Below are 110,000 nucleotides of genomic sequence, written 5' to 3'. Positions count from 1 at the left end.
CGAGTGGTTCTAAATGTCGGCGGTGTCAAACACGAGGTGATGTGGAGAACTCTGGATCGGATGCCACACACTCGTCTGGGAAAACTGCAATCATGCAACACACACGAAAGCTTGATGGAAATCTGTGATGACTATACGCTGGATTGTAATGAATATTTCTTTGACCGACATCCTAGGTCTTTTTCTTCCATTTTAAACTTCTATCGTACGGGTAAATTGCACTTGGTAGAGGAAATGTGCGTACTGTCTTTCAGTGATGATTTGGAGTACTGGGGTGTCGACGAATTGTACTTAGAATCTTGTTGTCAGCATAAATACCACCAGAAAAAAGAACATGTGTACGAGGAAATACGAAAAGAAGCCGAGAGTCTGAGACAACGGGAGTCCGACGAGGATTTTGGTAACGGCATGTGTGCGAAATGGAGGAAGAAAGTCTGGGATCTGTTGGAGAAACCACAATCATCTATGGCTGCGAGGGTAGGTATAGAGTAAATCTGTTTGTACATATCTACATGCTTATCTTATTTTCCTTGCATTTCAACGTGTTTATTATTCAGGGACTGTAATTAACTGTACTTCTCACAATATGTTTGCCGGTGATATACAAGGAAGAACAGATGCTGAGATAGAACGCCGCTACATGACACCTCAACACGGCTTAATCTGTTAACGGGTGATAATAATTCTTTGCGGGGAACATGTCTGTCTTTAATACAATGTGAAGTAAAGCTTTATGTGTTTTCTTCTTAACTGTACCTACAAGATTCTTTCCTCTTTTTAAAAGAATAGAAATCAATAATTGGTTAATTTCTTCAACAGATGTTCAGCTGCGGTGTGAACAATTTAAAAAAAAAAAAATAGATCTAAAAATATTTTAGAAATAGCGCGATGAATGTAACACGCTGCGAGCGTAGGAGGCATGGCCTATAAGAATCTTATTAATTGAGATGGGAGATGTGTAATTTCAATGTAAAATGATGGAAAATAGCGCGAGCAGACTCTCTCTGGGGTCAGACGTTGAAGTGGGAAGCTTAGAAAATTGTCATTCCTTGGTGGCGCCTCGTCGGAAAAATCCAGTTGCAAATTAACTAATTTGCTGTTTATTGGAAACAAATTTTCGACTGGAATTTACTTTTGGGATGATCTAGAGCCCAGAATATTGAAGGTTTATTTCCCTAGCCAAAAGAATATCCACAGTAAAATTGGACAGCTTTTGGAGAGATGATCTAGAATATCAATTATTATAAAAGGGATGCTCAGTTCTAGTTGTAGTTCATGATTTATTATTCAATGTTATTAATCTCCCATTGAAAGTATGTTCCACGTAATTAAAATCAATAAACCATGGTTGGGTTTTTTCTATTTCGTCTTTGAATATTTTCCTTAGCCATTTATTAAAAAGCTTCAACATTGTATATATGAGAACAATATCAAAGGCTCTTGAAATTTTTTCTTCAGTGAAGACCCCATGTCTTCTCTATTACTTGATAAAAGCATCATTTCTTTCTTTTGGCATGCCTTCTGAAGAAAACGGTCATCGTCTAAGAAATTTCAAGGGTGAAGTGAAATCACTTCGTTATAATGAGTTATCCTGCACGTGTTTGTGATTTGTTTTGCCCGAATTACCTCGAGTGTTACTTTAGTGTAACTCCCCCACTTGTTTATATTATCGTTTCACGGTTAAACAGTGGTGGCAAAAAACAGCCGGAGGCAGATGGTAGTTATTTGCATCTCTTCTCTTTCTGCTTGGAATACAGTAATAATGCTCTTCCTTTATTTTGGGATCGATTTTTTTGGTCTGTCTTATCTCTTCTTCACTTCTTCTTCTTCAGAGAGAAATGAAATGGAGAGAGAGAGAGAGAGAGAGAGAGAGAGAGAGAGAGAGAGAGAGAGTGTCACGGTATTTGTCTAATACTCAAACATAACTATATCCATTTTATTTTGTCTAAAGATGTCTTCAGTTGTTCATACACACATGGAGTCTTTAGCAAACGTTTAGTATTGTTGAAACCCGTTGTCTTCATGTAGCATCGGAATGCCAGGAAAATACTGGCAGCCTTAGAAGACTTATAATCACGTTCAGGTAAATGAGGTTGAGGAATGTAAAATTCTAAATGGCTTAATATTGATATTCTTTTAATATTTTAGGCCTAGATCCTTGACAAGTCTGTAAGTCTGCAAATCAAAGTTTTGACAAGATTTCGCACTTGGCATTTATTACAGTAGTATATACAACAACTTTTTTCTTTTTTATATTTTCTCATACTCAAGGTCAAATATCCGTATAAGTTCAACAGTGAACTGTTTTGCAAAACAATTTGTTGTCGGAAAAAAGTATCAAAAGTTTCGTAAATCATGAATGGTTCAGACCGTCAAGAAAACTATTAGGCAAATTTTTAGATACATTGTATATTTGAATATCGGTATTTCTCTGAAAGTGTTTATCTCTATTACATAATTTTGTATGTTGACAAGAGGTAATTTTTAACGCAAACAATAGCTGTACCAGAATGTTTATATGTCATTGTGAATGTATATTACTTACTTCTTGCGCATATTATGTTTACGATATACAAGTATCTGATTTAATGAGATAGTGAGATTGATAACTGACAAACTGCATGGAGACATTTACCCCATATTGTTCCACTGGCTGTATAAAAAGTGCAAGTATTATTGTCACAAATCATGTTGGGTATATATTTATTTTAGTCATTAGAAAGAATATGGATTAAGGTCTGCTGTGAATAAGTTTCTCGGATCTTGGACTTGGATCACGAAGAGCGAGCATGGCTTTAGGCAGACTTTCATTAACGGCGTTCGTTTCGTTTGTTGAGCGTACGACCAAATATGGTATAATGTCAGTGAATCTATTAGAATCAGGCCCGGACCGACTGACATCAATTTCACAAATTTAGGAGTGTGTTCATCTGTAAAATTAATGTCATTAACTTGTTTTACGGCCAATTTATGAAAAAAATGTATCACTCTATGAAATGGTTCAGACGAGCGTAAATCTTTGATAAGGTCACATCCCGAAAGCGACTGAATCTCTTCGTACATTCACATACAGTATTTTATTTGGTCGATTCATCCGGATAGCCATTGTAGATATGAATTCCATTGTTCTTTAAACTTTATCATTACCTATTGACCTCGCGCAGCAGCCGAGCTGTAAATTACAAAGTAAACTGATTAAATACTGTTTCGACTTGCTTTAAAACATCATAAAAGGTTGAAAATCCACTGTAAATGTATTTTTCTTTCATATCAAGAGAAGGATGTTAGACACTGCATTAAAACTTAACTCAACAGGATATAGTCCCTGAAAAGATACGCCACTGACAAGGTTCGATTGTCATCATTCTTCTTTTCTTTTATTTATTACAGTTTCGTTTCATTAACTAGAAAAAGGCTTTCAAATACATATAAAAATAACTGAAATCAATATATCGCGTCGAAAAACAGAGTTCCCAATTAACGTTTGTCTATTTCTTTTGTCATCAGATATTGCACAGAGAAATGTGAGTAATTTAAGTGCTTTCCCTACGACATTTCTAAAATAGGCTGTCTTTTGAAAAGTAGTTTTTAAATTTAAAAATTGTGTTAAAGAAGCACACGGAAATAAGTCCTTTTTATTTATGTTTTATTTATTTACTTTTTATATTTCGTTCGAGAGATACATATGAAATTTCTTTCCAATTTCGTTACGCTTTATTTAAATATATTTTTTAAAAGGTGCAGGATCAGACACTAAAGCTAGACATTAATTTTTCAATAATGCTTAAACTATCGACCAGCCACGTGGAATCGGGAAGGGTTCTCACCCTTACACCAATATTTTTTTCCTTATCAATATGTTTAGCCCTCGGATTCATTTCAGGTCTGTCAAAAATGCATTACAATGTACCTTGTATATCTTATGTGCATACTATCATATTTTGTTTTCTTTTTTTCTTTTAAAACTCATTGGTATTTCATTACCCATTTTGGCAGATGTTCGATAGTTTTATATACAACTATTGAAGAAGTAAGGATAATAATTTTAAAGTTCCAAGTTCCCAAGCAAGCTTTGGCTTCTTTTAGATATGGAAACGTCTTGGCCCTTTTAAATCAAGCACTTCTCGATGTAAAGTACACTGTTGCATAAACAAGAACAATTGAAATTGAATCGAAATTTATTTATTTTACAACGATTGATAAGCAAGTTCTACAAGTTATTTTAATATTTCTCGTTGGCACGGATGTTAGTGCGAGGGGGTCATTGGTGTGGGAAGAAGCCGGAGTACCCGGAGAGAACCCACGTGTCAAAGCGGGCGACCGCCATACCCTATCACATACAACCACTGTCGATTACTGAACAATAATGAAAAATATCGAGATATATCCCCAATTCGTAATTAATCATATCGTCTTATTACGTTAAAGTGGCCAATTCTAGGATATTACATACTTTGTTAACTAGTACTAGAATTGTTGGACAAGTTCTCTATATAACAGGTAAAGTGTCTATATTGCCTGCAATGTATTATTGTAAGCTCTGTACTAAAGCTTACTTCTATAGCTGATCTAGGGCGTTATGAAAATGACAATCAAAGTACAAAATAAAGCCCTCTGTACCTTTAAACGCATATTGATCAAGAATACCAACAGAACACACTGCAATGGTTATATGTGAAGAAAATTACAATATTGGGATTTCCTATTTCATTTCAGACGCCATTTGAAAAATTCTGGGCCTACCTGGGCCAGGTACAGTACACAAAGCCTGTGTGTGTTGCCCACCCACCCCCGAAAGCTCCGTATATGAAACCAAACATATCGTACACAGATACGACAATGCCAAAACTTTCATTCATTCATTGTATGCAAATTGCTTTTGCGCGAGATCAATTTTGCTTTTGCATCTCCATTTTCGGAGAGTTCTACATTGTACTTCCGTAAGCTCCAGGAATTGGGTCGTCGTATCTGTGTCCGTTCTAGTAGCCGCTCACCCAAACTTTCACTATAATCAAATCAGGCGTGGTTTTTATCCACTGTGAGATAAATAAATAGTTAATCTTAATCTGTATCTTATTTTTCTTCTAACACGTTGACTTGTGACACGCTCAGATTGGTTTACTCTGCATAGAATGGCAAAAAGCGTAGGTTCACGTTTCTTTTTTGTTATATCAGTATATTTCATATATATATACATACATATATATTCTATAGATAATGCATGCAGTTTAGTTTACTTTTTAAGATGTATACAAATCGTAGTTTTAAGGCTTTTAGAGGAAGTATTATAAAAGAGTTAGAAAACGTGGAAGCTGCATTAAGCTTTGATAAGGTAGTGTAAAGTTTCTTCCCCACCTATTGTTACTTGTGATTGCTGATAGCATGTGAACATCAATGTCATCTGTTGTAGGATCATAAACTATTTCATTTAGATTAGGATCTAGAATGACTTGCATTGCTATATCTGAAATGCGAATGATCTTATTGGGTTACTTGTTAAAAAAAAGATTTCAAGCGTTTAGACATGAAAAGTGTGTGCTTTAATCTCTTTTATTCAAAGTTTGAAATCTGTTCATTTAAAAAAAAATTGTAAAAGTAACGTAAAATTATGATAAAACACGATTGTTGTTCGTGTTCCAACGTCTTGTCTTGCATACATGTGTAAATACACTATTCATCTATGTCATATTTGTTATAAGCTACTAGCATTTAAAATAAAAAAAATATTTTGAAAAAATACACACAAAAAAACACTGCTTATGATTAATCCTACAAGGATAAAATTAAATTGCTTGTGATTCAAAGTATTTCGTATCAAAGATAAAGTTATAAACAGAGCACTTCATTTACTTCATGTACTTACTTATGATCGAGAATCGGGGCACCTGTTGCAATTAACCACGTGGTTGCTTTCCTCTCTTTGCAGGTGCTGGCCATTGTGTCCGTGCTCTTCATCGTCCTGTCTACCGTGGCGCTCACCTTGAACACCATTCCCAGCCTTACGGACGATAACGGCGTGTCCGAGGACCTGGAGATCATCGAGGCCGTGTGTATATGCTGGTTCACGCTAGAGTACCTGGGCCGATTCTGGGCCTCTCCAAACAAGTGGAAATTCTTCAAAGGACCTTTGAATATCATTGACTTGTTAGCCATTTTACCGTATTTTATTAGCTTGGGATTATCAGAAACCAACAAACACACGACAGAGCAGTTCCAGAATGTTCGAAGAGTTATACAAATTTTTAGAATTATGCGAATTTTACGTATTTTAAAACTTGCGCGTCATTCGACCGGGTTGCAGTCGTTGGGCTACACCCTTCAGAGAAGTTACAAGGAGTTAGGGCTTTTATTAATGTTTTTAGCTATTACAATATTACTCTTTTCAAGTTTGGCTTATTTTGCCGAAAAGGACGTAGACAAAACGAAATTCAAAAGTATTCCAGAAACATTTTGGTGGGCCGCCATCACCATGACCACCGTGGGATACGGTGATATCTACCCTATGACTACGCCGGGTAGATTAGTAGGCGCTGTGTGTTGTATTTGTGGTGTGTTAGTTATTGCGCTCCCGATTCCTATCATCGTTAATAATTTCGCTGAATTTTACAAGGACCAAATGCGGCGGGAGAAAGCCCTAAAGCGGCGAGATGCTCTTGAGCGAGCTAAGCGTACAGGAAGCATAGTGTCAGTGCATTCTTTCAATATAAGGGATGTTTATGCAAGAAGTGTGGACCTGTTGGACGTTAACGTGGACTCAGCTGGAGGCAGAGGGTCATGTGACAACGGACACAATTGTGATGGTGGAGTCGGCACTGCCAACAATGAAAACAAGTGCACAGGCGCGCCGCAATTTGTGACGAACACATCCGACATGGCTATTAAATCATCGAATGATCACTGTGATTTGAACAGTCTTCCTGACTATAAATGTGCAACTAATCTTATAGAGACGGAGGAAGAGGAGTCGGGGATGATGGCTACCTCTCAACCAGCTTTACATTCTGAGCAACAGGTAACAGCATTCCTCATCGAACACGCTCTTTTCTTGTAAAAGCATATAAACATGTATATCTTTAGTTTTGAATTATATGTTGCAAAGGAATTACGACGCCAACATAAAGATTGTGTGTTTTTTAATGTTTTATTTAATGCTTGCTTGAGTCAGTTTTAAGTTTCTTTCCTCTAACAGTTTGATAGTTAACACAAAATGATATATATAATCAAACCTGCTGAGTATATTTTGTAGGTTATAACGTGTAATGCAACCAATTGCTGGCATAACATTAACCCGATTTCTAACTTGTTTAGCTACATAGTGATATTTATACATTTCATGCCAACAATTGGCGGGCTGTTCTATACAAAGCCAATTTCCTGCATTTGTTGTAAGTTTCAAGAACTTAATCAACGGTAGTGGGCGGGAGGCAATAGCAAGAAACATATGTTAGTTGGCAAATCTTCCTCTTTAGGCCCTATACAAAGTTTGGGAAACGCGACCAAATTAATTACACAGAACAGCTAAATTACATCTCCAGTGGACGTCTGCTCCTTCGTGTAAATTAGCTGAGACTCGGTTTATGAAGCATAGTCAATCACAAAATCAATTTGTTTTTTGGAGCCTATCTTTTTTAAGATTTTATGGCTACAATTACGAGTTAAAATCAATACTGGTATACTAAACAAATTTCATTTTCTGGTTCATTCGTCAGTTATTTGTTGGTTAATGAAATATAGATAAAAATTCAGCATGATTTGGAATGTTTTTTCAACGAAAAAAACCCGGAGAAGATACAAGAGATCAGCATTTACAAATCATACTTAGCTTATCTTTTATAGACTTCTATGTCGACATTTAATCTGCACGGCACGAATCTTAATTTCAGAATCCATTTGTAGTTCTTTGGTTGGGGATTAAGCATTCTATACATTTTTATAGCCTGAAACACGTGTTTGCATTTGCTTGACTGAATTTTTAAAACATTAGCTAAATTAATATTTAATCAACAATGCATGTAGAGTCCCGAAATTTCAAAACACCTTTGAAAATGCTTTATCTTAATTACTTCAGGGAAAGCTTGAATACCCACCAACTGCTGAAAATACCATGCATGCGCGTTGTACCATTGAACTTAAACCGTTGGCCCGCCAAAGCAGTAACACAAGTACTGATACATTTAATAGCTGTTTGACCCACCCATCAAGCCCCGGATGTTCAGGGACACAAAGTCATCTACAAAATAATTGCAATCGACATAATTTATATATAAATCCTTTGGACAGCTCCAGACTGTGCTCAGCTTTTAATATGACTGACAATAACATCAAACATACTGACCTGACTTCAGATTCTAAATGTTCTGATAACCTGTTTGCAACTGACAATGACTCTGTACAAATTGTTCAGAAACTGGAGGATGGATATGTTACGAAATGGAATCGCAATATACTTTCACACAATCAGTCAAGCCTCCCGCCTAGACTTATCCACCAGAGGAGTTCCGAAGAATCACCTAAGTCTATCGAAAAGTCGCTTCTAAAACGTCACAAATCGGAGACCTGCGATCGGCACAGCAAAGTCTCTGGCATTAAGGAGCGGTCCTATTCTTCCTCGGACAACATTTATGACGAAAGCTCAAGCAAATCAAAGACTGCTAAGTTTCGGAAAGCAGTATCTTTGGCCAGTAGGCTTCATTCGAGTCCTTCCACTGGTCGAAAATTAGCTAATTATCATTTAATTGCCAATCCACAATCAGGTATATTGTCTGAAAAAGACGTCGTTGTCTAAGAGTACAAGTATGCATATTTGAAGAAGGGCTTGCAGTCATGAAATGTTTTCAAAAGGTTGCTGGATGAAATTGTAAATAAAAATGTTAAAAGTCGATGACACTGCCGTTATTTCAGACATGTCTTTTAAAAATATTTTCTACAGCAAGTGCCCTTTGTCTGAAACTTTCAAGATAGTGCATGGACAACGTGCATGTTTTTCATTGCTATACCATTTCAGCTTTGGCAGACGTAATTTCTTTGCATTAATCTTCTTCTGACTAACAGCATCTTCACAATAATATGCATATTTCATTTTCTGCTGAATGTAATGACATTTCGTCTCGTCGAAATCTGTAAATGTATGTATCATTCACATGTGTGTCGATATGATCTCAGAATAACTCGTAAACATAAAGTAACACGGCAGACCAATTTGAATTTTGTTTTCAGACGAAAAATTCCTTCTGTACTGACAAGCAGACGACAGAAGAAAAGAGAGAGTGATGGGTTTCAGGTGTAGTACAGCGTTGGTGTGACCTCTGAACCAGGTGTACTCTAATGCCGTGGCTTATCCTTCTGCTTCTCACATGCTATGTCTGCACTGTGTACCCTGCAAACTCTTAGTCCTAAGTGAAGCCTACATAATCTTTGTCAGTCAATTCAAAAGTACTGTTAACTGTATTGAACATTATACACGTACTATTATACTAGTAATAGTAAATTCTATTATGGGTCAGTAGAGCTGCTTCTGTCCATTATAAACCAATTGCTTCGGTAGGTCTTGCTCTTGGCATGGCTGGTTGCGGTCAGACAGTACTACTATGTTGTAACTCCCGGCTTTTAGTCTTGGTCACACCAGTGTTATGTGCTTTCCTGAAACTCTATATTTCCATTTTGAAATCATTTTTGCAATTTATCTTCAAGAGATGATATGATAGATTCCAAAATTTCTTAGAAATCTAAAATTTATAAAGAAGATGGGGGAATAAGATGGCGCAAATGCCCATTCGGTTCAGTAGTGAAATACAATTTTGGATTTATTTTTTCCAATTAAATCTATTCAAATATATTATAATACGAGTTTGCAAAAGCACAATTTCTAACTATATTCAGTTTTTAATATATTTAACAAAAGATCAGAAAAAATAATGTTTCCAGAAATTTTTGCGGTATCGAACCCATAACATAAAACCCCCAGATATATAAGGTTAGATTATGTCAGGTACTCTAACCACTGAGCCATTTCAGACACAACAAATTAGGCTGTTTAAATATTATGTGTGCTTTTGACCACGAATTTACGGACTTGTTTTATTTTTTGAAAACGTTCAGTTGTTAGGATACAAAATGATATTTTTAATGTATAGTGGGTCATCTCTCCACGTTTTTGTTGATTGAAATCGGCTTGTTTCCCATTAGACCTTATTAAGACTATGAGACAAATGTGGAGCACAGACCCACTCTATTAAAGAAAATGCCATGAAGTTCTAAAAAATGACAGTATTTGCCGGTTTTGATACGTATACGCCAGTTTGAGCCAACATATTCCAAGTATCGAATATGTTTTAGGTTAAAAATAAATGATATGTAAAATGTATATTGTTTTAAATGATTTAAAAAAAAAATATCAGATTTATTATTTGATATTTCAATTTTTCAGTAGCTTGTCCCACCGTGTATGGGCATTTTACACGCCTTATCCACCCATCTTCTTTATTTTATCATCGCCTAATATTTTTTATAAATAAATCATATCATCAAAACATGTTTACATACAGGTTGACATAGTAACGAGTCCGCTAAATTCGACCCATACTTTGGTCCACTGCAAGGGGACCTTGTACTCGATAGAAAGTTCGAGGCTATGCGTAGAGGATTAGGCTTTTACGGCAGTTTGTTCTTGTAGTCGTGATATTTATCTACATATAACATATAACCCTGCTTTGTCAGTAGTCCTGCTTCTGTGGATCTGTCTCAACCAGCGTCTCTGTATCAAATATAATCTCTGTACTGTTCGTTGATGATATCAATTTATACCATGTCCATACCTAGTATGTGTATGTGTGTGTGCTTACATCATATTCATTATTCCTGATTTTCAAAAATATGAAATGTATATACTAGTATTCATATATTTTATACTATGTCCTTGTCATCATGCTTCAAGAAATAAAAAAAGTTTCATTTTCTTGTATTTAAGGTAAATCCAGTGATTCCGGAAAATTGCAAAATGGAATAACTTTTGACCGTGAAGGTTCCACCCAATTTGAATACTCTCCAACAATGATGAAATCTATTCTTAAAAAGGATTACAATGTCACTCCAGGAGAAGACACAGAAACGTTATTACAGAATACATCCAACGATTGCGAATCGTTTCAATGGGGAAAATCTGAAAAATCTCCCACAAACAATACACAGTCTTCGGATGTGCCGGAAAGCAATCTTCCTGCAATATACGACAACGGAAATCAAGAAGAATCACTTCCGGTGAGGCTACACAGTGATGCAAACACACTTCCGCTTTCTTCCCCTTTAAATTCTGCTTGTGGAACCCCTCTTACAGATAGATTGGACGATTATAGTATATTTGACTCTTCCGAAAACCGAGGTGAAGAAGACCTTGAATTTAGCGATAGTGTGGCTAGCCCCTTAAAAGGGAACTGCTGGGGCAGGGACCGAGATAGTGGGAATTCATGGCAAAATAATGACACAAGTCCTTCCGACAATTTTGATGTCGAGGAGAGTATGGTTGGATCTATTTCTATTGAGCGGTCCCCTTCAGATGACAATAGTCTTTCATCTCATAATTTAATGCATTTATCTCCTGTTGAGAATAATTCAAATTCAGATCCCAAGTTAGCACAGACTAGCTTTGAGTTCTATACTGAAGGTGATATAAATGGTCAACGAAAGGATTATCAAGTAGACACACTATTAAATAATATAGGACGGATGTCCTCGGATGATAGCGCCGAGATTTACTCCCAGGAAGCCAGTGGATAATAACTGTAAGTCGTGCTGGCCATGTCATTACATGTACATGTAATCTGTATTGATATCTTTTACATAAGAATGACTCACATGCTTTTAAAACTTTCTTTTAAATTGTTCTTTGTTTCAGATTTGGAAGATCGTCTTCATACGTTTCTAAAGAGAAAGATTTTTTGTCTTATATCTTATAAGAAACTTTGTCAGTATTGTTAAAACTTTCTTACTTTTTTTATTGCACATTCATTGTTACAATTACATAAACTTTATTGCATTACAAAGTAAATTACTTTGCACATGTAATTGTTACCATACTTAGTACTACATGTTATTTGCATTACCCTGCAATGTTTGATAGTTTATTAATCTTTGTTGTATTAATTGGTACAACGCCATCTTGTTCTTTTTAGAATTCAAAGCGTGAAGAATGAAATAAACTTGTTCAATTTGTGCGACGTAATGACTTTTTCAAATACCATTCGCAAGCAGCCGTCCTCCCGCTGTTTTTGGTGACATCATTATACAGAGAATATTTTCTACACCGACTTGACTTGAACAATATCTTTTTGTAAGAAAGTGCAACCGACGCCTCCCTGGATGAAACTATCCTTTTCTTCCTTTAGTTCGATCTCATTAACTGATATATCGACTATTTCCTACTATAGAGACCACGCGAGTGAAAGTATACACCGAGTTTGTTCAATACTTAATATAAAATGATGACCGCCGGTTGATGTTACTGAAATGCCACAGAGCAGTTGCCCGGATGGTTAAGTGGAAAAATGGAAGTCGAATTTCAGATTCTAATGTCACGTGATCATCGATTTAAGTATCTTTTACAAAGTTAAAAAAAAGGATGTATGGTCATGACAACTTTGACAACTTTTGTACTAAATTAATATATTGTCAAAACTATCATCATAATCATAAATATTTTGGTAAACTTTTAATTTTCATGGATGATATTGAAATCCACTATTTACATTATTTAAATTATTTTATAACTTCCTTAACTGATTAATTCATTTATTATTTATTTTATAATTTCTTTAACGTTATTCTATAACTTCTAACTCTAAGCATAAATAATTTTAAACAAATTTTAAAAATCTAACCTACTTTGGTGTTAATAACGTAAACCAATAAACATACAAACAGAGAAATGAGGAATTTTAAATTTTGCGATTTACTAAACTTTAAATGGAATTCGTCAGATAGAAATGCATATATTTCAGCAAAGGCAAAAATGCAAGTGGTATGCATGCACTTCCTAAATCTATATCGCTAGACATAGCCAAGTTCATATGCATGAAGAACAATAAACATACGATACAAATTGTTTCACAAATGATTGTGTTTGTGTAATTTTTACTTTCGTTTGTTGAATCTGAAGTATGAAAGCTTTTAAGGCTCAAAGAATGCTCCCTTTTAAGTCATGCATATGGTCTGTTCCCAATCCCTCAAAGATTACTTAACCACATATCAGTTTCACAAATTACTATTCGTTTTCTCGTTGTTTTGCGCATATTTAGCAGTGCTTTTCATGTACAACTAAGAATGTCAAAGACACTATCACTCTTATTTTTAGGTCAATATACTTGTCTATCTTGGTATAAGTCGAACTCTCCTTTAAATGGGGCTTAAAGTGAGTAGCTACGCTACTGGAATGTTGAACACGCACTTGCTAGGAAGAAAAACAAAAACAAAACAGTGAGCCCCGGCTAGTAAGACAGTTGACACACATTCCTTCACATAAAGAACGACGGAAGACATGCCTCTGAATCTACACAAAAGTAAGGCGTAAAACAATATTGAAAACACAGCTGAAGCTCATTACAGAGAGAGAGAGAGAGAGATAGAGAGAGAGAGAGAGAGAGAGAGAGAGAGAGAGAGTTCTTTGTTGCAAGTTGCAAACGTTAGAGTCTCAAATGTGGTAGATATAGTTCGCAAAAGTTTTGGCATTATAAATAACAGTGTGCTTTGTAGCCGAAGACGGTACCTAGAAAACAGCAAAAACAACACCGCCCTCCCCACCGCGACAACTGTTGAATTCTTCAATTTTAGAACATATTGTCTGCATTGGTCTTAGAACCGTTTTAACAAGAGCTTGGACTTTCAGTGGGATGTTTTTATCTAGTTTGCTCATCAAAACAAGCTGTCAAACATTGACCTCCTTTCTTCTAACTCGCTAAGAGAACCTCACCAACATTTCTAGACTGTCAAAACCGCTGCTCTGCTGTGTGAAACTGACGCTGTTTCAGTGAAATATACATCCCTGGATGAAGTCGGACGAGTGTCATTGCGTTCAATGTATACATATCTATTAGCCAATGGCAGGACAGTTAACCTTTAGTAGACTCCGCCTTCATCAAAGCGGAGTTTATCACGTTCTGCCCAAAGTCCAAGCTCTTGTTAAAATGGTTCTATAATGAATGAAATATTCTACGTTACAACAACAGTATACTTTTAAATTGTCAATGTGTTTTCCATTTGTTATCAGACATCGGGTGTAGTAAGGACTATATTTGAAATTAATTCAAAATAAAGAGGCTTCTATTAGACAGACAAATAGCTGCTTTATGGAAGTCATACGTCCTATATACTATAAATATGAGTTCAACATTCCGTCTTTATCGCTAATAATCCAACATTTTCCATTACCTTCCCGATTATCATTCAAGCCCATCTACATGCCATCAATAGCTGGGTTCCTGGAGAAATAAAGTTCCTACTCAGTCCAATATACTGGTAAACATCTGTCGGCGAGAAAGGTATCTAGAGGACGGTAATGTTCGATTAAAGATTCCATGACCTTACAATAATGGTATAAAATCTCGTTTTATTGCGGAATTTCGAGAAATTCCAGCGGAAGCACTCAAAGAGTGTCCTCTTTATTTTTATTTATTTTTCAATTCCAGTCTAAAATTTGCTCTGTCAGGAATCAGGTTTTTTTGTTAAACGACATCTAGTAAGTTTTGTTGATTCATCGAGAAGTTGGGCATTCTCTTACAAGTCTAGATATTGTTGAAAATGTATTCTAGAGGCTCAATAGTCCTATATTATTTTAAAGGGGCATGGCCATGATTTTGGTCAAATTTTATTTTATTGTTTGTTTTTTTGTTTTTACTATTTACTGTGCTTTAGGAGTGCATTTATAATGATCACATGAAATTTAAGACGCAGTCGTAGAGTTATAAGCAAGATACAGCGTTCACAATTTTTTGTGAAGTAAACAAGGCTCGTGCCCTGTTTTTTTGTTTACATAGGTTCAATATACCAGAAGAAATCTTTCTCAAGCTGATTTGTCTATTTTCTCAATTATTCTAGGCATAAAAAACCAGTTCCTAACATTTAACACAATCATATTAGGGCTAAACTTGAATTCTTACTTCAACATTCAATTTGTAAACAAAAGCTTTGTTTACATAGCACAGAATTGTTAGCTCTGTCACATGCTTATAAATTAACGAATAACTCTCAAATTTTGATTGCCTATTGAAAATGCTTTACAGAAGCATTGTTAACATTGAACTCGGAAAAAGAATTTTTGACCAAAATCGTGACCATGTCCCTTTAAAATGGACGTACGAAAAGAAAAATGACAATTAAAAAGCTTCATCAATGCGCGTTATTAAGACTTCGAAGTGGGCATATTTTGTAGAAAAGTATCATTTCTGTCTTAAATCAGATTTCATGCTGCAAAATTTTGGTCAGTCTGTCCAATAAAATTACATGTAGTCGTCAAACAGTTTTCCAGAAACGGCCAGATCATAGTTTGAAATATGATTTGTGGAATCCAGTAGATTTAGGATAAATATGCCCCCGCAGTGACCTTGAATCATGTTTCTAGGTCTATGGTTAAGGTCAGAGGAGAATTTTATATAAAATCCTTGTCCGAGGCCTATCTTATCTCCTTTTTGTCTAATCTGGCTTATACTTCACTCACGAAGTGTCCATGGTCAAAGGGTGTGCACTGACCTTGAATAAAATTTGTAGGTCAAGGGTGAAAGGTCATATCGGACCACAAAAATTCTTTTTTTTTCAGAGCATATGTACTTTCTACTTATCCCTATTTAGCTCCTACATCACATAAACAAAGCTTTTTAGTAAAGGGTGTACAGTGACCTTGAACCAATTTTCAACGTCAAATGTGAAGGTCATAGCAGAATTATAAAAATAGCCTTGTCCGAAGCATATCTTCTCTCCTTTTGCTCCAATTTGGATCATACATCACTTACATGGTGCCTTTGATCAAATGGTATGCAGTTACCTTGAATGATGTTTTTAAGTCAAGTATCAAGGTCATATGACACAAAAATCCATTTTGATAGCTTATATATACTCTCCACTTAGCCATATTCGGCTAATACTTTACTTAAACAGAGTTTTTGGATGGATGGCGTGCAGTGACCTTAAACCAAGTCAATGTAAAGTTCATAGCGGATTTCTTAATAATCAGTTTTAGACCATCAATAGGAGTTAGCTGCAAAATTACCCCTCATTTATGTTCTAAAATAAAATTACCTTAGATAATCAAAGCAACAAAAAATAACAGAGACAATGCTTATATTTCAACTAAATAAGAGGAAGAAATGTATTATTTAGCAATTTCCCCAACAGAAAGCTGGCTATGTATAGGAATCATTTCCCCGTTTAAAGCCATATTTCTAGTACGCCCAATAAAAACCTACTATATCAAATGGAGTAGATTTTTTCTCTCTTCTTTTTCCCATTCCCGTCATGTTTATGGTTGACCAATTGTTGCAATGGTTTGCAATATTGATTATCTCATAAGAAAGAATATATATTTGTTCCATTCTGTAATCAATCCATATCTGGTTCTCATCATGCAACCGCGAGATAGCCCGACAGATCTATGTTATCCTATAACAAGAGGCCCATGGGCCACATTGCTCACCTGAGCAATAATAGACATTATCAAATCGGCTTTAATGGAGTAACATACCAAAAAAAAATATGGACAATGTAGTATAACAGATCCTGTATATCAAAAATTAATTTTTTCCTCAGGATATTCTGTTTATCATTGATCCCTTTTTGTCGCAGTCATTTCACATATTGAGCATTACAGTTCTCAAAAACATCTAAATCAAATGGGATATAAACCTACATCAAAGTTGTGTCAGCCCAAGAATTGTCCAGAAGCCAAAGTCTAAACAATTTTAAAGAATGAAAAATATGTCAAAATGCTTGCATATAAGATAAACCATATATTATAACATCTGAATTTTGGTGAATTTAAACTGCTGGACCCCCCACCCCATGTGGCTCCATTCTACTCCTGAAAAATATGATTTTGACAAATTTGAATCTACACCATCTAAGGTTGCTTTTACTAATGTTGCACCTTTTCTAAGAAAAAATGTTTTTTTTAAGAAAAAGATTATTCTCAATATATTCCTTTGTAAAGATTTAACCGGTTCCCATTGTGCCCCTACCCTACCCCCAGGGATCATTATTTGACCAAACTAGAATCTACCCTACCTGATGATACTTCACACAAGTACAGCTTTTCTGGCCAGTCGTGTTCTGAGTAGAAGATTTAAAAATAAAATTTCTTTTTATATTCCCATGTAAAAGTTTGACACCCTATTGTGGCCCAACCTTACCCCCAGGGACCATGATTTAAACAAACTTAAATCTACACTATCTGGGGATGCTTTCACACAAGTAGCAGCTTTTTTGGCTAAATGGTTTATGAAAAGAAGATTTTTTAAGATCAACTCTATTTACTCCTATGTAAAACTTCGACCCCCCATTGTGGCCCCACTTTACCCCTGGGGACCATGATTCAAACAAACTTGAATCTACACTGTCTGAGGATGCTTCCGCACAAGTTGAAACTTTTCTGGCCAAATGGTTTATGAGAAGAAGATTTTTGAAAAATATCACCAAATTTTCAATAAATCCTAATTATTTCCCCTTAAAATAGGGCGTGTCCCTCTATTTTACCAAACTTGAAATCCCTTTACCCAATGATGCTTTGTGCCAAGTTTGGTTGAAATTGACCAAGTGGTTCAGGAAAAAAAGTCGAAAATGTAAAAAGTTTACAGACAGACAGACAGACGGACGGACGCCGGACAAAAAGTGATCAGAAAAGCTCACTTGAGCTTTCAGCTCAGGTGAGCTAAAAACGATCGAAAGTAAATGAAATTAGCATTTATGTTGGAGGACAAACTTTTCAAATTAAGAGTTTGTATATTTTATAGATATCTTACACATATACTACATGTAGTATCACTCCTTGGTTTTCATCACAGCCAAACCCATTAACCAACCCATCCTCGCTAGCCAAGGGTGCGGTTCGTTTATTCTCATGGGGGGGGGGGGGGGGCACTATACATGTATTTCTTCATCTTGATGAAATATACAATGTACGTTATTTTGAAGACCCTTTATTTTTGGCCTGCTAATTTGGACTCCCACGGACCTTTTTTCTTAGCTATGTTTGTACACCCCCTCCCGAACTGAACGTTGAAGATTCAACTCAACGCACCCACCATTTAGTGTAGGAAATCAAGGCTAATCTTCATTCCTCCCTTTCCCTTTTAATTTTTTGGGTCAGTATTTTTTGGTGGAGGTCCGTTATGAAAATTTAACGATAGTCGATGCCAGACTTTATCGCTAAATTCATATTACACTTTAGAAGCTAGTTGTTAAGTGTTCAGCAATGGCGTGTGCTAAATGTCTCTATCCCTGAATTCTATCTTCTAATCATCTTCGACCCATTTCATGTAAAACACATTTTGGCGCGCGTTCACATATTACAAGGACAAACAGTATCAATCAGACAATCACATTGTAGTTCACACAAACAGCAGACTTTTAAGGACTGCGTTGTATAACGTGTGTGTGTGTGGGGGGGGGGGGGGGGGGGCAAAATATCATCACGTACTGAGAGACTTTGGAACACCGATTCAAGTAAAATGGAGCATCACAAAATTATAGGATATTGTTGCAGGTTTAGGTCAAAACATCTCTTGTACCGCTCAACATCCTTCAAACAAGAGGCCCAGGGGCCACATCGCTCACCTGCGCAACAATTGCCTTAACTATTACAGTATCAAAATCAAAATATCTTGGCAACTAAGTACAGTATATCTTGCTAAAAAAATTAAAATCTGCCAATTTTTGTCCACATATTTTTTGGGGTTAATATCAAGCCCCTTTTGTTGTTGAACCTGTAAGAAGATTTTTCTCTATTCCTTTATAACCCCCCCCCCCCCAATTTAGCGGCCCCACTTTTCTCTAGGGAATCATGGTTTAATCTGCACAACATGTGCTTTCACACAAGTTACTGCTTTTTAGACTGAAAACTTTCACAGAATCTTTAAGATTTTCTCTATATACTAGTATTCCTATGTAAAAATTCATCCTGCCATTGCGGCCCTGTCCTACCCCAAGGGACTATGGTTAAGCAAACTTGAATTTTACACTACCTGAGAATGCCTCCACACAAGTTTAAGCTTTTCTGGCCAAACTGTTTTTAAAAAGAAGATTTTTAAAGATTTTTTCTGTATATTCCTATGTAAAAATTCATTCCCCACTGTGGCCTCACCCTACCCCCTGGGGACTATGATTTAAACAAACTTGAATCTAAACTATCTAAGGATGTTTCCACTCAAATTTGGGCTTTCCTGGCTGACAGTTTTTGAGAAGAAGATTTTTAAAGATTTTCTCTATAAATTCCTGTGTAAAAATTCATCCCCCACTGTGGCCTCACCCTACCCCCAGGGACTATGATTTGAACAATCTTGAATCTAAACTATCTGAGAATGCTTCCACTCAAATTTGGGCTTTCCTGGCCCAATAGTTTTTGAGAAGAAGATTTTCTCTACACAAATGTATATTCCTTTGTAAAAATCTATCCCCCTATTGTGGCCCTGCCCTACCCCCAGGGACAATGATTTGAACAAACTTGAATCTACACTTTCTGAAGATGCTTCCACTTAAATTTGAGATTTTCTTGTCTAATAGTTTTTGAGAAGAAAGTTTTTAAAGATTTTCTTTAAATATTCCTATGTAAAAATCCATCCCCCCATTGTGGCCCTGCCCTACCCTCAGGGACTATGATTTGAACAAACTTGAATCTACACTACCTGAGGATGCCTCCAAACAAATGTAAGCTTTTCTGGCCAAATAGTTTTTGAGAAGAAGATTTTAAAGATTTTCTTTTTACATTCTTATGTAAAATCCATTCCCTCATTGTGGCCCCACCCTACCCCCGGGGACCATGATTTGAAAAAAATTTAATCTACATTACCTGAGGATGCTTCCATACAAGTTACAGCTTTTCTGGCCTAATAGTTTTTGAGAAGAAGATTTTTTTTAAAAATACCAACAAAGAACTATGAGTTAAATTTGGCCCCCATAATTCGCCATTTTTTAAGTGTTTCGGGTACAATAAAATGTTAACTAATTTTTTAGAAGAGTTGATATAAAATATATTTTTCATCTATTTATTTGATTTATTTGCACTCACTAGCAGTATATGATGTCAGAAGTGACCCCATTTCTATAATTCAATCAAAATCAGACAGAAATTTACATTTTTCTTATCTATTTACGAATGGGAAATATAGAGCGCATGCTTGAACAAGGACAATTTTTTTGTCACTTATTAGTCTTGGCTAGATACAACTTTGATTAAAATATTTTATTTGTTCAAGAATGTGCTCTATGTTTTCGGAAGGAAAAACTGCTTGAAAACAAGCTGTTTTACGCTAAACATGCAAAAATGGCGGGAAAAGGTTGTCTTTACAATGTCATATTTCTAAATTGTGGGCACTTGAACCAAAATGAATATTATGTAAACACATAACATACATATCTGTACTAAGAAAGCAAAAAATGATAGTAAAATGATGATGTTCATTTTAGGGAGCCATTTTAGGCCCTTATCATATATAGTCCTTTTCAATAATTCTAAATATCTCCCCTTTAAAAAGAACGTGGCCCTTCATTTGAACAAACTTGAATCCCCTTTACCCATTGATGCTTTGTGCCAAGTTTGGTTAAAATCTGCCCAGTGGTTCTGGAGAAGAAGATGAAAATGTGAAAAGTTTACAACAATGACAACGCCAACACGTTTGACTGGAATACTCATTGTATTAAAAGCCTGTCTCTCAGACAACAGCTTTCAACAGCTGTCCAATTAAACACATATTTTCTTATTTGAAATGTTTATTTCAAAAATAATTATACTGGTACATTTTGTATATGTCTAAACAACAGATGTTTTTATATAATATAATCCTTCACATCTTCAATATATTACATATTAATATGTAATGTAATCAGTTTTATACAGGTTTATATTTTGTTGCACATGTGTATTGTACTAGAACTTTGCATTACTCATGATGCAAATTGACTCCTAAATTCATCAAACAGGTACCCCGGTACATGGGCCTCCACCACCTAAAAATAGATTGATTCCGAATAGGTCTATGGATTTATCATTATAAACACTTTAGTTGAACCTTATTCTATATTTCCTACATCCAGTTAATTACTCAGAGAATACTTTTCAAGGTATGCAGATAATCAGAAAAAGTAATTTTGTTTGCTTTTCACATTCCTCAATAAAAAGGAATATCAAATTCTTAAGAATGATTCTATTTTCTTAACATAATTCCTTGTATATTTTAATATTGATATTTGTATCTACAATGTCTCAACTGACCTTTCTTGACAGCCCACTGTAATAGATAAAGTCCTCCAAGAATATCATTACATTCAAGACATCCTGGGCACCATCCTGTGTCTTTGACCTGGGGAATAAACAAAGCATATATACAGGCAAACTTCTTTATCTTGAACTAGATTAGACTGTTAAGAAACTTTTAGATACTGTAAACCAACTTTTATTTGCGACGACTTTATTTCGTGATTTACTCATGCAAAAGTGGTTTGCGATGACTTATGTTCGCGATCAAGCCATATCCAGATCCGTTTTGTTATAACAACCAGACGACATCGGGGCGAGAAATATTCGCGACGACGAGGCCCTCGCTAAAATTTCTCGCATGCAAATAAAATTGGTTTACAGTATTCGATCATTCGAGGTATTCAGGGTAAAATACTTAAAAAATAAGTTAGTGGGACTCACAAATCACTTTGACATATCCATTGTATTCGAGAAACCATTGTTCGAGATATCAAAGTTCAACTGTACATACGGCTGTACATGAAATCTGACAGAACCATCGTGTTCTTTACATCAACATAAGCTCACCCTGGGAGAGAATCCACCAAGGACCGCACATATTGTCCCAAGAAGGCAAGAAATATGTCTGTATTCTCCGCATGGTACTGCTTTAACAGGGTCAAACAGCCTGTCACAAAGGGCGGGGCATCCAAGGGGTCAGCTGCTTTCTTACTGACCAGTCCACCTACATAAGAAGAAAAAAGCCCCGCTTTTTATAACACAGTGTCTGATGCTCATTTTCTTTTAAGATACATTTTTGCAAGAGATTCCCTCAAAGTTATAGCTTAAAACGCTTGGTAAAGAATTTAAAGTGAACTAGCACTTACTAATGGTTTTGCTGTATGTCAGTTTTGGGAGATGAGAAATCACCAACAAGAAATTAAAGAAAGAGAAAAATGGCAACCGCTTTGTGGTAACATAGATCTGGAAAAAAAGAAAACACACAAAAATTAGATCTACATGTGTTAATTAGCATTTAAGGCAAATGGGCATGAAAAAAGGATTTTTACAACAGAATATCAAGTAGAACAAATAAATAAATGTTCCTTCTGTGTATATGCATGGTTTAATGATATCTGTCAGATTTTGCAATTATCCAATTAAAAGGGCTTAGTTACCACTGTATATCTAATAACATAAAATTGCAAAGGTCATAAATAAAGATAATTCTCAATTTTATTTTCTGTGTAACCATTGAAGGGAAAACAAAGATAACATGCCTTTTTTAAAGGATCATGGTATCCAGCAGACTCTAAATAAGACGTTAATTCAAACATCAGTGGGTTTTCTTCCTTGGGATAGGGTAAAGTGGGATCCTGATAATGCCTCTCAATGTCTGCTATCAGAGCACTGAAAGGATGGACATTAAAATGGTCAGCAATATTGATCAAAAAATGTAATAACAATGCTCTATTTATATCATATAGCATGGAAACAAGATACCCTGATGATCATAATTACTTTATCTACAGAGTTCCTGACACAAAGTTCAAAACAGAATTATCATCTTCACTCTTATTGATCCACACCCACAATTTTCAAAAACAACTATTGAGTGAAGATCTTACTCGTTCATGGCTTGAAGTGCACTTGAAAAAGTCTTAGAGTCAAATTTACAGGAAGTGTTCAACTCATGTCCTATTTGTCTTCTCAAAAGTTGCATCTGGCCAACCTAATAAAAAAGGGTATGGAGAAAATGTTAATGCCTGCATAACAAAAATAATGGTTGTACATGAAAAATTTATATTTTTTCGAGACAATTAATTAAATCTATCTATGTATACCCAGTACCAATTTTTCTCTTGTTAGTCCAATGGAATAACTCACTTTAAGACATCAAATGAATATTTCTGTTAAATCTTAATTCTTTTACCCTCATCCCCACTCACATACAAAAAAAGATGAAAGAATGAAGAATGGGTAGAATTTCTTCTCCATATCTCTTACGTATAATAAGATAGTATTTATGTAACAGATAAAACTCCCCCCTCTATATACATTTATATATCTCTTTCTCGTTGTAAATATCTGCAGAGGAGGTGGATAATTTGTGACTGTAGTCTGTTAAGAAAAATCAATTACTGCCTCTGACTCCCCTGATACAGACAGTCGAGAAACTGAACAGATTAACTGACAGACAGACAATCTAATTACAGGGCTTCCCTAAAAACCATGTCGCACGAGGCATCATCAACCTTACTATAATTTACCTTCAGGATGATGTCCAAGAAGGATGGCCATACTCTTGTCATTTTTGACATCATGGCCGGATAAAGCTTGCCTGGCTGGCCTGTATAATGAGGAAGAACGGTCATTTAACTTGTTATGCATGTAAATAAACGGCAATCATTCATAAGATTTGGAAAAAATAAAGCTGATTTACAATAAACTGACCGACAACAGCTTTGACATTTCCCAGACTCTTGGAGAAGGAATCCAGAAGGTCATGATACTGCCTGTCCTTAGCATTGTTCAGAAGTCTTGTACACATTCCTTGAAAAGTCTGCAGTTCTTTCACTATCATAAAACACAGCAGACGGTCCAGTCCTGCCAAACCAAAACTACCCACTGATTTCTGAAAAATACAAACAGGTGTATTGATAATAGAATATTGTATTACTGTATTTGATATGATAAATATTTGGACAAATGTATGAAAAACAGAAGGTTATACCTTCTTAAAGATCATTAAAATGGATTTTGCTTAAGATACATATGACATAACAAAATTCATATGCAAGTTACCTTTGAACTGTTTATAATTTAAAACATGAACAAATCTTCCAGTTGGCAATCTGCATGTACTTGCATTATCCATAGATTACACAACTCTTACATACTTCATACTTATATGAAGGGGAGAGCTTCTAAGATAGAGACTGCCATCTTTTGCTTATCTTAAATAGTGAACCTTGGCCTTCTGATAAATTGATGACAAGTTTTGCCTAACTTTCATACACAGTTTGATAACCATATCTCTAGAAAGACTTTTAAGATATTAGCTTTGAAGTATTGAGTTGACCATTGAGTGGTAATGTACAAGTAGATATACAGATATTCACACACAAAAAATTAATAATGTCAACTAGCAATCTTACCTGTAATTTTTGGAAAAGGGTTCTGTTTACTTGTTCAGCTTTAGTCTTGACATCATACCATGCCTTCATTTGATCAATGTATGCTGTTATTCTGTGAAGAGAAAGATCAACATGCCTTACTTCCATTTTTTTTTGGTGGTGGAGGAGGGGGGGGGGCAAATTTAATATGTTTTATTCCGATTACCAGGGTAGTTTACAAATGCTACATTAAACCATATGAGTGATAAAATTCAGAGTTTTATAACAATGAAATACCTTGGATCAGTGATTCTAATGATTTCTCGTGCCAATCTTCCAATGAAATTGACACTTTCATCCACAGGTGAGAATCGTGGGATAGGAATGGCTGTAGACTGGTACATACTCTGCCAGTCCAAAATCTGTCAACAAAATATCCAGGCAAAACTTGTAAACATATATTCATAAAACTCAGAATAGGAAAAAGGTCTGTGGCCTGAATGTACACATAAGTTTCAAGTACAGGTACAGAGTAAAACTAATGGCTACATCTTTCTATTGACTTTCATTTGACCTTGACTGACCTTTGTTCTGAGGAAGCTGTTACACTCCTGCTCCACATTGTAGTTGATGATTCTGGACACTTCCTCCTGCCAAATCTTCAGGCCGTAGATATTGACATAGTCCTGAATGTACTCAAAGGACCGCCTAAACCCGTCCATAGTCTCTCCCAGACTCTCCAGGCGGGGCATCAGCTCACTCATCTTATAACAAAATGCTTTGAAATTAATGTCAAGGATTTATTTTGGTTACCTTGATAACTATCACTGAACAGATAAGAAAACTGTCGTAAGGCAAAAACTATTTATGGGAGATAACTTCATGCAACATATTTTAAATTTGCAATTTTTTCCCTATTATATAATATCCTAAAATGATTCATATCAGACAACTAGATTATTATTAAAGACAGGAATTAGTTACAACCTACCATTTTAAAAAAAGTTACAGAATTCTCATAAAATCAGATGAAGACACATACTTTTGCTTTGGGGTTAAACATCAGTCCTCTGTGCAACGCCAAGGCCACCTGCTGCACCAACTCTTTACGGATTCCATCCTCTAACAGCTGCTTCGGATCTATCTGAAAGTTTTCAAAGTAAAATTGGCATTAAAATAGTCAATATACTACTTATGTAGTGGATTACACCTTCCTTTCCAATCAAATCACTATGATTTTATAGTATCCATAATCCATATAAATAGCTCAGATAATTTGAAAACTAGAACTTGTCTAAAAGGTGATGGCAGAAGTATCTGGATAAATAACAGCAAGAGTATTAAAGCCCAATGCATATATTCTGAAAATCCATTAATTATTTAGGTGTATTAAACTGAGAAACTTACTTTTATGATACCAACAAGTGTTGTTTTCATCATAAGAATCCCTTCTGTAAAGACTGATATGGCATGTGTAAGTTTTGCCACCTTTAAAAGATAACAAAAACTCCTTTGGAACATGTTTGCATGGACAACACAGTTTATCTTAACAATGCATATACATGTACATGCATTTAGATAATGGTTGTCATTAGATTCATTTACCTTTTTATTCACAAAAAATTCAGACATTTGCAGCCAGAAGCAGGTAAAACAATGTGACTTTTCTCATTCTCAAGAAAGTGAGGTACATGTAACTACAATATTCCAGTATTTCTATCCCTAACCTCGTATCTTTCGTCCAGCTGAGCGAACTCCTTCATCTTGTCCTTCTCCAGCCTGGTGGGAACCTCCTTGATACTGGTCGTCTGTAGATTGATGATTTTGGCCAGGAGTCCAAACATGGTCTGGGGAATGATCTAATTAAACAAAGAAAGAATGATTTAAACTAATGAGTTGTCAATCTCATATACATACATGTATACAGGCACACTCTGCCTTACAATACAAAATATAATCACATTTTCCTCATCTGTACCTGTACCAATTTACAGGTAATTACAACCCATGAGTGTTATGATAAAAGTCCATCAACATGCAGGTGCTTGGTTACCTGTAGAACCTTTCTGACGTAAGCTACCAGTTCCCCGGAGTAGTACTGGGACACACTGAGGAGATCTGGACTATTAGCCTGGTTAATTCTGAGCAGGGGTAAATCCAGGGCTGAAGCCATCTGTCAAACAACACAATTACATCGCTGTAAAATGTCTATTTTAATTAAATGATTACTAGAAGGAACATTTTACAGTAGTTTTAATTACATGTAAGTGTTTAAACAATATATTCTTATCAATTAAATACACTGTATTTATATCTTTGCGAAACTGTATTTCTAATGGTTTAATGTTAGTCAAGTATTCTTTGATCTGAAACATAATGAACTGAAAACTGTACAGTCCTGAAAATTGACCTGCTGAGATAGTTCATCTTGAGTAAAAAATAAATTTGTGTAATATATGTTCATATCAGTATTAAAATCTTTGAATGGGAAAATGGAAAATTAGAAGAGCAGTGAAAATGCAGAAGGTGTATGCAAATGCGCTATCCTCCATTTTCTTGCAAATTATACTCGTAAACCTCTTGAAATTTTTTTGTATGCAAATAAAAGTAGATAACAGTGTATGTACATAAAAAAGTTTACCTTTAGAAACGTTGCCCTGAGTTTAATAACAAGTGAAGGGTCTTTTTTGATGCCTTGTTGCATGTACATAGTATAGCTACAAAGAAAATTGATATAAAACAAACAGATTGTAATTTCAACATCTGGCTTTTATGAAATATTTGGTCAATTTCATTAACTTTGTAGCATTCAGTTTTTGTAAAGTTGATCCTCTTTTATTGTCTACATGTACCATATTTCTTTGTCACACATATTTCTATCCAACTATCTGTAACTTATCCCAGGCATAAGACAGGTCCCCCATTATCTGTAACTCACCTGTCCATGATGTCCCAGGCATAAGACAGGTCCCCCACTATTTGTACCGTGATGAGCACTTCCTCTTTGATGTTGATGGTTCGGATCATCTGGTGTAGGTACTTCCTGGTGTCGGCCAGGAACTGCTTCACCTGCAGGTTACTTTCCAGCTGGTGGAACTCTTGGACCTAGGAAGAGGTGTAAAAGCAAGAGGTCATTATTGGTCAGCAAAAAGGCACAGAAGCAAATCATAAAATATTATCTCTATAAGATTTGGTGCAAAGAATAATCAAGAGTTAAAGTTAAATTCATAATACATTATTCAGTAATTATCTCTGTGTTTTTAAAATTTTACTGTCATGACATTTTGACAAGACTATACTTTGACAACAAAACTGACCTCTTCCAAAGCCTGGATAAGCTGGACAATTTTACGCCCAGCAGTGGTAGAGTCCTCATAGTTCAGAGAAGTAATCTGCTTTGCCATTTCTGTGAACCATGCTTGTAGATTATCTAGTAAATGATACACCAAAATATAGATTTTGAGTTCTTGCTTGTAAAATTTCTGGTAAAATTCAGAACATTCATCTTTATTATAGCTAAAAGACTGTGTTATAAAAGTTCCTTTTTTATAAAAAAAACCAAAAAAAAACCCACATCATGAAACCCAGACAACTGACCATTTTTCTCCACTCTGGTGAGAGGTTTGGTCCCTGAGAAGACCTCACCCAGTTCAGCCATTCGCTCACTCCCCTCCTTTTTGTGCTCCTCCCACTTTTGCTGTTTTTCCACTAACATCTGTTTAAACATCTACAACACACAACAAAAAAAGCCTGTACATGTAGTCCATAATTTTACATTGTATAAATCTGCTATGATTTCTTACCTCCTAATATCAAAATGAAATTAAATGTGTCACATTAGTATCAAAGTGAAATGAAGATGTACTCCTAGTTTACATGAGCTATACAATTTATATTTAATGTAACTGTATGTCCAAGGATAACAGTAGCACTAACCTCCTTCAGAGTAAATTCAAACTGCCCTACATTAAGAAGAAGCTGGAAGACGGCCAGAGGGTTGTACTTGGCATCAGTCAGAACTTGTTCCCTCAGGGCCTTACATCTCCTGTTCTGTTCAGCACCTGAAAGTATCACAACGCCAAGAAATTGCATTTTTTCACCTCTTTAAAACATTACAATTACATCAAAATTTTCATATTCATAATTACCAAAACAACCACAAACAATAAATTATTTATGAAATTTATAAGTAGCTATGTTTATCAAGTACCCATAAATATTTTTTGATCTGTATTTGATGTAAATATGCCTGGTAATGATATTAAGAGTTTTTTCTGAAAATTTGATTTTAGTCTGAATCATGAGGAGATAACTCACTGGGCGAGAGTCCTGAACTGTGCAGCATCAGCCATCGCAGAGCTACATTACTGTCCCTCAGCACATTCATCATCTTGGGAATGTTGTCCAAAACAAACTCCTCCGTCAGCACACCTTCCTTTAGGTATTTCTCCAGTGGAGCCATCAACCTCTGCATCTTTGTGGCATACTTCACAGACTTAAGAAACAGAAATATTTTTGTAGACAACAAATAATATTATTCTATGATAACTCTAAGGGCATATTACTTTTAAAATATATAGTTTACATGAGAATGGAGATTACAAGTACCTGCTCTCTGACGTTGGAGACCTCCAGCGTGTTGTTGAGTGCTGTGGATGCTGCTTTGTATGGAGCCCAGGCATCCAGTAAATTGACAGTCATACCCATGTAAACACCGATCACCTAAAAATATTAGACAAAATATGAATGGTCATTGCATGTACTGGTAATGTACTATAAACCAACATTTATTTGCGTGCGAGAAATTTTCACGAGGGCCTCGTCGTGGTGAATATTTCTCGCTGTGATTTCGTCTGGTTGTTATAACAAAACAGGTCTGGATATGGCTTAATCGCGAACATAAGTCGTCGCAAACCACTTTTGCATGAATAAATTGCGAAATAAAGTCGTCGCGAATAAATTAAAGTTGGTTTACAGTATCACATCATTCTTGTGGCCACTATCCTACATCTACATGTAGCATTGATGATCAATTATATATTTGAGTAGATGTATTATCTGGAATGAAATTACATGTACCTGGAATATATATATTTTTGAGAATTTCTTAAACATGAAGACATGAAATATTACACTACAGTAAAAACAGGTTCATGAACAACCAAATATAATCATATTCATACTAGAGTCATAAAGGTATTTCATAAACACTATACATGAATGTATGATTAACATAAATTTATGTATTTACCCAGTTATCTGGGAAATGTTTGTCCACAATCTCTCTCATTTTGGCCTGTTGGTTGTGAAGGATTTCAGGATCAAAGTACAGGATGACATAGAGCATGCAGGCCTGTGTAGCTAGGGCAGTGGAGCGGTGCTCGGGGAGGGGGTAGGCCGAGATCTGGTTGTAGATGTCGTCGGATCGTAAACGACCAATCACCATGTTCACAAATTCTGGGTTGATTGGAACACGGCTGAAATATTTGGTAAACAAATCAATCTAAGCATGGTCTGGTGGGTATTTAATTTATCAGTAAATATCATGTTCATGAAAAAAAAATGCTTGTAATGTTTTAATGTGATGTAAACACTGATGCATCCACTTATATTTATAATGTGCATATTCGACATGATCCAGACAAGTATGCAATGCGATGTGTACAAGCTAGGTTTTGTACACAATACTTGCATATTTAGTTGTTAAAGGGTTGCTCTGAATCTGGAAAACTTCTAAATATAGAGAGTTACTGTTTAATAATAGAAATAGAATTAGAGCAACTGATACCTACTTTATTAATGTGTTAAACAGTTACATGTACATGTATTCTCAAAAATTGAAGAAAAAACCAAGTACTTGAAATAGGATTCTGGGTAGTTTGGTGGTCTCTTTGCCGTGGCTGTGTTCTGGAATCCAGTGCCACACAACAGTTTACAGACATCGTCTATGTTGGAGTCTCCTGCTGCTGCCTTCTGAGCACTGGAGGAAAAATGAAATGTTAAAACTATCAAATCAAATCCTTTTAGCAGGGCTTTATTAATTTTGAAGAAAAGAAGTGAACTACATATTTATTTGAAGAGGTTTTTTAAAGAATTATTTCCAATAGTTTATCAGTTAAAAATACTTTTTTTCCTCCCCTTATTGAAAGCCCTGAGTATCAGGTAGAATCTATTATTTCCTATATGTATCATATTTATCTGGTTATCTCGTTATCATGTCTACCAATGTTTCATGCTACTTTTGACAAAATTCTTGTGTTGCAAAAGATTATTTTATTTTACCTATATCTGTAGTAGGAAACAAGGATCCTCTCCCGGACTGTTCCTTCAATCTTGCTATCAATGATGATGAGCATGATACCATAGAGAAATATGGACTCACACTAACAAGAAGGAAAATCAGAATGATTAGAATACACTCAAGTACATGCAGTATTACTTATATGTCCAGGTAGTAAAAGAAATTTCATATCTAATTTCTATGCCTGTCTTTTAAACGATGGATAGTATGCCAAACTTCAGTTTTTCATACCATAAGCTGTTTCCCATCATCATTGAGTAAAACACTCTCTAGAGTTTGCTGTATGTAAACACCTTCATCTAAATCTTCTAAAAATCTGTAGAGTATAGAAATTTTGTTCTCATATACATGTATGCTAAAACAAAGTACTGAATAAGACTAAGAAAATTCAATCCATTTCTTGACAAAACCCAAAATCAAGTTCTACATGCATTCAAAGACATTGAATTTTACCTATTTAAGTCCACAACATATTTGTGAACACTTGCAAAGGCTTGATAAAATCTAGTTAAAATTTCAATATGGTTTTCACGAAATTCTTCATCCAAATCTTGAAGTTCCTACAAAAGTACATAAACATTGTTACAATTAAGTATTGAGTATCAATATTTTCATTTCTATAAAGAAGTAAAATATCACCATTAAACAATCTGGATGGGTAGTGATGGTCTGAGCTGTAAATGCACAATTGCCCTTAATTCTGACAATAATTCAGACTGTTTTCCATACTTCTATCAAGAAAATATTCATCTCAACCACAGATTTTAAACATCTTTTCACATAAAACTTTCAAGTGATGCAATAACATATGAACACAAAAAGTATCCCTCTAACATGAATATATAGTGTAAAAGATATAGTAGAATTCCTTATAACATTAATAGAGATGAAATTCTATAATACAGAGAAAAACTTACAGGTTTGCTATCAATCTTGTTGTCATAGTATTCCTGACTTTTAAAATAAGCAAAATCAAATATGATATCAGCGTATCTTATTCGATCTTGTTGCGTTTCTAGTTTGAACACAGGGGGAATAAATTCAGCCAAACGACGCAGTTCTGCAATGATCGCATTTCCTCTTGAAACTAATCGCAATACATTTTGGCCACAAGGATTATTTTCTGCTAGAAAATCTGCCATTGCTAGCTAGCTTGATATCTACTTTCACTTTGTCAGGGGGGCGTATCACTTTTGAATCAACTTAGCTTATGTTATTGACATCCAAAATGAATATGGTGTTTAGGCATCATCAGAATCAGCATATGTTTATATGTATCACTTCCACATTTGATTGTTAACCCTGAAAAGCTCTATCCGTTTGAAAATCAGCTGGTGTGTGCTTTTCACATCATGCACCAATGTCATGTGACGGAAGGTTGCGCCATCTAACAATAACACCCGAGAAGGTAAACCACAAATATTCCCCTGATCTTCTTGTAGAAAGTTCCTTGGATATCAAATAAATTAATTTTGTTTTTATATATTAAAGAGTCATGACATAAACAAGATAGAAGCCTTAGATCTCTCCTATAATATTCTTCGCTGTCGTCCCATCAATAATTTAAAGTGAAAGTCAGTCAACTCATTCGATGATTTCTAAAAATGCTAACTCGTACATAGTTTATTCGTCCGCTTAGAAATCCATCTCATGTTTACATTGATAAGGTGGCGTTGTTATAAGATATAAAAAAATTTTTTAAACATGTAATGAACAGCTAATGCTGCTTAAATATGTTATTCAGTTATAATATCCATTATGCCATCATATCAAGTTCCTCAGTCTTCCAATGGTCCTTATTTAATAATAAATTATTGATAAAATATAAATCTTATTATGTTCTTTCACACTTTTCATTACACAACTACATCACAAGTTTTCAATATTTAATATTATTTATACTTCATTCATACATAATTGCTATTATATCACAGAATTTAAATCCATTTCATTTAATACGGATCTGAAAGAAACTGCATCAAATGAATATTATCACAGCATAAAGTTAATATGAAAAACAATCAACATCAACAAAATCTAAAGTTAAAATCATCATCATTTTTCAAGCAAACAAATGATAGATATACACAATTGTTAGTATGTAAGGAAATAAATGTTTGGTGTCCCACTTTAAACAAAATTTTTATTATTCCTCTCCAAATATATATCTGTATCATAGAATAAAAATCATAGGTAGTATTACAACATTGTTTTTATTGAAAAACTACAATTTTCACATTATTACAACCTGTTTAGCACCATATACGATCATCATTGCATGTATTTATGGTTCCCCAATATAAATTGGTTACCATCTCTCTAGAGTAATTATATAATTAAGTCTCTTGGATTTACATGTACAGTACTACATGTACTTGTATTTACACATGCACACTCCCGACACAATGTCTGCCATTCATTCTTGTTGAAACAGCCCTTCCTTAAACATCCTCTGCCACTCTGCTCCTTCAGGATAAACAAAGTCGGCTAAGGCCTGCTCCTTAATGCCTACCAGATAGCCTGCAGCCTAGCAAAATAATAAGTATGATTACAAGTAATATACTTCTAGGAAGTTTTATAGGGTACATGCAATACAATTTTTATTGTCACAGAATGAAGCTGACAGGTGAGCAAGGATTACCTGTGGTGCCATGTACCGTCCACCTTTGATGACAACTGGGGACGACATGTGTTCATGAAGATGATCTGCAAACTCTATCATTCTGTTGAAAAGGGAGATAACTCTGAGTTTAATAAACATCTGTTTTTTTATATATAGTTGTAATATTTGAAATTTGAAAAATCATAATTCTAAAAAGATAAGTGAATTCTATGGAGTCAACTACAAGAGTTCTACTGTTTTAGGATATCAAAAACATAAAAATTATAATTAAATTTTTAAGAAAAATATAGTTTGAGATTTCTCACATTATAGGAATAATTCAGAAAAGAATAGCCAATACACAAACCTATTTTCCATTGTTCCAGACACACAAACAAAGTCAAACATAGAAAGATGTTGAACTAATTCGCATAATGCCACACCCCCTGCATGGGGACAGACAGGAACTGAAAAAGGCAGATAGGTACTCTCTTATAAAATGTAAAGTTACAACATTTAGAATTCTATCTTGGTGAACAACAAACGTTGCTGAAATTTCACTACCAGGTATTTGAATTTGATTACAATTAACAGGAAGGGACAAAAGCCATGATTCATTGTATAAAAGAGTATGAATTAAGTGTCCATGACAAACCATTGAATTTGGCAGCCAAAAGAATGACAGCCAGCACTTCATTGACCCCGCCCAGTCGACAGGCATCAATCTGACAGTACTGCATGGCATTGGCCTTCAGGAACTGTTTAAACATCACTCGGTTCTGACACATTTCTCCAGTGGCAACTCCAATACCCAGTGGCACAAGTGCCTGCAAAAGAAGCAATAAATTATTTTCTCTTATCATTTCTACTGGTAGTACTTTCTGGCAACTTTTTTCTACTTTGGGTTTATAATACTATAGATCAATATTTCTGACAAAATCATGTGAAAAAAAAAGTGGTAGTAAATTCATGCAGATTTAATTTGTGTGCTAAGGAAGGTATTTTTGAGTTGGAATGGAACAGAGTGTTGTAAGAAGATCAGTTTAGAAATCCGAGACATGGAATGGATGGAAAAATAAATTACACAGGAGTAGGTTCAAGCAAATTTCTCTCAAGGTTGCACAAAAAGGTATTATGGGTCTTCTCTGCTGCACAAATTGCCATCTGATAGCCATGTCTGAAAATCCTTGAAATACTAGATAAAGTAATGTAAATACAGAGTACAACCTTGCAATCATGCCTTACGTAATCAAGGAATTCATGCACTTTATGCTTACTAATATACTTTTATATTATTCAGAATAGCATATTTGACCCTGACCTCTGCTATTGCAGCGTGACCCATGACATCATCAGGGTTTGTGGGTTCCTCGATCCACAGAATCTTGTAATCCTTCATTTGTTTCATCCAATCAATGGCTTCCTGCACCTCCCATTTCTGATTAGCATCCACCATCTAATAAAAATATCCAATTTTCACCATGAAAGATACAATTATTTTATAATGATATACAATAAATGTAAGAGCAGTTAATACATGTACCGTAAGCAATATTGGACTGAAAATAAAAATTTCTATTGCATCGAAACTGCATAAACTTTTTTACTTACCAGCAGCATATCTTCTGCCAAGGTTTCTCTGAAGATTTTGGCCCGCCTGATATCATCTTGTACATCTGCTCCTACTTTCATTTTGAACCTGCACATGGACAATTATAAATAGGAAGGACACGTACAACAATTAATCCAGTTGTCTTTTTCTAAAATGTTTGAAAACAAAAGTGTGAAATATTTGAATTAAAATCTGCATTTTGAAAAACAATCATTGGGTTGTCAAATAAAACATAAAACTTTGGGGGTTAAATAATGGCAAACCTTGTCCATCCTGCAGCCATAGCTTCTGTTGCAAGCTTTATCAAAAATAAAAATGATTTATTTAACTGATACAGGTGATACATAGAAATTGCTGTCTTTATTTACATTAATCTTTGTGTTACTATCTGTCCTAATATGCTGTATGTATTTGACTTTTTAGCTGTTAATTACATGTATAACAGAGCTCAACATACAAAGTGTCATCACCTTTTTAATTTTTTCATCTGAGTATCCGAGCCAGCCACAGGAAGTTGTGTATGCAGGAAAACCATTAGCCAAAAGTTCTTCCTCTATAACAAGCCAGATACCATAATATGAGAGAGAGAGAGAGAGAGAGAGAGAGAGAGAGAGAGAGAGAGAGAGAGAGAGAGAGAGACTCTTACTAGCATAAAGATTAAAGATATGCAGCTCTATTGATCCAAAAAACTAATTAAGTTATTGGATGTAAAATGCATAGTACATGTACCCTGTACTGCAAACGCCCTTTCGCATATTCAAACTCTATGCAGCATCTTTGACATATATACCTCTTGCTTTCTTCCCATCTTGCTTTTTCTTTAATATGTCTGAAAAAGAAAATTTAAGAAATAAAACTGGTGTTAAAGTTTTCACCTTCTTGTTGTTTTAACTCAAGATATTAAATTCAATGAAATACCACTAGTCATTTTGTGAAGAAAGATGTTTACCTATAGCTTCTTCTTTAGTCAATGTATCAGCCCTGTATACAAAGTACACAAATATCACATTAATATTCTTCAAGCAATATGAGCTGCTAATTGTTCGGTAGAAAAGTTTTATTGCAGACGTTTTTCATTACTTTCTAGACAGAGAGAAGTATAGTTTATCAATTTTTGTTATTTACATGAAAAAATTTATATAGAGTCTGTGATTCAAACATTATTACATTATTGGCTTTTACAAAAATTATTTCAGAGATTCTTATATATAAACTTACATGTATCTAAAATCAATGGTGGATACAAGTTTTTCTGGTTCCTGAATGTACAATACAAAAGTGTACATGGTGATATTGTAAAAGTTATTAGAATAATGTTAAATATGAAATGCAGTGTTAGTTTTTCAAACATGCAGATACTACATGTAGCTTTGTATAATCCTTGTACAAATATATACATATTCTATGATTTAATTGTTTGATAAAGATGTTGATATCAAATTATAATAATGTATAGAGTTTTTAAATATCTCACCATGTCTACAAGTAATTTCCATAGTGGCTGTAATAAAATATACAAAATATTATACTGGTACAAGATAAATTCTTAAGAAATATAAATATTGTATTCATCAGTTCATGTACCGGTATTCCATAATTTGGTAAAATTGTTCTTTTCCTTAAAATGTAGTGTTCTTGATCATCCAATATTGTGCAATGCAAACTGCAATTTATACCAGGGTATTTACAAATTTATGATGATGCAGTTTTACCTTGTTTTCCATCTTAGCCCATAGATCCCACAATGCATTAACAATGGCTGCAGTTGCTAAGTGAATCACACCTTTCTCTGGACCAAGCTGAATAAAATAATCATTTCTAAAACAACTCATAATTTCTGTGGTTTCTTAGGGACAGCAGCATTAGGTCAAAAGGATAATTTTATGTTTGGAATGAAATTTAATTAAAGAGTTATTCCCCCTTTCAAATTTTGTAATACATTAATGTATAATTAAAACTATATATATAATTCATCAATAAGATGTTTCAACATGCATATACCTATGTTTTCTTCATTCAGCTGGAAATACTCTATTGAAAAATTTTGATATCCATTTCAGAATGTCTTTCACTTAGCCTAACTCTTCTGTATTATAGATTTCATAACATATGTGACCATTATATTATCTATCATGCATGCAATGCTTACCCATCTAATTTGATCCTCACTAACTAGAGACTGCCAGAAATTTCCAAAATCATCAAAAATGTCCGACAGCTGCTTGCCAACCAACATCTTCTCAAACACTTCCACGGCACAACAAACTGCATAGAAATTATGATTTACTACTTAGTCCAAGGATAAAATACATCATTGTAAACAGATAGCGTGAAACTTCAAGCATTAATGAAATGTTTATCATAATATTGACTATACTAAACAGAACACTGCTCAATGTATAAATATTAGATATATGATGATTGATCAGAAAAACTGATGTTATACTGTAATACATAAGTACTGTGATATTTGAAACAACCAGGTATTAAAAATTAAGCATAGTGTGTTAAAAAAGTAAGTTAACTGTCCATTATGTAAATGCATACAATTTTTATATAACAGAAATGCATGTAATATTCAAACATTTTCTTTCACTTGTATTATACCAGTCTTTCTGTTGTGGGTTTTTAGGGGAATTGCAGGACATGTACTAACACTGATCGAGGCCTACCAATGTGGTTTCCCCGTCCAACTGTAAAAGTGGTGCCATTTCCCTCAAGAGCGGTGTCTGTTTTTATGGTGACATATGGACATGAATAATCTGGGGCTTTGTGCTAAAAGCAGATAGCAGAGACACAAGTGAATGTTGAACATAAAATATGTCATTTCTTATTTGTTTTCTCATATGCATTATACTTTTTAAGCAACACATAAATTGGGAGGCTGTATTGCTGGGAAATAAATATTTGATACATGAATATTCCTTTTTATTATTTTTACCAATGTCTGTCCCTCTTCCATTAGCAAATGTTGTCCCATAAGCAGTTATATCTGAGTCAGTTGTAAGAGTGACAAAAGCCGCTGAATAATCAGGCGACTTGTGCTACAAATCAATTTGTGTATGAATGATAAAAACCCCATAAGTATAAAATAGTTACATTTGCCATAAATCAGTACATACAATTCAAACTGTCATGTTACTTGGCAAATAAGATGACATGTTTGACAAAGACTTAAAAACTGAAAACATGTGAAATCAAGAGTAAATAAGTTATCGCACATGACATTAACTGTATGATAATACTTCAAAGTACTAGATGTAGTTAATATATAAGCTAGTGTTAGTTCTGCCACTCCTGTTACACAAAATTATAATCATCAATAATGTACTTGTACGTTAAGCAACTGATACACCAAGTTCATATAGACTAAACTTTGCATGTCAATGTACATCAAATGCATGTCAATTTACATAAAATGCATGTCAATTTACATAAAAATGCATAATAAAATTGTACTCTTCTCATCTATTTAAAAAAGAAGTATAAAGAATATAGGTGCCACTTAAATGTCACATCAAAGACATATGTACCGTATATGTACTGTCTATATAACTGACCATTTATGTCCCAGGGTTATATGTACAATGAACTTTTGCACAATACAACATGGATCAGCTTATTCACATAATTGTTGTAAAAAGATATAATAAGTGACCAAAGTTCAAGTGACCTTATACTTTAGCATATGATGGGATTAAATCAAAGTGGGGCATGCTAAAAAAAAAAAGCACTCAATTAAGTTTTGCAAAAAGATCTTAAATATGGATAATTCATACTTTGACTATTCTTAAATGCAAAAACAAATTAAAGTTAAATGAAGTCAGTCATAACATAAATAGAAGAATAATCAAAAGGAAGACAGTATAGAGCATTAAACAGTTAAACAATACATGTACCTGTATACTCAACAACAGCATTGATTATTTGTAATCAGTATTAACATGGCAAGTCATCGTTTCTGCATATAACTCACCATGGCATCCGATCCATCCTTCTGCAGAGACGTTGGAAATCTGATGTCTTTCACTGTAACCGAGGTGATCTTGGTTGGACGTGACATATTTTGGCTTTCTTAGATCTAGTTTGAAAGGGGGCGGGGATTCAACAGCTAAATGGATTCGGGTAATCATAGTTCCTACTAAAATTATTATGAAAAACTCCATATGCTATTAAACAATATTTAGGTATGGGTGTAAATTATTAACAATTGATGTAAAAAAAAAATTTCCTTATAAATTGTATCATTATTAATCAAGAAATTGAAATTTGAATCGATTGTTTAAATCACAGTTTGGAGAATCTAGTTTTACACTATATTTTCTAGAAACTACTTCCGGTGCCGCAACATGGCGGGGATTGAAAGTTTTAGGCCACCTGATTTGAACAACATTCTTGAACAGCAAGAATTAAATCAGTTGTCTGTTGTTATTAGGGAGAAAATTCAAAATGTCTTTAATTCTAGAACAGTGCAGTTTGAGGAACTAAAGGTTAAACACGAAAGACTGTCAGTAGCGTCAGGTAAATACTTTCACCTGTAGTCCTGTATGTATTTAACAACTTGAACTGATTTTGGAAGTGAAACCTTTTAAACATTTTTTGTATGGTAGATACTTGGATCTATAGCTTTTGTTTAGATTGTATAACCCCGTTTTTTTTTTTAAATTAAATAGATTATTATAGTTTATAACATGTATACAGTCAGTCTATTCATAATGAAGATTTATATGTACATTGTTTTTGCCAATGAAATATTTGTATTTGTATGTACATGTATTATGCTAGGAAATGTTATGTATTGTGTAGGGTGTTTCCTTCATCATTCATCAACCATGGAAAGCAAGATGTATTTTATTCATGTATCATCATCGATCTGCTATCACCATTTCTCCTTTTATATAAAACCACTCTACTACTTTATATTTTGGTTTGATGAGGTAATTAGTTGAATTTATGAGGCATGGAACTGTACATGTACTAAAATAATTCAGGTCTGCCTCAGCCATTCTAAAGCTACATTTATGAAACTACAATAGCTCATATATTAATTTATTGTTACTCTATAGTAGGAGATATTATTGATAGCACATTAAAAGTGAAATCGCAAAAGTAGCACAGCAAAGAGCAGTGTTTTTTGTACATAGTAGTGTTTTTATGAACTACTGGAATAACAAATATTTGATTCAAACAGTTGCTAATGTATTTGCTAATGTTATGGATTCAGAACAAAGACAATTGGATGTTGAGAGTCAGTTGGCAGAAATTCAGAATAAAGTTGAAAGGCTTACAGAGGAAAATGCTCAATTAAAGAAGGACTCTGCAGAAACAGGTCAGGGTATTACAATATTAAGCCTCATGTTTAGAGCACACTTTTTTTGCTTGTTATTTGTGTACAGTATCATACATGTATTGAAACATATTTTATAGAGTGTTTTAAAATGTTCTTTAACTTTAGATGAGAAATTTAAGGCTGCGTCAGAAAAGCTAAAATCAATTCAGGATGGTGAAAGCTCATCTCTAACTACCCAGGTTTGTACATGCTTCAATTGTTCAATATGTATTGTGAAAATCCCAAAAGTTTTTTATGCCCCCCAAGGTCAAAAGTCAGGGCGCCCATTGTTTTTGTCTTTCTGTTATTCTATCATACACTTTATTTAACTTTTAATTAGAGTAGTAGATATATGATAAATGTTCTGTATTTATGTTTCAGCTTCGTTTGACAAGAGCAAATGAAGCTTTGGAATCAGAAAAAAGAGATCTGACAGTTTTGTTGGAAAAAAGAAGCAAAGAAATTGAGAGACTAAATGGTAAAAAAGTCAATGTAATTTTTTGCTTTTTTGTTTTTTTTTGAAGTACCAATATATAAGAATTGCTTAAATGTACACTTGAGGTTTTTAAAGTAAATATTTAGACTCTATATTCGATCGGAAACATTATGGGTTTTAAAAAATGCCTAAACAATTCTGATACAAAATCTTACACAGAACACACATTTTGTAAAATTTGAAATGCCTGCCTGTATATAATGTGTGTTATATTACTTCAGAGGAGTGGAATGGTCTGTCTGACAAACTTGCCCACGCCAACAGAGAGAAGTGTGAGGCCCAGGCTCAGGTCGCTGAGTTCCAGAGCCAGATTGTGACATCACAGGTAAGTGTGCAGGGTCAAGTCACGACAGATCAACAGAAACTTTTAGACAAGCAATCAAGTTATAAAATTCACTCTTTATTAAAAACCTTTCAATGTTATGTTGTAGTTTACACAGAAAAGATTGACAGAGGAGAAGGAAGTTTTACAGAGGCAGATTGACCTGTTGAACAAAGATCTCAGTGACAAAACACAACAGTTATTCAATGTCAGAAAAGAACAGGTACATGTAATATATTTTCTCTGTGTTTTGTCTTTTAAAAAGTGCTGTAGGACAAATGTGCTTTGGTTATAGATTTTTCTGGAAGAAATCTATGATATGGATACTTAAGAGTGGGTTTGGCAAGATGAACCATTCTGAAATAATTTTAGCTTAGTAGTGGACAGCTTTCATGCTTTTCTTTACTGAATAATGCATTATTGCTAGAAGAGTCACATTTAGGTAGATCTTGATGGTAATTTATTGATCGTCAAACCTCTAAAGAAGATATATTGAATAATATGCAGTATCATTGCTTGTTTATTTTAGTTTATTGGGGGTTTTGTTTGTAGTCTTCCAGGAATTTAGATCTTCAGAGTCGCCTAGAGGAACAAACAGATGAAAATGAACATCTACAGAACACCTTAGAAGCACTGAGGAAAACTAATTCAGAACAAGTCAAGAAGATTGATCAGTACATTGAGAAACTCCATGAGGTAAGACAACAGAGATTTATTATTGAAAAATATTTGGAATTTAAAAAATGATCATGTTCAAAGGTTACCATGTTTAAATGATTTAGGAAAGAAGCCATAAGTTTACAGATTGATTGACTGTGATTTTGATATTTTCTAGGCTCATAACAACCAGGTTCAGGCTGATGAGCAGTTTAGACAGGAACTGGAGGCCAATCAGAAACTGTCTGATCTCTACAAGGTACTTTACCAAAATGATTCATTTTGAAAATGTAATTGACTAATTGTCATGCCAAGAACTGATGCATTTTACTTTACGTACAAATTGAGAATTACATAAACATTGTAAATTCTTTATATAAATGATTACATTGACTGAAATTCTCATTTTCTTTTTTTACTCAGATAAAAGTATACTTAAAATAAATGCTGAAAGAAATTTTGAATTTAATTTCCAACAAACAAACTCCAATCTGAGCAATGCATGCAATTTATTCAGTTGGTCTTGGTAAAAGAAAAATCAGTATGTTCTAATGATAGCCAAGCCTGTCCTGTATGTGTTTCTTTCTTTCACTTTCAAGGGCCAGGCCACAGACCTGGAGGAGAAATGTAAGGAGTTGATGAGGGCAGTGGAGGAGCTGAGGGGGCTCCTCAAGGAGGCATCCTCCTCCTACACAGAACTCCGCAGCCAACACCAGTCTGATGTGGAGCGCCTCAATGTGGAACTGGTGGATAGAGGTAAAGGATTGATGATAAAGGAGTGTAGTGTGTGTGTGTGTGTGTGACTCTTTACTACATACTTACATGTAATGTATATGTGTGGTTTTTAAGGGGGGGAGTAGTCAATGTGGAGCTTGTGGACAGAGGTCAAACACCAGAGATACTGGAATTTAGTGTTGAACTGTTCATTAGAAACTTGCATGTGCTGTACTTGTACATGTATTGGGGGATGTTAATGTGAAACTGGTGAATAGAAGTAGAGGACCAGTGGAAGGGGAATGTGTGGGACAGTTTAGTAAACTCTTGCATGTGCTGTACAAGTATGAAAGGGGAGTCTTGCTAGAAATTTACATCTACTGTATACTTTAACTTAACAGTTACTGTAGTACTTGTACATGTATTTTTTCGAATCATGATCTCTTGATAATTTTTTTACTATAATTTATCAATTTGAATAGATTGAGAATTATGATTTTTTGCAGACAACCAGCTTCAGAATTTGAGAAAAGAGTTGGAGAATGCCAATGAATTAATAGAAGAAATTAAAAAGAAAGGTATGTTGCCTATGTACATGTATATCAAATGAAAAAGTGTTCCTTTGTGTGTGCCCATGTTAATATTCTACAGTGTTGTTCATGGATTATTGCTTTATTTGGCAGCCTCCACCAGTGAACATGTTGAGACTCTGTTTCCTCATGCAGCTGCCACTAGTAAACTGGTGAATTCTGGGATGTCCCTCACCCAGATTTACAATGAGTACATGCTGGCCTCAGAAAATCTTTATTTGGAGAAGGAAGAAACTAAGAGACTAAGCAATTATATTGATACAATACTTCAGGTACTGTCCCTGTCAAGTTTAGAATGGGTTTTGATATAAGTATGAGGGTTGATCCAAAAGTAATGTCACAAAGGATAAAATCGTGAAAAATCTGCGTTAAGTGACAAAAACTTGTGCTTTCAAATATCTACATTTTAGCTAATCTACGTAATTTTACCTAATTCAAAATCAGATCTGAAAATTTTAATGCAATATGATGAATATTTCTGAAGATAATATATTTTGTAGAGCATGAAGCAAGGATAATTGACGCAGATCTTTGATGTTCTGGTAGAATTTTGTAATTTATTACCCTATAAAAATTGGCCGCTATGCTCTATTTTACCTTTTTTTTGGTTTTTTTTTCCAGTAAGTAAGTAATTACTCTTTTTGTAATCGATGGGGTAGTATATTGGATATTATTTAATGTGCTATCAGTTTGTCAAGGTCTCATAAAGAAGTCATGAATATAGCTTTATGATATAGCTCATGACATAAGAACTTAGTTTTAACTTTCCTTCAGAGCATACATGTATATCTTCTGTCTATTTAATTTATTTATTAAAATGCTTTTATTAGATATTGGAACCATGTTTAGGGTACCTTGTTCACTCGCTCTCAATTTTAGGTTGATATGTTAATTGTAGTACATTTTTTAGTGATTTCTATCCATCAAAGCAAAAAATGCCTGGTATCACTATTCGCATGTCCAGTCTCTTTTTATTCCTTGATCTAGAGACAAAAGGCATTGCGTAGTTATCCAAAATGGACGGTAACGTTCCCTAATTTTTTAAAACAGAAAAGAGTATATATCATGCTATAAACATCAATTTCTTGTTAAGTGGTCAATGAAATTTAATCAAAATTTTACTTCAAATTAAAATTTTGATAAAGAAAATTTTGATGTATCATTTTATACAATACAGCGCCAGCCAGTGTGAAATGCGGTGCATAGTGTGACATTACTTTTGGATCAACCCTTACAATGTATAATATGTTTATTGTTCAGTGTGTCTTAAATTTTTTATTTAAATACTATTGCAAGTTATTTTTGGAAATTCCAAAATATATGGAATTTTTTTTAAAAAAGCTTATTTGTTTATGCCACTATATGTCATTATGAGGATTATCAATTGTAGGAGATAGAGGAGAAGGCACCGCTGATCCGCAAGCAACGGGAGGATTATGAACAGTCTCTAGAGACTATAGAACAGATGAATAAACAGCTGGATGCTGCGTTACTGGAGAGTCAGAAGATGAGGATTGAGGCAGACCAGGCCAACAGAAACTACAACTACATGAAGCGAGAGAACGAGAAACTGCAGCAGGAGACGGAGGACCTCTCAAAACAGGTAAGAGGAAAAAGGGGGGATAGTATTACACATTAACTGTCCCTTTATACAGTGATGGACCAATTCACACATTGAATTGTGAATTAAGCTTACAGGTGAAAAGAGAACGTTGTTTTTCCTTTTGAAATAATAATGTGTGTGAATTAACTTGTTCGTATCAATTTACTTGTAAGAACTTAACAATGAAAGATCACTATAAAGATGTAGTCAAGTGATTCTTTATGAAGAGTTTAATCTATCTGTAGGTGCAGTATCTAGTCAAAGAGATGGAGGAAGTGAAGAGTGGGCGACTTGTACGGGAGGAGGACATCTCCTGTGATAACATCTCCAGCACGTCTGCAGAGGTCATATCAGGCCATCTTGTCACTTTCAGGTTGAGTGCTTTATTTGTAGACTAATTGTACTTTACAACAACATTTTCAATAATAAAGTAAGATTTGACTAAATTAATGTCATTCATTCAAATACTTTATGCAAAATGAAATTCAGTTGATTGATTTTGCGTTGTCTCTGAATTCATTTATTTTAACAGGGATATTCAAGACTTACAGAGGCGGAACCAGACATTATTGCAGGTGGTACGAGATCTCAGTGAGAAGAAAGAGGAGGAGGAAAGTATGGCTGCTGAGGAAAAGTAAGTGCATACAAGTTAAATGGATGAGAATATTACGCTACAAAGTTTCATTCACGTACTTTTATTAAAGCAAGTGTTGTGTAAATCTTAGCACATTTGGTATTTCCTTACATCTGAAACTTCACCTTTCTTTTTGACTATTATATGTTACAAGACCTTGAGGCTGTAAAGATCAAGCTCCAAAGTGAACAATATTTCAAGGTCATTCATCAAGAACCATAATGTTAACAATGGTTGCAAGACAAATAATTGTGTATGAAGTCATAGAGTGTAAGAAACATGCCTTATTTTTTAAGGAGCAAAGATCTGAAGGAGCAGTTGGAGCGAGCATTGAATGAGATGCAGGAACTGAGGTCTGCCAGGGACAGACAAGCTGCCATGGTTTGTTACATTATCTTATTTATAATGCACAGAATTCAGAAAACTGGAAAAATACTTCCTTTCATTAAACACAAAATATGTACATTTATATTTACAGTTGTAAAATGAAATTTTATCTTATTTATAATGCACACAATTCAGAAAACTGGCAAATACTTCCTTTCATTAAACAAAAAAATATATACATGTATATTTTTAGTTCTAAATAAAATTTTATGATTGAAAATGAGTCAACGGCTTATATGATGAAGATGATAATTAAATGGCTCTGTGCATCAGTACAAATGCAAATGTTCAGCTATTTTGGTCAATGTTGAATTCTTACCATTAGGTTGAATCCATTGTGGGACAGAGGGACTATTACCGCAGTCTACTGCAACAAAAGGAAGATGGAATGGTAAGCAGATCAAAATCACCGATCAAATGATATTTAAATTAACTAGCAATAGAAGTATTGGTTCACAACATAGGGAATTGTCAATTAAACGTGTTTGGATGAGAGTTGGTTAAGTTTGTATTATTTTACATATACTAGTATGCCTCTCTTTTAAAGCTTTGGGAAGAGATAATTTTTCCTGATGAATTTTGATTTGTTTCTTTAATTTGTTGTATGGTTTCTTCTCAGGGTCAGACACTTGAAATGATGTCAGTGGTTGGTACCCCCCTGAAGAGCCCCATGGCAAGAAGTCCACTAAAGAGTCCAGCTCCTGATAAAGCTTTGGAAGAGGTCAAGTTTGCATTCAAACAATGTCAGGAAGAGTTTGATAGATACCGAACAGAGATGAAGGAGCAAGTCAGGTAATTATTTCAAAGTATGATCGAAAAAATACTACTAAGTACACTGTATATGTGTAGATCAATGCACAATGCTCAAGCTATACGTATACATAGTCAAACACATACATGTACATGTTGTTTCATTTTTTGTATACATGTATATTTATAGAATGCTGAATGAAGACATGAGGGAGAAGGAGTCCAAAATTTCTGAAATGTTGAGACAGAACCTGAAGTTATCATCTCAGGTAAAAAAAAAACATTATTATAATCCTTGTCTTATGTACCTTATGGTATAATGTACGATTTCAAATTCTCAAAAAGAAATCTGTAACTGTCTAAAAGATTAGGTTATACTGTACGTAAACTTGTATATTCGTTGATGTTTTTCAGCTGGAATATGGAGCCGAGAAGAACAAGATTTTACAGGGGAATGCTGAGGGTTACAAGAAGGAGCTGGCTTCCCTGAGGGAGAAAGAGAAGAAGCTGTTTACATCTGTGGCCAAGCATGAGCAAACAATCAACACTCTAAGACAGGTGAGGAAATCTTGTAGCAGATTGCATAACTTTAAAGGAATGTAAAGGGTTCATCAGTTGAATTCAAGAAGCACAATTTTGTTGTTGAGGTAAAATATTAACAATGAGTTTTTCATATATAATGTGTAATGAGTTATTTTCAATATTTGTAAAAAAAAACATGTAAGCTACAAGCATGGCACACAATCTAACCAATATGGGTTTGTTTATCAGGACTTTCTGTCCACTCAAGAGAAGCTGTCTCGGGCAGAGGCCCAGTGTCATCATCTCAACACGGAGAAGGAATTACTCCGCAGCTCGGAACAGAGACTGATGCTGGATATTGACAATCTCCGCAGGGAGAAGACCTCACAGAGCATGCTGATGGCAAACCTCCAGTCCATTCAGGCAAGTCTCTCATAAATTCAATTAGGAAAGGCAATTCACAACAAACAAGGGACCTGTTTAAGAGCTGGTGCTCACAGACACTCACGTAAGTTTGTGTAGGAGGGAGAGGGAACTCTGAGGAGTGGTCACATATACCTGCTCTGCTGAACAGACTTCTGATTTCATGGCCTATTTAACTATGATGTCTGTTCAGAAACTATGAATAATCTACTTGTTTATTCAAATGAGTATTATATTTATTGTTTCAAGAAACATTGTCTTCATTTTGCTTGATGATTGATTTGATTGTTTCATTTTGCTTGATGATTGATTTGATTGTTTCGGTCTTTAGAACACCTTGGAACATTCTGAGAGGGAGGTGAAGACGAGGTACATGAACCAGATAGAGAGGCTGGAACTGGATCTTAACACGGCCAGGAGAAATCTGACCGCAGCTCAAGACGAACACAAGGCCGTCATACAGCTGTGGGAGGTAAATATCACAAAGTACACCCACAGATAGGGGACTGAGGGGAAATTGCCATAGAAAATGACTTGTTGCTATGCAAGTGCCAATGTTCTTATTTAGGTTCATGTACAATGCAAAATACATATATGTACAAAATTAAAAAAAAAATACATGAGCAGGCAATACACATAAGTCTTTTTTTAGCTATTGATTATGTTTACTTATTGTATACTTGTTGGGTTTTTTTTCTTCAGAAACAAACACAACAGCTGCGTCAGCAGCTGGAAGGGGAGATAAAAAATCATGAAAGTGTCAAGAAAGTTCTCCAAGAAACTCGTCAACAGCTGGAGGGCACAAAGGAGCAGGTAACCCTCTAAGGAAATCTCTGTGTGGATCTATGCTATAGATAAAAAATATAATATAATTTACAATTAATGTGTATCTCTTCAGAGTGCATTTTGCCTATGAAGTACATGTTGATGTAGAATTTAAATAATTTTGCAGTTGAAAACTACTGAGGTTAATCTAGCTGAAGCACAGAAAAGAGCAGGTGGTGGAATAATGCGATCAGGTAAGCTGTTGTTAGCCGTTGTTGTGTGTTCAGGTTATTGATAAGACCATTCACAATAATTCAAAATTTAATGTGATTCACAATTTGTTTTAACCAGCACCAGTTGCTTCCCCTGCTCGGGATTCAGCAGCCAATGCAGAGGAAGTGAAGACACTCAAATATCAGATTACAGAGGCCAAGAGAGAAATACCGAGTAGGTTAACCTCATCAGTCATCATGTACTGTACAACTTACACAACAGTAGATGCTGAGTTTCAGGATTTTTGTTTTTATCAGAAGTGTGTTATTTTTGGCATCTTCAAACAATTTGTATCATCATTATACAAAGCACTTGTGTGGTATTGGCATAAATCTCCCCAGAGTACATGTATCTTCAACAAGATATTGAAACAGAGATTGGTGTTACAGATCTGAAGGAACAACTTGAGAGAAGTAAACAGCATGTAACAGAGTACCAAACTATGGCTGACAACTTGCAAAAGGCCTTGTCTGAGCAATCAGAGGTACACTACCTGTGACTTATACATGATATTTTGATGGGGTAGAGTTGTCGAAATTCATTTTTTACAAACTATAGAAATGTTACTAGTCTTTGGAGTATAATTAAAGTATGGGTGGTTTGTTTAAGTAGAAATTTAAGAGTTTATTATATCTTACAGTGCACAAAACAGTTTGAGGAACAGTTGAAGAAGGAGAGAGAAGAAAAGGAGTCGGCTCTCAACAGACTGAAGTCTATAGGGGAAGAACATCAGAAACAGGTGGAAGATATGATGAAGGGGCTGGATGAGCAGCATAAACTGGTAAACACATGCTTTAGCATTGATAAATTTCTTATATCTGATACATGTACATATACTCTAGTAAATTTGTGAATGTTATGAATTTAAAACAAACCAGATACATAAACATATAAATCAGAAATAATGACAAATTCTGTGTGTATTCCTTGGGTGAGAAGTAATAGTATTGTATCCTAGAAATGTTTCATTGATGAACTGATCCTGTCACTCAGCAGTTGATTGGGTTTTGTAGAACAGTGACCTGCGTAAACAGCTGGCCCGCCTCCAGCAGGAGTTGGAGGAGGCGGTGTCTACTCGAGACTCCGCCCTGGCTCAGGCGGCAACTACACGGGAGGAGTGTAGTCAGCAGGTCCAGATGGCCAGCGAGGTACGGTCTATTGTACTTACCATAGCAATAACTGAAATATAACGGTGCAGTGCAAGCGAGTTACTCTCTAGTGCACTGTTCAGTGCTAGCAAGTTATGCTCTTGTTAACTTAATGTAGCATTGATTGATGTATAGAATTTTTGTTTGTAGATAAATGGATATCAATTGATGCTTTATGCTAAGTCCCTTTCTATGAATATTTTTATTAATTTTATTTAATGATAAATGTTTTTAGATTTTAAGTTTTAAGTATATGTAACATCATTTGTTTATTGTAAAGGCAAAAGACAAGTACCAAAGAGAGCTCATGCTTCATGCAGCTGATGTGGAGGCCTTAGGAGCCATCAAAAAACAGGTCAGTAGATGTACATGTAGATTTCTGTCCTTTTGGCTGCTAACATAATTCTATTTGTCATGTATCAATTGTACACACATCCATCTTACAGCTTGAAGAATTCCATTCTAAATTTTCAACTGAGCACGAAATTAGAATAAAAGCAGAGAAAGATTTGGAAGATGCAAAGGTGACATATTTGATATCTATGATATAATGCTTATTACTTAAAAGGTGTACATGTATCTTTCTAGTGTATGTGTGCAAATACATGTAGATGTACATGTACATAAAAATTTTACTGTTCGAATTTTGCATTAACAGCAACATGCTTGGTATGCCTATATGTATACACAATGTTTGAATGAATATGTACGTTTGATTATGAGCAGAATTCATGGGGAGAACAAGAGAAGATCCTGAAGCAGGAGTGTGAGAGGTTTGAACAGAGGTGTGAGGAGCTCACCAGTCAGAACAATATTCTCCATCAGCAAATGGAAAAGGTCTGCTTATTTAGAACTTACAAAATACTGTTTACTATTCTTAACAAAACCTTCAAGGGTCAATATTTTCTGTAAGATATTTGTCTTTCATTTTATCAAAGTAAATTAAAAGTAGTACAAGTACATGTAGTTATCATTATTGTCTTTAAAAGAAGTCGATTTCATTATTTCAAACAGTTCGCTTTTTGATGTATTTGAATTTTTTTAAAGATTTGATCAGAATTTTTTTAAAGATTTGATCAGAATTTGTTTAATTTTATCATTATTTCCCAAATAAGAAAATCTTAACTGTTTATAAATGTAAGACAACAGACTTGACATTTGTTGAAATTATATTTGAGTGGTTTTATGGTTACATATGTTTAAGTGTAAGAATACCTAATTCACTGGTTACATGTATTACACACATCATTCCACTCCTCAGATGAGCCATGACGTGATGACCATACAGCGGGCTGTGACACGGTCGGGCTCCCCCAACAAACTGGCTGATGTCTCCTTCGATGAAGACACGGCCAGGTCCTCGGAGCAGCTACAGGAAGTCATCAGGTAATGATGGAGCCTTCTTCATCATTTTATATCAGTCTCACTTTGCGTTCTTTTTGTTATCAAAGAAACACACCTACAAAGAGACTACTATAGCATTAAATTATTTATTTTTGACGTCATCGTGTCAGTAACTGCCATCAGGTGAGCAGACAAATTGAATAACGTGCGTTAGCGCGTTATGATAATTTGTCTGCTCAACTGACTGCAGTTATTGACACAACGAAGTCAAAAATGAATACATGTAATTTAATGCTTATTTTTACATTCCCTTACTGTTGAAATCAATAATTTACTTAAATTAAATTAATCGTTATAAAGTGCAGATCACGGATGGAGTAAATTAGTAACAGCAAGAACAGCTGTTTTATAAAACCAGTTTAAACTGGTTATCACAAAGATGTTGAGTTAAGATTGAAGAGCATGAAAATATAATTCATGAAAATTAACTTTTGAAAATTTGCTTTTAACTATAAAGTCAACTTTTTGTGAATAATTGTAAAATGTGGTGTTTTGACAACATTTATGAAATGTATTTTTTAACCGATAACAAATAAATCACTGTTTGAGAACTACTTACATGTATGTAAATTCATACATGATTAGTTGTTGCATTTAGAGGCATTTAAAGATCACAGAATTTAATGGAAAAACACACTATTATAATAATGTAAATATATGTATTTAACCACATGCATATTATTAATTGTGCATTACATGCACGTACAACACTGTGTTGTTTATGTTTAAATCATAGCTTACAATGTTGCTGATGATGTATTTGGTAGGTTTTTACGTAAAGAGAAGGAAATAGCCCAGTCCAAGTTGGAGATTGTTCAGACGGAGTGTAACAATGTGAAGCATCGATACGAGAGACAGCAGAAGGAGCTGGAGGAAGTGAGGCGGACCCTGACGGAGCAGCAGGTCAAGGCACAGGTAACCAGTGCTGTAAATACTGTCACTTATAGAAAGGCAGGTCAAGGCACAGGTAACCAGTGCTGTAGATACAGCAGGTCAAGGCACAGGTAACCAGTGCTGTAGATACAGCAGGTCAAGGCACGGGTAACCAGTGCTGTAGATACAGCAGGTCAAGGCACAGGTAACCAGTGCTGTAGATACAGCTGGTCAAGGCACGGGTAACCAGTGCTGTAGATACAGCTGGTCAAAGCACGGGTAACCAGTGCTGTAGATACAGCAGGTCAAGGCACAGGTAAACAGTGCTGTAGATACAGCTGGTCAAGGCACAGGGAAACAGTGCTGTAGATACAGCAGGTCAAGGCACAGGTAACCAGTGCTGTAGATACAGCAGGTCAAGGCACAGGTAACCAGTGCTGTAGATACAGCAGGTCAAGGCACAGGTAAACAGTGCTGTAGATACAGCAGGTCAAGGCACATGAAAACAGTGCTGTAGATACAGCAGGTCAAGGCACGGGTAACCAGTGCTGTAGATACAGCAGGTCAAGGCACGGGTAACCAGTGCTGTAGATACAGCAGGATGAGGCACAGGGAAACAGTGCTGTAGATACAGCAGGTCAAGGCACAAGGAAACAATGCTGTAGATACAGCAGGTCAAGGCACAGGGAAACAGTGCTGTAGATACAGCAAGTCAAGGCACGGGTAACCAGTGCTGTAGATACAGCAGGTCATCCATAGAACAGCCATCTCAGATACAGTCGTTTGGTATAGATAATAGCAATCTCGAAGGCTGCCATCGTAGATACTGTGTAAATTTACTGTTACTGTGAATGACTGTGTCTGAGGTATTAAAACAGATGTACATATGCATGCACATTTTCTGTAAATACAAGAAAAAGTAATGCAATGCTAGTACAAAGAGACTACAGTGGTACAGTGTTTTAGGTATGAATCTAAATACCTGCACATGATATGAATTCAGTAATATTCATTTTGAGAATTGTTTGTTCAACAGGCCAATGTACAGACTGCAGCTCAACATGCAGACTTGATGAGGAAAGTGGAGAACCTGAACGTCTTGACTGACAGCAACAAGCTGCTGAGAGAGGACAAGAATCGCTTAGAGCAGCTTGTCACAGAGCTAGAGGCAAAGGTACATGTATGGCAGTACTTCTAACTCAATAGTACGCATAACTTAGTGGTACACCCAACTCAGCAGTACAAATAACCCAGCAGTACACATAACTCAGCAGTACACATAACTCAGCAGTACACCTAACTCAGCCGTACACATAATTCAGCAGTTCACATAACTCAGCAGTACACATAACTCAGCCGTACACATAACTCAGCTGTAAGCATACCTCAGCAGTACAACTAACTCAGCAGTACACCTAACTCAGCAGTACAAATAACCCAGCAGTACAAATAACCCAGCAGTACACATAACTCAGCTGTAAGCATACCTCAGCAGAACAAATAACTCAGCAGTTCACATAATTCAGCAGTACACTTAACTCAGCAGTACACATAACTCAGCCGTACACATAACTTAGCCGTACGCATACACATAACTCAGCCGTACACATACCTCAGCAGTACAAACAACCCAGCAGTACACCTAACTCAGCAGTACAAATAACCAAGCAGTACACATAACTGAGCAGTACACATAACTCAGCGGTACACCTTACCCAGCAGTACACCTAACTGAGCAGTACACATAACTCAGCTGTAAGCATACATCAGCAGTACAAATAACCCAGCAGTTCACATAACTCAGCAGTACCCATAACTTAGCCGTACGCATACACATAACTCAGCCGTACACATAACTCAGCAGTACACATAACTCAGCTGTAAGCATACATCAGCAGTACAAATAACTCAGTAGTACACATAACTCAGCTGTAAGCATACATCAGCAGTACAAATAACTCAGTAGTACACATAACTCAGCTGTAAGCATACATAAGCAGTACAAATAACCCAGCAGTACACATAACTCAGCAGTACACCTAACTCAGCAGTACAAATAACCCAGCAGTACACTTAACTCAGCAGTACACATAACTCAGCTGTAAGCATACATCAGCAGTACAAATAACTCAGCAGTACACATAACTCAGCTGTAAGCATACATATGTACATCAGCAGTACAAATAACTCAGCAGTACACCTAACTGAGCTGTAAGCATACCTCAGCAGTACAAATAACCAAGCAGTACACTTAACTCAGCAGTACACATAACTCAGCCGTACACATGCAGACTTGATGAGGAAAGTGGAGAACCTGAACGTCTTGACTGACAGCAACAAGCTGCTGAGAGAGGACAAGAATCGCTTAGAGCAGCTTGTCACAGAGCTAGAGGCAAAGGAATGGCAGTACTTCTAACTCAGCAGTACGCATAACTTAGTGGTACACCCAAATCAGCAGTACAAATAACCCAGCAGTACACATAACTCAGCAGTACACATAACTCAGCAGTACACATAACTCAGAAGTACACCTTACTCAGCCGTACACATAATTCAGCAGTTCACATAACTCAGCAGTACACATAACTCAGCCATACACATAACTCAGCTGTAAGCATACCTCAGCAGTACAACTAACTCAGCAGTACACCTAACTCAGCAGTACAAATAACCCAGCAGTACAAATAACCCAGAAGTACACATAACTCAGCTGTAAGCATACCTCAGCAGAACAAATAACTCAGCAATTCACATAATTCAGCAGTACACTTAACTCAGCAGTACACCTAACTCAGCCGTACACATAACTTAGCCGTACGCATACAAATAACTCAGCCGTACACATACCTCAGCTGTAAGCATACATCAGCAGTACAAATAACTCAGTAGTACACATAACTCAGCTGTAAGCATACATAAGCAGTACAAATAACCCAGCAGTACACATAACTCAGCAGTACACCTAACTCAGCAGTACAAATAACCCAGCAGTACACTTAACTCAGCAGTACACATAACTCAGCTGTAAGCATACATCAGCAGTACAAATAACTCAGCAGTACACATAACTCAGCTGTAAGCATACATATGTACATCAGCAGTACAAATAACTCAGCAGTACACCTAACTGAGCTGTAAGCATACCTCAGCAGTACAAATAACCAAGCAGTACACTTAACTCAGCAGTACACATAACTCAGCCGTACACATGCAGACTTGATGAGGAAAGTGGAGAACCTGAACGTCTTGACTGACAGCAACAAGCTGCTGAGAGAGGACAAGAATCGCTTAGAGCAGCTTGTCACAGAGCTAGAGGCAAAGGAATGGCAGTACTTCTAACTCAGCAGTACGCATAACTTAGTGGTACACCCAAATCAGCAGTACAAATAACCCAGCAGTACACATAACTCAGCAGTACACATAACTCAGCAGTACACATAACTCAGAAGTACACCTTACTCAGCCGTACACATAATTCAGCAGTTCACATAACTCAGCAGTACACATAACTCAGCCATACACATAACTCAGCTGTAAGCATACCTCAGCAGTACAACTAACTCAGCAGTACACCTAACTCAGCAGTACAAATAACCCAGCAGTACAAATAACCCAGAAGTACACATAACTCAGCTGTAAGCATACCTCAGCAGAACAAATAACTCAGCAATTCACATAATTCAGCAGTACACTTAACTCAGCAGTACACCTAACTCAGCCGTACACATAACTTAGCCGTACGCATACAAATAACTCAGCCGTACACATACCTCAGCTGTAAGCATACCTCAGCAGTACAAACAACCCAGCAGTACACCTAACTCAGCAGTACAAATAACCCAGCAGTACACATAACTGAGCAGTACACATAACTCAGTGGTACACATAACTCAGTGGTACATATAACTCAGCAGTACACATAACTCAGCTGTAAGCATACATCAGCAGTACAAATAACTCAGCAGTACACATAACTCAGCTGTAAGCATACCTCAGCAGTACAAATAACCCAGCAGTACACTTAACTCAGCAGTACACATAACTCAGCCGTACACATAACTTCGCGGTACGCATACACATAACTCAGCGGTACACATAACTCAGCAGTACACATAACTCAGCAGTACACCTAACTGAGCAGTACACATAACTCAGCTGCAAGCATACCTCAGCTGTAAGCATACATCAGCAGTACACCTAACTCAGCCGTACACATAACTCAGCTGTACACCTAACTCCGCCATACACCTAACTCAGCCGTACACATAACTCAGCTGTACACATAACTCAGCAGTGCACATAACTCAGCAGTACACATATCTCAGCCGTACACATAACTCAGCAGTACACTTAACTCAGCAGTACACATAATTCAGCAGTACACATAACTCAGCAGTACACATAACTCAGCCGTACACATTACTCAGCAGTACACATAACTCAGCAGTACACATAACTCAGCTGTACACATAACTCAGCAGTACACATAACTCAGCCGTACACATAACTCAGCAGTACACATAACTCAGCAGTACACTTAACTCAGCAGTACACATAACTCAGCAGTACACATAACTCAGCTGTAAGCATACATCAGCAGTACAAATAACCGAGCAGTACACATAACTCAGCAGTACACCTAACTCAGCAGTACACCTAACTCAGCCGTACACATAACTCAGCAGTACACATAACCCAGCAGTACACCTAACTCAGCAGTTCACATAACTCAGCAGTACCCATAACTTAGCCGTACGCATACACATAACTCAGCCATACACATAACTCAGCAGTACACCTAACTGAGCAGTACACATAACTCGGTGGTACACATAACTTACTGGTACTCTTAACTAAGCAGGACTTCTATCTTGGCTGCTAGCTTCATCTTCTTGAATATGTAATGTTTTTATATTACATGTAAAAAGTAAAAGTGACCTGGATTTTATTTCTTTTTGTTTGTTAAGATTGTATAGAATTAACATACCCTAGTATACATGTTAGATACCAGAAGTGTTACAAATATCAAATGTTTGTCAATAGAAAAAATAAATGCTTTTCTTTCACCAATTAGGTTTCAACACTAGAGCAAAATATAAATCCCCTACAATCGTCAATAAGAGATTTAACAGCTGAAAAAGAGGCTGTAGTCATTGAGAGGGATTCCCTGAAAAATGAGGTGGACCGGTGGAAGAGTCGGGCCAATCACCTGATAGAGCAGGCCAATAGAACAGATCCCGATGAACAGAAGAAAATCATGTATGTACAAGTGCATGTTGACTCTAAGTCCATAATGGCCTGAGTATGATTTTGAAAAATAAAGAATACTGCATGATGTATCTGGAAATCTATAGAATTACTTTAATTTTTATTTAAGTCAAGAAAGAGATGCTTTGAAAGTGAGAGTGAAAATTTTATTGATTGATTCCATGAAACACAGGTAAGTGCCATTATGTTTTGACAATATTTTGTTCCTATTTTGTTGGCAGTTCATGTTTGTTTTCATTTATTTTTTAATTTAAAGAGTTTTTTCATTTTTTTCATGGTGATATTTATATTCACGTTTGGTTTTCTTTGTTCTGAGAAACAATATTTACTAATAGTGGAAATTGTTTTAAACAGTGAAGAAAAGGCAAAATTGATCAGAGATCTTAAAATAGCCAATGATGAGCAGATGCGAGGAAAGTATGTAATTTCCTGTTATTTTGTGTATCTTAAGTACAAATTTAGTTCACCTGTATTTTAAACTCAGTAAAATGTCGATGATAGAATACATCACTCTCTTCAGATCTAGCATTTCATAGACATGTACATAACTCTGGCAAGAAATGTTGGCATGCAGTTTTCAACTTTTGTATTAAAAGACTTAATATTACTCTTTTTTTGTGCAGAAAATTATTACAAGATGTGAACAATTCCAGACAAGAACTGAATGGCCAAATCAACAGTCTACAGTGAGCGTCTCTGTTTGTGAACAGGATTACATCATATCTCTACATATCATTCACTTTGAAATTTTTTAGATTTTAATAATCTACATTTATCTTCAAATAAAAAGTATTCTTACCTTTAGAAATGTATATGTACTAAATATAATGTGCTTTATGATTTGCTGTTTGATTTGCATGCATTCAATATATTTATACATTTATTTCAATTTTCAGGCAGGAACTTGGTCAAGCAAGAAACAATATTACTGTCAAAGAGTAAGTACATGTGTACTTCATTTCATGGATTCATATTAATAAATGAATAAAGACAGAAAGATAAAAACGATAACACTTATTGAAAATTCATGTTTGTTTTTAGGAAGGAAATTTTTCAGTTGAAGAATTCTTTGAGTGAGAAAGAGTAAGTAAAGACCATGTTAATAATAAGAGATGAAACAGTTTTGTTTGTTTGACATTATGTTTTGACTTTATTGTAAAATGCATATATTTTGTTTCTTACTTTCAGAAATGAATTGACTCAAGTCAAAACTAGAGTGTCTGAACTCGAGTAAGTATTACTGAAGGAGCATCTGAACTGCATGCTGACATGAGTGCAGCTGGGCATTAATATGGGAAAAATATAAAAAATGCTAGAAATGTAATTTCTTTGAATTGTTGTTTTTACAAATATACCTATATTGTTTTTAGATCTGTGACTCAGAAGTTGAAGGAAGAGGTGGATGAATTAACCAAAGGAAGTGAGGAGAAAATTAAGACAATTAACCAGGTTTATTTTTTTCCCAATGTTCATATGAAAAGAGTCCAGATTTTATGATATAATGTACCTGTATGTATAAATGCAATTACACAAGAACATGTATCTTCTCAAAGAGTTTAAAGACCTTCTGAGACCTACAATGTACTTGTATATTTGTACTCTTGTATAGTTAAAAAAGATTGGACGAAAATACAAAGAACAAGCAGAAGGCTTTAACAAGCAGTTAGAGGAGCTCAAGGCTAAAAGTGAGACAGAGGTGGCCCCTCAAGAAGGAGCCACACCTGCTCAAGTGGAGGTGGAGCAGCAAGTGGCGACCATCAAAGAGCAGATGATCCAGATAGAGCAGGAGAGGGACAACCTCAAACAAAAGTTGGATGCTCAGAGTGAGGAGTTTGGTGGGACCAAGACCCAGCTCATCCAGATACAACAGGTCAGGGTCATATCTTCTGTTGACATTGTAGGCAACAAAGAATGCCATTATTTAGATTTTGTAGTATGGGTGTTGAACATAAACATATTGGTGTCTTTTCACATAAAGTTGCTTTTTTTTCCCAAAGGAAAATACCCAATTAAAATCGGAGGTGGACCAGCTGAAAAATAAGAATATCGAGCATGAACAGAAACAGACTCAGTCCAAGAATGTTCTGCAAGCTGCGAAGAAAAAACTGAGCTCTCAGAATGAGGAGATCAACAAACTTAACACAGAGAACACAGAACTCAAACAGAAGCTGAGCTCCTCAGAGCAGCCCACTGGAGGTAGGTGAAAGGTCAAGGGCAAAGGGCTGAAAGAAATAACCTGTATTCTAGCTTAAACAAAGGTTTAAATATTTGTAAACAATTTCATTTTTTGGCAATGGTCTATAAAGATTATACACAACATTATTTAAAGGAGTAATGCTAAATGGCTAACTTGGTGCATCATTAATTGTCTCAATGTAAATATACATGTAGAAGATGGAAATGATGCAGACTGAATTACATGTCTGTGTTTTTGAATGGTTTATAATGTTCATGAACTGCTTGGGTACTAACATTCAGTGTATACCTTACAGCTTCAGAGGAGGCTGAGTCAAGAATGGCAGCCATGGAATCATCGTTTGAGAACAGAATCAGTAACTTGACAAAGGAGGTCAATGATAATGCCCAACAAGTGAAGAATTTATTAGAAGAGGTGGCTGAAAAAACCAAACTGGTGGAGCAACTGACAACAGAGAAGGCAGAGTTACAGGAGAAGGTAACTCATAGCTCACAAGACCCTGTTTACTAGACTCATGATAATCAAGGATATGTACAGTTTATTCAATCACATGTACATGTATCTCAGCGGGGCCATATATGATATAGAATGTATTTTAAACATGATACAAAAAATTATAGGATGAATTAATCAGTATACATGTAAATACAGTTTAACTTAGCAGTGCATGAGTAGAAAAGTATGTTTCATATGAAGTGTATTTTCATGATTTCATTTGATGGAGGTTGTAATTTACTCTCCACAGATAATCACCATGCAGAAACAGATAGATGCCCAGCCCAAGCCTGTGGCCCCTCAGCCCCAAACAGCCCGCCAGGCAGCCAATGTCAACGCCGAGAGAGCCCGGCCAGTTGACAGATCAAAGTAAGATCACCATCATCATAAACATAAATGCATCCCTGTTAACATCTTGTCAGTCTGTTGAACAAGATATTGACTTTAATTTATCCAATCATTTATCAAGGAACTTTGTTAATGCAAAAACAACTTCAGAATATGAAAGAAATAAAAAACAAAATGTTAATGTGCACATTTTACTGAAAACATTAAATGTTGTATTGTAAATTAAGCCTTTTACACTTTTGATTAAGATATTGGCCTGTTTATTGGAAATTCTGTCATATGCTATGAATTTCTCTTTTCTGTTAGTGCCCCTGTCACAGAGTCGCCTAAAACTGCCAACATCAGACCTATGTCAACCTCTCCAGCGGCTGTTAGACCCCAGGCCCCGCCCTCCCAGTCACAGATGGCAGGGTCAAGGGTCATCGCCAACATCCGTCCAATGGCCATAGCACCGACCAGCATATCTCCCTTGGCTGTCACCGTGCCCACTCCTACAGCCACTGTCATGCCTACAACAGTCTCTCAGCATGAGAACACTGACACCAGTAAGACTTCTCATTCTACATCACCAGCATTCAGTGTAAAGTTTTATCCCTATTACATTAATGTACATGATCGTTTATATCTACATATTCTGTTGATGTTTTGTTTATAGATGAGGTCACTCAAGCCCAGTTGTCTCCAGTGATGACATCACGACCCACCCAGCAGGTACAGAGAGTCACCCCTCAGGTGGAAGCTACAGCAGGTATGTATTGTACATACCACCGGTACAGGTACTCGGATGTCAAACTGCTCATTGTAGTTATAGGAAGTGATGACTTCAGTGGAATTTCTCTTTCAGATTCTTCTACATCCTCTGGTGGATTAATTATCCATGAAGTTCCAAGTATTCAAGGTACACTACATATGTGTAAAAGTCTAATTTTGATGTAATAAGTATGATTCTTGATAAGTTTTTAGATTGACTTTATTCATAATCATTTAAAGCTGTTCTTAGTAAAAAATATTTACAAATGTATTTTAGAACAAACAGTGACACAGTCTGAAGTAGAAGCACCTGCAGCATCTGTTGCTAGTGACAACGTTGACAGCCAATCAACATTAGCAACAGTAGCTCCGACTACTTCCTCTTCCAATGTAACAAGGGAGGTAAATCCTGTGACAACAGTCATGTCAGGAGCCAGAGAAAGCACCACTGTATCTTCAGTAAGGGAGGGACAGTCACTTGGGAAGAGAACTCGTGAAGAGGCTGAGGGGTAAGAAAATATAACCTTAATTTTAAATTAACATTTTGATATAAATTATATGACTACATCCATTTTTTAAAACATTTGTAATAAAAGTTGTAGATGATAATTTGTGTAATTCAATAAGATTATTTATGTTTTAGCCAAGGAGAAGAGGTAGAAGCCAAGAGAAGCAAAGTTTCCACAGCCCAGGTTTGTCTGAAGCAAGAAGCAGATTCCTATTAATTAAATGCTCAAATGTCTTATTGTTAACTTGAATTCTTTTAAACATGATTTCTTTCTTCTTACAGGGTTCACCTATTCCTGCAATAACAGTAACAGATGAACATGCCAACACTCTAACAGTCACAGAGGAACAAACAACCCAGGAGATGGAGAGAGAGAATACAGAGAACCAAGCTCAGATCACAGCAGAGGAGCCAGAGGTAGTCAAACAATTTTTTTATTTAATCACAGGAGTGAGATAATCTATAGTACATGTACTCCAGTTTGTAGGAGTCATATGAATGAACTTTAACCCAGTTAACAAAATTTCAGATTGCAATCAAATTACAAGGCGAAATTAGGGGGGAAAGATTTCATTTTTCAAATGAAAGAAACAAGCATATATACCTTTAAATAAACACATGACACATTCTTTTATTTGCATTGAATTAGAAACTAATTGTTAATGTTTCAGGTCTCAGTAGCCCCATCAGAGTCCACTGATTCAGTAGAAGTGGGAGAGGAATCACAAGCACTGTCTGAATCTCAGGGTCAACAGGTACAGATACATGTATGTCAGTCAGGCAGCACACACAACGTTCAATAGGAGTAAACTTAAGTTTTACAAGATTAACATGAAAATTTGACAGTTGTTGTACATATCTTCATGTGATTGAAATGATTCAGCCATAGAATTTTTAATATTTTTAGAATGTTGACGAGTTACAAGAAGGAGAAGAGGAGGAGGGAGAGGAAGAAGAAGAGGAGGAGGAGGAAGAAGAGGAGGAGGAGGAAGAGGAAGTACAAGCAGAGGAAGATGATGGAGATGATGCAATCATTATTTTGGAGAGTGATGATGAAGAGGAGGTAGCATTACATACATGTAGATATACAGTGAATGCAGAAAGTTGTGCATGCAGTTTAGTTTTAAGAAAGGATAATATCATATTATGTATTGCAGAAAGAAGAGGAAGAAGAAGATGAAGATGATGTAGATGAAGAAGAGGAAGATGAGGATGAAGAGGAAATGGCAGAAGAGGAAGATTTTGTAAGCTCATATATACTGTTTACAGGAATCTTTTCCCCCTAATTTTCGCCCTTCTACACTTGCAAACAGTTTGGTCCCATCATGAATTCACCCAGACACAGTTGTGGTTATGGATGAATACAATTAAACATTGAAATTTGCCCGTATTAAATGCGCCCATCGACTATGAGGGCAAAATGGGCGAAAATAAAATGGGGGCGATTATTTCTCTGTATACAATATTTAAATGTGTATTAGAAAAAAAGTAGAAAATTTATGACTTTGTAGCTTTAGTCAAAAGAGTGAATTTAGGTTTCGCAATCAAGCATTTGTAATTTCTTTTGATAATTTACAATTTTGAAAGAATGAAGATGAAGAAATGGAGGGAGACTACACAGAATCTCAACTGGAGGAAATCCAGGCCCAGACCCAGACAGAGGATGATGATGATGATGATGATGTCATACAATTGGATGGTGAGCTGTTGTTTGTGAAAAGTGATATGATTTTTTTACATCCATGTTGAAATTTGATATCTCAATAACCATTGATATGTCAATGTGATTTAAAACTCCAGTCTAATATTCTTTATCTAATAAGTATTATTACCTGTCTGTTATTTTAGATGACTCCAACGACCGACCAATGGAATCGCAAGTTGAGGTACCGGCGACTCAGCCCCCTCCCTCCTCCACCCCATCAGTCCTGTTTGGCCAGAGAGTCCCATTCTCTGTAGAGAGACAAACCTCTTTGAACAGACAATTGGCACCTTTTATTCTTGGTGTAAGTTTTTATTCACACTGCATACACTTTATTATCAATTTTGTTACATATCTTTGCAGGCAAGAATGAAAAAATTTACAGTGTATAATTCATGCATGTATTTCCTGTTTTTGTTAAAGTGAAATTCCCATTTTTTCATACATATTTATGCTCTCTTAATTGAACTTTAAATACAAAATTGTATCTTACAGTAAATTAATTACATGTATTACATAGTAGGACAATATAAAACTTGAACAGATAAAACCAGTGAACAAGCTATCATGACATGTATTGTTTGTGCAGGGTCAGACTGGAACGTTTGAGGAGGGTGAGGATGGCATTGTCCCCAGCACCCCTACACTGTTTGTCCCTAACCGAGGAGATGGGTACGCCGAGGTGGTCAGGTAAGGACCAAACATAGTGTCCATAGTTATTCTCAAGACTGCCTTATACATGTGTCATTATTTACAATTTGCATAGTTTTGTCAGTACAGTGAATCTGATGAAATGCATTGATGATTTACTAGTATAGATGTTTTACTCTCTAGTAGTGAAATATATATGTAATACATTGGTTTCAGCTCACCAAGAATTTCCAATCAGCGGTTTACATTTGGAGCACTCAGTGAGTCCTCATTAGCCCAGCCAGAACTTGGAGAGCTAGCTTCCCAAGGAGGTAACTGAACTGAAATAGTGTGCTGTTATGTTGACCCATTATTTATCCATATACATTTTTTGTACATTTAGTTTATTTTGAAAAAAGACACGAAAAAAAGACACTTTTCAGAATTTCATAGTTTGCTGCAATTTTAAAAGTTTTCTGGCATAACTATGTAGCATAAGTTCTGTGAATTAAATTTTTGTGGTCCAAAAATACCTAAAATATATCACAATGAAAAAAAATGGTACTTCATTCATGCATCCTGGCCTGTACATATAAGTTACAACTGAGTGTGTTTGTAGCCTTGGGTGGCATGGAGAGTACCAGTATGGACTTGTCCCAGCTAGATGAGGGAACAGGTCGCAGTGTGCCCAGCACCCCTCTCAGGACGACTGCTCCAGTCACCATCAGTGAGGCAGCCATAGCATCGGCCCTCAATCCCCAGACAACCACTGCCAGCTCTGCTGGGGACCCGATAGAACTAACCCCGGCACAGGTGGAGGCAGAGGGGGTGGAGGGTCAGGAAGAGGGGGTGATAGAGGAAGGGTAAGTCAATGAAGGTATGGGTTATGGAGGAAGGGAAGATCAATGAAGGAATGGGTTATGGAGTAAGGGAAGATCAATGAAGGAATGGGTTATGGAGGAAGGGAAGATCAATGAAGGAATGGGTTATGGAGGAAGGGAAGATCAATGAAGGAATGGGTTATGGAGGAAGGGAAGATCAATGAAGGAATGGGCTATGGAGGAAGGGAAGATCAATGAAGAAGTAGTTAATAGAGGATGAAGTCAGTAAAGGGGAGTCTAGAGGAAGGGTAAGCCAGTGAAGGTATTGATGATAAAGAAAGGGGTACGTCAATGAAGAGGGGAATGATGGAGGAAGGATACCGGTAAGTCAATGAACGAGGGTGACAAAGAAAGGGTAAGTCAGTGAAGGAGAGGATATTAGAGGAAAGGTAAGTCAATGAAAGTGGGGATGATAGTGGAAGGGTAAGTTAGTTAAGGGGGTTTAGAGGAAGGGGTAATTCAATGAAGAAGGGGGGTGATAGAGGAAAGGTAAGTCAGTGAAAGAGGTGGTTAATTGTATGGGAAGGTTAAGTCAATGAAGGAGGGGGTAATAAAGGAAGGGAATGTTAATGAAGGACGTACATAAGCAACAAGAAAGTAGCTATTTTTAAGGTTGTAAAATCACAGAGTTTTGCAGTCAAGTGAAAATGAAAACTCTAATAATGAGTTCACTAATTCTGCCTTCAGAGGTGAGGAGCAAGAAGATGCTGATTTAACAGAGTTAACTGAGACCTCAGAGCCTGAGGCAGGGTCTTCTCAGGGTAAGTCTATAGGTACATGTACATTGTTAATTTTGTCTAATGAAAATCTGGATGCAATTGATGATTTATTGCTTTCTTCTTTTTTTTATTGAAAAATTATCAGAGGAAACCGCAGAACAAGAAAAAGATAGTGCAAGTGCACCAAAGGAAGAGGAAGCTAGCACCTCCCAGGACAAGACAGAGAACACTGGTATAGTATATAAACCTGATTAGTATCAAATTCCTTTTTGTATGTGAAATATATACTGTATCAGTGAATCTTTGCTTTAATATCTGTGTGTGCTATATGTATTTTAAGCAATTTTCATTTCTTCCTCTTTACATGAACTATACACTGTACCTGCAATTAATTTTGTTGTAAAACTTTGGTCATGAAATAGATTCCATGATGTCACTGCCTATCACTTTTCAGTCAAATCATTTAGAAAGAGAGCACGTAAGATTCTCTTTCCTTTTTGCTATTGATTTTTTTTTTTATTTAAGCTTCACTAAGTGGAAGTGTTTTGCTTTCTGTTTTTACACAATCATTGAGTTTCTATTTAAGCCTCTTAATCGAAAACAATTTGTTTCACCAAAGTTTACCTTTTTACGCTTACCCAACCCTAGTTTGAATTAAGTGTTTTTTGTTGATGGGTTTTCGGTTTTCTCTTGCACATCATTACATAGATATTTATGCAAATTAAAATAAATACAATCATGTAAATGAAAAATGTTATTTGGACATGAATTTGAATATTCCTAATTCATTATTTATGCATGCACATGTTCTTCCAGGAAAATATCTTGAAATGTACTTAAAATTTAATGATTGCAGGCACTATATTCAAGCATTCATATATAATCCCTTATGATATAAGCTCACCATGTTAAGGCATCCAGCTTTGCTATGCAGTTTGCATGTAAGATTTGAATCAGTGCAGGTTTCTTTTATTTTCCTTTATGTATATTACCATAATCTTAGTATGTTTGTTTATTCTTTTATTTTTTTGCATGCAGAGAAGCCCAAGATCCAGCCCATTGTATGGGAGGGGTCCTCTCCCTCTACCACCCAACAGCCACGGCCACGCCCCATCAACACAAGGGGGACCGCACCGAGGGGCCAGCTACAGAATAGGGGCACCCGAGGGGGAACTTTCCAAAGAGCACGAGGTCAAATGCAAAGAGGCAGAGGTGCTAGTAGGGGTGCCAGAGGGGGTGCTTACAGATCCCCAAATATGTATTGATGATCAATGGGCCATATAAGTGACTTGTTCTTGGTCTTAGGAGAATTTTCCTATGATAAATGTTCTTTGATTAGTTGGACAATATAATTGTTAAAGAATTTGGAAGGTCACAAACTGAATTCTCAGTTGTTTTTGTGGATACATTAAAAATAGTGAAAGTTATGGAACTCAAATTCATTGAATCATGCCATACATTGTTAATGACTGCAGTGAAGAATACTGGAAGCTTTCATGGAAAAGAAATGTGTATGGTTTACGAGTAGAGAATTGTTGGAAGTCTGCATACATGAATGTTAGAATATATATGTGTTCAGTGCAAATGTTGGTGCCTGTATCGTATTTGATGTATACTGAATGGTGTTATTAATAAATTTTAAGTGCTGTATTCTTTAGTTATTTTTTTTTTATACATGGAATATTACTGAGGGCATATTTCATTTATTTTTTAGTTCACAGGAGCAGGTTTGAGGGGGCCTAACAGCATCTGAACCCTTGTTTTTGTCTTTAGATTTAACATGTCATTTTTGACCAACTTCAACCAAACTTGGCATTATATAATAAGTTTGTATGAACCATGAAGGCCTACATAGGAATGTAAATGGGAACATCTTCATAAGAACTACAATGCTGATTAAGAAAAGTATTACATATATATATATATTAGGGTAATACATTGTATATCAGTCAGATTGGGCAATATATTTGACAAACTTATCTTGAAACTGATATTGTAGCTACACTTTTTTGGAAATTTTAGTGCAAGTAGAACGATTTCTCTTTCATTCTTTCTTGTCATGTTATATAGAAAGTACAGCAAAAGAAAATCGCTTTATATTTTTTATTTGTACAACATTACTTATAGAAGCACTACCAAATATAAATTAACCCATTGCAACACTGTAAAAGGAGACTCTTCTGATAAATATTTCATGACAAGTTCACATGCACACTTTAATTTCCAGTCTTGCCAAGGATGAGAAGCTATAAAGCACACAGCAGTTTGGGAAGATATCAACAAATTTGAATGAGGTTAACTATTATGATGCATAAATCTTGGTAATGCAGTTGTATAACAAGTATGAAAGACGTGTCACATTAATTATACAAATAAGTGCAACCAGAAGAAAGTGAATATCAGGACAAACACAGAGGAATTGACTCGATCAACTTTATATCTTCAATTCTTTTATCCCATAATCAGTTTAAAACATAATATATTATAACACTATAAAAACTTTGATCCATTATTCCATGATCACATATGACATTTGTTTTTCAAAATACTGATATCGTAAAACGCTTGACACAGTTTGATATTGAAATGCACTCTTTTCCCTAGGTTTTGGAGAAAATTATGCCAAGATGTGTGACCTCTCCCTCTGAATTCCAGTAAGGGTTAAATTCCTCTCTAGTGCAGTCTGTGGGCGAATCTGAAGTTTTTTACGAACATCCATACATTTATTGTCCAAATTAAGAGAATTAATTTTCTGAGCAAGATCATCATTTATTCTGTGAAGGTTCTGTTCCAAACCATCAAGGGCATGCCTAAGGAAAAAAAATAATTGGTTACATATTTTTAAGATATAACCTGTGCATGTTTATAAGCAAGACAAAATAATTGAATTTTATCTTATAATACTAGTAAAAGACTGTGAACTGAATGGTTTGGAAATGAGCAGCTTGCGTAGACTGTTTACTTAATTACAAAGATGACATACTTGGCCTGTTTTAGTTTCTCCTCCAGAGCTCTCTTTGTGGCCTCCAACTGTTTGACTTCATCTGTAAGTCCATACTGAGGAGCATCCCGACAGAGTTCAACGTTTGGCCTGTAGGTGCGATTCTCCAGGCGAGTTTGAGCAAGCTTCATTGGTGCAATCTTGGCTCTGATTTTCTCCTCAATACCTCTGATGTCATTTTCTAACTCGGCAATTTCTTCCTCAGTCTGCAAGAGCAAAAATTCTTTGAAATTTTTTGTTCATCATTCAAATTTTCTTTACACCATTGAAACTGATTTTATTGAACTTGATTGCTTTCACTTACGTTTTTCTTCTGCCATTCCAGCTCGCCCTTGGCTCTCTCAAACTCATGGATTCTCTTTCTGTAGGCGTACTCGGTGGCGATTCTCTGGGCCTCTAGGTCGTTGTCACACTGCTGCAGGGTGTGGTGGATGGCCTCCCTCAAACAGGTTGAAGCTTTCATCTCGGCCTCGGCCCTCTCCTTGTTGTACCGACTGAAGTCCTCCCACTGTTGAGGGGTGGTGCTTCTGTGACAAAAATGAATGTTCATAGTCTACATTTGTCTGTAAAGTTGTCATCAGTGAACTGGAACATTTATTCAATATACATTGTACCAGGAAACTACTGTTCATAAAAAGTGAGCTTCGTATATACCTGTAGTAGAACCCTGTTACATTAATCTGGTCTCCAATAATCTGGATGCTTAACTTACTTAACTGATACTTAACTTTTCTAATCTTTGTACTGTGTTTAAATCATCATAACTTGTTGAGTGTTTCAAATTTCATTGTTATAACAAGCTACCAATTCTAAATATTCATAAATTTTGAAGAGAAATGTTATTGGTAGCTAGGACTATTGTCCCAAAATTTTCATTAACCTTGATGAATTACTATGATATAATTACTAAATACCTAAAAAAGTGATACCATAAAGAAACCACATCATCAATTTAGGAGATTTACTCCATGAATTTCGTTTCTTTAGACTTACCCCTTTGGTACCCGCAGGGAGTCTGGTTTGAAGCTGATGCCGGGTGACCTGTCGGAGAGATTGTACTGATCAACATCTATTCCCAGGGCAATGTTCTTGTCCTGGAGGTCAGCCTGGAGTTGCTGTCTGGCTTCTTGCAGAAGACACAGCTGTTCAAAGGAATCTCCAACTTTCTGCTGAAGAGCTTTTTTGATTCCCTCAATGACCTCTACTTCCTGTTAACAAAATGTTTTAAATTATTTATCAGTTTTTGTTTTAACATAAATGTTAAGTTTTAGAAGAAATGTTTTACAATGCATCTTGAATTTTAGTGTAATATCAATTAAGCTTGCCTTGTGCAGCTGATTTTCAGCCTCATCCTGTACCACATCAATGCCCTGGCGTCCCTCTCTCAGAGTCAGACACTCAATGGCTACATCCATAGGAAGATTCTTGGCCTCCAGGGCCTGTTCTGTGAGTTCCTTGGCATCAGATAAATCTGCAATCTCCTTGTCAATGTCAGCCAAGGTCTTCTCCAGGATTTCTTTCCATTGCCTGATGTTGTCTACTCTGTCTGCCAGGCGGACATTGTTAGAGTGTTGATCCCATTTTGTCTGGTTGTCAGTCTCGTTTCTGAGGAACCGACTTTCCTGACGGACTTGATGGGAAGCATCTCTTTGCCTTTCAGCATTTGTGGAGATGGTGTAGTTGTTGGTAAACCAGTCAGGGGGCTGGTATCTTGTGTTTGGACGTAAAGCAGTTGCCATTTTTTTTTCTATGGATGAATAAAGAAAAGGGATAATGAGTTACTATTAGTTTTTAGAAAAGCTAAAAGAGAAGTAATTATGAATTAAACACCATTTCATCGCAATAATATAATGCACATTGAAATATATTTAATTGATTATCTTCATCGTAAATAATTCATAGTCAACACGTTGTGTATTGATATGTCCATCGTCCAATATATTGCTTTAAATATTAAAGGTTTTATTATACAAGTGCGATACAATATATGTAATAATTATGTCATTTAGGTTTCTACGAATGTCAAAGTGTTGTTCATCTTATAATACACTTCCATGCAATTTATTGCTTATGTTACTGGTAAAAATGGCTAAGTAAACATATGATAAAACATATGACAAAAAAACTTAGAATGTATATATAATGCACTAAATTATAAAAAGAGCAACAATTTACAATCTTCCACACCGTACCAAACACTATCATTAATGATAAAGTTTTAAATTTACCTTTTTCCTCGCCTAAGTTAAGAATGTCCCTATGTTGACTAGGCCACTAAATATTTCCCTAGTCCTTCGGATGGTTGCTATCTAAACACCGACCGATACCAAACGTAAGCCCCAATGCGATTGGTCAAATGCACTTGAAGTAACCAATCGATATATCTTTAACAGTTTAACACAATGTCGTCATAACAACGTTGATGGATATCGGTCGATAGAGGGCACTGTTCCTAAAACGGGAGACAACTCAAAAATTTTGGCGGATCATAACTTTTAATTAAATTACACTAAAGCATCGAATCCCCAATATGGGAACCATTGTTTGAACAAAGCGACCCACACTTAGTCCGAAAATTTACTGATTTATCACAAACTTAACATTACATGAAAATACTGTCATATAAAATATCAGCACTTCAGATGATAGTTTCCTTTTTGATCAAAACATCCCGTTTTAATTAAGCTCACCAGAGCTGAAAGCATTTCTGATCATTCCATCTGTCTGTAAACTTTTAACAATTATTACAATTTTAAACAAAATTCAAGGAATTAAAGTTTAATAAAGGGCAACACCCTCTTTCACTGGAGATAATGAAGAATTATTTTGATACCCGGTATTTTCAAAAATCTCTTCTCAAAAACATTTGGCAAGAAAAGCTGAAACTTGAATGTAACCATCCTCAGGTAGTGTAGATTCAAATTTGTTCAAACCATGATCCCAAGGGGTAGGGTGGGGTCTAAATGGGGGAGGGTTAATTTTCACAAAGGAATATAAAGAGAAAAAACTTTTTAAAAATCTTAACCTCAAAAACCAATTGGCCAGAGATGCTGAAACTTGTATCGAAGCATTCCCAGGTAGAAAGGATTCATGTTTGTGTAAATCATGACCCCCGCGGGTAGAATGGGGCCACAATGGGGGGGGGGGGGAGATATTTACTTAGGAATTTATTATAAATTATAGAGGAAACCATTTTAAATCCTCTTCTGTAAAAACCCTAGAAAAACTATAACTTATATAAGTGAAAGCAATGTCAGGTAGTGTAAATTCAAGTTTGTTAAAATATTGATCTTTGGGGGTAGGGCAGAGCCACAATTGGGGGTCCAATTTACAGTTAAGAAGAAAGTTTTAAATTATTCTCAATAACCCTACAGTTAACGGTGTAATACATGTACATGTCTATGGTGTTAGTTATATGCAGGCATTTTGACAGTTAATTATTCTTAATTCCAGACTGGCCCCTGGATAATTCTTGGGCCCTGCAAGGGGTTTCAAAGTTTGATAAAAGTTTGTGTGTGTGTCAAAGAATTTCATATTTTATCCATGTTCATTTAAAGAAAGATGTTTAAATCCAGAAAGGGCTCGTGAAAGCGAATTAAACCACACACACACACACAACTTAAGAATATCTGGAAAATAATTGAAAATCTACTACATTGTCCAGGTACTTTCTACATATATGACCCATAAATCTTATTACATTATGGGTATTAATTGTTGTTCAGGTAAACTATGTAGCTAGTGCTAGTAGGAGCATGGCAGTACTGAGCCTGAATATACACACTATTACATATAAACAAAAAACAAACATTTCTAGGTTTTATATTTATTTAATTGTAGCATAAAAACAATCCATGAGGTATAATCAAGTACAAATCAGTCTAAAAATGTAAAAAAAAAAAAAAAATTACATTTTTTCTATGCCATGATGATATGTCAGTAAAATAAGAAAAAACATGACTACAGTAAATATTTTATAAATCATAAACATGGGACAGTAATAGAGGTACACTTAGTACCACATGAGCTTACCAACAAGTGTTTAATGTACACAAAGTCCATGTTGACTTTCAAAGTTACATGTATTGTTATAAAAATACATATTTTATCCAAAAAAAAGGTCAAATAAAATAATTGGATTTGATGAAAAATACCTGGTATTAAGATACATTTACATGCATACATGTATTCTCTATGAAATTAAATGGACCACATGATAAATAATAAATACTTTCAAATTGATGCATGAAAAGAATTAATATAGTAAAATTTAAATCAAATCCCCATTCCTGGCAAAATGAAATGCAGAGAATCACAGAGAATCAAGTGTTTAATCAAAGATATTACACGTTGTATATATGTACAAGGAAATTGAGCAATTTAACCATTCAGTATATAAACAAAATTGCACCTGAATGAAACTAAAACTTTCAAACATGTAACATGAATTGCTGCAATAAACTGAAATGATGTGAGATCTATTCAATATGTAGTGTTATGCAATTCAGCAAAACTCAAATATAAAAAATACAAATTCAACCAATTTATGGCTACTGGGAATTTTAAATGTGTCCCATCAAAGTCCTTATATAAACCTATGAAAAATTGTCAAATATAGTTTTAAGATTTTCAAACATTTGTCACTGTGACATAATTATATTTTTTGACATCTACAATGTAGTAAAAAGATTTAATGCATGTTACCTTCTTTATTTCTTTATAAGATTTGTTATCATTTTGCTATAATCAAACAAGAAATAACATTTAATTATTGCAAGTATTTTTGGTCTCTTGAAATTTATTTTAACTAAGTTTTGCTGTTCTACCTCATCATTTGTTAATACAAGTAATAGCAGCCGACTCTGTTTATCCTCAAGTACATGTGCAATTATGTGAAAGAAATTCATGAAAAGTTGTTCTGGGAAATTCTAAAGTAAATAATTTTAAAGGAAGACATTATTCTTACATAGAAAATCATTATAAAAGTATGGCACTGGTCACAGTAGAAAATTGAAATATTCTATAATGAAAGCCAGTGTTTCTCTGCATTGAAAAGCATGAAAGTAAATTTCAAAATACATGTTTGATTTAATATTTTAAATACTGCTTCATAAACAATCAAAGATAAACTATATTATAATTATTAAACAACCATCATATCTATGCAATTATAACTAATACAAGAATTATGTAAAAATAAATTTGAAGACTGGGAATGTCTGTAAAGGACTACAAAGAGTACATTTTCTAAAGTCTATATTATTCTATCTGTAGTTTTAGATGAATTAAAAACAATTGTACACACTTGTATATAATATACATGTAGGTATGTAACACTGGTACAGAATTATTCCTACTTGCTAATTTATTATGCTCAAAGTAAAAAACTCAAATGAGCACTGCACTAGTGAATCTGCCCACAATACTGTACACACATATACTGTATATATAGAAGCAATTTTTCAAAAGGCAATTATGAAATAGCACTTAATAAATATAAACAGCCTGAGAAAATTAGATTTCAAACATATGCATTATTGATTATCCTTTTAAAAATCATAGCTGCATGACTCACTTGACATATTTCGAATATGTAGAGCCCCTGGTAATAGTGACATCCATGTTTTTACAGAATGTTTCGGTGAAGGGGATGCAGTTGATATACTGCAACCAGGTGCTCTCATTAAGGGGGACTGCGTAGAACATAATAATAAGGAATATGAACAGAGCCAGTGACAGAATGCCAAAGGTCAAAACCACATGAACGCGTGTGATGCCTTTAGCCTTGATGTCAGTTTCCTTCATCACAACCAAGGAGATGAATATCCCAAAGATAAAACCAAAAATATGGGACCAGTTGTCCATCCAGGGGAAAACACCCAAGAAGAACAGAAGGAACAAGATGACGCTATAGGCTGCAAAGTTGTACCAGAGACGACGGTTTTCCTCAGATTTATCCTTACCGGAATACTTGTTGACAATGATTTCGTTGAGAATGTCTACATACATACACGCCAACAAACCAAACTGTGCCCCAGAGGGACCAACCTGCATAAAAAAAAATACCATTTTGTTTGACCATTAAAATTCATCCAACATCCTACATCTCTTTTTGTTGTTACTTATAATAAGATGAGGTCTTCACAATGTTACTAAGATAATTAAGTGTACCAGTACATTGAAAAGCAAACATCATTCTTTAATTCAACAGCTTTCATAAATCAGTCTTAAAACATGTATCCTACCTCCACTTGGTAAGGGGTGAGAACGGCACTAGCTAGTGTCCCTACGCAGCCACTGCTGATGTAGATTATCATCATCCTAATCCAACCAATCATCTGCTCTATCTTTCTCATAATCCACAACTGCATAATCAAGGTCACTGCCAGGTGGAAAATGCTGAAATGTAGAATAATGAAATTGGCAAGATATTTCTTCTGGCTAATGAAAAATTTGCCAAAGGACAAACCTTTAAATAGAAAAAAATTATCAGAGTAGGTGTTTAATCAGGATATTTCTATCATTTGAAGTTGGTAAGCATGATTTTATCTCAAAGCCAAAAGAATTCAACACTGTCCAGTTCGAAATGTTTTCCACCTTCCTTATACAGGAGCAGTCAAAATTTTCCTCTACACGACCAAAGCATAAGCACGTGTCTGTATATACATGGTTATATCTTTGCCTCATGTTTGGGTCTTTTTTTCACCCTTTTAAATTTGCAAATGGTTTTGTCTTGAATTCACCCAAACACAATTACAAATACATGCTCTTTCTAATTAACACTGTTATAATAATTCAAAATAAAATAAATTTGCCCATGCAGTCTTAAATTTGCCCACTGAAAACATGGGCAAAGGAAGGGTATACAGTACCACTTTCAACTTCCAGGTCATGCAGAGTAAATATTAATACTACAAAATGTTTTGCTGCACTTTAAAGATGAAGTTTATATATATTCTTACCCAGCATGCAGCAGATTAGCAGACAGAATTCTTGAGAACTGATCTGGCCTGTTATCATACACAAAGGGAATCATACCACAGATCTGTTCAAAGCAGTTCACCTGCATCACAAATATATAAAAAAATAATTCGCTGTGAGTCTAATTACATGTATTTCACAAAGGATTCTTTATATTAGGATCTATACAGACACATAGATAATACAGACAAACAATTAACTATAAAGAATTACACCCACCTGAGAGCACAAAAACTTGTCATCATGGTAATACCCCTGTCTAAATTCACAGTGCTCTCTTGTGGTGATCATACATTCTCCTTGGATACCAAAACAACATGGTCGACCTAATAAATCACAGTTCATGTGACATTCGGACCCTGGTTGTGAGCATCCTTTAAAGTTCTGACTCGCATTCTTTGTCTCTTTGCATATCTGGAATTAACAGACCCATAAATATTGAAAATAAAAAGGACAATGTCTTCTACGTTGGTAATAGAAATATACATGTGCACTTATCTATTTATCCGAAATATTGACATAAAGGATATTTCTCAACTTGTTTTTATGTTAAGTAAAATCCAGCACATACTGGCCAGTTTGTGAAGTCTTTCTTGTCCCATTCAAAAGGTGGAGTTGAGGAGGGACTTTTGCAATGGCTGCAAGAAAGATTTTAATACAGTTATGTTAGGACCATTTAAAAACTCTGAGATATTGAGGGTAAAATACCTAAAAAATAAGTGGTTGGGACTTACGAATCAATTCGACATATCTATTGTATTTAAGATATCAGTGTTTGAGATATTGAGGATCAACTGTTGTTGTATGATATCAATACCATTAAGGCAAGAGAGACCAATGTCATTAAAAATTTATGAGGTAGAAATCCTCTTTACTCCTTCTATTTATATTCATAGTGTGATTATTTTTCTCTTGTAGCTAGGTGTTCTTAAAAGTGCATGTACATTAATCTGCATTTATTTGATATTGTTAAATGATAAAGAAAAAATTCCCACTTATATTTTTAAAAACTCGATCATGTGTGAAAGCTCAAAAGAGATGACACTGACATCTTCAAATAATCTTCCCAGTGCATGTTACAGTAAAACTCATTTAGTACGAACACGGATATAACGAAATTTTGGATATAGCCAAGTTTTTTGAGTCCCTTTTTTTTTGGAGTAAAAATCTTCACAAATCTTTGCAAAATTTTACGGTTATAAAGAATTCGGACATAACGAATTTACGGATATAGCGAACTGATTTTGAGTCCTGTAGAGATGAATAATAACGAAATTTAACACTTTTATAACAAATTTCTTTACAGTTTAAAAATTTTGCATTACCATTTAACATAATGGTTTGAATGAATTTATTTTGATATAAATTCTTCAATTCACAATCAAATTCTTAAAGGTACATGCATCAAAAAAATGTATTTTCATTCTAATTTCTTTTAGCAGAAATTGTAGTCTGGTGAAAGAAAATATGTATATAGTGAATTTGCTATAGCTATTATTACAAATTTGTTATATGTATATAACGAATTACGGATATAACGAAGTAAATTTATGGGTCCCTAGGACCTCGCTATAACAGAGATTTACTGTACTTGTACACTATTTCAGATTTAATTAAAAAAGAAAAAATCATGCTTAGTTGTTTTTAAGCAAGACAAATACATGTACCGGTATACCATTAAAACATAGCTTCCCTGGTGTCTGACTTACTTTGGATCCAAGCCACACACTGCACCAGACTTATAGCCCCCATCAATCTTACTGGTGTCATTCCATTTCACAAAGGTGGATATCAGTTTCTACAAAAGTTAGTGGTACAGTTGGGTATACGGCAGGATGATAGGGGGAGAAGGAAAAGGCAGGTAGTGTTAATGATTGGTCAGAATTGCTAACAGAGTATAGGTTATGAAACGCACACAAAGAAAAAATATATTTTCTCTCATTAAATGTGGTTGTGTGGTGTACGTTATTTATATGAATTACATGTATTAGCAAATACAAATCATTTTGTGATGCATAGGACTCAAAACACCAGGATTCAATATTTAACATTAACATATGTATACATACATGACATTTAAAAACACCATTGCAGATACATATATACATACTGCATCTGTTTAAGTACATGTGCAACATATTTTAAATAATGGCATATTTATGGTAAAATAAACTATACTGCATTTACCTGTAATATATTCCTATATTCCTCTTGTGTAAGAAGTGGCTCAAACTGTGTAGAATTTTAAAGACTTACACTACACTTGTGTACAGTTGTCTGGACACACCCGGAACCGTCGTCACGGACACAACATCCAGTTGTTCTCTCTTCCGCCCTCTGTTCTGCCAGGGCTGCGTCCAGATTGGGATCTTTCCTCATACAGGGCGAGTACTTCGCTCCAAGATGGATTAGATCTTTCTGTGTAATACAAAAGTTTATCTTGTCTGTAATCAATAACACCTTTTCACTCACGTTAGCAAGTCCCTGAATAGCTCACACTTAAATCATAGAAAATGAAAAATTACATTGCAAGACCAAATTTGCAAAAAAAAGTTTTAAAAACTATTATTTTTATCTTCTATTTTCCAAATACATTTCATCAGTCCAAGTTTTATAGGCTAAGGTTTAGAAGCTCTGGGCTGCGTTCAAGATCATATATACATGTTTAAATTCATTATAACTTATAGGAAGAACAATATATCACTTAATAAATACCAGGTAGATTTCATGTTTGTTCCAGAGTGGTAACTATGGTAGCTATACATGTATCTTGAATTTGATGCTTAGCATAAAATATTAAAGGGGCATGGTCACGATTTTGGTCATATTTTTTTAAAATGTTTTTATTATTTAAAATGATTTGTGAATGCATTTCTAATGATCAAATGAAATTTGGGTGCCTGTCGATGAGTTTTAAGCAATATACAGGGCTCACAATTCTTCGTCTTGTAAACAAGGCTCGTGCCCTGTTTTTGTTTACATATAAGCTCAATATACCAGTAAAGAATCTTTTTCAAGATGATTTGTCTTATTCATTTTAAGCATAAATAAACAGTTCCTAAACAGTTCAAATTGTAAACAAAAGCTTTGTTACATAGCGATCGGGATTGAAAGCTACATGTATGTAATTCGCTTATAACTCAACAAATGACACTCAAATTTTGGTTGCCTATTAAAAATGCCTTACTGAAGCATTTTAAACATTAAAATCGAAAAAATAATTTTTGACCAAAATGGGGAGCAGAGTGGACCGAAACCCTTGGCTAGCGAAGATGATCTATGTATAGGCTAGACTAGCTTACCGATCAACAGTGTAGCTGCTACATAGCCATACATAGCAGCTATGATCTTGAACAAAGCCCTAGAATCTCAACTATTTGTAATTACAAAAATGAGGAATTTTTCTTAATGATGTAAATAACAACATATATGATAAAATTGAAAATATTCATAAACCTGGAAAAATACACACTGTAAAAGTGGTTATTTATGCTGGTGGATAAGTACACATTTTCTATGTCAAACAATACATGTGGATATTAAATATGCATATGTGTGATTTAGAACTCCAAAGTTTTCAGTTCTTTACCTTACGCATGGGGCTATTTTATACGATTTTAAGCTAACTGCGGAACTAGTGTAAATTTCCCCCACACGTATATAACCACTTTTACAGTACATAGATGTACATGTACTTTTACACAATTCCATCCTGACTAACTTTTCCATCAATAAAGTGCTTTTAATACAGATTTTCAATAGTCGATCTTTACCTGGCTAGGACCCCCCCACATGTTTCCAAACTCTCTTCTGGCCTCAGCCTCCAGAGCCAAATTTGGTTTTAATACCTGAAATAAAACATGAACACATCTAGAAAATCACTGGTATATAGATTTTTACACCTCATATACAAAAATTATACGTACTGCAGACATAAATAAATAGTAAATAATATTTAGCAATTCTGAATATTAAAATACTCATTGTGAAATGGATTGGACAATACATTACAAAATCAATTTGTAGTTTTATCACAGACTGTTAATATACATGTATGAAAATAAATTCTCCTTAATTTATTTTAAATCCTGCAAATATACAACTTTTTAAGCTTCATCTATGACCCACCACTTCCTGTATTACAACTTCATCCACTCCAAACGGACCAAATCCGTAAATAGCCAGGGCACAAATCAGTATGACTGTCTGCACGAAGGTGATGAAATAGGTAAAGTATGGTCTGCAAATATTTATAAACCTTTATCAGATCTACTGAAGGATCTATAACTTGAAGGTTGGTGCTCAGATACAGCAAAACAAGACAGCATTACACTGGATAAAGTCTAGAATAAATGTCCAATTGTTAGTTTCTAAATTTACCTGTGCATGTAGTCATCCTCATAATCTCCTTTGACAGAGTTTTTCTCGCAGCATTTTAAACTTAACACCGTACAGATGTTCTCCTGTAAGACCATCAAAACTGGCGCCTCAGGCGAATCCAATTGTATTCTACTCATAGCTGTAAATCCCCTAGCCTTCTCTCTCAATTCAATATCATCTGGCCCTGCTCCCAAAATCCTGGAGAAGACAGGAGAGTTAAATGCATGTCCTCTTTTAATTATCATTAAAGAACAGAATGTTCTCTATTTTCTTCTTTTTGTTACCATAACTATTTTCCACAATCTGAAATACATGTACTTTTTTTCACAGAGCCTGTGCAGATATAAAAAGCATTTACCAGCAATACATATATGTTCACTGCAAAATGAGGGTATATATGTATTTTTGCAAGTTTAAATTAAACAATGTTATTTTCTTACTAATAAAATGACTAAGAGGACATAATGAGTATGTGTTTTTTTTAAAATCTACCGTTATTTATTAATAAAAATAAAACATATAGAATATCACACTTTTGTTTTGATCTCAGCCCTGGTATTAGCCCAAGCGGTTGGTAATGGCCCAAGCGTGAAGGGTGCGGGCCAATACCATTCGAGGGCTGCAGAAGGGGCAAAATCAAAACAGTGTGATGTTGTTTATATCATATATCCAAAATGAAAGACTTTTATTCAAATTCAAATTCCAAATAAGGAATATAATTTATCATGAAGAAGATATAGATATTTTTCGGATTTACATTCATAAGCGCGTCCATTACTTTAACCAAAATCTAAATTCTAGTTTTCTAAGATTAATCTTTATATCCTCCACAATTTAAATGTTGACTGATGTTAAATAAAGCGTGCTATTGTTCTAAATATACAACTGTCGTGTAGGTTACCTCCCCTTACTTAGATACAAATCACTTTTTGGCACTATTTTTGAATTATTATTTTTCAATTACCAGCTATTAATAAAAATATTCAGACGTGTAAGGTGGTGCTTTGTATCATATATTTGATATTCTATCGTTATTTCACAAACTAGTTTTAATTAAAAGAAGAGATATTTGGGTCAATTTTGGGAATTAGTGATTTTAAATTTGAGGCCAATACACCCCCTTGACGATGGGCTGAGACAGAGAAATATCAGCCCCGAGGGCGATACAGCCCTAGGTTTTGGTTGCTGTCTCACCTACTCCAAGTCACGTGTATTAGGGCTGAATCACTACTAGGTATATGATATAGAAATTTTAAGATATGTTGTAAAGTACATATTTATAACACTGTCTCATTATTACTACTGTGGGTTTCATCAATATTCATTAAATACCAACTTTCGTGGATTCCATTGTTTAGTTGATCCAGGAAATTAAATGTTCATCAAAGTGCAATTTCTATAAACATATTGTACTTAAAAGGTCATTGGCCACGAATTTACCTATACTTGAAACTGTGATTTTCACTTCACCGTTGAATATTAATGAAACCACAGTAAATCAAAGATATCAGATCTTACAGTCGCGGTTGACTGCCATGGTCTACTTCCTCTTCACCAGACTCGGCCAAACTAAAACAGAAGACGTAAGGAATAGTTTGAGTCGTACTGATAAATTGTGTCGTTTGTTTTATCACAGTTATGACCATTTTAATTTCACAGGTACCACCACAGTAGGCCCAACACTACAAAAATGAGTCAAAAACGTTAATGTAAATGGACACCTTGGAGCACCGGGTTGTCATTAATGTGTGCGAGCTCACAGAAAAATCTCCCATGGAGAATAAAAGGTTCTTAGCTGCTGCTATTTTTATAGGTCAAAGGTTTACAATGGGAACCACAATTGGAATTGAAGGTTTGAAAATGGAAATACTAATATATTAAACTCTTGCAGCAGCCCGACCCCCCCCCCCCCCCCCCCCCCCCCCCCCCCCCCGAAACTGCATGGACAGAGATTTTCGGACCTAAATGATCTACCGAAAGCATTGTTACAAATACTGTTTTCCTCGTTATAAAGGAAATGGGCGTGTCTTATGTAAAATTGACTTTCGATACAAAGTTTAGGACATTCCATTCAAACAAACATTTTTACCACTTCAATGCGCTTCATTGTATCAGATAGATATCAAGTTTATAAAGCTCTTAGTTTTCTATACATGCTACTTATATCAGACTTACCTTTTTCCCCCTGTATCCTCGTCATCAAAAAAACGCTCATTTCTCCAATCCTATAATTAACAACAAGGAAAAATAAACAACAGGTCCATAGGCCACATTGCTCACCTGAGCAACAATAGGCATGATAAAATCAACTTCATGGAGTCATAATACAAAATATCTGGAAAATGTGGTATAATACATGTAGATCCTGTATAAAAAAAATCAGTTTCCCCCTGAATATTCTTATATTTATAAACAAGTCCCTTTTCTAACCTGATGATTTTATAGTCATATCACATTCAGCATTGCAGTTCTCAAAAGACCCTAAACAATTGTATATATACAGGATATAAACCTGCATCAACGCTGACCCCTTGTGTGGCCCAATAATCGTCCAGGGGCCAAAGTTCAAACAATTTGAAAGAATCAGCAATATGTTAAAATACTTGCATAAAAGTAAAAGCATATATAATAACATTTCAGTTTTTGTGAATAATTAAAATGTTTTCCTTTGTACAACTGGATCCCCAATGTAGCCCCACCCTACTCCTAAAGATTTTGATTTGAACAAATTTAAATCTACACTATCTGAAGTTGCTTTCATTAAAGTTACAGCTTTTTTACGCCAATTTTTTTTTTTTTGCTGAAAAAATTAAAGGATTTTAAAGATTTACACCATATATTCCTATGTAAAAAGTCAACCCCCCTTGTGGCTCCATACCCCCATGGTCATGCTTTTCACAACTTGGAATCTACACTACCTGAGGATGCTTCAGCTTTCCTAGCCTAACAGTTTCTGAGAAGAAGACTTTAAAAGATTTACTCTATATATTCATATGTATAAATTCAACCCCTCCCCCCATCGTGGCCCCATCCTATCCCCGGGGGGTCATGATTTTCACAACTTTGAATCTACACTACCTGGGAAAGCTTCCACACAAGTTTCAGCTTTCCTTGCCTTATGGTTCTTGAGAAAATATTTTGAAAATCAAAAATTTTCAATAATTCCTAATTATCTCCCCTTGTAAATGGGTGTCATCCTTAATTTTCAGTTGGAATCCCCTTAGCCTAAGAATGCCTTGTGCCAAGTTCGGTTGAAATTGGCCCTGTGGTTCTCGGGAAGATGTTGAAAATGTGAAAAGTTTACAGATGGACAGATAGATGGATGGACAGACAAAATGTGATCAGAATAGCTCACTTGAGCCTTAAGCTCAGGTGAGCTAAAAAAAGCTTTTCCTGAATTTCTGGTAACAACATAGAAAACAAACTAAAATTCACTTCTGCATATCTAAAAGAATAAAACATGAAAAATCAGATTAAAATGCAAATTGCTCACTGTAACAATCACTTGTATACTAGCACCAGTCTAGCTTCGTGGCCCTTTGATTTTGTAAGACGGGTTACCCATAAGTCTTTGCAAATGCGCAGTCAGGTAGAACCGCTGACACCTGGTCATTCCCGGGTTGGCTGCCGTGTGACAAGACACGATTTTGAGGGCAGCTCTTGTTTGCTGTACTGAGCGATATTGCAGTATGCATTGTGCATGAACCATGTTATAAGTGGGCATGGATAGCAGACCGTGGTAAGTATATGTTATCAGTTTTATTCAGTATTTTTGTGTATTCGACTAGTAATTCTTGTTATTGAACTAAATATAACCTTTGCCAGCGTTCACCTGTTAGACTTACCTGTGTGAGCAGTCGAGCGTATCTTTTGCGTGGAAGTTTAAATACCAGTTTTATATTATCGATAAAGCCTTGTATTAGAATTGTATAGCTTTGAACGTTATTCTATGCGTATTTTTTGTATTAGATAAAACTTGCTGATTTATTTAAATGTCTTGGGCGGAAGTGATTCTCCGGGACTTATTGACTGGAAGTGTGCGCCATATTTGTTTAGTTATTATCTACATGTTGCTATGAAACATAACTTTGTTTACAAATTAGTGACAGACACTTATCATATGATTATTTTATTCAAGTATCATCATATCTTGCCACACTCAGGTTGCCTACATGTACATATTACTGTAATAAATTGTAGCATTTTGACTTGGTCATACCACGTAGAACTTCCAGTGGAGAGAACCACTCTGGTGTTGAACACCACCACGACGCCTATGGTCCAGGACTACAGCCCTTTAAGGAGTCCACGGTGGATTCATGGGAGAAATAAAGTCTACCTCATCACAACAGCGAGGAATTCAGATAGTGAGATGATTTGTGATTGGAGTCGAGATAAGTGATCGAGACAGGATCATCAGTGATTGAAAGTTTAGTGATTGAGATCTGTTATTCAGTGTCAGTTGTGAATAAGTAATTATCGAATTGTGGCAACCATATTTTGAACTTAAAGAAAACTATTATATACCAGTTCGTCTGTCTGTCAAAAGGTTTTTTTTTTCATATTCATAGATAGTATAGTTTGTTAAAGTAGGGTTATTAATTACTGCAAATTGAATGAGTATGGGGTGTGAGCGAGTATGGGTGTGAAAGTGTTATTGTAAATATATTTCATTTGTTCTTTTGTAAATAAATTTATAAACCTGAAGTTGTCTTAACTGTTATTTGGAGAACGCCTGGCTCATCCACGGTACACTCACTCTCAATAAAGGTTAGATGTTGAAACAAATACAGGGAACTCTCGATAGCTCGAAGTCCATGGGACTGAGGAAAAACTTCGAGGTTTCAAGAGTTCAAGTTTTCAAGAGTTCGGAATTTTCCAGGTTAACTGACAGGTTTTAAAATAACTTTCACTGGATGTTATGATTAAACCTTTTATTTAAGGAATCATTCTTTGAGTATTATGAGGGGATAATTTCGGTTGGGGCATGATCAAATCCAATAAAGCCCGAAGGGCCTTATGAAAGATTTGATCACGCCCGACCGAAATTATAAACTCATAATACTCAAAGAATGATACCTTATAATTACTTATATTTATATAATTTTAAGCCATTGCAAGATTAAATATTTAAATATAAATAAGCAAACCCCGATGGCACCCCAATTAAACGTCAATTGAAGTTATGGGTTTTATAGTACAAAATCAATATGTAGTGTTATCGTTAAAAATGCATTTCTAATGATCAAATGGAATTTGAGAGTCAGTCTCAAAAGTTAAAAGCAAGATGCATGTCTCTCAATTCTTTGTCATGTAAACAAGGCTCGTGCCTTGTTTTTGTTTACATAGGTTCACAATACCAGTAAAAAATCTTTTTTAAGGTGGTGTGTCTTTCTTCTTATTCATTTAAACTTTAAAGCAAAAATATAAACAGTTTCGAACATTTAACACATTCATTTTAGGTCTAAAACTGAAATTTTCACTTCAACATTCAAAATTTAAACAAAGGCTTTATTCACATAGCAAAGAATTGTAAACTCTGTAACTCACTTATACCTCAACAATGACTCTTAATACTGAAGCATTGTAAACATTAAAATTGGAAGAAAAAAAATTCTTTAATTCTTCAAGCACTGACCTCAAAGTTGGGTTTCTTTTCTTTAAAATTTTCAAGAGCAGCCGGAGCATAACTCCTCTGTTTCTGAGCATCTCCTGTGATTCTCTTGGGTCGCTGTTTAGATAATCCCTGTTGAAGATCCATTTCATCTCATCATAAGTTACAGAATAACAGTTTATGAAAAGAGGAAAGAAATTTCATGCTAAAGGAATTTGTACCAGTAGATGAAACATCTTAAATGTCACTTGTAAAATCAAATAATGCTAGGCAAGGATATTGTACTGGAACCCCAACCCAACCCAGTCAGCAAAATATTGCTAATTTACACAATATGGTTTATATCTAAGTAGAGTAACTTTGCCTACTATCAAAAATATGAAAATCTAAACAGTATTAATCCAAATATCAAACTCAAAGATAAAGCCATAATTTTTATACAATGTTCTTATAAAAAAGATGTAAAATTTGCTTCATTCATTCACAAGAAATACTATCTACAGAAAAATATTTGCCCCTGTTTATTTTTGTTCATTTTGCTCTCATAGTCAGCAGTATGGGCAAGTTTAAAACGTTTTTTTAAATAACTGTTTTAATTAGAAAGAGTATTTATTTCTGTGTCCGCGGGCAAATTCAAGATGAAGCAAAGCCATGCTTTCTCAAGTGTAGAATGGCAAAAATGACAACAGGTACCTGTATACTTCAGATGAAATTACAAAAAGAATATTTGTCACTGATAAATTTTACAGTCAAATTGAGGCATGTATGTTGTATAATGAGCATGATACTTGATGAAAAAGAGGAATTTTAAAAAAATTCAATGTTTAGAACTTTTAACTCAAAAATCCAGCTTAAAGTAGCAACAGGTTGAAAACATAAAAATATATAAGCGGTGTTAGAAAAAATTATCAATGTTTGCCCCATACTGGGACTGACCAGTGCAGAAGCTGAGGAATCCCATATCATTTGGACCACAGACTTTTTGGGCAATTTACGTGGCAACCTCCTGACCCGGCGGTGTGCATCAACATCATCATCATCTTCACCCTTTGGTTTTGATTTTTGTATTGGTTTTGGAGGGATAAATAAAGTTTTTTTTCTACGAGACTGCCATCGTTGTTTCTCGTTTTCTTGGTTAAGTAAGGGGACTTCTTCTTCTGTTGGTAGTCCAAGGAAGTCAAACACTGACCTATAGTTCAAGACAGCAATATCAAGTTTTTACATGTAATCTACCATTACATCATCAGTTCTGGATTTTAAATATCCAATTTGTACATTCTAAATACTGCTATACATTCTTTTTGAACTTGCTCACTTTATATTGTAATGATAATGTGAAATTGTTTACACAGTTTTTAATATAAGTACATTAAGTAATAAATAATGTTTTTCAGAAAATATAATGCTATGTTATATGCACATAGTAATTTGTGCATTTTACAAGTATGAAAAAAAATTACAAAATGAAAGATCAATACAAGACACTTATACGAAAGCCCATTGAGCTCATTTTCGTAGGTTAAAAAAAATATTATTTTTCGCAAATAAACGCAAAACTTTCGCGATATAACGCGTTAGTTTCGCGGATAAATGCCAATCTTTGGCGAATAAACGCGAAACTTTCGCAAATAAACACTAACAATTGCAAATAACCGCGAAAATTTTGCGAATACACGCAAAACTTAAATATAAATATATTGTCTTTTCATACAAGAACTATAATAAGAACAATGACTGATATTAAACATATTAATTCAAAATAAAACAAAATAATTTTATTATAAAAAGATGTATTAATATTAATTGATTTAAAATTTAAACGTAAGAAATCTTTAAAATCTTAGTACTGATTTTTAAAGGTCATATAATGCATTGTGCTTCTCACATTCTAATGGGCACTTTATTATAGAAAATGAGGCATCAACATATTTTAATTTGAACAATTTTATTTTGAATTATAAGTTATATTTAGTATCATTTTAGAATTGAAAGGATATCATTGTTTAATACATTATAATATATGTTATATCGCCACAACATAAATTAACATCTAGTTTAATATCAGAAAGATTTGTCAAGCTGTGAATTGAAAATTTTTAAGCTATTGTTCAAATCTAGATGATGTAAATTCGTCCTCTAAATTTTTCAAATATGTCATTTGAAAATCTGTACTAAGATTTTAAAGGTTTCCGACGGTTGAATTTATATTAATTTTGTAAGAAAATGGTAATCAATGAATGCCTGTTCGAATACCGGGGTAAAGACGAACAAATAAAAAATGATAAAATGATGCTCTAACTTATTATCTATTTGAAACATCTAAACATGTTATGAAGTTTTATCAGATTTATTTATATCTACATGTAAAAAAGACAATTTTGTCTTCATAAATCAACATTACACGGATATTATAATAATAATGAATAATAAGTATTTCATGATTTAAAACTTAAAATGTGTTTGTTTTTAATCATTTTCCTTCATATTGGTTCTTGTATGAAATGACAATATTAATATAATGGTTTCGCATTTATTCACGAAAGTAACACATTATATTGCAAAAATTTCACTATTATTCGCGAAAGTAACACGTTATAACGCGAAAGTTTCATGTTTTTTCGCGATAGTTACGCGTCTATTCGTGAAAGTAACACGTAACTTTCGCAAATAAATGCGAAACTTTCGTGTTTATTTGCAAAAGTAACGTGTTTATTTGCGAAAGTAACGCGTTTATTCGCGAAACTAATGCGTTATATCACAAAAGTTTCGCGTTTATTCGCGGAAAAAATATTTTTTTGCCTACAAAAATTAGCTCAATGGGCTTTCGTACACTTACATGTAACTAGTGCAGAGAATTTAGATAAATTAAGACTTGTGGCATTTTCATATATTTGCCATTTTAATGGAATCTGATAAACAACATCATATTCAGAAGATAAAACTTACCTCTTAACACTGTCAAACATGGTGCCTAGTCTTTCAGACATAGTCTTTCTTGATTAAAAAGCCTAAAATTGATAAGAAAAAGTGAATAAGTATTATTTCATTTGTTACACATACTTAACTGTATAGACTTCAAATTGAACGAGTACTAAACTCTGTCACAAGTTTCTGCTTCCACCACTTTTTGCTTAATATTTTGATAATCATACCTTTGTGACCAAACAAAATGCATCCACAAGAATGCTAAAGTCCAGATTATCTATTTTTTGAAATGCCCCCTCTTCATGTTTCAATACACAACCAAAAAAGAAAGTGCCTATGGATTTCACATTGTGGCAGACATATGAAAGTAACCAAATGATAACAATGAAAAATTGTGCAAGATGTCCGGAATATTTCCGAATGCAGAAAAGATAGTCAATCTTCGTTATCTCGAACTAGATGGGACTGTTTAAAAATATGTGATATCCGAGTATTCGAGATATCGAGGGTACAATACCTAAAAAATAGGTGATTGGGCCTTAAAAATCACTTCGAGATATCAGTGTTTGAGATATCGACGTTCAACTGTATAAACATTTCCCATTATAAATCCGTGTAAGAAGTTTGTTTTCTTTGTTAATTTCTCTGGGTACAAATAAATGAAGTGTCAATGAAGAAATCTCTCTTCTCGATTTCTGTTGTGCTTCTTTAAACATGTTGAAAGGTATGTTAATCATTTTTGCTAAAATTCATCAAAAAGTGAGGGAAGCAGTAACCTGGGACAGAGTATAGAATACAATGTAAATGAAATGAGATCATCAATTATAACATTAAACAGGTCACAATAGGTTGACATTCCATAGCTGATACCTTGAATGTAAACTAAGAGATGATCTTCAAAAAATAAACATCTGCACCAGAGTTTGTAGGAATGTTTAACATACATATATATATGTAATACTTTGGATATAGATAAGTTTGGTTACAATTATACATTTGGGGCAAAGAACATTTATATATAGGTGCAAAATGTAGGCCTGTATATTCTTTTCATAAGAAATGAGATGAAACCACTTGTAGCATTAATTATCAAAATAACAAAAGCCCAAAGCCCCAGGGGCCACATTGCTCACCTGAGTAACAATACCAAACTAACTAACTAACATAAGATTAAACATTCATTCATAACATTTAACATAACATAACATTCGCTCACAGCGAATTATCAAATACGAGAGCGTGAAGGATCTAATTTTAATTAGATTGACATATATTTCAACTTATCTGGCAAAAATGTTTTATGGGAAAACTTTAAAGATTTTCCTATATTATCTATGTAACCCCCCCCCCCCCCTCCCCAATTATGGCCCCAACCTATCCCCAGTGATCAAGAATATGAAAAGAAATTGAGCTAATAAAAATAAAAATCATTTTTAAGGTGCATTTTTTTTTAAATTTACAATCATACATGTTTCCGGTCCAACAGAACCTTGTCCAGGCTGACAGAGCCTTTCACTATATGTCAGACCCTGAAAGAAAATTTCAAGAGCTCTGTTGGCATGCAGGATTGCTTTGTGCCAAGTTTGGTTGAAATTGGCCAAATGATTCTGGAGAAGACGAAAGTTTACAACAGCAACTATAAGAACAATGACATGACAGACAACAGACAAATTTTTATCAAAAATCTTAATTGAGCTTTTAACCAAGGTGAGCTGAAAATGAAGAACATATCTTTTTCCTAATATCCTATTTTGAATCAAATATAGCATGACTTGCATTATGATTCTGAGGGGTCATCTTTGCTATTAGAACATAAAAACCTGGTAATAAAATTAAGCATGCAGTTCAATCCATTACTATACTCTGTCCCAAGATATTTTGGATTCACGTTTTGCTTAATTGTTTGATATTTATAAATACCTCAGGATTCAAACGATGTTCATTCAAAAGTATGAAAAATTTCCAAGATTTCTCAGTCAAAACGCCCCTGTTAGCTTATCAGGTTTCAATACAATGCTAAAAAATGTGATGTCTATGGAGATTTTGCATTGCAGCAAGCCCGGATGATAACGCTGAAATATTGTGCGATGTATTCCGAGTGTATTCCGAATGGAGAGAAGATGTAAACATTCCCCATTATAAATCTCTGTAAGGAATCTGTTTTCGTTCCTGTGAATTTTTCGGAGTGAAAGATGATAATGTGTCAATGAAATTATCTTGGAAAATACCCCTTTCAACTATTTCAATTACACTTCTTTCACTGGTAAGTGTATTTTTATTAAAAATCGTCCAAATGTGCAGCATAAATATCTTGGGACAGACTATAAATAAAACAAATGCAGGCACCTGACCAAATAAGCAAGTCATAATTAAACCTCAGATCAACAAAATATTGAACAATATCTATATTTGACCATGCAATTTCATGCAAATACTCCAAAATACTGTGTTATTGAGTTTGATTTGTATTGTCAGAAAATGCTATAGACATAAATACATTGCTGAGATCTTAGCCCCAACAAATGAGCCTAGCCAACACTCTATAAATAGACATTAATCATCTTAGACCCCCCCCCCCCCTCCCACCACCACCACCAAAAAATACCAACAACAACAAAATACAAAATACAGGACATACACACAAAAAGGGATATTGTCAACTTTGAGTTAATAAACGTTGCCAAAGGAACAACAAGGTAATATTCATTTTTGTCTACTTTCACTTTCACTTTTTACCGTTTAGTTTAGACTTTTTATTTAATATCAGCATATAAAGAAGGCTAACGTGTGCATTAGACTTACATGTGCAGTATACAAAATAGAACCGTACCTTTCAACGGCAGGTGCATGCCCTGTTAGGCAAATTTAACCTGTGTCAGTGTGTGGGAAACTCCCTTTCTTGAATATTTCCTGATCTCGGTTCCACAGACGCTTTACCATTCAGTATAATTCGACGAACAATTAAATATTCAATTTACCTATATAAATCAAGCTCTGTTACAATATGTCAATATGAAGCATTTTTTGCAAACCAAAAAAAAAAATGTGATATTGTTTCAAAGCCAAACAAAAACAATGGCAGCCTACCCACTTGGCAGGGCCGTACTAGAGCGTCAGAAACAAGGCTGAGTTCCCCCAACTTCCCTAATTTTACAAATTTCAGAAGCCAGGTCGTACTTTTATACCCAAGGCCCTGCAAAGGACCAATTTAGAAAGGAGCTCAACCGTGCGACGAGACAGCGGGAACTCCAAGTGTCAGAATGTGTGCATATAAGGGACACGAAACTGGACAGATCAGCCGAATTTCCAGCGATCAATGTTCAGAGGTGTCACCAGGACACACGCTCCAATATAATCTTGATAGATCATTAGGATTTATAGGGATATTTTTTCTCTTTTCGATCTTGCTTTTTATAACATTTTAATATATCATTACAAAATGAAGAAAAAAATAGGAAGTTAGGAGTCCCTAGGTATTAGTTTGAAATTAACAAGTATTAAAAGTGGTAATTTGTATTGTGGTGATATTGTATATTTGTTGTTGGTGTTGTATCGGATCAATATCTATCTTAAGAGTTTGAGATGAGTGTTTTATCATATAACTATACATTTACGAGTTATCTCGCTTTTGCTCCCGTTGTATTGAGATATGTGAGTGAAGCAATTGAGAAATTCAATGTAGGTCTGTTTTGAAACTAAGTACACTGTAATGAGAACTAGTGAGTATATTTAGTATGTACGTACGTCCCTGGTGTATCACACTATTCTAGGGATTCGCTGAACCATTAAACACTACATAAAGCACACGCCACCATCTCCATTTCTTCTTTGTAAATATACGAATCTAATAATTGACGACTGCATGACATGTGTACTAATAAATTACAGCTCTTTGTGATGATAAAATTACAATTACTATATATTCAAAAATTCCTCAGGGTCTGAAGGAATTCACAATATATAGAGGTTAAGAAGCTTTCTCCTCACTTACAAGAAAAATTCAAAATTACCTGTTTACAGTATATGACTGATAAGTTATGGATTAAAATCACAAGCACCTGACGATAAAACATTTTTAAATGCTAGTAATTCAATATGCTATATTAATAAGTTATGATTATGCTACAAGGATTAATCTACCAATTAAACAGTTAAAAGGAATTGTTTATTGATACCAGGTGCGTGCAATTAATAATTAAAAAGACAAAGGAACAACCTATCCCCACCAACCCCCTCATTTGTATGGCACGCCAAATTCACAAAAATGAGCTAAACATAGTTTCACAGTCGATAAACTAGGTTTATCGACTGTTAACTATAGTTTACGGATCGTAAACTATAGTTATCGACGTTAATCTATATTTCACATATGTAAACTATAGTTAACGCCATAATCTATGTTTCACATCTGTAAACTATAGTTAACACTAAAAACAATCATTTGCGGTTGTTAAACATGGTTTATCTGATAAATAGGGATTTATGATCAGTAAACTGCGGTTTACAAATCTAAAGCACGCCAAATTCACATAAATTAGCAAAGCATGGTTCACAGTCGATAAACTAGGTTTATCGGCTGTTAACTATAGTTTACGGATCTTAAACTATAGTTACCGACGTTAATCTATATTTAACATTTGTAAACTATAGTTTACAAATGCAAATCTATGTTTTTCTGTCTGGGAATACATGTTAACAATAGATTTTGCTGATAAATAAAGATTCACATCTGTAAACTATAGTTTGCATTCGTAAACTATAGTTTAGAGTTGATAAATATAGTTTCACGATTGTGAAACTATATTTATCAGATACAATTTGCATTCGTGAACTATAGTTTAGAGTTGTTAATCATATTTATCAGATAAACTATGTTTAACAATCGCAAATGATTGTTTTCAGTGTTAACTATAGTTAACAGATGTGAAACATAGATTATCGCGTTAACTATTGTTTACAGACGTGAAATATATAGATTAACGTCGTTAACTATAGTTTTCGATCCGTAAACTATAGTTAACAGTCGATAAACCTAGTTTATCGACTGTGAAACTATGTTTGGCTAATTTTTGTGAATTTGTCTGATAAATGTAGTTTCATGATTTGTGAAACTATAATTAACAACTCTTAACTATAGTTTACGATTGTAAATTATAATTAACAAATGGGAATCTATATTTATCAGCAAAATCTATTGTTAACGTTTTTTACAGATCGATAAACTATGGTTATCATTCGTAAACTATAGTTTACATTCGTGAAATATAGTTTCACAAACGTAAACTTTAGTTAACGAATCGTTAACTATAGTTTAGGATCCGTAAACTATAGTTAACAGCTGATAAACCTAGTTTATCGACTGTGAAACTATGTTTAGCTCTTTTTTGTGAATTTGGCAAGCCATACATTTGTGATTATTTTTTATTACTGGTATGTTATTAAAAAAAACACGACACATTTTAAACAACGGAATGTTTACGTTGAAACACTTTAAAGGGACTTGGACACGATTTGACTTAAAATTTTCAAATTTTATTCTTCCATTTTCGATGTTTATACTGATAAATATAGAAGTTTATAATGCTATGACAAAATTTGAAAGTCAAATATCAAGTTATAAGCAAGATACATAGTTCATAGTTCTTTGTTTTGTAAACAAAGCTTGAATATTGTAATTTTTTTTACACATGTATAGTACATGTATTGGTGTAATTTTCAATAAAATATAACGTTCTTTGTTGATAATAGTATTTATGAAGATATTGAAATAGTTTAAATTGTTTTTTACATGTCATTTTGTCTAAGAAATGGTAATTCTCTACATTACATTTTTTGTAAACAACTGTAAGACTCGAGTTTTGTTTACATAACAACAAATTCTTACCTCAGTATCTCGCTTGTAACTTGACTTTAACATTCAATACTTTGGTCAATCATATAAAATGCACCAGTAAACCATTTTATACATAAAAAATAAAAATAAAAATTTTGATCTCAAATCGTGTCTAAGTCCCTTTAAAAAACAACTTTTAATCTTTTCTCACATGATTGTTTGCCCTAGAACGGCATATAACACTATAGCCTAGCATTATACAACAAAGCAATCTTTTAGCTTGCCATCATTTGTATTAAACATTGTCTTATGAAATAATAATAATAGTGGTATACTCGAAATATTGCAAACACGTACACTCATAGTAGATTTTACCTCGAGGAAATATTAAACAACGCTATTTCATGTTCATGACTTTCACAAACTTTTTAAAAATAAATGCACTACATTGTAGGTATTTCTATGCACATTTCAAATATGTGTCAGTGTAACATATTTTTGGGAATCTCTACTTTTTTCTTACGTACAGTTAATAATATACATACAAGTATCTATATGATTATAGAGGAGCTTTTTTTTCGTAAGAGCGAGAAAGGAAAGAAAATATTGAATGAAATAGATCAAATACTAGTATGCATAAACACAATAACAGGTTTTCTGTCCTTCTGTGTTTTACTGTTATACAATATTTAGGTGATGGAAACTGTGTTAAGGTCACCGAAGCCCGAAAAAAATTAGATTAACAGTAAATATTTTGTCGAACAGTTAATAACGTCATGTCACATTCAAAGTTTTTCTTTATTGTGAACGAAGAATCGCACAGTTGCAATACTAAAAACACTAAAGAAATGACATCTGATTCTCAGTCAATTGTGAGCAAACAAGATACTAAGTAGTATAGACTCATTTAAAAAGGCAGTAGAAAAGACACTAGATATTAAGTATGAGATGGGGTAATTTAACAAACTGTACATACTTCGTCATGACGTCATATTTACCCGTACCCGTGTTCCGTGGGACCAAAATATTCTGCTTTTAAAACCAGGTAACAAAAATTCCTTTTCAATAAATGTAATAAAACTTTACACATCAATGAAATAAATGCTCGTCCATAGATAGTGTTTTAAGTTGTGATTTTTATTTTTAAAAAACTATGTGACAGAAAGCTACATAGGCTTCTTGACCCTCGTATAAGTAATTTTTTATAAGTATTCCTAGTCTTTTCTACTGGTGCAATGTGACTAAATGCATGTGATCATGATCTGTTAAAAATATATATTTTATATACGTTATACACAGTGTATGGCTGTAACTTTTATAAGTCATTTTGATTTTGGCAAATAAGAAATACAATAGTTGGTTGCAAGATTTTGAATTTAACATCAGTTTGAAAAACAAGATCTCGTCATTATGAAATTATTGTTGTTCTTAGTTATAACCTAGTGTTACTCTAGTAAAAACTAGGAGACTGTTAGTTTCCATTTAGTATTAAGGCTTAAGAACTCGACAAATGTATTTTGCTCGATATAGACAGAAAACCTTAATATTTACACCACGATGCCCCTGTATTTGAATAACAGTATAGCATAGTACTTTCACTTTGTTTTATTTATCCTTTACATTGTGTCATATTACCAAGCAGGCAAATATATATATATATATATATATATATATATATATATATATATATATATATATATATATATATATATATATATATATATATATATATATATATATATGACGTATGAACAACAAGATTCAACTCATTTACTCTTTTAAAAATTATATAAATGATGCAGGAGATACAAGTTATATTCTTTTCTATGTGCATACATGTATTTACAAAATTATAGTCTGTAATAGCAGATGTTGCATGAGTATAGTGTTTGTAGGAAAGTTTGGTTATGAATATAGTTTAATTGTAAGTACGTAAGTAATTATTTATTACAGTAACATTATACATATGTACAAAGTTTTATAAGAAAAATACAGAATTGCTTTTAGTATAACAAACTGAAAGAGCTTAAGCGTTTGGTTAAACACAATATATTCTCTTACTATTATTTTTTTTCCCGAACTGAGGATGGTTTTTACTTACACAACGTTCTAGAAAGTTTTGAAATTTGATTATTAGTTGAAAAATAACAAACTCTTTCATGTTGCTGTAAACTATTCCATCGATCCGCCTCTATAAGGTATGGTTGCTCGGTCTAAAATTCATAGAGCATTTCTTTATTTTCTATAGGTAATGTAGTTAAATGATCTTCAAAAACAGACTTTGCATATATAAAATACAAGATTGTCACACACGAATCACAAAATTATTGAATTTGAATTAGACGATCGTTGAATATAGATGATGACCGTCGAATATAATTCAAATGTAATAAATGATGAAATGAAGCAGAGAAAATGTATATATTATGATATTAATTGTGTGGAAGATGAATTTCATTTATTTATTGTTGTGTCCGTTGTATGATATTTTTTTTTTATAAAATAAACCTTTTTTTAGGACACCTTCAATGTTCAAACTTGTGCAACTTTTAAGCTCAGAAAGCGTTAAAAATATGAATAATCATGGAAAGTATATAAAAAATAGTTTAAACTTAAGAAATGACATGTTACCTTAATCTAAGTATATTGCCGTTTGCTTTTATGTATGGAATTTGTTTTGCATAAACATGAATACTGGTGGACTTTAAAGCCTTCATGGAATAAAGAATGAATGACCGATGATATAAAACACAAGTTTTTCAAATGCTTATAACATGATTTTGAGCATAAAATTTCAATTCTGGGTAACAAATCTTTGATTTTTAATGTTGTTGTATATAAAAAAAATTAGCTAGTAAAAAAGGTAATATTTTGCACGCCAGACCTTTGTCGAAAGGACAAACTACAAAATAAACATAATAAAAGTCATTTACTTATATCACAAGGTAAAAAACATGATGGTGTGATGTCTTGATATACAGTACAGGCAACGCGGATCCCGTGTTTCCCGCGCCCCGTCACGGTATAAACACATCAAGGTGATCGGCCAGGTGAGACAGGTATACCGCGTTCCCATCACGGTAAACTCACCATATACCTGTCCCCGCCACGGTAAAATTATCGATGGAAAAGTATCGTATACAAGAGAGAGTTATCTCCCCGAATGACAAATAAATTGCACGTTTATTTATATTTAATGACGATATTAAACCAGATTTTGACAGAGATTATAATCGAAATACTTGGAGTCTTTTTACTATTTTTTTTTTATACAGCTATTAAATAAATTATTAAAGTATTTAATTTAATACTTGTGCAGCAATTGCAAATAAAATATTTTCGATTCCATTATCATATTTTAAGAAGGTCGTTAAAATTAAAATTATCATGAAATGATTTTAATTGTCAATAAAATTATAAATGTGTACGCAGTGTGATTGTGTTTTCTTAACAATTGATTGGCCCGGCTATGTTTGTATTGTTTGTTGTTGAAGTCCATGCGTGTCAACTAATGATGAGCAAGTTTTAAAAAATGACGGCTTCATATTATTAGCAACCCGTTATTTTAAGCACGTTCGGTTCATTTCTTGCAAGGTCTTCTACGTGTAAAGAACATACATGTATTTTGTTAATTCACGTTTTAGTGATTTTGTGCTGCTTTACTTTAAGTATGGCTCGTCGTTTGTCATTGCGCGAGGATTCCCACTTTCTAGTGCGTTACGTTTGCGACGACAATTTTCAAGTGCGAAGCCGTGTGTTCTTCAAGACTACAAAAGTACTGCTCCGATGCATTCTAACTATCTACAGCTTCAAATCGTGTCGAATACGCCCCATCGTAATGCGAAAAATCAAATTAACGTGTATCTCTCTGAACTGAATTATAACAAATAGAGAGTAAGGAGCCGTAGAGATACCCATAGTTACATAAAATTATGTAATCGAAAGATATTGTGGGTATCCCATGTCCTGGTGTCATGATGTGGTACCAGCTACCCGCCGTGACGGAGGTTAGCGTTCGCTCGCGACCGAGCCCCCCCCCCCCCCCTCTCTCGATCTCTCTAAACAGAATAAACTAGATAATTTTTTTTAAGAATGAAATGTTGTTAAACCGTATTCTTATGTTCTTACACATTTTAAACGAATTAAGAACATGTTTTGAAAGTTTTGCTGTTGATATTTCATGCTGATAAAAAACATTTAAACATTTCAGTAAATGTATTGATATCATTTTATGTGTGTAATCTTACGTGCATATGTAACCTTACCCCCCCCCTTCCCACCTCAGTTAACTTTATTTGACTTCAGTCCCAATTGTTTTACACAAAGGCACTGACAGGAAATCGCTCTACGCTTGAATGCACAGAATACATAGGAATGAGGCAGGTAGATAATCTGTGTAACGATTGACCAAGAAGAATTCTACATGCATATCAAACAATTTTACTAATAGTTATATTAAATAATTGATTCATTTTACTGCGTCCTTTAACCGCTAAACGTGTTGAAGATGTTCCTTCCCGCAAAAAACTTCCATTATAAACTAAACGAGAGGAAAAAAAAACACAACGAATTAAACTTTCCAAACAAAGTATATCAAGTATCACGAACATTGTAAAGAACCTAACTGTTAGACATACTTCTTATTTTCTTTATTAAAAATAAAACTAATAGACCGAAACTTTATCATGGAGGGAACACGTGGTAGAGCTTGCGGGCTGATTTGATTGACGGGTGCAGCACGTGGACTCAAATCTGAAATTGCATGATGGATTCAATTACAGTGTACCATATTCTTTTATGAATACTAATTTTATGAATATTTTGGATATTAGTATATTTCACATAAATGTACGTTAAATCACGCCTAAACGCTCTCTCTCTCTCTCTCTCTCTCTCTCTCTCTCTCTCTCTCTCTCTCTCTCTCTCTCTCTCTCTCTCTCTCTCTCTCTCTCTCTCTCTCTCCTCTTCTGCAAGAGGTGGTGTGCGATTAGACGAAGCCGTACGCGATTTAGACTTTTTCTTTTGTCGTGAATAGGTGTGAAAACCCTCAAGGGCATGTCGTTTTCTACCCTGAGTTTGTTAATCACTACATGTATACACAGAAAATGATTGTGTATATATATGTATACACAAGATCGCTAATGACATAACACGTTATAATTCCATGTGTTTTAACGCAGCACCAACTTTATACATGAATGAAAAATTTATTATTGAATGGAAAAATTGATTTGTTAGTTGATTCCCGACATTTGTTCATTTCTCAATTTAAAACATACACATGTATTGACAGTTTACGGCGCTATGCGTGTCAACTTATAAAATAAGAAGATGAAATTGCTCTGCATTGATACGAGTTCATCTAATGAAAATATTTAATTTTAAGATTGTTATAAAAACAGGATTAACAACTAATAATAATAACTGAAATAAGTACGTCAAATACAAAGATATGTGTTCTTATTAACACATCACAAAATTTAACAGCGTAATGATTATGTTATGTTGTAATTCGAATGTAGTTTCTAATTTCATGAAATTCTATTTCAAAAATATAATTTATTAATTTTATATTAATATGAACAACACTTTATTTACAATGCAGCTGTTATGCTCAAATCTGAAGTCGCATATTTGACGTGGATTTACGCGACCCACATAGCCTGTAATGTACAGTATAGGTAAAGTAACAACAACAAGCAGCAGCAGGAATAACGGTAAATCACACCGTCGCGGTTTCATCACGGTCGCAATCCATACCGCGATCAAAAACCGCGATGGTGCATCGCGGGAACGATAAAAATACCGTGACGGTAACGCGGGCCAATACGGGATCCGCGTTGCCTGTACTGTATCAGCGTCTGACATTGACCTTAAGTCGTTTGATGTAGCACATGACCAATGAGGATAGCGGTCATCAAGTTAAAACCCAAGTAATGGTGGCGCTCTTTCTTGGAATCTGTTGGCCCATCTGTTGGTTTTTTTTTATCACAGCCATGAAATTTAAATCAAATTTATTTGGTTATCAAATATTGATGATAATGATTATCAAATGCATAGTAGGACATTGATGTTTTCTATGTTTGGAGATTGTTTATCTATACATCTTACATGTACGTACTACTGTTACTGGTATGATATTTGGTTGTTTAATAACACAACTCCTTGGGAATAACAAGACAGTGTTTTGTCTTTTGCAAATACGGCTTATTGATTGAAGTGAGCATTATCTCATTTTGTACAGCTCTATTGCAAAACCTTTCCTTTCAAAGGAAACAATCAGATTAATTGGACAGCATTTAAAGTGATATGTCCATTTTCATTAAACAAGTGTCATCGCTTGTACACTGATAGCCTCTAATTGAAAGACAATGGCTCTCTGCCACTCCAAAAAATATTAGAGAGATGAATTACGATCGCTAATGTTGCGACATTTGCACTGATTATCTTTGGATTTTAACCTCTTGTGATCGACCCTTGACAAACTTGTTACGGGGCTGCATCTAAAGGCCAATATCGGCCCAAACGACGGTATGCGCAGCTCAGTCCTGACGGATGAACAGTCATCAATATGGAGATCACTTGATTAAAGCAGATCCGCGCCAGAAGATAAGCGGCCAATCATTTTAACGTATTTTCGATTGGCCTAATTGACAAGTGACTGTCTAGAACACAAAAGGATGCCAAATCGCTCACTCCGTATCTTGCTGAATATTACTTCATAAGGCTCAATGCCGGTCTCCCATATCAGATCTTGCTTTCCTTTTTTGCAGACCTAATTGTTTATCCACCGCGTGTACAGTGAACTGTAAAAATATCGCGCGCCTTTTTACGACCTCGATGAGACTGAGCTCAAGACATTGATGCGACCGATAGCATAGGGACGTGATCTATCGTATGGAAATATTTTTGATCCAAACATGGCTGGTGATGAATATCAAATAATGAAAATTGAATCTGAAACGGCCCTGCATGTAATGTTGCGCGTGGCCCCCGTTAGTTCGTACGGCAGGGGAGGAAGTCATTGGGAGGAAATTCTTATCTCACTTAACTTTGCTCAATTTAAAAATAATTTCACTCCTTTTTTTATCCTTTTGTTACTGTAACGAATTCATTTGCATGCAGGGCATGGGTGGCTTAGAATATAACAATACTAAATTCAAATTAGCAAAGCTTAAAATCTCGTTAACCGATGAATTTATATTTGCATTTTAATCGTTATAATTTATTCGTTTATCCAAAGAATAAAAGGGAACAACTCCTGTAACATTATAATAACCTTATTTGCACATTACAGTTTTGATCATGAATACATTATCAGATCTAATAAACAATAGAACATTGTTTGAAAATTGGCCATGTGGAGAGAGAGAGAGAGAGAGAGAGAGAGAGAGAGAGAGAGAGAGAGAGAGACTGTACATGTATATTGTTCACTAAGATATGTGATCTAATGTAAAAACATTTAAGCTAACATTTCAAATGTGTCACTCTTGCGTTAAAGATGTGATAACTAATGATACTGCTCCACAACATAGCTCTCTTATTTCGGTGGATATATCATTTTGCACAAAACATCTTTATATAATTCACAATAAAAGTCACTTCCTGTGTGAAAAACAGTAAAACATCTACTTTTGAAGTTACATGAAAGAAAACTCGCTTCAGTTACTCATGTCAAAGTGACTCACTTAAATTTCTTTACTCCAATTCATTTTAGTGACAGTTTTTGCGTGGCATCCCTTTTGTTTTATATTGAAATTTCGTTTTTTCTTGAATGCAATGATCATTGTTTTTTTTTTAATTCATCATTTAATTTTAACGAATGACTCCTCATTGTTCCTCAATTTTTATCTGTCTGTAATTCATTTACATGAATTCATATCTGCAATGTACAGTTCAGAATTAATATAAATAAGGAAAATCCCAGAGTAGTATTTTTTAATATACGAACTTGGAATTTCAATCTATACTGCTGGTAAATGCTCTATTTTACAGGTCACATGTTTCCCATTAGGTTAGAAGACATCTGCTGTTGTTCTATTGCAATCGTGTTCTTCTTTCTTTGTAAAAAGGATATGATTTGCAAGTCTAATTCGACAATTTGTATTATGCTGTGCAGAGCATACGTTAAATATTGAATCAACAAAGGTAGTGTATCGATAACCGAATGATGGATTAGTTCACCGTTTTCAAAAACTAATTAATGAGAAGAATAAACCAAAGATGACCAAGCCCGCTTTTATACAAGACTGCATGGAATAATAATTAAATTCAGCCAAAATTCCTAGGATATATAGAACAAAATAATAATGATGATAAGGTGAAGTGATAAAACACGTGATTTTTATGAAGTCCCAATAGAGATAAGCGGTATGAACATTTTGAGTGATAAATGCAAATCGCTGTCCTCAAAGCGCCAAGCAAGATATTGTCTTAAAACATGTACTCAACACTCTGTATTATACAGTAGAAAGTTTGTTTGTTTGTGATTTTTTTTTTTGCTAAAACTTTCTATTATTTTTGCAGCTACTGCTGAAGTTGACAAAGAAAAATAGTGATGAAGGAGATAACATAAACAACGTTACGAAATTTCTTAAAATACTAGACTGGATATAGTTATCCTCATATATTTCATTGCTTTTTTTTAAATTTTATTTTGAATTGTTTGATATGGTTTATTTCTATTGTTTATAATTGAAACAGTTAACAAAATTATTTCTGTGGGGTCAACATAAAATCAGCAAGAAAAAAACCCCAACTTATTGTTAAGGTTTATATGATGTAGTAGTGTGTTTTTGTAGTGGTTGTAAATGTTAAATGTTAAAGCATTCATTACGATACCAATGAAAACACAGCAACCTGATCTACAAAAAAGGTGTTTCATCACAGGACCGTATTGGATTAAAATCCCTATTACTGCCCGATTACACTTATTAAAACAATAATAAGCCCACTTGAATTGCGAATTTAGCCTCTCGATATTCTATTAAGACTCGCTGCAAAGCAGCAAACTACAGGAAAAATGGCCGTATTGAGCTCTTATTGGCGTCCTCATTACTTCCCATACCACCTCCCATTCCCTGCCGCGGAATCTCGTTAAGGCGCCTAGCTTGGACTCTGACGTGGTACCTATTGATTTTTCCTTTATTCGCCATTTATTTGAATTAGATCGTGTTTCATATTTCACACGACACGCGATAACTTTATTAGGGCAAATCAGTGTCTATGAATTTCAAATTACTCTAAATGACCAACGAATTGCTTTTACGCAGTAAGAGAGTTGGTTCGTTGCAACATTCTTTTCTTGAAGTTTGCAGTACTGCGTCTTGAATGTGTGAAACATTTTTCAAGCTAATTCTTCAAAAAGAAAATTTCTCTGGTTTTTATGGTTATGCATTGAAATTGGAGGCATTTTCGCGTGTTACATTGCATTTAACAACAGGAAAATTGGAACATGCTTAACAATATTAATTAGTCTTCATCTGAAACAAATTGCTGCTTGCACTATAGTACAATGAAACAAAGTCCCATCTTCGTATTATAAACCAAAGTCACAGTCTGAATTGATCTATTTTGATAAACCTTTATTTTCTAACCATAATTATATCAATAATTAATGCAAATATTTTTTTAAACTATTGTGTAAAATTATTATTTTATTTTTTTTCTTCTAAATTTGACCCTCACCTTCAGAGAAAAATATTAACCAAGTCCCAAATATAGTATATATATCTACAGACCTTGAAGGCATATTTGGGTTTCGTTCCTTGCAGGCAAATTCTTCTCCGTTGTTCTGATTTCATTCATACATTGTTTTGCCTTTGGGTAAATTTTGTATTTACTATTAATCTTGCCTACCAAAATTCCCCGGACATAAAAACTTCAATTGCTAATGAGGTTTTGTAGCGGATAAATTTAAATTAGGGACAGATTTTTTAAATTGATATTTACATATTTTTATTTCGCAATATAGGAAGAATTAAAATAAAGATCGTTATTTTTCCACTTAACTATATCTTTTCAAAGAAAAATCCATTTCATCATTTGAAACAGATTTGCACTTGGATTAATGTGTTTTTTCATCTATATTTTCTGATAATTTAACTCGATACAATTATAAGAAACATACAATCAATTCAAGCTGTTTCTCAAATATGTTGCTAATAAATCCTGATATTTGTTTGATAAAGATTATGACGTTGAAAAATGAAAACATTATTAACACTGAAGTTTTTTGGTAATTTTACGCATCCGCTTACAAATATATTTCGACGGAACAGAAAAGTTGATTGATTTGTTTCTATCTAAAATTATACAAAGGAAAAAAATCACCGAGACACTTCAATCAAAACAATTCGTTACATTAAATGAACTTTCTCCACCTTAAAACAAACTATATTTTAAATGCAGTTTTAACCTAGAGCTGGAAGGCAAATTCGTAAAACTCCTCCAAGGCAAATACAAGCAACCATTTAAGCGTTCTTGCTAATATACGCGTGCTTTTTTGCCCCTGGTTATTTAGCGCCAATAACAATGGCCCTAAGATATCATTATATTTTACTTCTTGTCTGATTATGAACGAGAAGGTCTTTGTTTTTTCAGGTTTTTTCTTACCATATGTTTTTTCTTTAAAACAAGGATCGAGTGTGACCGCGTTATTGTTTTTTGTTCATATGGAATACACCTTCATCTTTATACAGAATGTTGTATCAATTTACATTTGAAAACTTCTTTCTAACGAAAAGGATATTTAAAGTTTTATTTACGATCGGAAAGAAATATGTAGAAAATGTAAGTATTTTGTTTTTATTCACTCGCAAAGAGCGGTAGTTATTTTCTTCTTTCTAGCAATTTGAAGCATCTAATATTTACTTCATTCTATTATTTTATTTAAAATGTATTAAAATGTGCTGCTTCAAAAAATTGTGCATTTAAAAAAACATACGTATATTAAAACTTCTATAATAAATATTGTGTCATATGTATAAAGAAATGCTGATTCTCGTTGTTTCGTCATATATTTATTTATGTCAATGTGATAAAATAAAGAGAAAAACGACGAAATTTTATTACATAATTAAATTTCAGCGACTTGTTAGTAGAGAAATATATATTATTTATTTTTGTTTCTTCCTATTAACACAATTTTATTGTTTTTGTTGTAGTTTTAGCTGTTTATTGTATTCATAGAATGAATATTCTTGTTATTTGTACCCGTCGGGAATAGGTAATGTTTTTAAAGCTAAAACACTATTATTCATATCATCATTATCACCAAAATAGAAATTCAAAAAAATAAAATAAAAATGAAATATTTAAGAGCTTATTATTATTTTATTGGCTGATATTATTTACGGATTTTAGAAATATTAAAGCTATCAGATAAAAGAAATTGCTTGTAGAAAAAAAAATGAAAATTGTTTTTTTTTTTAATTTGCTTCTATTTACTTGGATCTATTATTTATACTTTTTTAAACTCGATATCTACCTCGCTTCAACGCGTACATTCCAATGAATACACTTGTATGTATAAATTTCCTTTTAGGCAAAAACGTTATTGTTATTGGAACCCGTTACTGTTTTGTCTTCAAAGCATGTAAACTTATGAAAAAGGAAATAATTATTTTTGACGAGAAAATATCACATTGTGTTCGGCGACAGAAAGTTTTTAATGTAGCAAACAATTTTCCCTCAAAATGCCTACGTACTTACCATCTAATTCATAGTTAGTGACTGTCACTCGCATAATAATGGAGAAAACACATATGTACTAATGAATATTCATCACCGTATTTTGCACCTATCAGTCAGAGTAACCTTCGTTCTCTCTGGTGACACACGGGGGACACAGTATAAATACTAAGTGTATTCAGTCGTGATTTATTGCAAAGTCTTCTGTCACACAATCTTGATATTTACAACAAAACACAGTCGATGTATTTTTTGTGTATTTTAATTTATTTTCATGGTTTCCTTGACCGCGTGTACAATGGTATACTCTTTATATGTTCTCAGAAGTGGAAAATTTCACCATTCACTCACATTCACACATGGTTACACATAAACATGTTTCTTGCTTGCACAGAATTTTGATCACGAGACAATGGCGGTAAGGAATGCAAAAGTGACGTATTTGTCGTCTGGAATTAATATATAAAAACTCTCTTTCAAATAATGAGTATTTCCTTATAAACTGTACACACAAAAAATCTAGCATCAGTAACGTATCATACATATAAACATATTTCTTTACGAAATATATTTGAACAAAAGGAAAAAAATAAAGACTAGAACAAATAAAATGTAATGCTCACTTACATTGTGATAATGCTAATTCTTAATAAACAGAAACAAAGAACCATATTGCAGCAACTGTGGCCCAAAGTTACACGTACATCTTTACAGATTTATTACATAGATAAACATACAAAATTATCTTTCCTCGAATTCAAGGAAAACCAAATCAGGAAAATGTTATTCCTTAATGTATGTCTTCAATTGAAATGTTTTTGTTTTTAACAATCGAGAATAATTAATCAATTCTTTTGTTTCCTTTTATATTTGTGTCACTATTCTCGATTATAAATTTTATTGCCCGAAGAACTATTTTCTTTGTTTGAGAGAAAGACAGATGGATTTCACATGAAATTCATTGAAACAATCTAAATCTGTTGATACGTGTATAAAATAATGACCCTGACAAAAAATTGAACAAAACGTAGAGTCTCATCGGTTCTTCACTAATTAAGCTGTTGTGAACCAATGGGCTCTAGTCATGTAAAACTGATCCCTCAGTCAGAATCAGTCAGCACTTTTGATATCGACTGCGTCCGTTGTCCACTGTGCAATACCGCTCACGCGCGCGCACGCATACACATGCAGCACACTAAGATCATTCTCTGCGGTTTTCGTCTTTGTCGGGGAGTTTGGATTTGACCCCACTGTCCATCTGCTGACCTTGAACCTGGGTGTTCCCCGTCGAGTAAGATTTGTCCAATATTTTTAACATTTCATTAAGATAGGCCTGCACGGCCGTCAACGAGGCCACAACGGCTGGCGACCCAAAACCATGAGTAATTAAACTAAAATGAGTTAAATGTCTCTGGATGCCTGGCTCTAGGATGGGTTGGGGTCTTGTGTTTCCGAGCGGGGAGCGGTCTTGGTTCAACAAGTCCATGAACTCCTTCAAAATTTGCCTAAAACAGAAAAAAAACCTTTAATGTTACAATAAATTTCTCGCACTTAGTTTTATCTTTTTCTTTAATTCATGTCCTTAAAATATGTGACACGTGAACATTTATTGTTGTAGGAACTATTTTACTGATGTAATGTCCCGGTGGGGCCAAATTCTTACTTTGTGGCTAAGATCATGTTTTTGCGGGCCATTTGGTCTGTTGGATCATTACTGTATTGCCTTGTGTTGTACTCAGCGCATTGGCGAGCTGGAAACTCGGTCTCACACAGGTATCCGTAATCTCTGGCAAGTCGAACGGCTTCACCTGAAACAAAACCGCCAATTTAAAATCCATCATTACCTGTACATATATTTTATATCTCATCTCACTGTTAAAAGCATATGTTGCAAGTCATAGTTTTTGCTACGGTTGTCATTTAATGTTTTGGGTTTTATTTGAAATCTCCGTCGTTTTTCGAGGAAAATAACACGTGTGGTTGGGGATCTTTATCCAACAAACATGTTACCATATTTTGATAACGAATAAATTCTCTCTCGGTTTGTAAAGAAAACTTTTTTTTCTAATGTGATTTTATTCTTTTAAAATGTCTCTCTAACCAGGAGACCGTGTCAAATCTAATCTGACAAAGAAATCCTGTTCCTCTTAACAGACAAAATAAGAACAACACAAAACTAGCAGCAATGGCTGAACAGATGACCTAGAAATAGTGCAGTAGTTTTATATGTAGGTAGAAACCTCGGTCCTTTCGGTCCGACAGACCAAGATGTAGGTTGTGATTGATGGATGTTTGTGACTGTTGTATCGCTAGGAATTCTGGCTTTGAAATTCTCTCTCTCTCTCTCTCTCGTAAAATAAAGATTTTTCTCTCGGTATTTCTTCCACTCCATCAATTTTTACTCTAATATAATAAACCAAAATAAAAAAAATATTTCCCTATCGTTGTACACTTTATACAGAACTCATCCCAAATTCAATTGATATAGTCATCTACTTTGATATTGATTTAATAAAATAAAAAAAACCGCAATATGAATGTTTCATAAAGGGAAAAGAAATAGAGAGATAATATCGATATTATAAATTTTCTATTTGTAGCGGATAGAAAAGGGACGCACACACACAATCTGCATATAAAACAGGTGATCTGCTTGAACGAAATGCTCTGTTAATTTATCATGCGTATCCACAAAAGGAAATACTGCATGGCCGTCCCATGTACAATCTCACAACCAAAAGGGTCACCAAGTCTGTCTTCTTGTGTGTAATGACGGTCGGTTTGTCTTTGAATGGCGTTTGTAGTTTTGTATACATCATTATATAAAAAAACTTTACTCTCACTATATTCAGTATCATGGGAATCTATTCGAGCAGATGACTGTCTTATTTTGTGTATTACATGCACGTAAAGATCAAATATTCATTTAATACATTCAGCGTTGCTTATTATAATAATATATGTTATAAATAATGCAATATTAAGCATAAAAAATATCCACGCCTTTACAACCAATTAATCTTCATTTAGAAGTAAATATGCTACACGAAGTGTGTACATGTACATATGTATGCAAGTATCGTCATAGGTACTGGCGCACAAGTCTTAGTTGACGATGGTAGTTGTTTTGACACACTGAGTGTATCATCTGTTACACACAGGACTGGAACAGATGAAAGACCGCTGTGGCCAAATAGCTGCCATCAATTTCATTAGATCATCACCATATATCATTGGGACAATTTTATGACTTCATTGTATTATCGAGATATTTGGGGGCCAAAATAGGGAAAAGATCCTAATTAGGTTGACTTTCTATTTATATACATCAAGGTATACAAATGATAAAAATGTTTTGATTTCGGCTTCCTATCAAAGTTGATTTTGATGAATAATTAACTTGTTTAAAATAAATCAAAAGAATATCATTACATCTTCTCTTTAACCCTATAGCAATTTAAAGAATGAGTAATTATAAGATAACCAATTAGGTAATAAATAGATATATGTAAAGAAAAAATCCTTTCAATAATTCAAAGAATTGATAAGGACAATCAAAGACGGTTTCAGCTTCACCTTTGGCAGTATTCAAAAGGGAATTTGAATCAAAGCACTGTGTTAGCATATTTACGAGTTTATGCATCGAAAATTGCAATTTTTAGGCATTTGCAGACGTAATGAATATGGAAGTACATGTACTGTTATATATTAAACCCATCCTATAAGCGGTGTACTAATATTATGTCTTCAGTTATGGTTAGAAAGGAAAACAAGGGGCATTACTCACCTTCTACTAATGACGTCAGAAGTGTGACGTTAGCGGCCTTTCTGCGGCCAGCCGGAAGACTAAGTCCTATCTTGTCTAATTTGTCTCGTAACGATCGTCCACCATTCTTAGACTTTGCCCTGTAAATAAAAAGTTTTATTAATAAAGCTCAACTAAATAAAAAAAAATTAAATAAAAAAAAATTTTTGGTTATCCCCAAAAATCCAAATACTAATACTTAGCATTATATACAGTTTATCGTTCTTTATATCTTCTTATACTGTGTGCATTTTGCACGTTTAGAAACAGGTGATACTGTGTTTATTAGGTTATTGTAAGCATTAGAGTCGAGACGGACACAAT

At 34.5% G+C, this 110,000-nt stretch overlaps 7 protein-coding genes across 23 annotated transcripts in view; 2 read left to right on the top strand and 5 right to left on the bottom strand.

The window, feature by feature from the left end:
* The window catches only part of LOC128165735 (potassium voltage-gated channel subfamily B member 2-like), a 41,228-nt gene extending 29,021 nt beyond the window's left edge, over positions 1–12,207 (top strand). For 8 of the 10 annotated variants that reach the window (XM_052830546.1, XM_052830552.1, XM_052830550.1 and 5 more), the window contains 5 exons: positions 1–477; positions 4,717–4,752; positions 5,927–7,012; positions 8,069–8,753; positions 10,967–12,207. The exon at positions 1–477 is cut by the window's left edge and continues 334 nt beyond it. In XM_052830546.1, the coding sequence (XP_052686506.1) occupies positions 1–477; positions 4,717–4,752; positions 5,927–7,012; positions 8,069–8,753; positions 10,967–11,772 (3,090 nt within the window). In that variant the 3' untranslated portion in view covers positions 11,773–12,207. The remainder of the gene's footprint in view (positions 478–4,716; positions 4,753–5,926; positions 7,013–8,068; positions 8,754–10,966) is intronic. The other 2 variants (XM_052830547.1, XM_052830548.1) reach the window with 2 other exon arrangements.
* Positions 12,208–20,943: 8,736 nt separating this feature from the next.
* On the bottom strand, positions 20,944–32,419 carry LOC128167548 (WASH complex subunit 5-like). The gene is made up of 28 exons (XM_052833332.1): positions 31,762–32,419; positions 31,298–31,404; positions 31,076–31,160; positions 30,826–30,926; positions 30,401–30,523; positions 29,795–30,020; positions 29,152–29,265; positions 28,861–29,038; positions 28,480–28,604; positions 28,141–28,270; positions 27,861–27,973; positions 27,482–27,648; positions 27,185–27,260; positions 26,597–26,716; positions 26,271–26,402; positions 25,951–26,031; positions 25,586–25,687; positions 25,128–25,307; positions 24,841–24,965; positions 24,586–24,676; positions 23,882–24,062; positions 23,698–23,777; positions 23,056–23,159; positions 22,708–22,837; positions 22,315–22,411; positions 22,016–22,172; positions 21,464–21,551; positions 20,944–21,198 (listed from the first exon to the last, which is right to left on the bottom strand). Exons 1-28 carry the CDS (start codon positions 31,984–31,986, stop codon positions 21,136–21,138), a joined length of 3,501 nt encoding a protein of 1,166 aa, XP_052689292.1. The 5' UTR covers positions 31,987–32,419; the 3' UTR covers positions 20,944–21,135.
* Positions 32,420–32,715: 296 nt separating this feature from the next.
* On the bottom strand, positions 32,716–39,178 carry LOC128167767 (mitochondrial enolase superfamily member 1-like). Of its 2 annotated transcripts, none has more exons than XM_052833665.1 (16): positions 39,035–39,178; positions 38,000–38,102; positions 37,208–37,323; positions 36,771–36,857; positions 36,533–36,559; positions 36,277–36,317; positions 36,008–36,039; positions 35,849–35,887; positions 35,529–35,611; positions 35,322–35,356; positions 35,058–35,145; positions 34,768–34,902; positions 34,102–34,273; positions 33,814–33,913; positions 33,486–33,567; positions 32,716–33,371 (listed from the first exon to the last, which is right to left on the bottom strand). In XM_052833665.1, the coding sequence occupies exons 1-16, from the start codon at positions 39,119–39,121 to the stop codon at positions 33,261–33,263; spliced, it is 1,338 nt and encodes a 445-aa protein (XP_052689625.1). In that variant the 5' UTR covers positions 39,122–39,178; the 3' UTR covers positions 32,716–33,260. The 2 variants fall into 2 exon arrangements, with proteins under 2 accessions (XP_052689625.1, XP_052689624.1); XM_052833664.1 differs by lacking the exon at positions 38,000–38,102 and adding an exon at positions 37,731–37,833.
* Positions 39,179–39,402: 224 nt separating this feature from the next.
* LOC128165514 (nucleoprotein TPR-like) lies at positions 39,403–67,096 on the top strand. Of its 3 annotated transcripts, none has more exons than XM_052830144.1 (63): positions 39,403–39,579; positions 40,283–40,387; positions 40,514–40,587; positions 40,769–40,865; positions 41,105–41,208; positions 41,315–41,428; positions 41,758–41,901; positions 42,041–42,121; positions 42,462–42,618; positions 43,083–43,154; positions 43,260–43,438; positions 44,557–44,769; positions 45,015–45,142; positions 45,302–45,403; positions 45,700–45,784; positions 46,116–46,181; positions 46,410–46,582; positions 46,731–46,809; positions 46,955–47,098; positions 47,312–47,485; positions 47,817–47,957; positions 48,188–48,298; positions 48,438–48,504; positions 48,602–48,697; positions 48,913–49,007; positions 49,164–49,304; positions 49,537–49,671; positions 49,952–50,026; positions 50,118–50,195; positions 50,398–50,508; positions 50,933–51,057; positions 51,843–51,990; positions 52,985–53,122; positions 57,023–57,207; positions 57,326–57,388; positions 57,571–57,633; positions 57,840–57,902; positions 58,113–58,154; positions 58,258–58,299; positions 58,405–58,446; positions 58,587–58,665; positions 58,826–59,086; positions 59,214–59,412; positions 59,709–59,890; positions 60,159–60,277; positions 60,563–60,801; positions 60,912–61,004; positions 61,101–61,154; positions 61,284–61,515; positions 61,650–61,698; positions 61,797–61,931; positions 62,186–62,269; positions 62,422–62,577; positions 62,672–62,758; positions 63,102–63,213; positions 63,363–63,520; positions 63,806–63,906; positions 64,084–64,178; positions 64,466–64,709; positions 65,415–65,488; positions 65,592–65,678; positions 65,901–65,924; positions 66,485–67,096. In XM_052830144.1, exons 1-63 carry the CDS (start codon positions 39,408–39,410, stop codon positions 66,709–66,711), a joined length of 7,515 nt encoding a protein of 2,504 aa, XP_052686104.1. In that variant the 5' UTR covers positions 39,403–39,407; the 3' UTR covers positions 66,712–67,096. The 3 variants fall into 3 exon arrangements, with proteins under 3 accessions (XP_052686104.1, XP_052686103.1, XP_052686105.1); XM_052830143.1 differs by having other exon boundaries at positions 62,186–62,281; XM_052830145.1 differs by lacking the exon at positions 65,901–65,924 and having other exon boundaries at positions 62,186–62,281.
* A 769-nt stretch (positions 67,097–67,865) lies between these two features.
* LOC128165515 (tektin-2-like) lies at positions 67,866–70,819 on the bottom strand. Its single transcript, XM_052830147.1, has 6 exons — positions 70,676–70,819; positions 69,773–70,194; positions 69,441–69,655; positions 68,752–68,974; positions 68,430–68,653; positions 67,866–68,256 (listed from the first exon to the last, which is right to left on the bottom strand). Exons 2-6 carry the CDS (start codon positions 70,184–70,186, stop codon positions 68,064–68,066), a joined length of 1,269 nt encoding a protein of 422 aa, XP_052686107.1. The 5' UTR covers positions 70,187–70,194; positions 70,676–70,819; the 3' UTR covers positions 67,866–68,063.
* A 1,445-nt stretch (positions 70,820–72,264) lies between these two features.
* Positions 72,265–91,705, bottom strand: LOC128166269 (inactive rhomboid protein 2-like). Of its 2 annotated transcripts, none has more exons than XM_052831332.1 (17): positions 91,435–91,705; positions 91,178–91,325; positions 88,369–88,436; positions 86,359–86,611; positions 85,447–85,554; positions 81,984–82,033; positions 81,327–81,377; positions 79,809–80,006; positions 79,557–79,668; positions 79,202–79,276; positions 77,685–77,846; positions 77,138–77,226; positions 76,000–76,066; positions 75,648–75,842; positions 75,410–75,510; positions 74,693–74,846; positions 72,265–74,495 (listed from the first exon to the last, which is right to left on the bottom strand). In XM_052831332.1, exons 3-17 carry the CDS (start codon positions 88,407–88,409, stop codon positions 74,019–74,021), a joined length of 2,133 nt encoding a protein of 710 aa, XP_052687292.1. In that variant the 5' UTR covers positions 88,410–88,436; positions 91,178–91,325; positions 91,435–91,705; the 3' UTR covers positions 72,265–74,018. The 2 variants fall into 2 exon arrangements, with proteins under 2 accessions (XP_052687292.1, XP_052687293.1); XM_052831333.1 differs by having other exon boundaries at positions 88,369–88,430.
* A 14,410-nt stretch (positions 91,706–106,115) lies between these two features.
* The window catches only part of LOC128166395 (transcription factor AP-2-epsilon-like), a 26,860-nt gene continuing 22,975 nt past the window's right edge, over positions 106,116–110,000 (bottom strand). For all 4 annotated transcript variants that reach the window (XM_052831526.1, XM_052831527.1, XM_052831525.1 and 1 more), the window contains 3 exons: positions 109,659–109,777; positions 107,535–107,679; positions 106,116–107,376 (listed from right to left, as the gene is read on the bottom strand). In XM_052831526.1, coding sequence (XP_052687486.1) covers positions 107,073–107,376; positions 107,535–107,679; positions 109,659–109,777 — 568 coding nt within the window. In that variant the 3' untranslated portion in view covers positions 106,116–107,072. The remainder of the gene's footprint in view (positions 107,377–107,534; positions 107,680–109,658; positions 109,778–110,000) is intronic.

The sequence above is a fragment of the Crassostrea angulata genome, chromosome 10, assembly GCF_025612915.1.
Source record: "Crassostrea angulata isolate pt1a10 chromosome 10, ASM2561291v2, whole genome shotgun sequence".
Lineage (NCBI taxonomy): Eukaryota > Metazoa > Mollusca > Bivalvia > Ostreida > Ostreidae > Magallana > Magallana angulata.
The sequence above is the reverse complement of the archived record's forward strand: the minus strand, read 5'-3'. Positions and strand labels throughout refer to the sequence as shown.

Excerpts from the sequence above, each read along its gene's own strand:
- LOC128166269 (XM_052831332.1), bottom strand. The coding sequence starts at position 88,409 with ATGTCTGAAAGACTAGGCACCATGTTTGACAGTGTTAAGAG. Across the intron at positions 77,227-77,684 it reads CAACTGTACACAAGTGTAGT|AAACTGATATCCACCTTTGT; the intron begins GTAAGTCTTTAA and ends TAACTTTTGTAG. Across the intron at positions 74,496-74,692 it reads TCACCCCTTACCAAGTGGAG|GTTGGTCCCTCTGGGGCACA; the intron begins GTAGGATACATG and ends TTTTTTATGCAG.
- LOC128167548 (XM_052833332.1), bottom strand. The coding sequence starts at position 31,986 with ATGGCAGATTTTCTAGCAGAAAATAATCCTTGTGGCCAAAATGTATTG. Across the intron at positions 30,524-30,825 it reads GTTTCCTACTACAGATATAG|TGCTCAGAAGGCAGCAGCAG; the intron begins GTAAAATAAAAT and ends TTTTTCCTCCAG. Across the intron at positions 29,039-29,151 it reads TCTCCAACGTCAGAGAGCAG|TCTGTGAAGTATGCCACAAA; the intron begins GTACTTGTAATC and ends CTGTTTCTTAAG.
- LOC128167767 (XM_052833665.1), bottom strand. The coding sequence starts at position 39,121 with ATGTCACGTCCAACCAAGATCACCTCGGTTACAGTGAAAGACATCAGA. Across the intron at positions 35,612-35,848 it reads AGATGGGAAGAAAGCAAGAG|AGGAAGAACTTTTGGCTAAT; the intron begins GTATATATGTCA and ends GGCTTGTTATAG. Across the intron at positions 33,914-34,101 it reads TTTGGCTGCCAAATTCAATG|TTCCTGTCTGTCCCCATGCA; the intron begins GTTTGTCATGGA and ends TGCCTTTTTCAG.
- LOC128165515 (XM_052830147.1), bottom strand. The coding sequence starts at position 70,186 with ATGGCAACTGCTTTACGTCCAAACACAAGATACCAGCCCCCTGACTGG. Across the intron at positions 69,656-69,772 it reads CTGAAAATCAGCTGCACAAG|GAAGTAGAGGTCATTGAGGG; the intron begins GCAAGCTTAATT and ends TTTTGTTAACAG. Across the intron at positions 68,257-68,429 it reads GAGAAACTAAAACAGGCCAA|GCATGCCCTTGATGGTTTGG; the intron begins GTATGTCATCTT and ends TTTTTTCCTTAG.
- LOC128165514 (XM_052830143.1), top strand. The coding sequence starts at position 39,408 with ATGGCGGGGATTGAAAGTTTTAGGCCACCTGATTTGAACAACATTCTT. Across the intron at positions 41,429-41,757 it reads TCAATGTCAGAAAAGAACAG|TCTTCCAGGAATTTAGATCT; the intron begins GTACATGTAATA and ends TTTTGTTTGTAG. Across the intron at positions 59,413-59,708 it reads CTCAGAGCAGCCCACTGGAG|CTTCAGAGGAGGCTGAGTCA; the intron begins GTAGGTGAAAGG and ends TATACCTTACAG.